General features: G+C 34.8%; 12 protein-coding genes, 1 long non-coding RNA gene and 1 pseudogene across 35 annotated transcripts in view; 6 read left to right on the forward strand and 8 right to left on the reverse strand.

Annotated features, from left to right (window-relative positions):
- LOC106673384 (ubiquitin carboxyl-terminal hydrolase 10) overlaps nt 1-1,780 on the forward strand; it is a 16,015-nt gene extending 14,235 nt beyond the window's left edge. For all 7 annotated transcript variants that reach the window (XM_024229354.1, XM_014405476.2, XM_014405479.2 and 4 more), the window contains 2 exons: nt 1,191-1,250; nt 1,509-1,780. In XM_024229354.1, the coding sequence (XP_024085122.1) occupies nt 1,191-1,250; nt 1,509-1,732 (284 nt within the window). In that variant the 3' untranslated portion in view covers nt 1,733-1,780. The remainder of the gene's footprint in view (nt 1-1,190; nt 1,251-1,508) is intronic.
- A 2,217-nt stretch (nt 1,781-3,997) lies between these two features.
- LOC106673385 (kxDL motif-containing protein CG10681) lies at nt 3,998-17,602 on the reverse strand. 5 transcript variants are annotated; one of them, XR_002910765.1, is made up of 8 exons: nt 17,438-17,602; nt 16,017-16,093; nt 15,812-15,954; nt 15,552-15,751; nt 14,183-14,278; nt 14,004-14,102; nt 4,330-4,541; nt 3,998-4,271 (listed from the first exon to the last, which is right to left on the reverse strand). XR_002910765.1 is itself a non-coding variant. In XM_024229374.1 (6 exons), exons 3-6 carry the CDS (start codon nt 15,952-15,954, stop codon nt 13,999-14,001), a joined length of 543 nt encoding a protein of 180 aa, XP_024085142.1. In that variant the 5' UTR covers nt 16,017-16,093; nt 17,438-17,601. The 5 variants fall into 5 exon arrangements, 4 of the variants coding, with proteins under 4 accessions (XP_024085145.1, XP_024085144.1, XP_024085143.1 ...); XM_024229374.1 differs by lacking the exons at nt 3,998-4,271; nt 4,330-4,541 and having other exon boundaries at nt 13,999-14,102; nt 17,438-17,601; XM_024229377.1 differs by lacking the exons at nt 14,004-14,102; nt 14,183-14,278; nt 15,552-15,751; ... (1 more) ...; nt 16,017-16,093; nt 17,438-17,602 and adding exons at nt 5,591-5,793; nt 5,867-6,030 and having other exon boundaries at nt 4,012-4,271.
- On the forward strand, nt 6,190-12,826 carry LOC106673383. Of its 2 annotated transcripts, none has more exons than XM_014405474.1 (19): nt 6,190-6,298; nt 6,775-6,825; nt 6,895-7,050; nt 7,104-7,299; nt 8,205-8,358; nt 8,726-8,879; nt 8,955-9,103; nt 9,501-9,693; nt 9,761-9,937; nt 10,011-10,190; nt 10,273-10,500; nt 10,560-10,688; nt 10,761-11,003; nt 11,067-11,217; nt 11,513-11,616; nt 11,719-11,886; nt 12,359-12,525; nt 12,600-12,653; nt 12,727-12,826. In XM_014405474.1, exons 1-19 carry the CDS (start codon nt 6,215-6,217, stop codon nt 12,737-12,739), a joined length of 2,751 nt encoding a protein of 916 aa, XP_014260960.1. In that variant the 5' UTR covers nt 6,190-6,214; the 3' UTR covers nt 12,740-12,826. The 2 variants fall into 2 exon arrangements, with proteins under 2 accessions (XP_014260960.1, XP_014260961.1); XM_014405475.1 differs by having other exon boundaries at nt 9,519-9,693.
- A 460-nt stretch (nt 17,603-18,062) lies between the features above and the next one.
- LOC106673389 (probable ATP-dependent RNA helicase DDX5) lies at nt 18,063-27,841 on the forward strand. Of its 3 annotated transcripts, none has more exons than XM_014405489.2 (12): nt 18,063-18,198; nt 18,361-18,454; nt 20,387-20,761; nt 23,420-23,645; nt 23,936-24,190; nt 24,261-24,433; nt 24,497-24,607; nt 24,809-24,870; nt 24,991-25,050; nt 26,751-26,996; nt 27,057-27,206; nt 27,379-27,841. In XM_014405489.2, coding segments are annotated over exons 2-11 (1,638 nt in total). In that variant the 5' UTR covers nt 18,063-18,198; nt 18,361-18,452; the 3' UTR covers nt 27,185-27,206; nt 27,379-27,841. The 3 variants fall into 3 exon arrangements, 2 of the variants coding, with proteins under 2 accessions (XP_014260975.1, XP_014260974.1); XR_002910764.1 differs by lacking the exon at nt 27,379-27,841 and adding an exon at nt 25,732-26,028 and having other exon boundaries at nt 18,163-18,253; nt 27,057-27,162; XM_014405488.2 differs by having other exon boundaries at nt 18,166-18,253.
- Nucleotides 27,842-28,938: 1,097 nt separating this feature from the next.
- LOC106665679 (rRNA 2'-O-methyltransferase fibrillarin) lies at nt 28,939-33,411 on the reverse strand. The gene is made up of 6 exons (XM_014392296.2): nt 33,267-33,411; nt 30,132-30,398; nt 29,935-30,077; nt 29,695-29,865; nt 29,385-29,630; nt 28,939-29,293 (listed from the first exon to the last, which is right to left on the reverse strand). Exons 1-6 carry the CDS (start codon nt 33,277-33,279, stop codon nt 29,126-29,128), a joined length of 1,008 nt encoding a protein of 335 aa, XP_014247782.1. The 5' UTR covers nt 33,280-33,411; the 3' UTR covers nt 28,939-29,125.
- Nucleotides 33,412-36,301: 2,890 nt separating this feature from the next.
- On the reverse strand, nt 36,302-39,733 carry LOC106665677 (endoplasmic reticulum-Golgi intermediate compartment protein 2). 3 transcript variants are annotated; one of them, XM_014392290.2, is made up of 8 exons: nt 39,545-39,711; nt 37,628-37,644; nt 37,489-37,561; nt 37,203-37,419; nt 36,885-37,138; nt 36,704-36,826; nt 36,499-36,636; nt 36,302-36,438 (listed from the first exon to the last, which is right to left on the reverse strand). In XM_014392290.2, exons 1-8 carry the CDS (start codon nt 39,657-39,659, stop codon nt 36,323-36,325), a joined length of 1,053 nt encoding a protein of 350 aa, XP_014247776.1. In that variant the 5' UTR covers nt 39,660-39,711; the 3' UTR covers nt 36,302-36,322. The 3 variants fall into 3 exon arrangements, with proteins under 3 accessions (XP_014247776.1, XP_014247775.1, XP_014247777.1); XM_014392289.2 differs by having other exon boundaries at nt 37,489-37,644; nt 39,545-39,733; XM_014392291.2 differs by lacking the exons at nt 37,489-37,561; nt 37,628-37,644 and having other exon boundaries at nt 39,545-39,683.
- Nucleotides 39,734-39,737: 4 nt separating this feature from the next.
- Nucleotides 39,738-46,936, forward strand: LOC106665678 (porphobilinogen deaminase). 3 transcript variants are annotated; one of them, XM_024229363.1, is made up of 6 exons: nt 39,738-40,144; nt 40,219-40,291; nt 45,612-45,795; nt 45,869-46,133; nt 46,198-46,511; nt 46,572-46,936. In XM_024229363.1, exons 1-6 carry the CDS (start codon nt 40,100-40,102, stop codon nt 46,729-46,731), a joined length of 1,041 nt encoding a protein of 346 aa, XP_024085131.1. In that variant the 5' UTR covers nt 39,738-40,099; the 3' UTR covers nt 46,732-46,936. The 3 variants fall into 3 exon arrangements, with proteins under 3 accessions (XP_024085131.1, XP_014247781.1, XP_014247780.1); XM_014392295.2 differs by lacking the exons at nt 39,738-40,144; nt 40,219-40,291 and adding an exon at nt 40,528-40,742; XM_014392294.2 differs by lacking the exons at nt 39,738-40,144; nt 40,219-40,291 and adding an exon at nt 40,757-42,147.
- A 612-nt stretch (nt 46,937-47,548) lies between these two features.
- LOC106665783 (catalase-like) lies at nt 47,549-51,332 on the reverse strand. 3 transcript variants are annotated; one of them, XM_014392489.2, is made up of 11 exons: nt 51,182-51,332; nt 50,965-51,026; nt 50,697-50,856; nt 50,481-50,622; nt 50,265-50,415; nt 49,847-50,026; nt 48,498-48,689; nt 48,288-48,440; nt 47,993-48,225; nt 47,803-47,935; nt 47,549-47,732 (listed from the first exon to the last, which is right to left on the reverse strand). In XM_014392489.2, exons 1-11 carry the CDS (start codon nt 51,237-51,239, stop codon nt 47,628-47,630), a joined length of 1,569 nt encoding a protein of 522 aa, XP_014247975.1. In that variant the 5' UTR covers nt 51,240-51,332; the 3' UTR covers nt 47,549-47,627. The 3 variants fall into 3 exon arrangements, with proteins under 3 accessions (XP_014247975.1, XP_014247974.1, XP_014247976.1); XM_014392488.2 differs by having other exon boundaries at nt 50,685-50,856; XM_014392490.2 differs by lacking the exon at nt 49,847-50,026 and having other exon boundaries at nt 50,685-50,856.
- A 3,265-nt stretch (nt 51,333-54,597) lies between these two features.
- LOC106665611 (mucin-5AC-like) lies at nt 54,598-86,260 on the reverse strand. Of its 4 annotated transcripts, XM_014392114.2 has the most exons (27): nt 86,053-86,260; nt 85,678-85,851; nt 85,552-85,610; nt 82,981-83,164; nt 78,851-79,023; nt 78,546-78,792; nt 78,215-78,484; nt 71,052-71,222; nt 69,727-69,969; nt 69,234-69,647; nt 67,804-68,035; nt 67,624-67,730; nt 66,685-66,950; nt 66,078-66,605; nt 65,924-66,014; nt 65,720-65,860; nt 65,599-65,650; nt 63,146-63,173; nt 62,555-62,614; nt 62,380-62,486; nt 59,550-59,619; nt 59,394-59,461; nt 58,037-59,014; nt 57,767-57,829; nt 57,556-57,681; nt 57,325-57,491; nt 54,598-54,944 (listed from the first exon to the last, which is right to left on the reverse strand). In XM_014392114.2, exons 2-27 carry the CDS (start codon nt 85,840-85,842, stop codon nt 54,735-54,737), a joined length of 5,220 nt encoding a protein of 1,739 aa, XP_014247600.1. In that variant the 5' UTR covers nt 85,843-85,851; nt 86,053-86,260; the 3' UTR covers nt 54,598-54,734. The 4 variants fall into 4 exon arrangements, with proteins under 4 accessions (XP_014247600.1, XP_024085135.1, XP_014247601.1 ...); XM_024229367.1 differs by lacking the exon at nt 58,037-59,014 and having other exon boundaries at nt 86,053-86,259; XM_014392115.2 differs by lacking the exons at nt 67,624-67,730; nt 67,804-68,035 and having other exon boundaries at nt 86,053-86,259.
- Nucleotides 76,427-77,165, forward strand: LOC106665582 (annotated as a pseudogene).
- Nucleotides 86,261-94,456: 8,196 nt separating the features above from the next.
- LOC112127871 lies at nt 94,457-95,326 on the reverse strand. The gene is made up of 2 exons (XR_002910763.1): nt 94,964-95,326; nt 94,457-94,901 (listed from the first exon to the last, which is right to left on the reverse strand). It is a non-coding gene; the product is annotated as an uncharacterized LOC112127871 (long non-coding RNA).
- Nucleotides 95,327-97,637: 2,311 nt separating this feature from the next.
- On the reverse strand, nt 97,638-102,654 carry LOC112127869. Its single transcript, XM_024229349.1, has 2 exons — nt 101,722-102,654; nt 97,638-99,393 (listed from the first exon to the last, which is right to left on the reverse strand). Exons 1-2 carry the CDS (start codon nt 101,869-101,871, stop codon nt 98,629-98,631), a joined length of 915 nt encoding a protein of 304 aa, XP_024085117.1. The 5' UTR covers nt 101,872-102,654; the 3' UTR covers nt 97,638-98,628.
- Nucleotides 102,655-102,663: 9 nt separating this feature from the next.
- Nucleotides 102,664-108,042, forward strand: LOC106673007 (protein ALP1-like). The gene is made up of 2 exons (XM_014404892.2): nt 102,664-103,351; nt 104,548-108,042. Exons 1-2 carry the CDS (start codon nt 103,032-103,034, stop codon nt 105,446-105,448), a joined length of 1,221 nt encoding a protein of 406 aa, XP_014260378.1. The 5' UTR covers nt 102,664-103,031; the 3' UTR covers nt 105,449-108,042.
- Nucleotides 108,043-115,630: 7,588 nt separating this feature from the next.
- On the reverse strand, nt 115,631-118,650 carry LOC106673013. The gene is made up of 2 exons (XM_014404899.2): nt 116,741-118,650; nt 115,631-115,910 (listed from the first exon to the last, which is right to left on the reverse strand). Exons 1-2 carry the CDS (start codon nt 117,418-117,420, stop codon nt 115,733-115,735), a joined length of 858 nt encoding a protein of 285 aa, XP_014260385.2. The 5' UTR covers nt 117,421-118,650; the 3' UTR covers nt 115,631-115,732.
- Between the last annotated feature and the right edge of the window lie 1,642 nt (nt 118,651-120,292).

The raw sequence follows: 120,292 nt of genomic DNA on the forward strand, positions 1-120,292 counted from the left end.
TATTGAAAATATGAGATAAAAATAGGTAAAATTAAGAAAATTTACCCCGAAATGTCATAAAACATCAATATTGAGTCACTTTTTGTAAATGATGTTTCTACTCACAGATTTACACACATCTTTATTATTTCTGTCGATATTAAGTTTTAAAAATGTCAATATTTGTGTATAAAAAAATATGAAACACATAACAATGTGCTCTTTAATAACAAATATAGGTTTTGGGGATAGGTTTTGTGGATAATGAATTCTGCATATTCTGTGAACACTGCTATATCAATTCAACAAAACTGAAAATTAACTTACTATAATTTATTGGTCATGTTTTGTTGAAACATATGTTTAAAAGCTGGAAGTTATACAGTTCAGCTAATAATCTAAATTGCTGCAGTCACATGGAAAGCAGAAGCGTTTTAATTTAATTACAGCTAAATTCCGATATATCATAACAAAGTGCATGTCTGTTGAAAAAAATCTCATTAAATTATATAAAACCAGTGCATTTCAGTCCCCTTGTAACATATTTTTACCACCTTCAAGGCCTTTATTATTCATGTTTTAGTGTTGAAATCCCAATTAAACATATGAATAGAACTTATTCACATTCTAGCATTGAAATTCTGATTGAATGTAGGATAAGGGTGGTAGGAGTTTCCAGGATTTTGTTTTTTATTTCGAAATGACAATTTCTCAGCTTCCGATAGTTCACAATACTGTGCATTAATTGTGCGTCGATCATGGGGGAAGTCTACATGAAAAGTTGCCTCAATGTTAGCCTCGGTCAAACTCGCCTTTGGGTGGTGATCGTGGCTCTTGTTCTCTACCTTTCATGCATCCCAGAAAAATTTTGCCAAGCAAAGAGTGTGATAAAGGGACCTGGGAGAGTTGCATACAGTTCTCCTCTGGTCTGTAACAACCCAATCTACCTTTATATCAACCCTTTTCTGGTCTACAACCTCTCTGACTTTTTATGAAAATCAGTCCCGATTATATTTAATAGTCCCTCGTATTTTTCATTTTTATCCTCAATATACTTTAATCTCAAAGTATTGAATATATCAATATATTCTTATCCTTTTGAAGATATATCAGGATTTAGCTAGAATTTGATTTTTTAATTAACAATTTTTTTAGTTTATTTTAAAAAATACTGAATTATTGATTATTGTGTTTTTATTTATTTTTTGCAGAACTTCTGTCAAGTAAGAATCAGAGTGCTGTAAAGGCTCGTCAATATAAACTATTTGCAGGTAAGATATTTTTGACAATCTTTTGAACATTTTTCCCTGATTTTCCCAAAATTTAGCCTTCTCGGAATTTGTTAAATTTGATTCCGGGCGTGCCTTTCTGGGATACATTAAATGTTCAGATTTGAGATTACTTTACGTTGAAGACCGTTAACTTGTAAAGCGCTGAAATATCTGACACACCGTTAAAAATCTTTTATATTACTATAAATTTAAGTTAATGGTTTTATTTAATTTATTAATTTATTTTTTCCCCCCCAGTTGTCTATCACGACGGGAAGGAAGCGACGAAGGGACATTATTTAACTGATGTCTTCTATCTTGGTGGTGGCTGCCCTGGTTGGATCCGGTATGACGACGCGTTGGTCACCCAGATTGCCGAAAGCCAAGTCCTCCATCCGAGCCCGCCCCGCGTACCATATCTCCTCTACTACAGACGAGCTGATACGATTGGACCGCAAAGCAATCTAGTCTCAAAGTCTTAAAACAAAAGGGATAAAAAAAGAGAAAAAATGTCTTAAAAGATTAGGTATTTGATGAAGAAAAAATATATATATGAAAAATAATAATCAAAGTGCACTTAGAGAGATAAAAAGAAAAAGAAAAAAAATTTTTTTTTGTACAGTGTACATAGAATCAACTGTGATCCCCATTAGTTTTTTTCTCTTCTAATTTGTTTTTTCTTTTATTATTGCAAAAAATATTCCTTTTTTTTATATATTACCCTTTTTGTTTTTTAAATTTTTTGTTTGTATGTATGTGTGTGTTTGAATTGCATGAAAGAATGGTGCCAAAATAAAATAAAATAATAAAAAAAAGATAAAAATCATAAAAAAATAAAAAATAATAAAAAAAAGATACAAAAAAAAATCAATAAAGTAAAATTTTTAATTAATATACTTAGAATACTGATAATTAAATAATTTTGTGCACATGCTAATTTAGAATGTAATTTATATATAAATAATATATTTAAAAAAATATGTTGCTGTTCTAAGCCTGACGTTTATATTTTATCCATTTAATTTTTATTTTTAGAGAAGAAAAAATAAAACGCCGGCTTTTCTCTGTTAAGATAAAAGACAACACTATTTAATTTTTTTCTTCTTTCAATTCTATTTAGAAAATATGGCGCCTGCTTTTTTTCTTTTTCCCCTTTTACCTGCGGTGAAGATAAGGCTTATTCTTTATTAAAAAAATAAAGATAAATGTATTTAATTGTTAGTATTGAAATTAAATTTTAAAATAACTTGTTTAATCTGTGTTTCATTTTAAAACGGGGGGGGGTTAGAAAACAGGGTTTTCCTGTTCATTAAACGATAATTTAAATTATTAATTAAATTATCTCATTGTGGAAAAAAAAGGGAAAAAATATTTATTTATCGCCTGATCAAATACATTATTGATTTTTCCTTTCTTCACAGCAGGTGAAAGGTAGGTTAAAATTGACAATTTAGAAAAGAAAAGGGTCAATTTAAGAAGAAGAGAAGAAAAAGGTTTACATTTACAGTTTAAGATAATATTAAGTAACATTAGTGCCTTAGGTTTTCCTCTATCCTTTTTTTTTTTTGTTAATTATTTATTTTGTTGAATTTACTTTTTTTATTTCCTTTTTCTTTTTTTTTAATTATTTTTTGGATGATCAAGAATTTCATGATTCTTTGTCTTTTTTCTCCCTTGCCCATTGCAAATAATCTTTATTATTGAATCATTAAAGCTTTATTGAAAGTTGTACATGTTTTCACCCTTGCCTTAACATTTAACAGCGTTTTAAAAAAAAAGCCCAGACTTTTTCTGTGTGTAAATATCGTGTAAATATAGTTGAATTTTTGGTAATAAACAGAAAATTAATTAATTAAATTATATACATATATATAAACATTTAGTTAATTTTAACATTTGCCTCATGGTTGAATAGTCTTCCGCCTTCGTAATGAGGCAAATTCACCTTCTTAAGAATTTATTTGTTTTTAAAAATTTATTTGACCAAAAAAATTAATGTTACTTAAATTTTTTAAATATGTTGACTTTTCATCGTTTTTACTATGAAAAAAAGAAGGTAAAAACTTTTTAAAAAAATTCTAAATTGGTCGTTTTTCCTTTTTCAGAAAGTTATGACTTAAATATTCAACAAATATATTTAAAAAAGCTTAATGAAATACGATCTTAAATGTTTTAATAATTCAAAAAAATTAAAATTTGTTTCTCCTCGTCTTTGTCCCCCATGGTTGATCGTTGTAATGTAGTGATATGAATGCAATTCAAGTTTTTTTTTTCTTTTTCCTTCTTCTATTTGTAAATATTTGTTATATTCAGTATAAGGGACGACCGTGAAAAATCATCGGACGAGGGAAAACAAAGCCGATTTAATTTTTGCCTACTAGAACATGAAAAAATGAATGAAGGGAATGATATTTTATAATAAATAATTAACAATGTTTTCTTTCCTTAAAAAAAATAAGTGTAAAAAAAAAATTGGTTTCTAATTACAAACAGGTTGTATTGAATAGAAACGAACTGAGACTATTGTGTTTATAAAAAACACTTACCATGTTGTTATATGTAGTTGTGTTTTATATAAGGTATAAATAAAAAAATATTTTAAAAGAAAATTGCTATTTTTTATTTTAAATGTACTCTATATTTTTTTCTTTTTTAAAAAAATTACGAAGTACTTTGTTTTAATGTTCTTGTATTAAAAAAAAGGAATGGTTTTGACAAAATGTTTAAAAATATATAAATATGTTAAAGGACCGGTTTATACATTTTGTTCTTCCTGTTTTTATTTTATTTATTTTTTTATTATTTAAATTTTTTATTTATTTCAAGTTAAAAATTTCGGAGTTTTTTATTTAGACAATTCTAAAGCCATTGTGGTCTGCGATGTAGTTGACTTTGACTCTAACTCCCTCGGGACTTATGTATGAATAAGAACCTTTTTTGACGATGACATACTCCCAGCCTTCGTTGGTCGATAAGAGTCGTCCCTGTTCGCTAACCGTCGTCCCGGAATCATCAGAGAATCTTAAAATAACAAATACATTAAATATCAAACATATTTAGATTTGTTGTGAATTTGCACCCATGGGTGTATTGTAGACGTTGGTCTTGGATGCTCAATCTAGAATTAATCGGTATCGACAGTGGATTCTCTTCTCCTTGGGCAATGGTTTCAGTTGATGTTTGGACTGGTGACGTTTCAATGATGGGAAATGCAGCCTGCTCACTGGGTGGTAGCCCATAACGGTTGAGCAGGATATTTTCAGCCGAGCAGACCCCAAATATTAACAAGATCTAAAAAAAGAAAAAGCAATAATGTAATTTGTGAATATCATGATTAAAGCTCAGCTATGCATCAGGGTTCCTGGTCAAACTGTGACAAATGCTATCAGGTGTTATCCTAAGATGTGAGTATATTATACGAGCGACTAAACCTGACATGTCCCTTGGGAAGGGAATATGTTTTGGTGAAGGCAGGGATGACACGAATAGTCCTCCAACTGAGGAACTGGCCAACAATGTTCTGAGTCCTCCTGGCAGGAACAATCTAAGTGTCTACTCTACCATACCTAGCTAATATCTTGGAATATGGACTGAGGTAAGCCAGTTTTCACCTTGTCTTCACAGGTGGGTCTAAACTGGCAAGGGCATACACTGTACCGTTTACATGATGGAATTGCTGAGTCTGTATCACTTAAAACCATCACTCAAACAAATTTGAAACTTAAAAATGGTCCAACTTCGAATACAAAGCAACTGCTTAATGGAGACAACCAAGGATATCAAGAAGACCCGCAAAACAGAATTGCACTACTGACCTATTACTTCTTAAGAGAAGGATAATTGCATTGAACTTAGTAACTACAAGAGTACAGAAAGCTGAGGAACACAAAACCCCTTCTTCTCAGTGTAAATATTCATCATCAGCCTGGTGCCAGGTCAGATCAAAGAGATGACCTTTACCGCCAGAGCAAGCATGTACGTAACAGACCCTCACACAGACCACCAGAAAATGGCCGTACAAACCGGTTATTGCGTATGTGATATTTGGCCACTGACTGGCATTATTATGTAATGAATAAGCATGTATCATAAAACAGAAAACTATTAGCTTGCAGGATGAGATGACCTATGCGTGACATTACATGTCACACGCACTGCTGTTCCAGTACCTCTGTATTATCAGAGTTTAAATGTATATTATGTGTTGTGTGTGAATGTAAATGTAAATTATTAGATTGTCATGTCAAAACTGTGCTACACTGCTAAAGTTCTAACCTTAGTCAACTTATAATGTAAATCCCTAGTAGTGTTAACATAGGGCAAATCAAAGAAATACTCACTGAAAGCATGATTGGAGAAGGTGACAACGAGTAAAGAACCGGTGGAGAACGAGACAACATATGAATAAAAGTTTTACTGCTTTGAGTTTATATAGGTGAAAAACAACCCCCTTAAATTGAAAACTTTCACCCAATTTAACAAGAAGAGCTTATCTCGATCAAACCATGACACCTAGAGACGGATAGCATCTGTTATTTTGAATCTGAATTAAGAAAACGGAAATTTTATTATATTTTTAAATTTTTGAACGGTTCTTAGCAATGTTACAATAATACAATAAGAAATATGACAAGTTTCATCGGGAGAGCCGTTCTTGGAAACCGGTTTCGATCAAATTTGATACAAATTTTCAGATCAAGGTGACGAATGAAAACATTAAGTTATTAATATTATTATTTTAAGTTTTCTTTAGTAAGAAATGTGAAGCATCAAGAACATGAAATAACGTACCGGAAATATTCTTTTAGACAATCAGAGGCGCGACAAACGGCCGCTTTCTTTACTATTACTTTATTTACAAACAGCCCCGGAAGTTATTTGAAAAATAAACAATATATATTTTTATTTCTGCAGAAACTGCAGTGAGAGTATCTGATTTTTTTTAAAAAGAATAAATAAAGGAAATGGACCTGAGCTCATTACCTTGCTCAGTCAACAGCTTGGAACTCAGCTCGCCCATCGTCTCATCTGCAACGGTGAAAAGCCCGGTATTTAATTGAACGTTACGATTTTTTATTTTGAGTTTTTTTTCTTCTTCTTTTTTTGATTTTCGTCCCGGTTGTCAATTTTTTTAAACATCGTGGATCACTGGTTAGAATGAAAATGCCGAAGACTTTCTGATCGCGTTGTCGAAGTTCAACTGAAATCGCCATTTTTGAGTTTTGTAAAAATCGAAAATGAACAGTTTCCAATTGTATTTATTTTTTTATTTTTTAAATTAGTTTATAATTCTGAACGAGTACCCAACACTCCCGTGGGTTTTAAACTAAGTACCGGTATGATAACAGCGATGAGTGCCATTTTATAATTAATATAAAAGTATAATGAAAAACAGACATTTTGAAACCTGAGAACAGGTGGTTTTTTAAAATTATTTTTTTAATAACCTTTAATATGTAATAAAAACTCAATTATTAAAAAGGTAGCATAAATGTTTTTGTTTCTTTAAAATAAAGTTTTTCAGTTAAATCCAGAATTGACAACTGCTCTTAAAAGAAAGAATGTTGACATTAAGGTACTGTCATTTGTACAATGAATGTAACTTAAGTAACAAAATAACTACAGGTTTTTGTTGTTGTTTAAGAGCCTTGCAGACGAGTTTTATGGGCTTTACGATGTTGATCCTCTACTCGTCAAAAGACAACTGGTCACTGCCATAATCCAGTGTTCTGGCATCGAGGGTTACACTTACGGAAAGCATTTCGATGAGGCGAATTTAAAAGATATGCTGTCAAAACAGGTACTTAGTTGACAGTATTTAACTGCTTGTATCATTAAAGGCTTTGTCAACAGGACTTGACATGCAAAAACGCTGCAATACTCGAGAAAAAGTTCAAAAGGCAGTTTTCAACTTTTATCACTGCCCTTTTCCACCTGGACAGCGGTTTTATTTTTCTAAATGATAACTTTTTTGTGATGCTCTTGACCATAATAGAGTTGCTGATGTCCGGGAGGTGGGATTCGCACAGGATCATGGCTTCGCTCATTGGTAAACATTTCTATAATTTAAGTATATTTTATTCTTAGCCTTCTGAACATACCGAAATTGTCTAGTTAAACTGTACATTAGGTTTCAAAAATTCAGACTATAAAGCATTCCCTTCTAGAATGTACAATTGTTTTGTTCTGCATTGGTATTCAAAACATTTCGGTAATACAAACTTTAAAAAAATATTCAAGAAGTCATAATTTTAAAGGAAACATGAAACATTAAGGGACCAAGGATTATTTTTTTCCGCCTAAGGGAACTGCAATGAAATGACACGGCGCTTTTTAATGAAAGGTCTGGGGCGGGATCGGATCTCAAAGACCCTGACATTGGTCGCGACCCCCTTTGAATATGTTTCTTTGATGAAAGAACACTGCACACTGGGGCTCAATTCACACGTGTTGTGAGGTCCCAAAATGGAGCCAGGAAAGAGTACAATAAGCTGTATAAAGCTGTTGTGATCAGGGAGAACTCCTCCAGTTCCTGGTAACCACAAAAAAAAAAAATAAATAAANTATATATATATATTTGGAGCAAAGGAGCAAAGAAAGAGATCACAGTAAGTTACTTACTGTGAATAGGAACTATCTTTTCAAAAAGGATTGAACACTGCACTCACTATTCATCATTTCTATGAGATAAAGAGTTAGTGGGTGAGAGAAAAAGAAAAGAGTGAGGGTGGGTGAATGAATGAGTGAGAGTGAGTGGCCGAGTCATATGAAAGACCAAGTCAGCTTATATTCTACAAATTTCCAAGAAATTCTTTTGTATTATAATATATAAATATATTTATTTTTTAATACCCTCTGTAATCTGATTTTTTCTTTTATCCGATACCCCTTGCATCAATTAGTTCGAATTACTGAGAGAAAACTAGTTTAATTTTTTTTTTAATTTTATTTTAGGTATGAAATTAATGACATCAGTTGTGTACATTCAAGAAAGAATTAAGGATAAAAACTCAGTATACAAGGGGAGCTATGACAACAAGGAAATTGAAGCTAATCTTTATGCAATTTGGTCCAAGCTTTTTACAGAAGTTATCAGGGGAGGATTAAGGTATATTTACTTTTTCCATTAGAATTAAAAGGTCTAGTTTTTATTATTTATTTACACTCTATGCGTTGAGTTGTTACAGTGAATTTATTCGAATTTGAAAGGTTACATTAAGTTGAAATACCAAGGTTCAATTTTGTAAGCTGTAAATATATATATTTACGTTTTAGGATGGTGTTGGGACATGTCCAACTCAGATCCTCTTAAATTGCCTAAAAAATCTTTTTGGGCAGTTCAAAATTTCCTTACCTTTTTCTAAAATTGAATATTTGAAACTCAATCAAACCAGCATAGGCTGAAGCTGTGACCTGGTCAAACATGGCGGTCTCCAAAAGTTCATCACGGTTGATTTTCGATTTTCTTTGCTCAGGGATAGGTCATCGTCAGTGATATACAATATACTGGATGAATTCATTCATTGGTCCGTTCACTACCCTTTTGCATTGCTGTCTGACGATATAAAAAAATATGTTTTAAGGTCAATACTGTTAAAAAATTTGCAGCACAGGCGTATGGTTTATATAGTATGTAATTTAATTTTGACTTTGTACATTTTTTATTTTATACATGCAGTGTTTTGAATAAGTAGGTTTTTTTAGATTTTATTCAACTTGTCAAAGACGTCCCATCTCAAGAAAATGCTAGACAACAAATTAACGGAATTTGTCACAAAAGAACTTGTCGCATCATTGAATGCAAAAGGATATCACGGTGAAATTGCGATGAAGATATTGTTAAATGTGATAGAGTATGTATTCATTTCACAAATAAAACTAATTTATAACTTTTTAAAAAATAATCTTTCTTCTTGAAGTCTGTTTGGTGATGAACCTGTAGTTTGATCTTTTCTAATCATCCGGATTATTCCTGTTCGCGAATATTTTGGTCTGTCATATGCATTTTTCCCATTATGTCATATTTGGTGGTAGGTTTTTAAAATATTTACCAATAAATTGTTCCACTAAGTTTCACTAAACCAAACGCTTGTGATATTTGTAGAGGATCATAACCTCGTATCTATCGTGATATATGGTGTTACCCATGTGACTACAATTACTGAATAATGTGAAAACTGAAATGCACTGGCAGACCAAAACAGAGAGTTTAGGCAGATCTGGATGATTGTTATCCTGCAAAAATTAAAGTTATGTTGAATTTTGTAGTTGGCCTGAATTTGCATTGGACAAAAGAGAGCTCGAATTAGTTTTCATGGCGGTTTATAATCCAAACCAGAGTATCGGCGTACAAGCGGCCAAGTATTTTTTTATGACGCAACTTAAAAATTGTAACAGTTTGCAAATCCTTCAAGACCTAGTAACGTTCACCAGGGAATCTTATGTAATATAAATAAATATATATAATTTTTTTTAAAGCATTTTATTAAATTTTATTTTATTTTACACAGATTAATAACTTGGATATGCTAGTCGATTCTTTTTCTTGGTATTTTTTCCATCACCACAACTGGGAAGAGTGGAACCAATTGATCAAAACGGACAGTTCGACTGTCGTTAGTGTCACTTCTCTTTTGTATGCTGTAGCTAAAAGATTAATTTTAAACGAAGTACCAAAAATTAGAACTGTATGTTTAAAATGGTAGTATTTTATTAAAACATACATCTTAATTATTGTTGGTTTTTTTTATACTATTACAGAACCTGTGCAATAAATTCAAAGAAGAAGATCGGAAAGATATTGCGGCAGTGTTTACGAACTATTTCAAAAAAACTTGGATCACAATTTTATCTTACCATTCGATTCAAATAAATCCACTGGCACTCAGTGATATTATCAAGATTTTGGAATTTTTTGACAAAGAGCACATTTCTTCAGAGGTCATAACCAAAAGACAATTTTGTTATTGTTAGGCCCAGGAGCTTGACTGATTCTCTCTTTTATAATTTGAATTGTTTTTAGATATTGCTTACGATTTGGATGAAGTTGAGCAGAATTTGCCTCGAATGCCCTCACTGCACGGTGATTGATGAGTCTTGCCGGATGATGGTGCATTTGCAAACAAAGTTTAATTGGAGCAGCAAAGAAAAAACTATTGTAGAAAGGCAAATGGAGAAACTGAGAGAAAATATCGTTAACGATTTTATGCAGTGTCTTATGTTTCCTTCTTTACTTTATAAAGATTGCGAAGTAATTAGATTTCAGTCAATGTAAAAGCCAATTAATTTAATTTTTAATTTGTCTTTAAGGTACTTCGTGGTCAATTGTGTTCTTATGCTAAATATTTTTTACTCAAGGATGATCTATATCTTTGGGAAAGAGCTATACATTTTTTAATAAACTCTTCAAGGAATGTATTTAATAATTTTTCAGGCCTAGTTAGTATCTGTTAAATGAAAAAAAAAAAAAATTGTACAAATGTTAAACAAAAATTACCCTATATTTTTCAGACGAAACTCTTAATGGATTTTTTGTTCAATATAGTGTTTCGCAAGCACCAGGAAATTCTTGCATTGCATTCACAAGTTAAAGCCGTCAATGGACAAAAATCCTTGCATAAATCTGATGACATTTTGAAAGAGATAAAAAGTCAAATATATTGTTTAGAAGTTCTTCTTTTACCGAGGGTTTGTGAACTAGAGACCATTTTCACTCCGTTATTACACATTGAACAACAGGATATTAGAATACAAGTAAGGACTTTTGTTGATTTGTACATTAATAAAAAAAGACAGACTATGTTCCCTGATTTTCAGACTTTTCTCAATTTATTAAAACTGTATGAACTGTATGGACCGCACATGGCTGAACATGAAGATTTACACATACTATTTATTAATTTCGACAACGATTTTATTAAACAAATGAAACTATTCATGATAGATATTATGAATTCTGCTTGTGAAGGTATAGTTTTATCAAATGCATTTCACTAATTGCAGGAGTGGGTTAGTTGGTTATCTAAATTTAGGTCGTGAACGACCTCTCTTACTATTAACAAGAGTATATGTGAGTAAGTGAACGAGTGAGTATGTGTATGAATCATCCAAAAAAAGAGGGAAAGAGAGTGTGGGTGAGAGATATACATCTCTCTCACCCACACAAGCATGGCTAGGGATGATAATACCGATTTGTGTTAGTGATAGTTTTTCCATTTAATTTGATTACTTACAAATTAAAAATATAAATTAATAAATTTCAGAAAAGAAAATGTGTTGCTTCCTCCTTCAGAGATTTATGAGGCTTATTGGAGAGGGTGTTTTTTGTATTTCAAACATCGGTGATTTTCTTGTCAACTATGGAAATGTAAGGAATCAAAGTTATATTGAAGTATATATATCCTATACAAAAAGAGTTATGGATAAATTAACATAAATAAACATGAATAAAACTGGTTATTATTTGTAGAATTCAAGCCATGATGAAATTGTAATTAAATCGTTGAAATTCTACACAAAGAAGCACAAGACTCACTTTAAAAAACTGGCTTTCACTGTATTTTATGCCATCACCGTCATATTTGAAATGGACATATCTCAAGGTGTCCTGGTGCAGGATGCTGTTAGCAGAGGGCAGGTAAATTTATGGAATCGCTTTTTTTTTTAATTTAATTTAATTTTTTTTTTTTTAAATTTGGATACCAGGGACTGGAGGAGTTCCCTCCTGAGCACTCCAGCTGAGCTGTACAGCTTATTATACTTTATCCCTAACTCCATATTTTGGGGGAGGGCTTGCAACACAAATGTGAACTTGAGCCCCCGTTGAACCGATGTTCTTCTATCGAAGAAACTCATTTTTGAAGGGGGTTGGGACCAAATTCAGGGTCGTTGAGATCTGATCCCGCCCCTTCCATTGATAAGTGCCGTGTCAATTTCTTTCAATTGCGCCCCTTAGGCGTCAGAAAAAGTCCAGAGGCGATGGTGGGGATCGAACTCATGACCTCGGGATCTACTAGCCGAGAGTCTGATGCCTTAACCACTCGGCTACCGCAGCCTCAATGGAATCGCTTAGATGCCAGTTGAATATTTCTGATCGTCTCTGATTTTAGACTGTTTTGAAGAGAGTTATCGAGAGCAATGTCGCGACAACGGCTGCGATGCTGTTCAGCATCTATGTACACATAATCGACAAAATTGTCGAGAAAAAAGACCCAAATATGCTCCAACTCTTAGAACCGTTCACACATTTGTTATCCAACAAATCACAGGATGACTTGTAAGCTTTGACTGATTATCTGTTTCTCAGCATGTAATCATTGTGTCCATTAATTATTTGCTTCATTGTCCTAGAGTAAAAATCCTTGAAGAAAAAGTACCATGGTTGACTAAAAAGGAATTTAAACTGTAAGTACTCATACAGAAATACTTGTATAATTTGACTTTAAAATATTATTATTATATATTTTTTTAAATAAAGACGGGCGTTCTAAACGTAATTTATCGACATAAGAGAAGAAAATATACTTTCAATTGCAGTAAATTAAAATATACATTTTTCTTGTGTTATAAGCAGTTAATATTGTGTGCGTTAAAAATTATAATTTAATGTTTTTTATTAATATATATTTCTACTTTGTTCTATTGTAATATAGTTTTTTTTACTCAGGAGAGATTTAAATTTTTTTCCTGTAGTGTCCTTCAGTCTGTAAAAGAGTTGGCTACACACCAGATACAGTGTAACTATTAACACTGTGTCTGGTAATCTTCTCATTAAAATTTTCTATAAAGCTGACCCTTTCAACAATGGATGAGCATGCTTTTTAGACTAATTCTGAACCTAAAACTCTCATGAAAATGGTCAGCAGTCTCTAGAAAATGAACTTAAAACCCACTGTTTTCCGTATGTTTTGTTTGCCTTGCAATATTTTTATAATATTCCTAAAATTTGATTATGCCTCTTTGCAAATATGAGTGTATTTGATACTTAGAGAACAAATTAATACCATTAAGGCAGAGGAAAGGGAAAATTAATTCAAGCCTTGTTTGCTAAGTTTTCCATTGGAAAGACCCAGGCAAGTGAAATAGTAAATAATAAAAAGGAACTTTCAGATAAATTTTACGAACTCAGAAATAACCAATTTCACATAATTTTTTCTTAAAATGTCTGATTCATGCAAAGAAACCAGGATGTATATAAATAGTTTTATCGTGCTTGTAAAATACCAGTGCCTGGTCCACTTATCCAACAAAAGGCCTTAGAAGTGGCAAAAAATTGAGGCCAAACAGATTCTGAAAGCATCCAGGTTGGCTTATCAAATTTAGAAAGCGGCATAAGATTTCTGTTAAGAACATTACGACGTTGATCAAACCTGGATGGAAAAACATATATTGCGCCGATTTTGAACCCAAAAACATTTTTTAATTATGATGAGACAGCCTTACTTTTTAACATATGAAGTGCCCTAAATATTGATTTCAATTTGGGGTTTGTGCTAAAACAGACACCAGAAATGTACTGAATTTTTTTAAATTACAAATGAAATGCAATGAAAATCATAATGTTCTAAAATTAATAACATATTCTTCAACTGTGCTATTCAACAATAAGTAGCTGTTAATTGGGTTGTAGATATTTTAAATATATAAATTGAATTTTCTTAACACTCCCTTTTAAATTAAACTTATTTTATTTTAATATATGAATACTTTACATTTAATGATAAAAAATAAATATATAATTAAGTAAATCTTAACCAGTGTCTGATGTGCATGGCGAAGAGTCATTATGGCTTCCGTTGACACTTTCACTCGATGAACTGTTACTCCTTTTTAATCTTTGATTCATTAAAAAATCTATTGTGAAAGAGTTAAGTTAACAATTAATTAATGAATGAGCCTTTTAAATCAAACAAATACAACGATTAGTAATTAACCTTTGACTTTTTCTGCACTTTCTAATATATTCTGATTGATGTTCTGCGGTTGTTCTTTTACATTGGCCTCCTCATCTGCTATGTCCTTAGGTGCAGCTTTAAGAAATGAGTTGAATAAATACAATGCTCCACAAAAAAGTGGTACACTTTGAAATTATGAGATTTTTTTTATGTACACCTATTTTTTATCAATCGGGTATTTATTAAAATATTTGGCATGTATGAAAATTAAAATATCTCGTAAATCAAAAAATTAATATTAAAAAAAAAAGTTACGGGCACCGATGCAAAAAAATCGTTGATAAATTTATTTATCAAAAGTCTTTAATAGGATGTGTTACCTCCTCTTCCTTTTATTGAACACTACTGTTCTCAACATGCTCATAATTAAGCTTTTAACCACATCTTGAGAAATTTCATTCCAAATCTCAATATAACTTTTAGTTCAGCTAAGGTTGTAGGACGGGTATTTCATCCGAGCTCATCCTGAAATTGCTTAATGTGGTTCAAATCAGGGATACAGACAGGCAGTCTTAGTGCTAATATTGACATCTTGAAGGTACTGGTTAGTTAGTTACTGGGACGGTTACATGCAAACAAATTCTACTCCACAACATAACCGAACCAAATCTGAATGACCCTCTTCTGGCAATGTGGCATTGGCTGTAGGGCTTTAATGCTGCCCATTAATTCAAAGACCTATTTACATTTATTAACTGGTGAATGGACATAAAACAGGGGCTCATCTGAAAACATTCCTCTTTTCAGATTCTATTGTCAGTGTTTCCTAGCAAGCTATTAGATGTACTGATAATGGTTTCTAGTATGTGCTGGACCCATTGCTGGCCTTCTGGGATATAGACTAATTTCTGCAAGTCCCCTTCATACTGTTCCAATTTGAAATGGACATCCTGCATCTTAGAGACATTTCAGAAGCAGAGGAAAAGCAATTTCTTGGAGTATGCAATCTGATAAATACATCATTGGCTGGTCCCCTGGTTCTTGGGCATCCTGATCCTGGTCTCAGAGTATACCTTCCAATCATTGTAACAGTACTGCTGAATGCCCAATGAACCGACAGCACAACCAACACAATAGTTAATAAAGGTATTTTTAAGAGATTAAATGCCCTTGTTGTTGAGTTACATTATGGGGATTTTAAATCCAATTAGGAATTAAGCAGTTTTACCTCATAATTAGGCAAAAACAAATGCTTTCTGTCTAATTATAATTATTATATAATTTTTAAAGTAGTAGTAACAAGGCCAAAACAATGTAAAATTAAAAAATAAATCAAAATTCGAAGGGCGCCACTTTTTTAACATGAAGATAAACAAGGATAAAATAATGTATATAATTACAAAAGTACCTGCAAAAGCGTCCGGATAAAGGGAACTTGTTCTCGACTTGATGGTTTGTATCCGGTTGAAAATGTTATCAAGATCCTTCCTCATCTCGATCAAAAGGCTGGTGTGTTTTTTAAATTCGGTCGCAGCGGTTCTGAGCCTAGTAACGCATAGCGTATTGCAGTTCATCAGCATCTCGTTAGTCTTTTCAAACCTTTGAAGCCTGAAGATTGAAAAATGGGATGTGAGGACATGTTATCTGAAAAGAGAAAAAACCACATACATTTGTTTCTGCGCTCGGATCATCGACTCAACGTCCTGCTGATGCACCATTCCAGCAAGTCCTTGGATAAACACTTCAGAAGCGGTATAATTCTGGAAACACTCTATACTGCCAAGATCCGACTCGGGTGTGTGCTCTGTCATCTAAATTGAAAAGAAAAAAAATCTTTATTTTATTTATACAATTTGTGAATTGCTTTTAATACCTTATACAAGTTTGACAATATAATCAGTTTTTCATTTAATTTAAGGTTGTTTTATCCATTTGAAAATAATTTAAAACCTAAAAAAATAAAATTAGAAAAGAACACAACATACAAAACGTTACTTGTGAAGTTGTTCGTAAGTACATAAACACCATAAAGTTTTCTAAAATATAATTTATATGTTTTTCCGTGGCTGAATGTCTTTCAATGCATTTGAAAGTTCAGTTTATGCGAAGGGTATGGATAAAAGAGCCTGTCACATGGTCTTCTGCACCTCAACCTGAGATCTATTGTGCTCCTCTATTTTTATAACTCACTTGCCAGCTTTAGCTGTTAATCAACCTCCATAGCATAACCAACGGCTTACTCAAGTGTAGGGTCTTGCTTGAAAAACATAAAACGGGTTCCGCAATCTCTTCTTCATCCTGGCAATACCTGCACAGTGATTCTTCTGTCTATACTCATCTCGTACGTGTGCCTTCTTAGGCAGCCTTGTCAGGAGTCCAACCAGAATCCTGGTTCTGCTGCAGTTACCCCTCCAGTAATTCTTTTGTAAGTCTGAATCCCTTCATGTGCCTCATGCCTGGAGTATTGTTCCACCAGGTTTTGGATTCAAAGGATCCATTTTTAGATGTGTCCTTTTTAGTGTCAGGATCTTGGCCACAATACGGCTTGGGAGAGAAAATTCATTCATTTTTCTAGTTTGGCTTCCATACATTTCCATGCTCTTTTTGCTTTTTCCTCACATGAAACTAGGGCCTTATGTGCCTCCTAACTGTCAGAGAAAATGGCAGTCTTCCTGGAATGCGTTTCTACCTTTTTTAATTCTCTGGCACGTTGTTCAATTACTGAGATTTTAAACTGTAAAACTGTAAGGAATGTACCTAAGTTTATTTAAAGTCAGTTTGGTCTTCGGATTCATGTTGAGGACACCAGCTCTCATGCCTTCATCAGCTTTTGAGCCGTCCCTATATCTGGTGAAAACTTTTTTCTCACCTTAATTTTTAAGACTTCTGAGTTGATCTCTTCAGGCTTAAAATTGCAACACGCTCAAGTTATGTTTCAAGCTATTCAAGAATTGCCGTTGGCCTGTAAAAGGCCTGAATAGATCAGAAATGGGGGTCCAATACGATCACACTGACTCTATCCATCTGAATAAATGGCCTATCGTTAAGGAAAAGATGATAAAGAATTGCCTCTTTAAATTAGAAGTACAATCCTTATTTATCATCAGTCAAAAAATTAGTCGAAATGCAAACTGACCCATACGATGAAGATAAGATTGAATTGAATACCTGTATCGGACATACCAAAGCTTACAAATTTCCCGTTTAATAATGTAAAAAGCTCAGTCCTTACATAATTTTCAAAAATTCAAAAAACCAAATATATATCTTTCGTTGAAAAGAACACAAACAGACCTTCAAATATGTACAGACCCACAGGACGTCTGAGATCAAACATACTCAAAACTTTGCCATTCGGTCAAAATAAATTTAAGCAGTTCACTTAATTGAAAATTTAATTATTTATCAGAATATTGATAAAATCCGAGTTCAGGACTGGTCATGTTAAGCCTTACTATATCGATCACTTTCGATAAATTTTTCATATACTGCTAGATATAATACTTTACTGCTACTGATAATACTTTATAACTAAAAATCAATTAATAATTTTGTATTTTTTATTTAAAAAATATGAAATCGTTTTGAAATGATTTATAAAATAAAAAAACGTACTATTAGAAAAAGTTTATGTAATATCGATTATGTATAGTAATCTGTAATCTGTTAAAACATCGATTATTTTATTTTTCTTTCAATTATGATTTTGTGATATAATGTATAACTTGATTATAAACAAATAAAACCCTATAATTTTAATAAATAATAATTATGATGGGTAAAAAGTAAATTTTGTTTATATTTCTGTAATGTTTATACAATTCATTGATCAAATTTATTATGAATTCAACTCACTGTTTATTGATTTAAAAAAAATCTTTTGTTTTTTCTTTCGAATGTTATTTGTTGTTAATATTATTAGAGGTAAATATGTTTAAATAAAAAATTACCAAATCATATTGAACGTGATCAAGGAGGCCGTGGAGTGAAATCCCATTTCTTCCCCACTTCATTTGCTCTCTTCGTCTTTCTTTCTATCGTCACCTCTCTTCAGGGTAAGTTCTCTCTTCTATTTCTTCAACGTGTTTGGTCATTTTAGGGAAATGTTAAGTAAGTCTGAAACGGTTTTGGTGTGAATTTGTCAATCTCTCTTTATGGAATTTATTCGAGCTGTATTTGTCTTCCCCGTTTAATCTGTACTGTTGTTATTTTCTCAGATCCGTTTGTGAGGTCAGGACGATTCATCGCCAGCTTGGTAACTAAACCCGTTCGATTTGAAACCGTTAAAACTACTTACACTATTGCAGAAATGTAAGTTTTAAAATATTTTTCTACGCGCTTTTAATCGTTTTTCGACCAATTTCAAGGAATATTCTAAGTAAGCCTTTTTTAGACTTGTGGAAATCTGTTCCGACCGTGGGCGATTGTAGTGCTGCGGGCCAAAATGGCCGTTCACGTTTTCCTGTACTTTCTCTCGGCCTAATTTCTGTTTTCAACATACGTTTTAAAGCCTTTTTTCGTCGTTTTTCTTATTTATTTCACCTTTTTCTAATTAAATCACAAGTTTTTGAGGTCTTTTCATACAATTTTGAATATTTCGAACTGTCCCCGGACACGTGGTCCGTGTATTGGGTTATTTCTAAAACAATAACTGGTGTAATACGGGCAATATGTACGCAAGGTTTTTAAAATTTCATTACTTAACTTGAATTTTAATTGTTACTATATTTATTAGTTTTTAAAACGCTAAATTAATCTTATTGGTAATATTTATTACGAAATAAATAATAACATGGAAAATTTGGAAATGGTTTTTCTTTAATGCCCGTTGATTACTCAGAAGCTTGTTCTTACTACTTTAAAAAAAAAATTGTTTATTAAAGCGCCAGTGGTTCCAAGTGAACCTTCATCCTTAAACCACAGTGGTCTCTGTTCTATGTTCTCGCTACAGCACCTCTTTTCCCGTGCATGATGTACATTATTTAAGGTGAAAGGAACTAATAATGGGAAAAAATGGGTAATGGTTTGTCATCTCAAAAAAGGTGACTCCTCGTAAAAAATGAATTTCTGTCCTGTCTTCCCCTGTTCTTAAAAATCCAACATATATAAACAAAAAACATCTCACAGGCACTTTCAACATGACACATCAATACATACACAAAAAATACAAACTTAGTACAAAAGCTTTGATTAAAGTTAAAATTTCTATCATTGAATAAATTGATTTTCACATCTTTCATGTATTTGTATAAATTAAACAATGTTTATAAATCCCAGTCCCTGTAGTTGATCTCAATAAAGATGGGAACATTGGCACGATTAAGAAAATGAGTTTCTAAACCTATGTCCAACCCAGACCATTTCTCACAGTCTCTAAATAATCATTAATATTCACTAAATACCACACATTAAAATTCAGGTTAATTAATGAGACTTTAAAAGCCTTGCAAGGGTATTGTTCACACTACTTATAGAAGTTACAGCTTTAAAAAGAACCCATACTTTGACCATGTAGCCAGGAACAGTTGGAAATATCCAAAATTTGGAAATACCTCAAAAACTAATCCAAAAAAAGTGAAATGTAAAGGAAAAACAAGAAGAAAAAAAACTTTTAAAATGCAAGTTAGAAAACAGATTAGTCTAAGAGAAAGGACAGGAATACGTGGACGGCCAATTTTTGGCCCATCAATCACCCACAGTTAGGTTATTAAGAATCTAACCCCCATAGGTTCAATGCAATATTTTGGCTAATTAAGAAAATGAGTATTGGATGTTCTAACACACTGAAATAGACATTTTTCATTCTAGTACACATTCATTTTCAAAGGAAATAGAACTGAAAAATTTTAGTCACAAAAATATAATTTTAGAACTGGCACTCTGTTTACGTTAATAAAATAAATAAAGTAAAATAAATAAAATTTCAAATTAGTAATATTCTTCAAATGTGCAGAATAAAATTCGAACAGTTGTACCACAGATATGGGGTTAATATAAAAATAAATATCTGATTATTAAAATCCCTCTGGTTTTCCAAATTTTTTTATTAGAGAGGTTTTTGACTAGGAGTTGGAAAGTGTTGCAACAGAATCTGTGATCAGTCAGTTATGCATGTATTATTAATTTACATTATTTTTCATTATGGTGTTAACTGAATTCAACTCTTAGTTCAACTCATTGTAGTCATACTGTGTGTAAAGTTAGTTATATTTGTTAATTTCATCTAGTTTATTTTTGTTAAAGGAAATTTAACGGTTCGTCATCAGGCGGATTCACATCCAACAACAGCAAATTCCGTCGTCCAGGAGGAAGCGGCGGAAGCTTTCGTGTTAACAACAACGGCGGTGGAATGAGAAGGAGTATCCATATGAAGGCCAATATCAAAAGGGACAACAACAGCTTGGGCAAGACGCTTAAGGCTGTTTCCTGGGATGCCGAGGATCTGTCTGACTTTAGGAAGGACTTCTATTGTCCCCATCCCAACGTCATAAACAGGCCCTATATGGAAGTTGAGAAATACAGAAAGAGCAAGGAGATCACTGTGAGGGGTGACGCTGGCAATCCGATACAGTTTTTTGAGGAAGCCAACTTTCCCAATTATGTAATGGGAACAATCAAGTGAGTTTTGAAAAATAATATTAATTGTTTTATTTGATAATTGTCATTTAAAAAAATCATACAATGCCTTGTAATGGATTATCTGTGATGTCAAATTTGTGTCTAATCCCAGCTCTCTGAAGTAAATGTGGAGGAAAGACAAGCTGATGATACATCCATTGCGTTCTTTAACTTGATTTAAAATATAGATTTACTTATAGTAGCTCCTCATTTAGTGGAACATACCACTTTTTTATTACTGGTATGTCATGTTATTGGAGGTATATCAAAATAGAATTCACTTCGGTGCTAGGTCAATATGGCCTGGTCCTATCCTCTAAATTACTAACAAAATTGGAAATTTAGTAAATATCATCTTAATATCATAGTCCTTTGCAGGAATGTTATTAAATTTGTTTTAAAAAATTGCATAAAATAATTAATATAATAATTAAGTTTATGTAATACAATTTTAGTCCATATATGTTTAGCGGTCATAATTGACCTATTCAATTATTACAATTAATTATACTCCTCATCTAAAGTTTTAGTTGAGATAAGAAGTACAGTTAAGTAATATAATTTTAGTGTCACTTATTTGGAGAAACGATTCCTCATTTCTTGGAGCGTACCACTTTTCATTACTGGTACGGCTAATGCAAATGGAGGTATATAAAAATAGAATTTACTTCGGTGCTAGGTCAGTATGGCCTGGTCCTATCCTCTAGATTACTGACAAAATCTTATAATTAGTAATTCACTACTTTCGTGGTCTGCTTGACCAATTAATACATGACAATTAATTAAGGTTTTTAGTTGAGAGGAAAAAAAAGTTATGGCACGAGAGGGATTCGAACCCACGATATTCGGCTAGATACGCCGCTGCTCTACCACCTGAGCAATTGTGACCTCGATCCACTCGGACACCAACCTCCCATCTCAACTACACCTTTTGAATTTTCCCTCCTTTTTGCCATTTTTCAATTTTTCAAATGTCGTGTAATCAATTTGATTCTCAGCGACAAATGAAATGGCCACGGAGAGCTTTAGTGAAGTACACTTCATTTAACTTATTAAATTCACTAGTTTTCGTGGCCTGCTTGACAAATTAATATCTTTCAATTAATGAAGGTTTTTAGTTGAGATGAAAAACGAATGGCACGAGAGGGATTCGAACCCACGACCTTCGGCTAGATACGCGGCTGCTTTACCACCTGATATATCGTGACCTCGATCCACTCGGACATCAAAAATGAATGACATGAAAAATGGCAAAAGGAGGGAAAACTCATAAGGTGGTGGGGTTGAGATGGGGAGTTGATGTCCGAGTGGATCAAGGTCACGATAGCTCAGGTGGTAGAGCAGCGGCGTATCTAGCCGAAGGTTGTGGGTTCAAATCCCTCTCGTGCCATTAACATTTATTCATCTCAACTAAAAACCTTAATTAATTGTCACGTATTAATTGGTCAAGCGGACCATGAAAGTAGTGAATTAATGATTTAAAAATGAAGTACACTTCACTAAAGCTCTCTGTCGCCATTTCAATTGTCGTCAAGAATCCAAACCGATTACACGACATTTGAAAAATGGCAAAAGGAGGGAAAACTCATAAGGTGGGGTTGAGATGGGGAGTTGATGTCCGAGTGGATCGAGGTCACGATAGCTCAGGTGGTAGAGCAGCAGCGTATCTAGCTGAAGGTCGTGGGTTCTCAAATCCCTCTCGTGCCATTAACTTTTTTTCATCTCAACTAAAAACCTTAATTAATTGTCATTATAATTAGTGTGTGGTGTTTAGTGACTGTTAGTTTTAATGATAATTTGGAGATCTATGACTGCAAAAAAAAACCAAACAAAATCCTACAGCACTGGCTACCCACAATTTCGACAATCCCAAAAATATTACACAAAGAACAAAACAAAGATAAACATCACTTGTTAGAAATGGTTTACATCAACAGAGATATGCACAGCATCAATTACAGACTGTACACATGTAAACTCAGTAGCAGCTACACTATCATTAATCATATTCAGTATTAATAACATACATATATCATCATCACATCACACAAAACAAATATAATCATTACATTCCTCACATCAAAATTTTTACACAGTCTAATTCTTCAACAGTTTAGCTTTCCTTTCCCTAATTATCATCCACGTCTTTATAATCCTGAAAGGATAATCAGACTCAGACCAAACCATTACCCATTCTTTCCCATTGTCGGCTCTTTTTACCTCAAATAAGCTGTCTCATATAAAAATGTTTTCAGTCCCAACTTCCTTCCTCACCACTTCAAAATCCAATGTATATAAACATAAAACATCAATATCTCACTGGCACTCTCACCACGACACCCAATAATGACACATTTACACAGAAAATAAACACTTTGACTCTAAAATTTTTAGCATGGTATAAATTCATTTTTTTCAAATCCTACATGTATTTGTATAATTTAAACAATGTTTATAAATCCCAGGCCCTGAATATGATCTCAACAAAGATAGAAACGTTGGTGTGATAAGAAAATATTTTTCTAAAATCTATGTCACACCAGACCGCATCTCACGATCTCCAAATAATCATTATAATTAGTTTTGTATACACTTGTCCTTTAAATTTGAGTGCGCTTGAAAAATATGAAATATTAACATGTAACTTGTTACTGGTAGACATCAAGGTTTTGACTTCCCGACCGCCATTCAAGCCCAAGGATGGCCAATTGCACTCAGCGGGAAGAACATGGTCGGCATTGCCCAAACCGGTTCTGGCAAGACACTTGCATACATGCTGCCAGCAGTAGTACACATCAAGCACCAACCAAAAATTAAAAGAGGAGATGGACCTATAGCCCTCGTTCTTGCGCCTACTAGAGAATTGGCTCAACAGATTCAACAGGTACATGTTAAAAATGTCTTGCAAGTTTTAAAACTTACTTTATGCAGACCACCTGGAGTCAACTGTTTCACTGACATTGTGAAAACGGTGTTAACCTGTGGGAAAGTAAATTAAAGATCAAAAGCCTTGTCACATATTGTTTTAATATGAAAGACATTTCTTTTGATTTTGCCTTTTCAGTAAGATACATAGTATTGTATAGTTGTCATATTATGAAAAGGACAAAAACCACCTATATTAGTATAGATGTTATTGTTGAAAAAATGTATTCATTAGATTTATGTTTCAAGGTTGCAAGTGAGTTTGGCATACCGTGCGGACAGAGGTCAACTTGTATATTTGGAGGTGCTCCAAAGGGACCACAGGCGAGGGATCTCGAGAGGGGTGTTGAAATTGTTATTGCAACGCCTGGCCGACTTATAGATTTTCTTGAGAGGGGCACAACAAATTTACGGAGGTGCACATACCTCGTATTAGATGAGGCAGACCGCATGTTAGATATGGGGTTCGAGCCTCAAATAAGAAAGATAATCGAACAAATCAGGGTAAAAATTATAATTAAATACAATACTTTTTAATTTTAATGATTGTTTATACAAATTGCGTATTTTAAAGCCCGACAGACAAGTTCTTATGTGGTCTGCCACTTGGCCAAAGGAGGTGAAATCTCTCGCAGAGGACTTTCTCCAAGACTACATACAAGTCAACATTGGATCTCTCGAGCTGTCCGCTAATCATAACATCCAGCAGATTGTCGAGGTCTGCGAAGAGAATGAAAAACAGACCAAGTGAGTCTAATAAAGTAAAAACAAAATAATTAAAACAATAATTATTGTATTTATTTATTTTAGACTTCAGACCCTTCTTGAAGAAATCAATAATTCCAAGTTAGAAAGGACTATTATTTTTGTGGAGACAAAAAAGAAAGTTGAGGCCATCGCAAACGCCCTGAAAAGACTAGGGTAAGTAACACTTGCTACTGATTTTATTTTTTCCCTGATAAATGCATAAAATTTTTGTGATGAAAATACTTCAAAATGAAATCAGTTATGATTTGTAATATTACCCTTAAGAAGACCTGACTCAAAACACCATTAAACGATACTATTTAAGGACAATATTTTTTAGGTATTTGTTTATTTTCTTTGTGTTTAAAATTTTAGGTGGCCAGCTGTTTGCATTCATGGTGATAAATCACAAAATGAAAGAGATTATGTCCTAAGAGGTAAAAGTTACTAATTGTTCCTTTCAGTTCACTCAAAATAATTCCATGTATCACACAAATTAGAATCATGGCTTAATAGACAACATGTGGTATATAGACGCATTTATTTTTATTTTTTAGATTTTCGAAGAGGCAAGTCACTCATCTTAGTCGCCACTGATGTCGCTGCTCGTGGACTTGGTAAGTTCTTTTTGTTTTTACCGACGGATGCAATGAAAGTTTGGTTGCCAGCGCACAAAGTTTAAACAGACATGATTACAAAGTAAAATCAAATAAAAGGGCGGGTGCTGGTTCAAAATTCAAAGAAAAAAATTAACACGTTTCTCTTACTCCCATGTTAAGGGCATGTCTCCCTTTAGAGAATAATTTGGGTAAGATATTAATTTTGACGCCTTGGTAATTTTTTCTCCAACTTTTTTTCCCCCATTAAGTAAATTAATATACTTTTGATGATTCATGATGTAGATACAATTTATCATCTTGGGCGTTTTGTTCTCTCTCTATTTAAAAAAAAGTATATAGATGTATATTTGTAAACAATGTGTTGTATACTTGTGTTATATTGATTTTATTGTTGCCAGATCCCAAAAATTGACAGATAAGAGAGTGGAACCAACTCAAAATGTTAAAAAGTATTCTTATTGCTATGAGTCTGTTTCTTCTAACGAGCCTAAATTTAATTTTATATAATTGTAATGCAGTTTTTATTTAAAAGAAAAATTTGCCACTTGAATATTGGAATTCTGTATAGTTTGTGTGCAAAGATATATCTTCTTTTTTTTATATAATTTAATTTTTAAATGTTATTTGAATCTCGCATGGGAAATTTTTGAACGTGTTCTTTGTTGTGTTGTGTTCCAGAGGCACCTTATTGGATATAAGAAATATCCAGGATTTATAAAAAAAATATATAAATCAAATAGAAACAAGCGTTTTTATGAAAATCAGCTTTTCATAGAACACTTTTGGGGTGCCTCTGCAAGTTTCACCTCCAGCCATATCTGAAAGGTTGCAATTTTTTTACGAAAAAAAACCAAATTTGTTTTTCTTCAAAAAATAAATTTAAAAGAACCAAGTTGGAGGGAAACAACAGAAAAACAGCACTGCGCCCGGTCTGCTCAAAAAATGATTGTGAAGGGGACATTCTCAAGCATCCAGGTTTGTTCGTTTTTTTTCATCACAATTTTGTAATTATAATATATTTTATTTTAGTGTTTGTAAACCACAGATCACTTAATACAAGTACTTAAATTATATGATAATTTAATTAAACTAATTTCAATTAAATGAAATTAGTTTTTTTATTGTGGCCAATGATTATAGATAATAAGTTAATTATTTGTAACTATTAATTCATACAACTGCATGTTAATATGTATTGTTATTTTAAATGATAAAACTTTTTTGTGAACCTTCTGAATACACGATACAAGTAGAGTTTAAACACTTGATTAATAACGCTAATTTATTTCTACAAGGTATAAATTCTCTCCTGTATTTAGTGTGTAGAGATTAGTGACCGTTAATCGATAGTAATTCAGATATCGTGAGATGCGGTCGGGTGTGATGTAGGTTTCAGAAAAACATTTTCTTTATCGTGCCAACGTTTCGATCTTTTATTGAGATCATCTTCAGGGCTCAAAGTGTTTGTCTTCTGTGTGCCATACTTGCGTGTCGTGTTGAGAGTGCTACTGGCACGATAAAGAAAATGTTTTTCTGAAACCTACATCACACCTGACCGCATCTCACGATACCTGTATTTAGTAGTGGGTGACATCAAAAAGTTTCTTCGGGCTTAACGGTTGACAAAATGATATATTTTACAATAAACTTTGTATGAATCTCATACTGAACACTTTTCCCCCACTGTTGAATACTAGATGTTGAAGACGTGATGTATGTCATAAATTACGATTTCCCCAATTCCTCTGAGGACTACATACATAGAATTGGAAGGACAGGGCGGTCATCAGCCACAGGGACCGCTTATACTTTTTTTACATCCGCAAATCAACGCCAGGCTAGAGACCTGGTGGCCGTTTTAAATGAGGCCAATCAAGACGTATCGCCAGAGCTCTCAGCGATGATCCACTCGGGTTATGGCAACGGCTACAGCAGAGGAAGAAGTGAGTCTGCCACCATTTAAACAGTTTTTTACACAAACTTGAATTATATTTTTCTTCCAGGTTTTAGATACGGGACATTCAAGCGTGACAGATACAGCAATGGTGGTGGGAGCCGGTTCGGGGGCGGCGGAAATGGAGGTCCCAGGAGAAACGGAAACGGTTCTAATAATGGTCATAAACGTTTTTAATTGAAACAAAGGATTGAGCATGGTAATTATTATTTGTATTATTTTATTTATATTTGTGTTCAAGTGATGATACAACCTAGCTCACTCAGATTTTCACTGTTGAACTTTTTTAAAAACTGATTTCTTGCATTTTAATTAATTTTAATATTTTGATTATGTTATGCATTAATTATATGTTAAATGTTTCGTTTCAGGATGGCCGATACCTGGATTTTCAGTGCGTCCCAAATGACAAGCTTTTATTAAAATTCCATTCTTTGTGTATCTGTGATCCTAATTGCAAAAGAAAATATTTTAAAAAACCGCTTAAATTTTGAGATAGTCAAAATTTGAGAATTAGATCATCAAATATGTGATTTACTTTTAAATTGTGTATTTTGCAAATTTAGTTATACAAGTTGGATTAGCCACATCACTTCTTGTGTAATATTTGTAGGTTTTGGTTTTCATTTATATTTTCTATTTATTTTTTGTTTTTCATATTGATTTTATATATTCAGTATTATACAAATATAAAGTGAAACAGACCAAGTACACTTTTTAGTTAACACTTAACTAATGAAAACTAGAGCTGGATAAACAATTTGGAATTTTAAAAGTGTAATTTGTAAAAGAAAATGTGTATCATAATAAAATAGCATTCTTGTCATAAAACAATTTCTTCAATTGCAACACTACTGCTAGTAATTATGCCAACTCTTTACATGTCAACATGATAGAACATGTGAGGAAAAAACCAGGGTATGATTGTCGAGTGAATACCCCACCTTATGCAAAAACATGCAACAGAATCTTATATAATTTATTTTGTTAAATTTAGTGATGTAAATTTTTTGTTAGCATAAGTGGGCTATGTGTTGACTAGTTTTTTTTTATATTGTAATTTTCCCTTTTTATAAATAAAAATTCTGTTAAATTGTATAATTAATTGTGTGATGCTGTTCAAATCATTAGTAGTGTTAATACAATCCTTAGATTGTTACTTTTTCCTTTTGCTGTACTTTACCATATCCATAATTATTGAAAACCTCAAAAAAAGAATACGGCTGCATCATTTCTTTTTGACGAGTTTTTTTAGACTTTTGATATCTCCTTAGTTTCATATAATGTTTGCGGATATATTGACCAAATTTCATGAAGATTGATACAGGGAATCAATTTGAAGTATCAAGAGGCCAATGTCGATAACTCGGAACCGAGGCTTCAATTTGTATAAATCGAAAAAAAAGTTATTTTTGACGAGTTTTTTTAGACTTTTGATATTTGATACTGAAAAATTTGTTCCATTCTTACTGGTTTTTCGATTTTCCCCTACCGGTTGAGAGACGAGTTGCAAGTTGGGCAAGTCTCACCCGAATACATTTTCTGTCAGACAACTACTGGCAGAAGTTTTGAATGCAGAATTTTTTTTAAGCATGTAAGTAATTATTTAATTTGCACTGTATATATTTCAAAAATAGGAAAAAAAAGTAAAGTAATTCCTGTTTTACAGGAGAGCTTAACGTCAACTACCTGTTGTGTGTTGCGGACGAGGGATCAAAACCACTTTACAATACATTTTTCCTACTATTTTCAATTTATAAGCCATGGGATATGCTGGGATTCGAACCCAGGACTGAATGGCAACGAGTCAAACACCCTAACCACTCGGCCACCACAGTCCCCTTTTTTTCTAAAGTAGTGTCATAATGATTGAAGGATTGATGAAATGGTTAATTCCATGTTGTGCCAGTTTAAAATTAAAAGTTCAGTTATTATTTTTAAGTTTTATTAAAAGTTATTTTTAACCAACATATTACTTTGTGAACATTTCAAATTATACAGTGTTTGATTTCAATATCCATTGTGCAATGTTTTATATATATATATTTGCAAGAAATTTGTAAAAATTAAGCTATTAAATCGTTCTTTAATATAATCTAAAAAAATTACAAAATAGTCTTAAGCTTTCTTAGCAGGTGGCCTGTAAACACCGACGACTACAGCATGATCCCTCTCATATGGTTCAAGAGTGAGTTGTTCTTGGGGTTTTAATTTTTCTGATTGTAATTTCTTAACTTCCCCAGCAAACACAGCTTCAGGTTGAGCTGTCGAGTCTATACAGTTTGCCTAAAATATATATATATATATTGTTATTTTATGCCAATAATAATAATAAGCTCTAGTAATTATAAAAGATAAATGATCAAATTAGCCATACCTTAATTGAAATAACAAAATGGCCTCCATTTTTCAGAAAGTTGTGGGCATTTAATGCGACTATCCTAGCCTGATCGGGTTGAGCGACATCAGCAAATATACAGTCGACCATACTGACCAACATTCGATACTTTTGTGGATGCCTGGCATCTTCAATGATTGGAATAATGTTGGTCCTTTTTTTAGCAACGTTTAACAGATCTCTTCCGGATCTGTGTGAAAACTCGACGGCATATACAAGACCTTCCTGTAATAAATAAAATAAATATTTGTGGGGGAATGGTAGCTTTTTTGGAGCATATAATACATACAGGCCCAACAATGTCTGATACGTGGGAAACTGTTGTACCAGAAGCCGCCCCAAGGTAAAGCACTTTACAACCAGGACCCATATGAATTTGATCAATTCCGCCAAGAATTGCAGCTGCTAATTTTGATCTAAATGGATTCCAAACTCTATATTCAATTTTTTCTCCATCAGTCTACACAGAAACAAATCATGATGTAATTGAACTTTGATTTAGTTCTATCAAAATTGATAATAAATCAACCTCAACAGATATCCTCTTTTCACCATAAACGGCATCTCCAGGAGCCATATTTTTAGTCACTAGAGCATCTTCTTTTCCTCTTGCAATGAAAACACCATCATGCCTGTGAGGTTCAATGATTACATTTGAACCACCCTTCATACCTGAAAAAATGCATGGGTTTATTTTCTTTAAAGGAAATTATTAATAATAATTACCTCCTCGTCCACCTCCGCGGCCTCCACGCCCGCCACGTCCACCATTGGGTCTACCTCCTTTAAAGCCACCTCCTCGACCTCCGCTGCCACCTCCACTAAAACGGCCTCGACCTCCTTCTCCACCGCCACTAAAGCGTCCTCCACCGCCTCTGCCGCCACCACCACCACTAAAGCGGCCACCACCGCCTCTGGCGCCCCCTCCTCTACCGCCACCACCTCCTCGTCCACCAAAACTGCTTCTACCACCACCTCTTTCTCCTCCAAAACCTGCAAAATATTATTAAAAGTAATGTTATAAAGCAACACCACACTGATGACATCATCTGAAACTAAAATACATAGACCAGAAAGGCATGCATAGAGACCAAAACAGCAAATTTTGGAGCAAAATAGCTCATCAGACTATGCATGTAATCTGCGGTTTGAAATTCAAATCACTGCAAAAAAAGTTTGTGAGAAGAACAGCTATTTTCAACTATTGAACCATTGCAGATGAGAAGCTGAAACACACGTGAAGACCAAAATGATCAGTAATGACCAAACTAAAGGTTCATCCTTCCACCTTTCCTACCTCACCTCACCATATACCAACAACAATTGTTTGTTCTCTTTTACCAAAATATGATTGGACAGGCCGATATTACTTAAAATGTATAAAATTTTATTGGCAAGGTCTGTAGTGTTTTTTGATAATTCAATTTTATCTTTTTTGTGTTTTGAAGCAATGTTTATTTAATCATTATTTTATTTTTTATTATTATTAGAAGAAATTAACAAGTTTGACCAATTACATAGGTCCTTCAAGTTACATATAACATAATAAATAAATAAGGGAAAAGTTCCAAATTTATAAATCAACTTCACGATTTTAACTTTTTGACTGGACTGAATTCCCTACACTCATAACTCGAGAATATCTTGAAGCAAATGGGATTTGAGCCTTGCCATCTTTTGTCCCAAATTGAAGTGACTGGTGCCATTTACACAACCCAGGTTAACATGGAACTTTTTGAATTTGGTCGTAATAAATTCTTTGATGGTAGGAGTGTTGAATTATCAATGAAATTTAATTTTTTTACAATAATCTACAAGTGCTGAAATTTTCACTTAATTTACCATCAAAAAAACGCTGGTTATTTTATAGCTGGGTTTCCATTGTGCGAAAATCATTCATGCAACTGTTTCATAAAACTTGTCTCGCTTTGTGGATAAATTTTGGCGTGAGGATATGTCAGGGTGAGCCAACCGGCTGTTGGTTTTTTGGTGCGCATCAAGTGTTTCCCATTGTTATTTTCTGTGTAATGCACATGTCTCGAGTAAGCGAAGAAACCAGGAGAACTGCATTCGACTTATCCAAATGTATCACAGCTACCAATTTTTGTGGGATGCTAAAGATAAAACTCATCATAACAAGAACAAGAGATGCGTGGAAGTAAATGAGCATCAAAATGGGAGTAAGACAAAGGTATCACCATGATAAACTCTGTTGCAGCGTTGGTGTAGTTATTGGGCTGGTGCAAAAATAATGCAGGTTTTGAAAAGGCAGGCAAAACTATTTTTAATTTTTATAAAATAAAGAAAATTTATTTGAAATACTTTCCATCACAATCTATACATCTTTGCCAACTGTAATGAGTGCTTTTATTCCGCTAATATAAAAATCTTTATTTTGACCCACAAAAAGTTTTGGAAGGTGTTTTCGGCTTCACCACGTTTTCTAAAAAGTTTATTCCTTTTTAGAAAATACCTCTAAAAATGGAAGTCTGTAGGTGAGAGGTTGGGTAAGTATGGAGGGTGTGGAAAGATTTCATATCCTAAGTCCTTAATTTCCTGCAGGTTTGGCACTGAAACATGTGGCCTGTGTTATTGTGAAGAAGAATCAGCTCTTACAGTTTACCAATGCTGGACAAAGACACTACAGTTTCCCATGTATTTTGTCAATTTCTTGGCAATATTTCTCTACTGAGAGTTTCACAGTAATTCAAAAAATTATAGTGAACAACCCCAGCGGTACACCACCAAGCCTTTTTTTTTTTTTTTCGGAGATTTGGTTTCGGGATATGTTAAAGTGCATCATACTCGCCTAACCACGACCTATACGCCACCTCCAGTTATCGTACAGAATACATTATTTGGAGATGCGGACTGGTGTGACGTAAGAAAAACATTTTCTTTATCGTGCCAACGTTTCGATCTTTATTGAGATCATCTTCAGGGCCTGGGATTTATATTGTTAAATTTTACTAATACATGTAGGATTTGGGAAAAAAGAATTTATATACAATTCCACATCTCTAGCATTGTATAAATTCTTTTTTTTTCCACATCCTACATGTAATTGTAAAATTCTATATTCTATTCTAATCTTCTATTTTCATAAAAATAACGGAGAAAATTTTACAGATATATTAGACATGATTGTGGAATTAATACAATGATACATCCCAATCAACATGCATATTTACCAGCAAAATAAGTGGAAACTGTTTTGCATTCGCTGTTAGGCAGGATTGAGAAATCATTATTTAATAATGAATATACACTAGGTGCAAAAGTGATTTTTTCATACAATGGAAACCCAGCTTATGATGTATTACTTCTGAGAGCTTTGATTTCTTTATTATCGCCTCTGGTTCAAGAAAAAACGATAAAAATGACTAATTTCTTTATTTACAACTGGAAGCTACAAGCTACACAATTTTTGTGAAACATCAAACGAAATATGTCTAGTTGATGTAAACCACATGAAGAAAACTCTCAAAATATTTTTTATTTGTTTCATATGTCTGTTTAAATTGCACATACACTGTGTAGCATGCACACAATTTTCCTGTGGTAAATAGATAAAATAAAAACATACATTAAAATCGAAATAGAACCTCATGAAAATAAATTTTAAAAAAATAGTGTAAATATAAACAATAAATTAATTTTATCCATTAATATAGTATGAAAGACAGAATCGACATATTTAGGGACAGCGTGTTTAATTAATAATAATTGAAATATTTAAAATATGACAGTGAACTTAGGCCTGAGACAACACGTGTTCACATACAAACAAACACAAATTATAAGTCAAAATTTTCATAATGCTAATTAAATTAATCAATTGCTGTATTATTCTTAACTAACCTGGTTTACCCATGATCACAGAAACTATGTATATTAATATAGAACAGGTAAATTACTAAAAACCCTCCGATTATGAAACGCCACGTGCTCCGAGAGGTGGAAGGATCCGGCAATGTAAAAACAAACCTCAACGACGAAGCGTTGGGGATGAAAGGTAAACTCTAGCGGAAAGCAGGGAGAAACGCTAAGCAACGCCGCGCCGTTGCTTGCCGTCAATTGGCTCACCCACAAACGTACTTCCGTCTTCCCCGCTTTTTTTAAAAATTGTCAAACTTACAAAAACTATATTACTGAACATGTTTTGTTTGTATTACACTTTATCCACATCCTACATGTATTTGTTAAATGTAAACAATGTTTGTAAATCCCAGGCCCTAAAGATGATCTCAATAAAGATCGAAACGTTGGCACGATAAAGAAAATGTTTTTCTTACCTACATCACACAGACCGCATCTCACGATTTCTGAATAATTACACTTTATTTTTGTAATCCAGCTTATTAAATAAACATTTTTTTTTTTCATTCATCCCTTCGAATATAAAATTTCAAAAACATACAATAGTGAAATGTATTGTTCAACATTTCATTTATATTGCTCTCTCTCTCTAAAAACTGTATTAGTTATAAACACAACTTACAATTTCCTGTTCATGGATATGATTAATTTGAATCTGTCTTCACAAGTGTAATTGGAATAGTGAACAGGGAAGGGCCTTTTTTTTGCTTATAACACATTCCCCGAATCTGTACAAGGGCAACATCCTCTATCACTGAATTAACGGTTTTGTGCAGGTGTAACTTTATTTCATATTTTATTTACTTTATTCATATAATATTCATATACATCAAAAACAAACTAACAGATAGGGCGAACGAAGCCCTAAGGAACATGCAATTTGCAAACTGAAGCAGTTTTTAATCAAAGAGTTTGGTGATAGGAAAGGACTGGCCAGCATTATCCTAGAGATAATGCAGATCGAAATTTAAAAAAAAAAAAACCTTTCAGATCATTAAATCTAATAAAAGAAAAGTTTAACTTGTTTAGAGCAAAAATATTTATGGAAAAGGGATCAGATAAACAGAAAGCATACCTAATAGAACTTCAAGAAAAAATTATAGCTACAAATTTCATCTGCTCATTAAAAGACCTCTTGCATAATAATCTAGCAACCAGAAACCCACAGACAATAACGGACATAGAAAAACTATTATTAAACGACTTTCAGAACTTGCGCAAAAGCAACAAAGACACATCGCAAAAATTTTGACCACCACAAAGAGATGCTTCATAACTTTCCAAAAAATTTCAAACCTAACTTCCCCCAAAACAATTTTTTTAAACCACCAAATCAATACATAAAAAATCAAAATTTTTCTATACAGAACACTTATACACCAACACCAATGAGTATTTCTACTAGAAATAGTAATCAATTAAACAAACTAAATTGTAATATCTATGCTCGTAAGAACAAATCTGCCATAAGGACAACCTGTGCAACAAGGCCATACTTCTTTCTGGGGATCCAATGAACTATACATACACAGAACTCATCGTAACCGCCAATCACTGACTTGGATACCTGAGCTCAACCAGTATTTGGCTGTATTTCCTAATGAAGAACTTATTAGTATAAGCCACCAGGATGGGACTACAGTAAAACAACTAAAAGGAGTATTTTTACTGAACATCAACGGCAGTAAAGTGGTCTACAGGAACAGAGAATCCAAAACTTCTGGGCATCCGAAAATTCTTAGTAACGTTGTCGTATTAAGCAAGAATCAACAGCCAAAATTCTCAATTAACATTAAAAAATTGGGATTAGAGGAGCTGAAACTCAACCATGTTTCACCAATCATCAAGACTTCCTACATTTCAACGTCTACGAGCATATGTACCATGCCAGTCTACTGTTTATTGGTCATCGCCTCAGCTTATGGAGCCTTCACATGGTATCGCCAGCGGAGACAATCCTTGGCCATTGCAACCCCTATTAATTAGCCACCCCCGGGAGCTTTATTTGGGCATGATATATATATATATATATATGGATTTTTATTGTATGTTTTATTATTATTTTGCTATGTTTATAAAACTAAATTTTTTTAAAGATAGCTTTAAGCCCTAACTAGCTTTTACCCACAATTTTGTCCATGCAGGATATTTTAATGTACCTTTCTAATGCGATGCAGGGTGCTGGCTTTCTAATTGTCTCGTTTCACAAATTCATCTTTCTTCAGTTCACTATGGTTTATAAATGGTAAAAATTTGTCCATATGATCCCCTTAGGGATGGAATTTCAAAAAATCCTTTTTTACCGGCATCCATGTCATTATAGGAATGTACTGTCGAAATTTCAGCCCTTTAAATCCAGCAGTTTGGTCTGAGCATTGTCTGTCAATGTCATGGAACTGTTTATATATATATATTTATATGTAACACTAAAACTAACTCATTTCTGAGGTCATTTCCAAATCCATTAATGTTCTATCGGCAGGAATACCTCCATTTTTAGTAGCAGTAAATATTATGCTAGAGAAAGTAAAATATTTTCTTTTTTTAAACAAAAATAAATAATAATGATTAAAATTTAATTGAAATGGTTTTCAGTAAGCGATTCTACTTATCTCTCTCCCAAATATAATTATACGATTTATTATATATATCATAACTATATTTCCAATAATATTGGATTCTTTTGATGTAAAAAAAATGCTCAAAAATATAATGGTTAATTGCACAAACACACTTCTGACGAGTTAGATTTTAATTTTACATTATAAATAAATTTACACAGTGCATTATTTTAAATAGTATTGTGTTTAATCAATGATCCTTTTAATCTATGATTTTGTGTTATATTAAAAATAATTAAATATTTCTAGTATGAAGAGGAAATAATGATGCTTGTCCATAAATTGTACATCATTGAGAATTTAAGATCAAACTACAAAATTCTGTAAGAAAAATAACACTTTATTTGTTATATGCTACATATGAGGAATTATTAGAAAAGTTAAATAAAATTCAAATGTGTTTAAAAAAAAGATTTATTAAATAACAATCTTGTCATATTCCAGTGATTGACTAAGCAATTTTATTGATTCCTCTTCAGTTTGAGTCATCCCAAACTTCGCCAATAGCAAATGCACTAAATTGCAAAGGAAACCTGAAAATTGAAAAAATGTCATAACAAAAAATAGTCTAGTGCGTATTTGTGAATATGTACCAGCAGTGATGAAAACTCCAGCAATTGTAGAGAAAAGTCTTATTAAAAATTGCAATAGAGGTTCTCGTGATTGTGTCACAGTGACTTTTAAAGCACTAAAATCGTATTTAAAATATATACCTGGAATTCCATGAGATCCTAAAATACAAAGGAATTAAAGTGCAGCTGCAAAAAAAGTTAAGTGTAAAGAAAAATCAAGTTTTACCACTATCATGATTGATTAGTCTTTTGTTTTCTTTGACAGAATACTGATATGTTTTCGCCTTCGATAAAAACGTTTCTACATCTGTTGGAACTATTTCAATGAAATATTGATAAAGTGTCATATCTACAACAAAAATCTTATTACAGCTAGAACACAATTTATCATTATTTCTTGATTTTACAGTCTTGTGTTATTTTTTCATCGCCGTCCAGAGGATTAATAATTCCAACAATTGAATTTCCAAATGAAAAATGGTGAATTCGGTGGGAACAGTTGAATGAGCTTTTATCGATAAACAGTGGTACATGAATATGCCCTCCATCTGGAAGAGGGAATGATTTTCCCGCAGTAATATGAAGATTCCCAGCAACTTTGTTTAGCTCCAACGAACCAAATAGGCGACATGCATCAGGATTATAATTTGGTGTTTCTTTTCTAACACGAGATTCGAATTTATAACAACTCAAAACTGATTTTGTTAAAAAAATTAATCCTTTACCTTTTTGGAAGACCGGTGGGCATGAAAGAGTGTCCAGATTTCCAAAGTAATTCGTGTATCTCGTGAAATTCATTTTGGAGATAGTTGTTAAAATATCTAATGTCTTGAAAATGAGATTTCTGCTCCTCACTCATATCAAACCATGTGTCTTCTTCTTGCAATGTCCCAAACAGCATTACATTTTGATTTGTACTGTCAAGAATATCTGCTCCCACACCTTAAAAGAGAAACACACAGATTTAATACTAAATATGATTTGATAATTTATATGGACAAAAGGACTCACTATGACAAGGTGTAGCGACAGTTATATCCAAATTGACATTCAGCTTTGCATCAAATTCAGTATCAGGTGCAAACTTAAAGTTAACATTGCTCATAAAGTAAGATTCAAGCTCGTATATAATTAAGAGTAATATAATTACATAAACTAACACAGTGACTGAAATATAACAAAACCATATTGTAACACAACTGTTAAAATTAACTTTAAGAATAATTTGTTAGATTTAGTATTCGTTATTAAGACAGGGAATTTATTCAATAGTATACTTCAACTTTTTTTTTTTTTTAAAGGTTTGCAATAGCAGAAGTCATATCAACCCTCGGTGTTTAAAAAACAAATACATTTATAAGTATTTTCAAGTTATTACTGTATTTAAGTTATTATTAATGCATCACCGATTGGCTAACAAATCACAACTTGATTATAGCATAGAAAATATCACTTACACTGGACAATTTAAATTTAAATTTTCACAAATTGTATACTAGTTGAGTATCATAATCGGGCAGGACTGATCTTACAGTCTTACAGAAATCCTTTATCCACGAGTTTAGTGAATTATACCATTTATTGCCTGCAGGTTTTGGTTGAATTTTTTGAATTTAGTCTTGATAGTGGTGGGGAATTAAAGCTATCAGTGGAGTTATGAATCACAGTGCTTCAACAGCCATTTTTAGGGCTCTGTTTTGAAGTCCTGTATTTTGATGATAGTGGAAGGGGCTGCAGCTCTCTATATTTTGAGAATTTTGAACTACTTTATTTATTTATTATTTGTTGGATTTGTGAGGAGTGGTCAATAATGAGGAAATTTAGATACCTTGTTCATTTTTTGCCAAAAATGTGTATGGTAAAAAAATTAAAAAAGTGTTTTTCTAAACTATCTGATTCTTGACCGCTCCTCACGAATCCAACAAATTATTAAACAGATCCATCATTTTATCTAGCTTTTAGACAACCGGGGCAGCCTTTTTTCGATAAACTTTATAAGGCAATAATTTTTCTGTACCATGTCCCTTTATCAAACCCAACCAAGCAATCTTTTCAAAAATATGTTCAGTGTTTCGTGATTTTCTTCTATGTAAAGCACTTCATTTAGGACTTGCAAAATAATCATTGCAAGTAATAGAATTATTGGATGAATTACAATGCACTGTAAGTTGCCTTTCTTGTTCAGAAATGCATAATAGAATTTCATAAAATTTTATTATTCACTTATCATAGTTTATACATAAAATGTGATAATAATTTTACTCTAAGACTACGAGAGAAACTTCTGTGGTACATGAAAACTTTTGTGAGGTATACAGCATGTAAAATTAGCTTTTTAAGTCCTTGATAAAAATGCCAACAGGACAGGCAATTTTTCTGTGTAGGATTATTTTTTTTCTTAATTAATTCTAAAATGATTGCATCATTTTCAGGCTTTCAGACAGATAGCCTTATTCAATAATCCTTATAAGGCAATAATTTTTCAGATACAATCACTGTTTCATCTCCCTTTACCAAAGCCAACGAGCAATCTTATTAAAAATATGTTGTTAGTGTTTGGCAATTTTCTTCTATGTAAGGCACTTCATTTAGGACTTGCAAAACAACCATTGCTAGTAATAAAATCCCTGGGTGAATTACAAAACACTAATGCACTATAAGTTGCCTTTCTAGTTCAGAAGTGCACAATAACATTTTTATAAATTTTCATTTATTTATCATAGTTTATTTATAAAATATGTTAATAATTTTATTCTAAGGCTATGATAGAAATTTCCTATGGTATATTAAAATTGTGTGAGGTATACTGCAAAAAATTAGCTTTAAAGTTCTTGATAAAAAATAAATAAATAAAAATGCCAAAAGGGCAGGCCATTTATCGCTAAATTTCTGTGTGGTTTTTGAATTTAAAACGGATCCATCATTTTATCTGGCTTTCAGACAACCGGGGCAACCTTTTTTCGACAATCCTTATAAGGCAAAAATTTATCTGACACATTCTTGTTGTGTAGAGACTTCAATCAAAGCGAACTTTTATTTTATAGGTGATTTTGTCAAAGTGACTTACCTACTCCTCCTACCTTCGACCTCTTCACATAATCATCTTTGTTCACTTTTGGAAAATAATCTAGCTTTTTTATTATCTCAACAGCCGGCAGTTTCTTCCTGTTCCTGAGTATCATTTTTAAATTTTCAATTACCGACTACGACGACATTAAAACCTTCCGCCCATCATGAAACCTTTTATCGTCGAGGGGCAAGACTGATAAGGAACTATACACTTTTATATTTACAACTTTTATATTTAAAAGTTGCATTATAATAAAAGTTATTTTACTTTTTTTTCATCTGTGCGAAAACATCATTAACTAACCGCCTTTCACTCCCCTGGCCTATTATTAGAGGCAACTTTCAATTTTTGAGTTTTGGTGGGGTTTCCGTTATTAAATTGACGACGATATACGTGTAATGAGGACGAGGTCGCTGTCAGAGGATCTACCAATAGACTTTGTTGACATTGACGCGGCTCCGTGTGAACTGTAAACGCAGAACAACATCGGCACGTGGATCCGTCAAGTCATGCTTATTTCCAACTTCGCCCTGTCGACGAATTAAACGTGCCATGGAGGGAAAAGAGGAGTTGAAAGTCGGCTCGAGGAAAAGCGAGGTATTCCGGCTTTACAGACAATATTATTGGATATATTTTCACCGGATTATTGTTTTTTTTTTTTTTTTTTTCACCTCGCCCTCATTCAAACCGGTCTAGTGATAGACGAACTCAAGGAGCTTTACCCTCATAAGAAATTCGATGTTGGTAATTACATTGTATTATATTTACATCAAGTAAATAACACAAATATAGTTAGTAAAAAATCGCGTATCAAGAGCATTATCGATAGTTGGCCCTTGAAGGACCTAACACAGAATTTTTATTTTATGTTATTTATTTACAGTCCAAACAGGTCAGGACCCAAGCATAGGCCATCAAGCAACACAACAAAACAATCATTATAATATAAACAACTGAAAAAGGATATAAAAATAAAAACAGTTATCGTTCAGAGTCCAACGAGAGCAGACGCGTAAATCCTTTCTCCGTCTAATCTGATGATCGCCTTGGTCTATATTACATTTTGTCTCATATTCGAAGATAAATCAATTTACAAATACATTTAACCGACCCAGACGGTTTCTATAACAAAAATGAACGGCACTAGTGATGGAACATCAGATATTTCGCTAGAAGCTACGGATATACAATATTGGTACAAAACTCTCAAACGTAACCGACAACAGCAAGAATCGTAAATTAGACGATAATAATACCTCACAACAAACATCAAAAATTAAAATCAACGACAATTTTAACCCCACACACTCTTATTTGTCAGCCCTTGTAGAAAAAAAAAGTCTAACACTCAATCGTTTTAAATCCACTGATTCTGGACCATTCTACATTTTTGTTGAAAGTAGCAAAGATAATCTCAGCAATCTTCACCCTATGACGATTGGAAAATATATTTACAAATCTGCAAATACAAATAAACAATTACTAACAAATATAAAAGGTGCAAATAGAATCAAAATAGATATTGATAATTCCTTGGCATTCAATAATCTTCTTGAGCAAAAAATACTTTCAGAACATTTCCTTGTATATATATCCCTTCATTTCTTATCCATAAAACAGGAGTTATAAGGAATGTTGATCCAGATCTTACTGACGAAGAAATTTTGAAAGTAATTCAATCCCCCATAAAAATTAAAAGCCTTCGCTGCATCACACGTAAAGAACCTGGACAAAATAATCAAGAAAAACAACTAAATTAAAAGTATGCTTTATCGAATTCAATTCCCAAGTTCTTCCTGAACACTAAATATTTATGGAATGAGTTGTCCAGTAGATCCCTACGTTCCTCCAATCATACAATGCACAAATTGTCTTCGATATGGTCATAGATCGGATCACTGTCGAAGTAAATTCGATGCATATTCTGCAGAGAAAATCATGACCCAAATATATGCATAAAACAAAACTGTCCCAAATGTGTTCACTGTTCTGGAAGTCACACTGCTACAAATCGTTCATGTCCAGTATATTTGTAACAATCAAAAAATAAAAAAAGCGTTCTTAGCAATTCATTGTACGCTTTGGTCATAACTAACAAGTTCAATCTGCTTGAGGCGGAATCAAAATTTCCCCCTTTACCAGAAACCTCATACAATGAAAACACAAAAATAGCCAGCAAAGTGCACAGACCATGGCCAAATCATTTTGACCCATTAAATCTAGATATCAATCAAATGAACAAGAAAAGCATGACACGGCCCAACTTACATCTCCTGTACTTACCGCAACAGAACTGCGTAAACACAAGGGGCTAAATAGAAATCGTCTATCACATAGAAATGGATATAACACGTCTCCTGAAAATGAACAATCAAATGATAACTTAATTATAAAAATTAAAAATATCTTCAGTTCCCTAGAAAAAGAAATTGTTAATTCACCATTCTCCCTACAGACACTAGAATCAAAAATAATGGAAACGCTGATTGCCAAATCATCGATTCCAGTTATAGATTCGAATGATATTCAATAATTTGTTTAAAATAATGAGAACTATTTTTGTAAATAGTGTATGTAATTTGGAGCGTACCATTTTGTAGGTAATTATTTAATTATAAATTATTTATTTATTTATATGTTAGATAACAATATGAACTTGAAAATTCTTCAATGGAATTTAGATCCATAAAAAGATTTATTTCAAATGGCATGGATGTAGTCCCGAAAATCACAATTCTTATTAAAAATAACCCCGAGATCCGAGATAGTATCTACCTCGTCAATATGATCACCTTCGATACTATAAACGAATTGGTCGTAATCATGAATTATTTTTTTCTTGCTGAACTTCAAAATCTTACATTTATTTTTGTTTAATTTCAAATTATTACGCGTACACCAGCCCCTGAGTGAATGGTATGTAATAGGAAATAATGTATTTAAGAGTGAGTGAAAGTGTGAATGCGTTGGGAGCTGAAATGATAGCTTCTGGAGCCAAACTGGATGGCTGGATGGATTAGACTGAGATAAAACCTAAGACTGCCAATACCTGGAGTAGGTGCTTCTCTAGGTCTGCCAGCAATTTACTGTAAATTACCAAAGCTAGAATTACCGGTGGACTATGAGAAGTGATAGGCTCAACTGTGTTCATATGTAGATGCATTTACACCTATCTGCAGATTTGGATTATATAAATACAATATATTACACACTATAGAACAATAGAAACTACCTACAACACAATAGAAAAATGTTTACAAGAGAGGTAGGCTTAAAAAGCTAATCTTGGGTCTGATGTTCCCAATATGCAAATATAAAATCACTAATCCAATTTTGTATTTTGACTAATGATTTTGGATTAAATTCACCCTTTTGGAAATCAATTTTACTCATTTGTAAATCATTTTCACCCTTTTGTAAATTAAAGCCTTTTTGCAAATTAAATTTACTGTTATGAAAATCAGTCTCACCCTTTTGCAAATTAAATTCACCCTTACGAAAATCAGTTTTGCCCTTTTGCAAATTAAATTCACTCTTTTGCAACTTAAATTCACTCTTGCAAATTAAATTCACCCTTATGAAAATCAATCCCACCCTTTTGCAAATTTAATTCACCCTTTTTCAAATTAAATTCACTCTTTTGCAAATTAAATTCACTCTTTTGCAAATTAAATTCACTCTTATGAAAATCAATTTCACCCTTTCGCAAATTAAATTCGCCCTTATGAAAATCAATCCCACTCTTTTTCAAATTAAATTCACCCTTATGAAAATCAATTTCACCCTTTCACAAATTAAATTTGCCCTTTTCAAATTAAATTCTCTCTTTTGCAAATCAATTTCACTCCTTTGAAAATTAAATTCATCCTTTTGCAAATCATTCTCACCATTTTGCTAATTAAATTCGCCCTTTTGCCAATTAAATTTACCCTTTTGGAAGTCAATTTCATCTTTTTGCAAATTAAACTCACCCTTTATGAAAGCATTTGCAAAGCTAATAATTCTACATAAGTATTTACATTTATTTTTAAAAAAATCAAATAATGTTAATTCATTAGTAAGAATTCTATTACAAATGATAGGCTGGAAGTTATAAAAAAGTAATTGAAAATCTTAATTGTTAAACGGTTAAAAGCAGTATTTAGTGTTATATCCACACAAACTTGGTTTAAAAATAAGCAGTTGTTGCTGCCCATAACGTATACTTGGATTAGTTTTGCCTATACACATCAGCTGTTCTACAAGTTACTCATCAGGGCTTTTAGGAGTTAGAAACATACTCATAATTGTTATAAGTACAGTTTGATCTAAATCATAAAAGCCTTGATGAATTTCTTGTGGAACAAGTCAAAATCTATAGGCAAAAATAAATTTTAATTGCAGGATGATTTTCGGTGAGTATGTTTTTTAAATGTTCAAAATTTCAACAACAACCCTGGTTTAATTGTATCATACACACCAAACATACTTGGATATAGCTTCCCAGTCTTCTTATTATAGGTTCTGGGCTTATATTGGTCTTGCAGACTCTGGCTAGTTTAGAAATTATAAATGATGGGGTGAGTGTGGAGTTCAATCCTTTTTAAAAAAGATTCTGGCTAGTTTGGTTGCTTGTTTATTACCCAGACCTCCTTTGAGTCCTGGTACACAAGCTAGTGTCCTGTTGTATTTTTTGTATTGTTTTGGTGAATTTTGATGCATTCACTGACAATGACAATTTTAGATATGACCTTTGTAAGTGCTATTGCTTTCAGGGCTGTTTGGTTGTTTGTTGACATGCACATATGACACAAGCATTAATAGTATCTATTTAAGACCAAGGTGTGTGCTTCCCTAATTATTTTGATTGCACGTTTTTAGCTTGCACAGAATATACCTCAGCTGGTTACTTAATTTGTTTTAGAACAATTTGTGAACCATATAATTGTATTTAATTTTCTTCTGATTTTTTCTTCTTTATGGCCTGTTAAACCATATAGGATGTTTCAAAGGATTTACCTACAAATAAGCTGTCCCTTTAGCTCATTTAGTAATGCTTGTGCAAACCACAAAATTAACAAAGATAGTTATGTATATATAGAAAATATGCTAAAGTGGAACTGTATAAAACAATAGAGAAAAACACAATCTCACACTGAACTAAAATGATAGAAAAAGTTTCAAACTGAAGAAAAAACCTCTTGCTCAGCTTACAGGAATTGGGGAAAAATTAATTTTCAAATTACATTCTTGCAAAATAGATAAACAAAACAGAGGCCAATCCTATCTCATGTAATTCCTGACAAAATGAATGTACAAAAACAAACCACCGTTAGGGAGTAATAACACGTAAAGACAGTAGCAACATGAACAAAATAGGGAAGAGGTTTATAAAACACTGAGGACCCCATAAATAAAAATAAATAAATAGGAGGTTAATTGGGTCTAGTGATTCATTGATGGACCCCTTTTCATTTATTCATTTGATGAAAAGTCTTGCTCCTCCTTGTAACTTTGAACTTGTCATTTGAATTGTACCTTGTTTTTTTCCATTCTGTTACTATAAAGAAAATTATTAAAAATTATGTGAGTCATGACCCTTAAACAATGGTTGTACTGTAATAAATGAAGTTTCACAATTTGAATTATTAAAGTACTTATAGCTGCAGTGAAAAAAAATGCGTGAAAGACCAGAATAAGAAATAAAAAGATGTGGAGGGCAGCAATGATCTCAGCTTTTTGTTGGTCCATAAGACACCACCCTCACATTATTAACTTGAACTTTGCCATATTGAAAATGATTTTTTAACAGCGAAGAATTCCTGCAAAATATGCTTGCCAATAATTTCAAATAAAGTAAAGTGACATACAGGAGGGCTTAATATCCAATTACTCGTTGAATGCCACAGATAAGGGTTCAGAACCACTTTACTATACTTTTTCCAATTAATCTCATGCTAAACGGTTATACTGCAGTTTAAAACCAGAACTGCTAGTGCGACAAATATGAGTCAGATGCTCTAACCACTCCCTTAAATTGTAATATTACTGTTTATTAACTAATAATACTTTTTAATTTCTTTAGTTACAATGTCTACTATTGGGGATCAAATATTGGATAGACCATTGCCTAAAATAGGTGAAAAAAGTTTGTTTACAAAAGAGCTAGAAACTGCTTTATTGGAAAATAAAGTTGATTTTCTGGTCCATTCACTAAAAGATATGCCTACATCTTTACCCGATGGTCTAGCGATTGGTGCAATACTCAGGTAAAATTTGTCAGTAGTGATAATTAATCAAAATAATCATTTTAACATTTGATGTTATATTTAAACATTCTAGGCGAGAAGATCCGAGAGATGCTGTGATTCTTCATAAAAAACATCGAGGTCAAACATTAGAGACACTACCTCCTAAAAGTATTATAGGGACCAGTTCGTTAAGAAGGACTGCACAGTTAAAGCGAAAGTTTCCTCACCTCATTATAAAAGATATTAGAGGTAATTTACAAACAAGGAGGGAAAAATTGAGGAAAGGTGATTACGATGGTATAATATTAGCTTTTTCTGGTATGATGAGGATGGGCTGGGAAGATGCCATTTCTCAGGCATGTAGTTTTAAATTTATAAATTCTTCAATGACGTACAATCTCTTAAATATTTTCTCTATAGGTGTTGGATGAGAATGTTATGTTGTACGCTGTCGGTCAGGGTGCATTGGCTGTTGAATGTAGGATCAATGACTGTGCATTTTTTGCCCCTTTAAATCACAAACAGTCTGTATTCCCAACAATTGCAGAAAGGAGCCTTCTCAATACGCTTGGTGGAGGTTGCTCGGCACCTGTAGCAGTCTCTTCAAAGTTTTCAGAAGGAACTTTATTACTGATCGCTGCTGTCTGGAGCCTGGATGGCTCAGTCACTTTACAGGAGACTCTTTCTCAAAAAATTACCAACGAAGAATTAAAAGATGAACCAGATGAAAAAAGGTTTGTTAAAACATTATTTTGTCAAACGATTTGATCTAAAAGTTTTGTTTTGTGTTTTAGAAAAGAAAATGATTTGTATTGTGGTATGACAGTTCATGGGCTAGAACCTTTACAAGTTCGATTATCGCACAAACTCGGCGTCACTTTAGCTCAGAAACTTATAAGTGAAGGAGCTTTAAAAATAATTGAAGATGCTAAAACAGCATGTATGAAAAGTTAATTGTTTTGTTGATTTATTTGTTTATTAAAAACTTTTATTATTTTATTTAGTTGGACAAAATTATAGTTTTGTTTGAAATATTTTATTGAAGTGTGGTAAAGTTGTTACTTTCAAAATATAAATTGATTTATTCTGTAATTTATTTCATGCTAATGATTTACAGCATTGTTAATTTTTAAATAAATGGTTTTGGTATTGTGCTATTCATAGTAGGTTGCTATTTTCGTTTTGTAGTAATCTAGTGTTAATATTTCTATTAGTAACTAATTAATTGTCACTATCATTACTTCAGACTATCAAAGAAATCTGTCCTTTCATTTTATTTCTTTTTTACAGTCGAGTACTGCTAGTCTGAACTGAAATAGATTAAGCTTTGTTTGGATTACCTGAATAACTTCGATAGTGCAGAAGCAAGAAAAAAAAATGGTCTGTAGACACACATGTGTAGATAGATAAACAATAGATGATAGAATAGTTTCAGATCATTTGGTTCTACCTACCCTCACAGTTTTGGCCTGTTGGATGAGTTTTGGCTTCTTGAACTTCAGTTTCAAACATTAATTTTATTTAAAACCCACTAATGAAGATGGCAATAAGCAGAAATGCATCTGACAGACCAAAATGCTCAGAAAGGATCAAACTACAGGTCCATCACCAAGCAAACCTCACAATTTTCTGATGAAAATGCAGCTAAAAAAGACACAATAACTGACCATTAATAACATTTAAATTTAACTGGAGAATAGAAACAAAAAACTTTCAAACTAAAAAAAAAAAAAATCTTTCCCACCAATTGAACAGTATTTATTTATTTATAGATCCGTTAATAATAAATTATTTAAGGAAAAGCTGAGCTATGCATTTTTTAAAAATAATGTAAGTTTTATTGAGACAATCTATGCCAAAAGATATTTTAGTGGAAGACCAGCCTTAACTAAAGCAGTTGCCAACATTTCACCAAGTCTAGGGTAGGTACTGTTATAGAGCTGTACTGCCTTCATCTAAATTAATACAAAATAATTGTTATATAAGCTTAGCAAAACTTTATTCAATGCAATTATTAATTCCTACCTGAAGACTTGGATCAACTTGGTTCAAATTTGCTGCTAAATTCCCTACAATTCGAATATACTCTTCTGATGTGATATTGTAATCGTTGAACAATGCCGATAGGAAGGTTTGCCGCTGGTCACTGTTTTTGAACCTATAATTAAACAATTATGAGTAAAATTGAAATTAATGTGGCATTCAAGATAATTACTTGGCAATTACTCCTTGGGCAGAATAAGGAAGGATTGATATATGAGGGGAAGGAACAGGACCATTGAAGCTGTTTATAAAATAATTGACAGCGCCTCCTTGGTTACCCTTGTATCTATTCATACCATCTCTTTCATAATTGTGGACATCTAGTACAGGAGCATTTGCCATCAACAAATTACTATTGACACCAAGTCGGTACATTTGAGCATCGTTATAAGCAAATAATCTGCTCTAATTGGATAAATAAAATTTCAATTTTCTTTTAATTTGAATTTTTATCAATTAATCATTACTTGTAATATTCTGTCAACAGTTGGTTGAATACCAGGCACCATATTTGCAGGGTTGAAGGCGATATTTTCAACATCGACAAAGTAATTTGATGGGTTTTTGTTAAGTACAATTTTGCCGACGTTAAAAACTGAAAACATCCTCCGTGGCCATAGCTTAAAAGAACGGTTAAATTAGTATATAGATGAATAGTGATTGATAAAATAATTTACATTTGTTGGATCAAATATGTTGAAAGATGCTGAATGTGCATCTCTTTGTGTTGCTATGTGCACTTGTAATTCCCAAGAAGGAAAATTTCCCGCAAAGATATTGTTGTACAAATCAGATATGTAATAGTCGGGATTAGTGCCAGCTAAAGTCTGTGCTTCTTCATTGGTTATTGTTTCCAAACCTTGATTTGACTGAAACACAAATTTTGTGCATTATAAAGAGAGAGAGAAAAAATATCTCACAGGGATGATTTTTGTGAGAAAATTTCAATTTTTGGCTCTCCCTTCTATTCTCTATCCATTCTTCTAATACTTATTTTGCTCTTCCACACTCCTGGTAAAACAAATAAGCAATAAGTACACTTATGATACATTGTGTTGAGGTATTCGAAGGAACCTGTAGCCAGTTTGCCTATTCCCACTGGTTTAGTGTATCAGATACATTTTGGCATTTCACCATCTTTAATTGGATTAGTTCTGCAGATGACAAGTGCTGAATTCAGTGAGAATAAGCAGACCAGGATAATCAAAGAACAATTAAGCATACTGTAAAATGTTTGAAAGCCTATAGTTTGGTAATTTCTGATAGTTTGGTCTCCTATCCACACTGTTGAACTGACAGATGTGGATTTCACTTCTCACCTAGTAGGTTTGTGAACAGATCAAAACAGAGGATAGGCAGACCAAGATGATCAACCTGCTTCGCCACCCTACAGCCTACAAGAAGAAAGGTCACAATTTTTTATTACAGTTAGTCAAGGTAAAGTGGCTGCAGGTATTATTGCTCTAATTTCTGTTTATAGTAATGTTCAAAAAAAAGTAAACTGCATTTTTAGCATAGATATGTTTTGGGCTGGGTAAATAATTTTTTAGGTGTGGCCATTTTTGCTTCATCGATTTTGTGTTACCACGGAGTTTGCATGGGTTGGGTTAGATTAGGGTAGGTGAGGTTTAAGTTAAACTTAGGGTTAGGTAGGGTTATGGATAGATATGAATTAGGGTTGGGAATAGGCTAGTGTAGTTTAGGTAGAGTTAGGGTTGTGATTAGAATGGGCTCGGGATAGCGTTAGGTAGAGTTAGTTTAGATTTAGGGTTAGATGTAAGGTTATGATTAGGTATGACATATGGTTAGGGTAGGATGGGTTTTGGTATGGGTTATGGCTAGAGATGGGTTAGAGGTAAGGTTAGGGTTGGCTTAAGTTATTTTATTTGGTGCTGTTTCACCTCAACTAACTCTATAATAGATAATTGTCAATTCCAAAGGTTTTGTAACTCAACAATATAAATGGAAAACACTTATGTGATACAAAACATTATTAATAAAATGATTAAAGACCTGATTATCTTACAATTAAATAAAATCTTGCATAGAAAGTGTTGTTTTTGGAATTTATCAAAGAGTACGTGTTTGATGAGTAACCATTCATGTTTCTAAAACTGCGAGGAATCCCATAATCACTGTACAAGAACAAAGACAGTGGTATCGTTTCAGGGTTTTGAGTAAAGAAATTCCACTGAGCATTTAAATCCTACAAATAACTGTAAATTATCATTTGTATAATCAATAGTATTGTTAAATTTGATAAATTAAAAAAATGGCATTAATTATAATTTTATAGCATGACCATTTCTTTCTAGTCTATTAATTTAATAAATGTTTGAAATAAAAACAGAGAAGTAAATTTTTTAAGTAAAAGGTTCTTAAAATAGACACAATTTAACTTTAAAGTGATCAAGATTTTAAAAAATATATGTTCTATCTTGTACTGGCAAATTGGTTGCTGGGTTGGGCCTCAAAGCATGCACTAAATCATAGAATTTATAAGGGTCTCTGATGTAGAAAACTGGAAAGTTAATTGCCACTAAATCCCAGTTGCCTTCTTCAGTATAAAATTTAAACGCAAGACTGCCCAAATCCCTGGAAACAGAAATGTTAAAAACAATCTTTTTTTTTAAATTTTATAATTGAATAAACAGATTCACCTTAATGTATCAGGCCTCCCTGGGTCAGCATTCATTCTGGAAAACCTCGCTCTTACACCATACTTAATTTTGCTTCTGCTGAAGATTTTTGCGATTGAAAATCTTGAGAGATTTTGTGTAATTTCAATATAGCCGCTTGCTCCTTGAATGATTTCAATCCATTAATTCTATCAATTTTTTCAAATTAGTCCATCCCAAAAATACCTCCTCCTTTACCAAATATAATCCTTGAAGAAATCCTTTCTCTATTGAAAGCTTGCATTTGGTTGAAGAAATTTGAATCCTCAATCAAAAGAGGTCCTCGTGGACCTGCACTCAGAGAGTTGATTATATCGTCGATCAATATTCCTGAACTTGAAACTGCTTGTTGCGGTATCTTGAAAAAACAGCATAGTCAAAAAACAATTAATTGGTCAAGCGGACCACGAAAGTAGTGAATTAATAGTCAAAAAAGTTCAGTAGATTTATTGGTTTCAAAACTTACTCTTTGGTTTTTGGCATAATCAAGCAATTGCTCTGATGCTCCATCCATTGTAGAATTCCAGCCTATAAAACATTTGCAATAAGAATTATTTGAAGGATCAATTGTGCAATTAACAAAGATTTTGTATAAGTTAAATTGAAATTAAGTTTTAAAAAAAGTTCATTCTTATTATTGTAGGACAGATAATAAAATGATAATTTAGTGTTTTTATATTCACCTAACGTAAAAGATCCAAAAGGTAAAACAATTAAAATGTAATGCACTAGATTTCTCATGTTTCTTGGCTGAACAATACTTGTGTTCTGTTAGAAGTTAAACTTTTTTTACTTGTTCAGTTGCACAGGTGAAAAAATATATCAGCAAAACTCATAAACTAAAAAGAACTACTTTGACCTAGTTCAAATGACATCTATATATGTTTTTAAACATGTGTATATAAATTAAATAATAAACATTTAATTATTTATTTTCATTTGATAGCATTGTTGCACATAAAGAATTATTTATTAAATAGGCTGGATTTTTAATATTTGAGCAGTTATGAAAAAAGTTGTTATTGTTGCATAATGTTTTTGTTGATTATGTCATGATAATGTTAAAGATAAAATATGAAATTTAAGTTTTATGTAAAAAACAGTTTAGTTTTACAGAAAAAACTTAAAACTACATTAAAATTTATTTCAGATCATTAATTTTAAATTAGCCGAAACTGCTGGTATCCATTCATTAGATATCTTCTTGGGTGTCTGTTATTTAGTTTCTGATCATTTTTGTTTGTAAATTCTCATCATTTTGGTCATGATGCATTCCAGTTTCTTGCCATATTCAAGCTCGAAGCCGTCATAAAACGCTTCAACAGAAATTGGAATTTTTATTATTTTAAAATTGGCATCGACCCTAAACCACAACTGTGTCTCTATTGTACCCAACACCAGAAGAGGCAGCAGCTTCTCCCCTCACCCTGAAACACCCACCCCTACAATGCACTAATCCCATCCCTTATTTTATATGTACACAAAATCTTGAAATCTTCAATGGAGTTCAGCAATTTCTTGAACACAAATGACACCATCATAGACTTCCAGAGACCGCCACACCACAGTTGCAGCCAGTCTCCTCAAGATATTTTAGTCAATACTTAATTATTTTAGATCTCATACCCTACCTTCCTTAGGAATACCGCCAACACTTGCTACTTCTAGATTTGTTGCTGCAAGAAACCCCTGATAATTTTTTTTTAACAATATTTCTTTCTACAGAAAATTTTGGACGTCTAATACATAAATGTATTACCTTCAAAAGATCCTTTGTGATCTGAGCGCCTAAATTATGGTACTCCCTCCCCCTTTCATCATGCTGCCTCCTTTTCCTCCTTTATATCCCACCTGTACAATCACCTCCTCTCCCTCCAATCTGAAACCTTACGTTAATGTTTGGTATTTTTGTTTAATATTCTTGTTATTTTTTCTTATGGCTTACCTTACCTGTATACATTGTGCCAAAATTTTATTTCATTTTATTCTTAATTTCGTAGAAGGAACTTCCTTTATTTAGTTCATGTATGTTATTCTTAGGGGACTCCAGTCTCAGAATAAAGTTATTTTTCTTCTTTCTTCTTCTTAAATGCTTCATAGAGCATAACTTTGAACAATATGAGCAAATCTTGAAATTAACCTGATTTATTTTGGGTAAATATTGGTTGCAGAGAGCGTGGTTTGATCGTAGCCTTTAAATTGTTTTGTAGAACCAATAGTAAATTATTCCATTTTTAGATTTTTATCATCAGGGAGATAGATCCTGGTAATCATGTCTGTTGGTTGGGCTTGGCATGTCCTGGCCTTAGCTGCCTCATGAGCCTTTTCATTTCGAGATGAAGACAACCCCACTGTTTTGTCAAGACAGATAGCACTAATTGCACTAAGGGAGTCTCCATCGTCTCAAAAACACCCAAAGCATCTGACAAATTGTATTCAATTTTGCATTCATACACAACAGTGTGGCAGGAGCTTCCACAGACCCATTTTCATTATACATGGCGATGGCACTTGCCCCCTGACCAGTCTTAAGCTGGGTTTCTGTTGTGTGAAAAAATCACTCGTACAACTAGAGATGAGAACTACTTGAAAAATGCCATCTTGGGTTAACCATTTCTATGAGATGAAACATTTCACAACATAGAGGCGAAACAAGATGAGCCATCAGTTGTACTTTCTCTCTTGTTCTTGTTATGACGAGTTTTACCTTTCATCCCACAAAAATTGGTAGTTGTGATACATTCGTATAAGTCAAATGCAATCCTCCTGGTTCCACTCTCGTACTTGAGACAAGTGGGTTTATATGGAGAGAAACAACGTGATACACTTTGGTGCACTCTAAAACTCCAATACCAGTTGGCTCACCCTGAAACATCCTCCCACAAAGTTCTGCAGTTCTAGCTAGGTACCCACAATGTGAGACAAGTTTCGCAAAAGTGATTTTCACGCATTGGAAATCCAGCTAAGACCTACCAGAGAGACGAGGTAAGGTATGTAGATGTCTTGGCTAACATGGCAATATCATCCTGGAAGAGCATGGCCAGAAGAACCCAGGGTATGTCGGCCAGTTGCCCAGCTTAATATGTTTATCCTGATTCTCCCTTTGCCAAAGGGTATTCCCAGGAATTGCATCTAAGGATCAGATCTGTAAATGTGGCCCAGTTTGGCAAGGAAACTCGCTGGATAGTCAAGGGTAAGCTGCTGTCTATGAAGTTCAAGCGGCAGCACTCTTGTATATTAGTTTTACTTTTGAGTAGTACCGATTTTCGTTTGTATAACCTTATGCCATAAAATTAATCAAAGGACAGGACAAATAAAATTACAGTTGCATAAAATTTTATTTACGGGCAAATATCTTTCAAATGTATTTTCCAGACAACTTTAACTGAATTTTATAGGTAAAATCTTTTTAATTAATACTATCCGTTCTTAATAAACATCTACTCATACAAAAGTACATTTTTCATCCAAAGCATGATTACATTCACATAATACAATTACATAGATTTTTATGTAGGTAACAACTGTTATATTTATGTAATATAAGTTTAAATAATTTTCAAAGAATTGGGCTGATAAGTAGGCAACAATCACACTGCAAAATTGGTTTAATATCCTCATGAAAGAGTATGTCAAAAGAAACATGTTTTTGTTTATTATCATAGGAATAATGTCAAATTAAAAAAATTGAAAATAACAAAACTAGAGAATTTTTACATTATTCTACATTAAAATATGTTTACAAGAATTAAATTATCAAACAAATTTACAAATTTTTTTTAATGAAAAAAAATACAAAACTAATACTCAACAGCCAGATGAATAATATAAACTTTTACCCATAATAACATGCATTATTAATCCTTTTAAAATAAAATTACTACTTTTTTCTTTTAAAAAAGGACTTGTAAGCAAGCACTTTTCTTTCAATGAATTCAGTTTTTAACCCCATGATAGCCAACTGTGTGATACATTATCAAAAATAAAATTTTATTTTATAAATCTATATAAAACATANTCTCTCTCTCTCTCTCTCTCTCTCTCTCTCTCTCTTTATCTATATCTATCTGTCCATTCTCTCTGCCTGACTGTATATATATATACTACTGTACAAATGTATATTAAAAATAAATAAGAAATAACACCATCCTATTTATATCAAATACATACATTTGTCTATCAGTTATTAACAGAAAATAAAACCAAGTGAATTAATTCATTTGTTGAAGGAGGCGTTCATCTTAAAATTCTAAGTTTACCAGCGTTCGTTGCATATACAAATCCTTCGCCTGCAGTGGGTGCCCAACGAATACAATTCAAATTAAAATAATCCGTTATCTCTCTTGAAATTTCTAAATCTTTGACTAATGTGAGTATCCCTTTTGTACGGCCTGAAGGCTCTTCTTTTGAAGAAGAATCACTTTCTATTTTTTCCAATTTGTATATCTGAAATAGACAGAAAAAAGTGAGTTTTATCATGAAAACACCATACAAAAATAAATGGAAACGTTGTTTTTTTCCCACACACTTTAATTAGAAATAAACAAAGGATAGAATTCTTCTAATAAAAATAATAAACACCACAGGTGTATCTGTGAGTCAAATACAGGATATTTCAAGCACAATACTGGTTTCGCGTTAAACAGATGACTACATAAATCTCGGGCAGTATGTCAAGGAAGTATTAATCCATCAGATGCTCTTGTAATTCTGTCCTCCCAGAACTTCTCAGGTTTTTGAGCAATTAACTCTGCTGTTTTCTGCAAACTTCAAGTAAAGTCCTCCCAATAAATTAAGTTTCTCAGAGTCCAGAATAAGGGAAAATCTGAGGGTGTCAAGCAAATATGGTAATAGGTGAAGTAGCACATCCAAGCCAAACTCCAGTAATTTCTGGCGCATCTCTAGACATGTGGGGTATTAGCCAATTCTAGCTGTCAAGGTGATTTTAATCACTTCAAATGCAAGCAGGCTTGGTTGGACGAAAGAAGTTCATAATAAAGCACTCCCTTCCAATCCCAGCATTGAGTATTTGAGGAACCTGCAGCTGATTTGGTTAATAGAATTTTTGCATTTTACCATTTTCCAAAGTCTGTTTTGAAGCTACAAGTGCCGAATAAGCAGACCAGGACGACCAAAGCACAAATAAGTTTACTGTTATCACATTTGAAAACCCATAGTTTGGTCATTTCTGATCATTTTAGCGTGCTTATCCACACTGTTGGTCTGTCAAATGTGGTTTTGGCTTCTCACCTCGTAGTGGGTTTGTGGACAAACCAGAACCCAGAGGATAAGCAGACCAAGATGATCAACCTGTTTCACCTATTAGAAAAAAGTAAACTGCCTTTTTAGCAAGATATGTTTTAGGGCTGGGAATTGCGTCATCGATTTTGAGTAACCATGGAGTTTGCATAGGTTGGGTTAGGAATGGGTAGGTTAGGTTTAAGTTAGACTTAGGGTTAGGTAGGGTTACGGATAGAATCAATTAGGTTAGGGCTAGGAATAGGCTAGTTTAGCTTAGGCAGAGTTAGTGTTGTGATTAGGATGGGCTTAGGGTAGGGTTAGGTACAGTTAGTTTAGATTTAGGGTTAGGTAGGGTTATGGATAGATATTAATTAGGGTTAAGGTTGGGAATAGGCTAGTTTAGTTTAGGTAGAGTTAGAGTTGTGATTAGTATGGGCTCGGGATAGGGTTAGGTACAGTTAGTCCGACGATCCGGTCACGGTCCACAAACCTAACTGGCACTCATCTGCAAAGCCCCCATTTTTCAAATATACAACTGAGATGCTGATTTGCGATGTTGCCTTTCTACTCGACGCCTTACCAGAAGTAGAGAACCTGATGTGAGACATCTAGACTCAGCTATTCTCATGAGAGGGAGAGATGGTGAGAGGGGGAGAGAGAGAAAGAGAAAGAGAAAGAGAGAGAGAGAGAGAGAGAGAGAAAGAGAGAGAAAGAGAGAGAGAGAGAAAGAGAGAGGGGGGAGAGGGAGAGAGAGAGAGAGGGAGGGAGAGNGAGAGAGAGAGAGAGAGAGAGAGAGAGAGAGAGAGAGAGAGAGAGAGAGAGAGAGAGAGAGAGAGTAAAAATATTTTAGTTTTTCGACTATGTACTCGTGTGTATGTACATATGTGTGTAGAGTTAAACAAATTAGTAAACAGTATTTTTTGGAATTATATTTAAAATACACAATGACAACTTTTTGGGCCAAATAAATTTTCAATTTTTTTTCTCCCACCTTACATTTACTTAGTTTTGTTGTAATGTGAAATGTCTGAGGAATGTATTATCAAATTTTGAACGAAATTGGTGCAGCATAAAAATACGTAAGAGTGATTCAAAATGAACACTTTGAAATACAATGGATAAAGTGAGCAACACACCCGACACCACACAACATGATGAAGTGACCCAATGTCTTGTTTCGTTTTGGTTGGGTGTGCACATCTGTTCGATGTCAAACGCACACCATAGTCATACAGTGTGTATCACAAATCAGTTCAGCAATACTGTTTTGCTCTTAATGCATTATTATGAACAAATTTCGGCCAAACCTTCACAGTTTGGACAGTAGGGAAATTAGTTGCATCGCGTAGTGTAGAGTAGGTAGTGTTGCATCAGGCAGATGTGCACAGGGGTAATACAATCTTATGGAAAATTGGACATCAGATTGGCATCAGGTGTGTTCCCCGCTTAATACAAAATGCATCAGGCTGGGGGCATGGAAATGCGTTTTACCAACCAAAAATCAGTCCCAAAAAGGTTAAGAATAAATAATGAAGTATAATCACAAGACATTAATGAACAAAGATAAGTATTTCTCAATCTTTACCTGAGCAATTGTCTGTTTTTCACAGTGGAGAAAATTAATCCTCCTTGATGCAAGACCAACAATTAAGTGTTTAGTCGTCGGTGACAAACTGACAGATACTGCACTTTGATCAAAACTAGTTTTATACAGACACTGACCAAGGGTATTCCAATTCAAACTATAGATACCTGCAAAATTTCATATGATCTGTTGAATAACTTCAAAGATCTCTAGTCTAAAATATCAACTTACCTAGCATTGTAGAAACGTTAAACCTTTGCGCTGATAACAGAGTGACCAGAATTTTACCATCGTTGGAAATGTCTACACTTGCATCATTGTGAATTTTACATTCGCCGACCACCAAATTCTTGTCAGCTATAACATTTAAACATCATTTTTGAAATCTATCCACTACTCAAAGATGATTGAAGACATGTAATTTCAAGATAAAACAACTTACAATTATGGATTTCAGGTAGTGCAAAATTTGTAAAATCCCATGCTTGTATGCGATGGAGGGGAGCTGAAACACCATAAAACATAATATAAACACACTTCTTGATATAAAAATTAACTAAGTTATTTATCTCAATTGAATGAATTTTAATAAATTGAATCAATGTACAAAGGCTAGCATTTGCCTGGTGTAAACCTCTTTGCATTACAAATAAAAATTTAAAGTTTTAAAGAAAATTTTCAACAAAATCAACAAAAAAAAATTTCAACTGACCACTTAAGCTGATCATGATTTCGTTATCGACTATTTCGACAACATTATAATGCCTTGGGTGATTGTATCGAGGACGAAGGTGATGCGCAGACGGTGACACACTGTAAGTCCTATCACCATCTCTAATGAAAAAAGGACTGTTTCTTGAAGATACTATCAGAGGTCTTACTGCCCGAGGAGCAAAGAGTGAGTTTGTTGCAGGTAAATTAGAATCTGAAGAATCATCAAGTACTACTGGTTGATCATTTACTCTTAATACAGGCGGTGGCGCGATTCTCAAAAGATTGTCCCTTTCATTAGATGAGAGATTGCTGTGTCTTCTGTCAAATCCTGTCGTACGGAAAATGAAAGGATTACTCCTTGAAAGAGGATAAGGCGGAATCTCGGAAATATTGGTTCCTTGTGTGCGTATCTGGCTCAGCCTAACAGATTCATTGTTCCTGTCATTTATATTAATATCCTCTGCATTAACTCTATTTAGTGGATTCCTTGGATGGGAATTCACAGAAGGGATATCGGTGATTGAAAAACCATTAACTGTTATAAATGGGGGAGCTGTTCTTCTGCCAGTGTCATTTTCCCTTTCGTTTGATGGGAGATTGCTTTGTCTTCTGTCAAATCCTGTCATGCGGGAAAGAAAAGGATTACTCCTTGAAAGAGGATCAGACAGAATCTCATAATTATTGTTTCCTCTTGTGCAAGTTTGGCTCATTCTAACAGATTCATTGTTCCTGTCATTTAGATTAATATCTTCTGCATTAACTCTATTTGGTGGATTCCTTGGAGGGGAATTCACAGAAGGAATATCAGTGATTGGAAGACCATTTAATGTTATAAGCGGTGGAGCTGTTCTGCCGGTGTCATTTACATTAGATCCACAATTCCCTCTGATGGATATAATATTTTCACCATTTCCACTATTGCCTCCATTGCTTTCTGCACCCTCTTGATTATCACTGCCACCTTGCACAGCACCACCTGCACCAACCAACATCACTCAATGTCACACTACTCATCAAAATAGTGTACACATTGACCCTAGAGTAGAGTAAAGTGAAGTGGTCATACCGTCAAAGAATTGTTCTTTTTTTCTTTAATTAACAAACCTCCTAGGTCTCTGTATACACTATTCAATAATACCATGAAAAAATCTTATAATCTAATAGTAGCATGATAAACTTTTCTTACTTAAGAAAATATCATGCACGTCATTAAAAATTAATTAATTTAAAAAAAAAAGAGATATGCACCATAAACAATAGTCTCAAAGCCTTTGTAAATAATAAAACCTTGACATTTTAATTTATTACTACAAAAGCTAGTCAATTTTAGTCAAGCAATAAAATGAATTAATTACCTGATGGAGATCCACCTCGAAGCAAACCTTGGAAGTCTTGTATCTCAGCCAGTCTTAGATGTTGTCTTCTGAAATATGCAAACTTCTTTTGTACACTGTTCAACATTAATAAGTCCATTTTTCTATTCAATATTAATAAATATTTCTATACCATACCTTGCTCTGTCTAAGTGTGCAAGAAGAACTCTACAAAGATTTATTGCTATACCAAGTAATTCTATCAGGCCTGCAAAATAAAAAAGTGTAATTAGTTTTGTTCTCAGCAGACTTAACAATGCTGTAATTAAATAAAACTATTAAAAACATATTAACCTTCAACACACATGTGTGTCAATAGAAATTATGAATGATGGAGTGGGTGTGGAGTTTAATCCTTTTTAAAAAGATGGTTCCTACTCACAGTAAGTTGTTTCGCAACAATCCGGATTGCGAGCCCTTTAGCTCATCATCAGGTTGAAGAGTTTCTACAAACATGTCTTTTGCCATGAATTGCAAATGTGAACCCGCTGATACCCCCGCCAACGCGACTTCCAATGAGGAGCTGATTTTTTTAATGGCGCTCAATTTGAACGTGCGAAAAACGGGAATTATAACACAAATAATTATTGTAATAGTAAATACTGTAAGAAATTAATTATAAATTATTGATTAAAGATAAAAGATTTAAAAAAATTAGAATAATACCTTATAAAAATAATAATTTTAATTATTTGGATGTTTAATATTATTTATGTACATATTTAAAATGGGAGGTAGATCAAAATCTGTTATATTATTAATGCATTTATCCCCATTATGCATTTTTTGATTTCAAATTTCAAAATGTAAAATTGAACATGGTGATAAATACAAGTTATCGGATATTATCAGATTGCAATGCTAAGATGCAGGTGGCATTCTCAGAATTGCAATCAGCACTCTCTCCCACCAGGGAAACGTAATTGTTTATAATTTAAAATGTAAGAACATTCCTTGCCTAGAAACCAGTGGTCACATCATTGTAATTGGTAAACTTAATTATTCTTTGTCAACTGTATTTCGCAAATAAAGTTTTTAAAAAGGAATCAACCAGCGAAGTTGACTTAATTTACATTAATAACTAAAATAAATTAAACTAATAATTAATAACATTAACAACTGCAAAATAACAGATTTTGATCTACCTCCCATTTTAAATATGTACATAAATAATATTAAACGTCCAAATAATTAAAGTTATTATTTTAATTGTTATTATTTTTATAACAATTTAATAATATTAAGGTACAATTCTAATTTTTTAATCTTTTATCTTTAATCACTAATTTATAATTAATTTCTTACAGTTTTACTATAATAATTGTTATTTGTGTGTGTGTGTGTGTGTGTGTGTGTGTGTGTGTGTGTGTGTTGAGAGTGCCCTGTAGCAGGCACTCTCGACATGACACGCAAGAAGGGCACAATTACAGAGAAGACAAACACTTTGAGCCCTGAAGATGATCTCAATAAAGATCAAAACGTTGGCATGATAAAGAAAATGTTTTTCTGAAACCTACATCACACCAGACCGCATCTCACGATTTCTAAATAAATATTGTTATTTGTGTTATAATTCTCGTTTTTCGCGTTCAAATTGAGCACCATTAAAAAACCAGCTCCTCATTGGAACGTCGCGTTGGCGGGGGTATCAGCAGGTTCACTTTGGCAATTCATGTCAAGAGATGTGTTTGTCAACCTGATGATGAGCTAAAGGGCTCGAAATGCGGATTGTTGCGAAACAACTTACTGTGAGAAAGAACCATCTTTTTAAAAAGGATTTCACAGGTATGTCTGTGAGTCACATACAGGATATTTTATAACTAGTTTTGGCACAACTATTAATTTCAATATTTTGATAGTTCTGAGTGACAGAAGCACCCATTTTTGAAATTTGTCTTTACATATTTTTGGATTAGGAAGTTTTCATTCACTATCTTTCCAACTTGGGAAATAGCTAATTATTTCATTTGCTTTCATTGATTAACATAACATTAAGCGGACACCCTTGCAAAGAAAGGCGCTGCCACACCGCTGATAGGACTCGAACCCTTCTGTGGCATAGGAATCCACACTATTAACAAATATCTCAGACAGAAGGACAAAAAGAAAATGAAGGAACAATGGAATTCACTCATTGGACATAGACAATCCAAGAATCTTCTAACTAATTTTGGTAAGAAAAAAAGCACAGAATGTGTCAAAGAAAGCAGGAACAGACTGCGAATCCTAACAAGATTCCTAACAGGACACTGTAGATTAAATGGACACTTAAAGAAAATTGGAACAATCCAAGATGGCACATGCAGATTCTGCAAGGAGGCAGAAGAGACACAAACACATTTACTAACAAACTGCGGAGCTACATTAGCCTGCAGGAGGATATGTTTTGGGATGTATAATGTGACCATAGAAGAGCTTCAACCACTGAAACCAGGCCTATTAATCAAATTTCTTGATGAAATAGGACTCACCGATGTGCTTTAGGCAGAGTACGGGGGATACAATAGCCCTTAAAGGGCGCAGCATACTATACCCTGAAAATTACATCTATCTATCTAACATAACATTAACATTTACACTTTTTTTTTTTTTTTATTGGCCTTATGATCTTGCATATTAGCCATGGTACGAATTCTTTGTGTGTTCAAATTGGGGGTTATCGGGGAAAAAAGGGCCAGAGGAATCGAATCGAACCCACGACCGCGGCGTGAGAGTCTCTCATGCTAACCACTCGGCTACCGCGGTCCCCATTTACACTTTTAAAAGTTGAAAAATTAGTAAATACTGAATAACAAATTGTTAGGTAAACTGTGTTTAACAAATGCTTAAATGTTTCAGAGACACACATGTGGACTGTACAAATAAATAACAATCTCTGGCATTAAGGGTTGGTTACTTATGTTTAGTCTAATTGCATTTTTAAAAAATTGAATTTTAATCAACTAATATGACTATTGCAACAAATTACTTGAAATTCTTTGGTTGAGCGTTTCCATACGATCGTCTGAACTTGATGGGCCTTGATCATTTTCAAAAAACTGCGTCAAGCCCCCCACCATAAGAGGTATCACATGTCTGGAAAAGGGAGTCATGACAAATTCTTCGCATGTAATTATAAACATTTTTTGGTTTTTAATACGCACCTGACCTTTTTGCTGATCGCATCGAGATACCACGAGGAGAGATTTTGTCTTGGTGACTCCCTAAAACATAAATCTGAATATAATAAATGAACGGAACAGAAAGCATAGAACATTTTATTTATGATTTTTCCTTCTCGAAGGTAATAGGTCATCTCAAAAAAACAACAACCAGTTTTTTTTTCAATCCACAACGTTTCGGATTTATTTTAATCCTTCCTCAGGCGAGTTAACACAGTGGTTAAAACTGTGGTCGTCAGTCATTAACATTTTGTAACAGTTTATTTTAAAAAGAGCCAGTGTGGTACATATTTAAGTCTTTCAGACTCCAAACAAACATTTTTTCGGAGTCTGCAAACTTAAATACGTACCACACTGGCTCTTTTTAAAATAAACTGTTACAAAATGTTAATGACTGACGACCACTGTTTTAACCACTGTGTTAACTCGCCTGAGGAAGGATTAAAATAAATCCGAAACGTTGTGGACTGAAAGAAAAACTGGTTGTTTTTTTGAGTGACCTATTATCCCACCTTCGAGAAGGAAAAATCGTAAGTTAAACAGTTGAGGTCGAAATATGAGAGAACATTTTACCTAAGAGCATTCATGAGGTGGCGCGCACCTGAAATAAAAATGAATGTAACATTAAATTTTTATACTTAATAATAAAGCTAGAATAATATTGAGATAAGGGGTAATTAATCTATGTTTCATATCTATTTATTTTTATTAGTTTTACTTTTATGTATTAATTAATATTTTATTGTTGATTAATGAGTTCTTGCCAACCATGTAATTTGTGGTAATATAGAACCAAATTTTGTACACACTACACAAAATTTCAAGAAAATCATGTCTTAATTGCAGTCACACTTCCCCAAATGTCTTCCTCATGACTGGAAAATTTTATTTTACACGTCATTATTCCATTTATTTTACTAAGAAAAGTACCTCTACTAACCGGACATTCTAAAAAATGGACGTGGACACTACATTTATAGAATTTTCAATTAAAGTCTCTCTACAGGCAGTAGAAAGAAAAACTAATCCCGCATGTCTGGAGCCACTTTCTCAGGATTTCCCAAATAACACAAGTCTATGTAACTTGGACACATGTTTCCTTTATATCACAACCCTCTCAAACACCTTTGACATTTCCCTCTCCTGGTCAGTTCTCAGTTTGTGATTGTGACAAACCAATTTGGTGATGAAGGATGTAATCACTGTCCATGCATGGATATCCATGTACATTTATATTCCCTAACCATGACATTAATCGAGGACTTATTGTACGAAATTGCCAAAATTATAGACCATTTGACAATGGATTAAGAATAAGTCTGTTCAATGGGATTGTATTGCAGGGCAGGGTCATGCAAAAAGTCCATTAAAAGACCGTTGCAGAAACTAAGGGCAGAACTACTAAACCAAGGATGATAGTAAGTACTAAAATGATAGTAGTATTAATGAATACTATAGGGCATATTTACAGACTCAGGAACAAGACAGAGCAGATATTGCCAAAAAGGAAAAGAAAAGAAAATAAAGAAAGGGGGAGAAAGCATTTGTCCTCTTTTGGTACGAAGGCTTAATCAGGTTGAGATTCCTACTTCTGAAAGAGGAAAAGCCAAGGCCTAAAGGACACACAGAGGAGCAATTTACAAAGCTACGTGTAACTACAAAAGGGCTTTACACTAATCGGCGCACTCAATATCTTACGTTTCTTTGCACTATGGTCTTTGAGGTTTAGATGCACTGGATTGCCAGTTTTTTAATTCTATTTTTTATTGAACACAAAAAAAGGTAAATCTAAGCACATATATAGATATACATATTTTTTTAATTTGTAATCTTTCAACAATCTTGAATTCTTGTAAAAATTGTATTGTTGTTTCTTTATTTATGTTTTTGTAATACTTCTTTGTAACTGCATTATTGCTTTTTTAAACTGTACATTGAAAACAAGGCAGAACCACCAGGTCCTGGTAGTGACAATTCAACAAAATGAACAGCAGATAGAATAAAATATATTTTTATCATTTTTGAAGCTTGACTGAATCCTAGGGTAATAATTTTTGTTTGTGTTTTTTTGAAGAATCTTTGCTGGATACAAAAAATCAAAACACGCTCAATCAAATCAACCTAATTAGTTGCTTTCGGGAACATCACAAATATAACTAGACATGTTTCCAAAAGGAATTCAATATTGTTATGATTCCAATTAATTATTCTTTTTATCTAAGATTTTAGTTGAGATAAAAAATTAGTTTCTTGAGTGAGATTCGAAAGAATCATTGGCTAATACGCCGCTGCTCTAACCACTTGAGCTATCGGGACTACGATCCCCTTGGACACAACTCCCATCTCAACCTACGAACTTTCGAATTTTCCCTCTTTTTTCCGTATTTTCAAATTTTGTGTAATCAGGAATCAATTCTCAGCAACTTATGAAGCTTCCTTACAATAATAAATAATAAATAATACCTCATCATTTCAAGAAAAGTTACAAAAATGTGATTTTAAAAAAATCTAATTATTTTTATTTATTATTTTTATTTTTACAAGGGTTTGCAACAGCAGAGGTCAAATGAACCCTCGGATATCGGTGTTTTTGTTGAAGGAAAAAAAGAAAAAAATTATAAATATATACGAATGCAGGGCAGCTGGATTTGAACGCTGGACCTTTATCTTACAGTGATGAGCACCGAGTCAATGCCTAAGCTGTTGTGACCACCCACGCACCCCCCTCTGCAAATATCTATGTCAAATAAAGAAGGTAGAGACAGGTCAAAAGAGGGAATAAGAAAGATCCGGTACAAGTCAAAAATGGCTGTCGCCTCCATGTTGAGTGTTAATGTACCTAATCATTTCTCTATATGTGGACTCTTCTAGTTAGTGGACAAAATCCCACTCCTGAGTGGTGCTTGTGGGAAGTTTGACAAGTAAGTACTAAAGATCGATATTACAAATAATGTGTGATATTTTATCTAATGATCTCCAAATAATTACAAATAATAAAAAATTTGCTACTAGTTATTCAAACATACTATCTATTCGTATTAGAGATGACCTTAACGCATTTGCAGCACTCCTTGGGCACTGTAAATGAAATTATATAATTAAATCATTTAAGTGCTGATGTATTTCAACAATAATAATAATAATTACTGTATGTTCTGACTGAAATAATGTAAATGTAGATTGACTATGAGTTCCAGTACTTTCTAGAGATGAAGATGTAGGTGATTGTGATGATGATGGCTGGTCTGTAGTGTCTCCATTTTCATCAGGAGCAGACGAATTCTGATGCTGACAATTTCAAGCATTTATTTCAGTAACATTTTAAATCATTTTGTTTTATTTCTATGGTACCTGGTCATTGTTTATATCTTCACTATTGTTATCATCAGTTTCCATTGGTACATTCCTACTGCTCCCCCCACGCAAACTGGATCTTAATGTCCTTTATATAAAATAAAAAATGTAAATGTTAAAAATTTTTGGTTAACATCATGACATCGAATACCTTTGTGATTCTTCTGATGCGGGCCTTTTTGAAAAGGACCTACTAGATGATCTAGTGAAAGGATAAGGTCTCTTTCTAGGGATTCCATTTCTTCCTGACATAGACGAGCTGCTGTTTTTATTCGTAGTAGTCGTCGAAGTTCTAGCTTCACTACTTGTACGAGGAGGGGTTACGGGAGAGATTCGAATGCGTATTATTCTAGAAGAAGAGTTGGATGACTCGCTTTGAGAAGGATCACTGACTAAACTCCTTGGTACTTGGTTGTTTTCGACAGTTGTACTTTTGCTTCTTTGACTATCAGTTGAAGTGCTAGTATTGAGGGCGCTGGTGTCTGAACTGCTTGAAGTGTTTGTTGTAGAAGCAGAATTGTTGGTCATTGGTCTACCTCCCCTCATTTCGGCGTTATTATTTATACCAACAGATTCATTACGCATTTCCCTCACTTCTCTTAGTAAATTTCTTATGTTCCCATCTAAATTAGCCCAAAGAGCTCTAAGCCTTACAATTTGATATCCTTCTATGTAGAAACTGTAAAAAATATAAAAAATGAATAATTGATTTTAAAAAATAATCATATAAAATATTTAAAAATTAATTTACTTATTACCTACTAGCTATGTTTTCAATATGCTGATTAACTAACTGAATCCCATTGTATACACCTGACAAGTTGAAGGGAAGTTGGGTTGAAGAGGAACGTGTAACTGGTGTGAATGATGACGTCCTATTCTCATCCACTAAAAAAGACTCTCGAGTTCGATTTAGATTTGGAGAAGTGGATGAATTTGAGGCATTGCCGGATGATGAAGGCCCACTATTGGAATCCCTGTTTGACGGTGTATCAGAATCCACTAAAGATTGGCTCATATGTGCCTATGCATGCAATAATAAATAAATGCCATTAGTACACACTTATATTATTACAATATAATTTTTTTATAATAAAATTAATGTTTGAATACTTTCAGAACAAAACATGCAATTGCAGTCAGGAACACATCTTAATACTCTTGACAAGTAAATATACACACTGGGGTGAAGGTTAATGTTTGAAATTGTGTACATATAAAAGTAAAAAACATGAAAGTTAAGAGTTAAAACTACGAAACTATGTTAATCAATTTTTGTTTAAACTAATGCCTTCATTGAATGCTTTCCATCAAATGTAAATTCATCCATATAAAGTTGCAAATTAGTTAACATTTTCAGCATTTTAACTACGCCATTTTAAATTTAATATATTATGTTTAACCCAAACATTCAGGAAAATATTTCAAATCAAAATTTCTAATGATAATACCAACATCTAACAAAAACTGTACATTGATAATAATTTTTAGCAATATATTTAACATTAATATAACTATTGATGAAATTATATTTAACTTATAATCTCTTATAATTAATTAACTAATATGGTAACATAACTTTCAATTTTTCATAATTGTTATAACTACAAACATTTAAACAATTTAGAATTGTACAAAACTGTTTCATTTTAACAGAAACACAATACAGACAATGATAATGTTGAATTTTCTCATACCAGAGGCATCATAAGCCTATTGAAATCCCTTCTAAGTATTCGGTTCTGATACCATACCCAAGCCAGAGCTGAGACTCTACCCTGCCTTGATCTCTCTATAACCATTACTTTATCCTTCTTTCATTAGGCATTGTATGTCATGAAATATGTGTGTTGAATTAAATAAGGCCTGGCCATTACCTTTATTTAAATGGGTCAAATATCTATCGACACGATTCAAATCTTCCCAAAAATCACGATCGAATCGATTAGTACGAGCGTCAGTCCGACTCAAAGGATTTACGGTTTCTTGATTTGTAGAATGCAGAGTTTGTTCTTGATTCAGTGAAGTTACAGCAGAATCTGAAGCAGCTATAGAGCTGGTACTCACAACAATCGAAAAAGTTCTGCCTTCATCAGCTATAAGCCTTCTCTGTTAAAAATCATGTGATGTTTTATTTTATAGAATCAAATAATAAAATCAATAGGATACCGATTAACTTTTCTATAATGAAAATTTGTCTTTACACCTCCCAATATTTCTAAAGGCATAGTAATAAATAAATAAATAACACAAGCAAACAATTTTATAAGTGTCATAAATTTAATTCTTGGATTAAAAAATAACAAAAGTTTACTATTATAATCAATTAAAAAAAAAAAAATTGGGCTTTATCTTCCAAAAATTAAACATTCTACTAAACCATTCACTAATTGCTTATTGCACAATAACATGGGAAGTAAAACTAATCAAAAAAGACTGACACACGGGGGATGCCGGTGTTTTGAAAAAAGCCTATTTGTAAGTATGTCGTGTTCGAATGCAGGGCCACTGGATTTGAACCCTGGACCTGTACCTGATGTGTTATGAGCGCTGTGCCTAAACTGTTGCAGCCACCGATGTCCCGACTGACAAATTATTTAATATTACTTGTAAAGAATACAAGAGCATTACTGACTGCTTTTATATACAGGGTGTTGTTTTCTGACGCAGCATTGGGGGGGGATGTGTTAAAAAATGCAACTATTTATAACTACACATTTTTCAAAACACATGAGAACAATTGCTTGTTGGGCTTTATTAAAACTTAACATTAAGGAATAAGAATATTTATGTACAGTTGACAAAGATGTGATGCATCACCACTGGTCCTTCTTGGTCTGCGATATTGAGTCATTTTTATTGTGAAAAGTGTCTCATCAGAGTGAAAATACGCAAATCAAGATGATCTGGAGTGATCAAGGTACACATTTATCATACCAGATCAGTATATATTCTCTTATTCCTTAATTATTATTGATAGTGATGAATAAATATCTTTTTTCTCAATAAATCGTGTCTAAAAATGAAACACCCTGTATTATATTTTTTGCCAACATGGTAAAATAGAGTTTAAACTATTTATAAGAACAAATTTATTTATTACTTTATTGTTGTGATAGGCAAAAAGTATTGCCTGCTCTATAGAGTTTCTGATTGTAATCTGTTTTAGCATATAAGGCGATAACCCTGGGACATTAGATGGTCTCAATTCAATCGAAGGTATTCTATAAGGCGAGTTAAGGGATTGAGATGATGAATTCGAGGCACTTATTTCATTAGTTCCAGCAAAGGTTCTTCTGACATCTACCTTCCTAGTGGCCAGAGATGTAGGCGTTTCTGACAAAGAGGCCGAATTCGAAGTCGAAGCTGAGGTAGGGGAACTTCCAGTTGTGGACAAGTGGGTTGAAGGGGTTGAGGAAGTGACAGAATTTGAATTGGTAGGAATTGTAAAATTAGAACAGGAGGGAAAAGAATTGATGAGTGTTGAATCTGATGACCTAGTAGAAACGGAGGTGAAAATTTTGCTGCATGATGGGGCGGGGGTAGAACATGAGATGGGATCGGAACTTGAACTGGATGTTAACTTAGACGAACTAGAAGATACAGATGAATGAATAGATGTAGTTTCTGCTGTACTAAAATTTGAGGCAACTGGGGTTTTCTGGCAAAAAGGACACGACCTACGACCACTAGTGACCACTGGATCAGTTCCTCTATCCATCTAAAACAAAATATAAATTTTTAATTTTAAAAAAATTCACAGCATGAATAATATAGCAAATAAAGAGGAAATAACTCACAGATTCCCTAGTTTCACTACTTCCTCCATGTGTACTTGATGGTCTTCGTATATTTAAAAACCGCACGTTTCTTTGTACAAGATTAGAAGAAGAATTGGATAACCTCGAACATGAAGGTAGTGAAGATAAATGAGAAGTTTCTGTAATATTGCTGGAGGCCATGACATTGGTTTCCTGGCAAAGGGGACACCAGCCTCGACTCCTACTATTACTAGTTACCATCGGGTCTGTTCCTCTGTCCATCTAAAACAAAAATAAAAAGGATTTTACTCAAAAATTAAAATATAATCTTAAAATGTAAAAAAAATTACTATATTGCATAACACAACACAATTTGACCAGTGTTAGGGTAACAACAGCTACTGTCACATTGGCTTTTGACCAAAGTGTTATCGAGAGACAAACCAAATTGACGAGTCATCTATAGTTGTAGCGTTATGCTCTCACGTGGTACTGCCTGTCGGTTTTGAAACTGATCAGGCAGTGGTCGAGACAACCCTAGAGTAGTTGTGAAAATACCTAGTATTCAGTCAGCCCCGGCACATTTGGCATTTCTTTGGACAGTTCATACCACCACTTATTGGCTTTTTAATATATTTTTTTTTTTTTTATTGAATCCAAAATGCAACAAATAGTTGTGGAAAGGTTGAAGTATCAGAGTAGTATCAGTAAAAGAAATAAAAAATATCAGAGAGGTTGAAAAACCTATTGCTTTGTGGGACATGAGAACTCCCAAATACAATGATTGAATGAAAATAACAATATGTGTATTTATATGCCTAATAATGACACATTTTGAGAAATGCCAGAGTAGAGAACTTAACACATTCGTTACAGCACTAATTTACATAGACTCTCCCAAGATAGGGCAAAAATTCTGATCAGAATTTTTTTTTCAAAAAATCGTTTAAAAAAGTCCAAAAGGTCAAATCAAAAACTGGTCATCAAGTAATGTTGCCACAGCAATACTATAGGTTTGTGACACCGATTTGATTCCAAAAATACCTTAACACCCCACAACTAGCTTCAAAACGGAGGTTTTCAAGAACCATGTCTGTATATGGGGAAGCATTTAGTGCATCATTTCAGAACGACAATCATAACGAATGTATTGTTAGAAAAAGTTGGGAAGGACAAGTTTAAAAATATGTTAGATTTATTTCTTGCAGATTGTTCTCTCATAATTTCTCTCTGGGAACTCTTCACAGAAATTTCTTGCATTACTGGTTATGCTACAATACGATAAACACTGCGGTCAAAAACTCCAAACCACTGCATGTGCATTGGCGTTACAAGCTAAACATAAATTAAGTGAAATTAATTACCATTTGCCTGGTTGTTGTACTGATAGATCTACTGAATGAAGGTACTGGTGGTGTGTTGGTAGATGTAGTTGCTGTTGTAGTCCTTGTTGAGTCCAGGGAAGCAGGGGTTTTCTGGCAAAGAGGACACCATCTAGTGCCACTATTGACTATTGGATCAGTTCCTCTGTCTACCTAAAACAATTTTTAAACTTTAACATGTAATAATAAAAATCCAACAAGATAATAGATTCATTGCTTTAGCTTAAAATACAAATATTTGAACATAAAGAATGTGATATGGCAATATTATCGAAGAAGAAAATTTAGTCGCAAAAACTACCCATTTGGCCTACAAATTTAAAGATACTCGCCATAATAACACAACATGAATAAATTTCACAAATAGAGAACTACATTTCACGATAGTTTTGCACCATCTGCATTTATACTTATATCAATTATTTTAGTTTTTACATAGTAAAGTAATGGAAAGTTCTTTTCATGGCAAGGAGCAGAAAAATCCACTCATCTGAGCTTCAATGACCATGAGAAGCCAAGATCCTTCTAATAAATGCGTTAAAATTTATTTATTTATTTATTCACGTTTCCCAATCACAAATGTATACAATAAAAGGTCATAGGGGTACAAATGGGTACTAGGCGTCTCTAATAGCTTCTAATACCCAACTCCGACTTTCCACCTTCACGAAGCTTACGCGGGTGAACCCTGTTAATTTAACAAACGGAAAGAGGGGTATGGAGGGACAGGAGCTGGACCTGATATCTCCTAATCCCAAATCCGATACCTTACTCCTCTTCCCACCCTACACTACACCCTATCCTAGCCCCACACTCCAGCCCAAATCTAAGGTGTTATGTGATCCGTGCCGATGGATGAATGGTACAGGGGTAACTGTGCCAATAACGGAGCCACAAGGGCACAAGGTGACACCCTTGAGTAAATAACCTTACACCGGAGAGTGCGGACCTTTAGATCCCTCCCACTCGTGGGAACCTGCAAAGGAAGACCCCAAAAACCAAATTGAGGAGGGCTCTGAACCCTCTCCAATTATAACCCAAGAACTGGAAGGCAATCTTCTTGCATCACCTTCTGCAGATGTGGGAGGGGGTCTTCAGGAAAAAACCAAACCAGAAGATGAAACCACTCCAATGGAGGTGACGGAGAAGATTGAGGAATTACATCTAAAACCCCAAAAATATCTGGGACACAAAGGCATAAAATGGCTATTCAAAAAGCCAAACAACAGGGGGAACCTATCCTGAAAAGAGCCAGAAAAGGGAAACAAAACCCCAATGTACACTTCCGGACTCCGGCACCAGGGCCAACCACTGGAAGTGTTGACCCCAAAAAAACCAACGAAAAGTGGCAAAAGGGTCAGGTCACTGGGTAGCACCACATCATCAAGTGGAAGTGCTCCTAGGACATGCCCCAAAAAAAGAAAAATTGAGGGAGGCGGTGTGAAGCGGAGGGCACTGGCACATACCAGCAAGCCCTCAAAGCACTAAAAATGGCTGTGGTGTTGGAGGAATACCCGGAAAAAGAATTAACAACTGATCAGGGCAGAGCCGTTCAGCGGGCCATCCTGACTGAGGTCTGGAAGTGCAAAAACTCCCAAGGACCTCAGTTCAGGAATTGAGAGGAGCTGTCCTGAAAACCTGCGAAAATCAGAGTGCCAAGGAATGGCTCATGGCAACGATGCCTACCATCTACCGCAAACCTTAGGGTAGGCCCCTACAGAGAAATTATAAAAACCACTATGGTGGCTATGTGTGTGCCGGATGCTGACCTTCCGGGCCCTACAGATACTACCACCATTCTGGGGCTGATGGTATCCCAAAACCCAGGTATCAATCCGGGAAATGGAGAGTCATCAGCCAGAGGACAGAAGATTAAGGTAGAAGTCTAATCCTGGTGTGCTGGTGGTTGACATAGATGATTTATCCTTTGGGGTTAACCTAAAACTCTACCTTTTGGCTTTGCAATGATAACCCTAAGGGTCATCAAGAAAGCAATAAAGAATGATGCTGAGTGTGCTTCAAGCAAACCTCCAGCACAGTAAGGCTGCAACGCTTATGCTTTGTTGTGTGGTCAAGGAGAAAAACATCGATATAGCCTTTATCCAAGAACCCTGGCTAATAAAAGAAAGAGTAGCTGGGCTGGGAGATAAGGGAAGAAAAATCATCCATGACCACATGCACAAAACGTAAGAACATGCATTTTAATTAAAAATGAACTACAATGTCTAGTCACTTACGAGCTCTGTTCCAGGGACCAAACAGTAATTAGGCTAAACTATAGGAAGAAAGGAGTCAAGATGGAAATATTGATGGCCTCAACCTATATGCCTTATGACTCACCGGAGAGTCCTCTCAACACGACACGCAAGGATGGCACAATTACACAGAAGACAAACACTTTGAGCCCTGAAGATGATCTCAATAAAAGATCGAAACGGCACGATAAAGAAAATGTTTTTCTGAAACCTACATCACACCCGACCACATCTCATGATATCTGAATAATTATTAACAAAGGATCTGAACCGACTTTTTAACTAGCAGACGACAAGAAGTTATTGATATTACTCTTGCTACCCGCTGTATTTCAAACCGGATAGTGAATTGGGCGGTCTCTGAGGAGATATCTAACTCAGACCACTGACACATATACATGGAAATCACACAAGTTGATAAGACATGTAATGTGAGTTGGAACCCCCGAAACACAAACTGGGAGAAATACAGCGAGTTGCTGGAGAGAAATACACTAACTACAATATCACTAATATCAAAAGCACCCACGATATTGAGCTAACTTCTACACAAATAAACTCATATCATGAAGCATGCCCACAAACCACCTACAACAACAAGAAGAAAATTTGCTGGTAGAATGACAACCTGGTGCCACTAAGAAAGAAAACTCGCAAACTCTGGAATAAAGTGAAAAAACGGAGAATACTGAAAAACCCTAACAGAATACAATAGGGAAATTAAAAAGATGAAACAGGAATCGTGGAGGAAATATTGCAAAGAAATTGAAAACATCATTGAGGCAAGTAGACTCCACAAAATCCTCGCCAAAGACCCTATAAACCCCATCGGAACACTAAAAAAACTAGATGGAAAACACACAAACTGGAAAGGAAACATTGGAAATCCTAATAAGCACACACTTTCCGGAATCAAAAACTGTTGCCAACCTGGAGATAAAGGTGCTGAACCCGCCAAAGGCCATAAAGCCAGCAGGGAAGATTGGCAAATAGCCAAAACAGTAATCACCTATGGTAAGATTGAATAAGCTATCGATAACTTTAGCCCATTCAAATCTCCAGGAACAGATGGGATTACCCAGTACTACTACAAAAGAGAAAAATAACACTAATCCCTCTACTTGTAAAAATATACAGAAGCTGCCTGGCAATGGGATACATCCCAAGCATATGGAGAACTGTAAAAGTAGTTTTCATTCCTAAAGTTGCTCGGAATAACTACACAGATGCAAAATCATATAGACCGATTAGTCCTTTCTACTCAAAACACTTGAAAGGCTAGTTGAAAAACATAAAAGGGGCAGTTCTTTAAAAGAAAAACCCCTTCAGAAATATCAACATGCCTATCAGAAAGGAAAATCATGTGAGTCAGTACTACATCAATTGACGATACAAATAGAGGATTCACTGAACAACCAAGAACTAGTATTGGGAACTTTGTTGGACATTGAAGGAGTATTTGACAACACTCCTTTCGAAGCAATGGTTACATCACTCAAACAGCAAGGAACAGACAAAACCTGCTGTAGATGGATAGAATCAATGCTAAAAAGCAGTAAAGTGCAGGCCTCAATGTTCAACGAAAAAGTAGAAGCAGTGGTGGCGAGAGGGTGTCTGCAAGGAGGAATACTCTCGCCTCTGCTGTGGAATATGATAGTGGATGACCTCATATGCAAACTAAATGAAAGTGGAATTTACACCCAAGGCTATGTAGATGACATGCCATACTAGTCAGGGGGATATTCGATTCAACATTAAAAGAGCTCACCCAAAGAGCACTAAACCTGGTGGAACAATGGTGTTTAAAACGGGGACTTAAAGTAAACCCCTCAAAAACCACCTTAATTGCTTTCACCAAGAAAAGAAATATAGAAAAACAAGGATTATGTTTCTATAACGAAATGCTGCAACTAAAAAATGAGATCAAATACCTAGGAATAATCTTTGATAAGAAATTAACCTGGAATCCTCACCTGCAACATACTGTGGCAAAAAATAAAATATCACTAATGACCACAAGAAGGACCTAAGGCAAATCTTGGGGATTAAAACCGAAAATGGCCTATTGGCTATACATGGCAGTAATAAGACCCAGAATAACCTATGGATCACTAACCTGGTGGAACAAAGCTCAATAAAAAGTAGCTACCCAAACATTAGGCAGCATAAAAAGACTAGCAAACCTATGTATCAAAGAGGCTATGAGAACAACCCCTATTAACAATAGTAACTTTGTGTGGTGATTAGTGACCGTTAATCGATATTTATTTAGAAATCGTGAGATTACATACAGAACAAAACAAATATAAATGTAATTTCTTAGAAATGGTTTATATCAACCGAGATAAACACAGCATCAATTACAGAACAGATACATGTAAACTCAGTCGCAGCTACGCCAATATCATTAATCAAATTCAATACAGATAACATACCTATATCATCACATTACATTCCACACATCAAATATTTTTCACATAGTCTAATTTTCCAACAATTTAGCTTTCCTTTTCCTATTTATCCCTTTCTATATAATCCTGAAAGGATAATCTGGCCGAACCATTACCAACACATTTTTTCCCTTCGTCGGCTCTTTTCACCTCAAAGAAGCCGACGCCTTATACAAAAATGTCTTTTCTATACCGACTTCCTTCCCCACCCCTTCAAAATCCAACGTATATAAACATAAAACAGCAAAATCTCACTGGCACTCTCAACACGACACGCAAGAATGGCACAATTACACAGAAGACAAACACTTTGAGTGAGTAGAAATACTTTGATTGAATATAAAAAATATATTTTGCATTGTATAAATTCACTTTTCCACATCCTAAATGTATTTGTTAAATGTAAACAATGTTTGTAAATCCCAGGCCCTGAAGATGATCTCAATAAAGATCGAAACGTTGGCACGATAAAGAAAATGTTTTTCTGAAACCTACATCACACCAGACCGCATCTCACGATTTCTAAATAAATTAGTAACTTTGCTAAACCTACCTCCACTGGAAATATTCATACAAGGAGAGGCTAGGAAAAGCTCACTTAGGCTCTAGAAACAATTAAATTGGAAAGGAACTAAACAATTTGGGCGTACAACCATAATTAAACGAGGGCACGCTCATGCCATTCCAGAAAAACTTATGTGTCCCGCCGCCGTCTCAGTATTTCGAAGAGGGCAACTTTCCAGATTACCTCATGGCTTGTGAGATTCTGCGACAGGGTTTTGCCAAGCTGACTGTTCGCTCCAGGCTCAAGGCTGGCCAATCACTTTGTCAGGAAGAGATTTTGTAGGAATCGCCCAGACCGCCTCAGGAAAAACACTCGCTTATATTCTACCAGCAGCAGTCCATATTAATCACAGCTGAGGTTGTCAAGAGGCGAAGGGCCGATCACTCTCATATTTGCCTTCACACGCGAACTCACTCAACAGATCCAGACAGTGGCCCAGGACTTTGGCTCACCCTCGATGATCAGAAACACCTGCACTTTTGGTGGAGCACCCAAGGGGCTGCAGGCTAGGGACCTTGAAAGGGGAGTTGAAATCATGATAGCGACACCAGGCCGTCTGATCGATTTTCTCTAGAAAGGGACGACGAATTTGAGACGGTGCACGTATCTACTCCTAGCGAAGTGCATGCTCGACATGGGCTTCGAGCCACAGATCCAAAAGATAATAGAGCAGATCAGGCCTAACAGGCTGGTGCTGATGTGATCTGCAACATGGCTGAAAGAAGTGCAGGCCCTAGTCAAGGATTTCCTCTCAGACAACATTCAAGTCAACATCAGCTCGCTCGAGCTCGCCGCTAACCACAACGTATGTTAGATCGTTGAAATCATAGACGACTGCAAAAAGGAATCCAAGCTGTCATTGCTACTCAGAGAGTTGGGGTCAGAACAGGGATTCAAAGCAATCATATTCATTGAGATGAAGAAAAAAGTGGACGATATCACAAAACAGATAAAAAACAAGGGATGGCAAGTCCCAACAAGAAAGAGACTACGTTTTGACTGAAAGCCACTCATATTATCTTCGAATACGAAGCAACAGCTCAATGGAGATTTAACCTAACATAGGAAAAAAACTTAGGAACAAGGAAGGTACAAGCAAGCCAGAAGGCTGCAGTGCCTGGGGTGTGCAGCAAGTCCCGCTTCCTAGTATACTTTTTCACCATACCATACCATACCTTTAAAGTCATAACTATAGATAAATTTAGAAATATTTATAGTAATAAGATAAAACAACAGTTTAGAATGAATAGAAACAATATGAAAATGTATTAACACTATATAAATATATATCAATTATTAATTATAATCAAATTAATTATATTAATGTTACAATATTTAATTTTTTAATTTGCTTAAACTGCATTAAATATTTATAATTAAATTATAAATAATAATAATAATTAAACATTAAATATTTTCTAATAAGTTTAACAAATTTGTTGTTCTTGGTATAAAACTGAATTTGGCGCATAATTAGTTGGCATTTTGACCGGAGAATGTAATTTGACTTCTGGAATGATAAGATGGAACATGAAAATTAATTCAGTTAAGCAGTAATGGGCAATCAGTTAAGGAATGTAATTATTTAAACAATAATACACAATCAAAGAAATTCCTTCTGTACAGAACAGTCGTCTATTTCAGATCTGTCATTAACAGTAATATCTCTGTATTCTCCAATTGCTCTATAATGTATCAGGCACAAAAATCTTTTTTGAACCGCTTCTAATATGGGTGGATTGAAAGGGAGCCCAAAGAGGTGAACAGTAATCTAATGTCTTACTGTGGATATGTATAAAATTTTAAGTGTGTAATTTTTAAAATAACATATATTACTTTTTAAAAATAGTTTATCAATTAAGTCAAAATACTTACTGTTTGCTTTCTTGTTAGGCTGCTATCTCTGTCACTTCTTTCAATATTACTATGTGAAGTTCCTCCTGAATCTGAGCACTGAACATTTGGTTCTACCATATTAAAATTAGAACTTGAGGCTGTAGTGGAACAGGAAGGTCCAGGTAAATTTGCAGATGTTGATTCTGTTGCAGTAGTTGGGCTTGGGTTAACAGTTTTTTGGCACAGAGGACACCAGTTCCTGGAGGGAATGAATCTTGTAACTATCATTGGATCAGTGCCTCTGTCCACCTAAAAAATTATATGTTCATTTTATTATGTTAAATGTTTAATTTCATTGAAAATTCCTTACTGTTTGTCTTGTCACGTTGTTAAATCTGATTCTTCTTGGTACTCCTGCATTCATCAGCCTTACATATCTTTCTTCCAGCTGTTCATACTCTTCCATATACCGGCAGTATACTGCCACCATCCCTTCATGGTCAGAATGAGAGCATTGATTAGTCAACGTCCCTATCTTATCCCATTGGCTCGTAAGTTCAGGAGCATTTGCAATACCGGTAATGAGTTTATGTCCATATCGATCAAATGAGACATACCTGAAGAGGACAAAAAATTATAAAGTAGGCTCACAAACTTATAAAAATACTTCTATACCTGACTTTTTCTCTTTCATTAGATGTACTGCACTTTGCAAATGGCGCCTTTCTACTCCAATCCCAGAAATGAACTTCGTTATAAGAAGCAATTACTAAAACATGATCAGTTGGGTGGAAAGTAAGGGAAGCGATTACTGTTTGACTTTCAGCTGTCCAAATTTCACTTTCTCCCTATTTGAAAAACGTAATGCATAAAAAATTTTGGCAAAGAACTTTTTTTTACAACGGTATTTTAACTACGAAGTTATATGAACCCTCAGGGTGTTGGTGGTTTTGTAAACAAAAACTTATTTGTTCCATCTTTTTCAAATGCAGGGGTGGTGGATTCAGACCCAAAACCTTTACCTTGCAGTGATGAGGGCCATGTCAATGCCTAAACCGTTGTGGCCACTGACGCCTCCCCCTCCCCAAAGTTCATAAACAATTTAGCACAATTTAAATAGGTTTTGTTTTCGTTGGATGTTGGAGTCCATTTTTGTTACTTTTTCATTGAGGAGTTGGCACAGGAAGAAAGAAGACAGTATATACATACTTTTTAAAACAATAAATTTTCCAAAGAAGCATTTCAGGAAGGGTGGCTCTGGATGAATGCCCAACCTTACCCTAAAGAGTTCTGGTGATAAAAGATTGTCACCAATCTTTATTTTGGTAAAACATGGCATTATAATAACTTACAATTTTTCAAGGGACCACTCAGGAGCTGCAACCACCATGAGAAATATAGCACAAAGCTAAAAACTACGACATAATACTAATTAATAGCTGTTAATGTTATATACATACAAGTTATAAATTTTACTCAAAGACACTCGTATTAAAAAAAAGATTTATTTATTATATATTATTAAAGTTTACAATTAACTTTACATAAAAGTGAATAACTTTTAAAATAAAAATTAGGACAAGGTCGTGATTAAGATGCGGTTCAACTCCAAATCTGGGTCTGAGTCTGTGTATGAGTCTCTTGAAAATGGTGGGAGAGGGTCTAATATCTCTGTAGAGTTGCTGAGTCTGCAGGATCTATTATGTTGACAGAAGCAGCCGTTGTGGATGTCACTTACATATTCACAGTGATTCAACTGTCTTGATAATACAAACTCTTCATCAGCAGGTCTGGTCTGTTTGATAAATAATTTTTTTTTGTGTTTTTTTTTATATACTCTGTAATAGGAAACATTTTTTCTAACAGGAGGAGAGAGAGGATTGATTTTGTAAATTACATCAGACTTATTTGTTACTGGTGTGGTCTTTAATTTTGGAAAAAGTGTGTGAATTGTTTTATAGTTTTTAAAGGCTATTTTAAAGTTATCAGAAGAGAGAAATGTGTTTAATTTATGTGATAGGCCGTGAATGAATGGCATGGAAATATATGTTGGTTTCTCTGTATTTGATGTGGTATTATTAGTAATAGCAGATGGTGTTAGTGTTGAATTATAGTTGTTGATTATTCTATTGATTATGTATTTAGGGTAGTGATTGTTATGTAGGATATATTTGTATATCTTTGTTCTTGTGTTGAAAAGATTCATGGCTTAGGGTAATAATTCTGTGAAGTAACCCTTTGGCCGTGTTTATTATTATATGAAGAGGATGGTGTGATGTAAAGTTGAGGTAGCAATCTGTTTCTTGGTTTTCAATATCAATCTGTGATTAATGTGCCATTTGGTTGTTTTATTACGTGTGTGTCTAAAAATGATATTGTTTTGTTGTTTTCAATTTCATGTGTAAATTGTAGGTGTGGGTGAAAGCTGTGACATGTATCTAATGTAGTTTGAATTTGATCTGTGGGAACTGCTGTTAATATATCATCCACGTATTTAGTGAGGAAGGGTAATATGAAAGAAAGTTGTGGTATAACTGTGTTTAATAGATGTGTCATAATTATATCTGCAAGTATCGGGCCTAGGTTGTTACCAATGGCTATGCCAAATAGTCGTTTGTAAAATTGATTGTTATACGTAAAATATCCATTAATACAGCAGTGTCGAACCATTGTTATTAACGTGTTTTTTGATAGACTTGTGTGTGGTGTTATGTTGGGCCATTTATCTTTAATAATGTTCAGTGTTGTGTCTACTGGAATGTTGGTGAACAATGATGAAACATCTAGGGATATGAGAGAGTAGTGAGAGGGGATGTGAATATTATTAATTTTGTTAATGAAATGAAATGAATCTTTTACGTTATACGTGTTATCTGTGATGTTGAGTATATTAGTTAGGTATTTTGTCATGTTGTATGTAGGGGAATTTTCAAATGAAATTATTGGTCTTAGAGGATGTTCAGGTTTATGTTTTTATAGATCCGTATAGTTTCGGGGGTATTGGAGAATTGTTTTGAAGTGATTGTGAGTGTAGATGTATGTGTCAATTTCTTTTTGTTTAAGTGTTTCTTGAAGGATTTTGTTTCTCTGTTTGATGAGAGAAGGGGTAGGGTATGATTTAATTGTGCTGTATGTGTTTCTGTCATTGATAATTTTATTAATTTTTTCCTTGTAATCTTTTTTGCTAATTGCTACTGTTTGTTTTGTTTTATCAGCAGAAAGAATGAGTATGTCTGGATTATTTTTGAGAAATGTTTTTGTTTTGGTGTATGTTTGTTGAGCTATGTTGTGTTGATTTGTAGTGAGGTGTTGTAAGTGATTTGTTACTGTTAATGCATTTTGATCTTTTTCTTCTTCGGTTTTTGTTGACTTTTGGATTGCACAGTCTACATCAGTAATTAATTTAGCTGTTGGGAAATCTGTTTTGTTGTAAAGAATGGAATGTTTGGGACCAAGTGATAGGAAGTTTTGGATTTCTGGAGGTAGTTTTTGTTAGGTTTAGAAACCAATTGTGTTATCAGGTGTTTGTCAATTAAGTTGTTAAGTTTTATGGTGGATTTGTTTTTAATTTGATCGAAGTGGAAATTGTATGCCTCTGTTTGATATTTGTAGAAATTTTTTAAAAACATCTGTAGGTATTATTTTGGTGGTACAAAGTTTTAATTGGTGTGAGTTTTGTGTTAGTGTCTTAATGTTTTTAATGCTGGTAGTGATTTCTATGATTAAAATGTTTCTTTTGAAATGTATTGTGGCCTCATGTATGTCATTAATTTTGGTGTTTGGTCGTGTTAATGAGGCAATTGTGAAGTTTAAGTTGTTTTTTATGTGAGTAGGAAATACCTTGTATTGTCTGCATTTCAACAAAAAAGTTCTCTGATGGCTGATGCAAATTTCTTTTCATGGTTGGCGATGTCCTTCAGAGTACTCTTTGCTTAATGTCCATATGTAGGTGAAATCTATTCATAGAATTCCATGTTCTTCGTTCTTCTCGTGTAGAAATGTGTGGTGTTTAGTGACCATTAGTTAATGATTATTTGGAGATCGTGAGATGCAGTCTGATGTGGCGTAGGTTTTAGAAAAATATTTTCTTTATCATGCCAATGTTTCGAACTTTATTGAGATCATCTTCAGGGCCTGGGATTTATGTTATTATTATTTTTTTTTTTTTTTTGTAATATTCTCTAAATTTCCTCATACTGTTTACTTCCTTATATCCTAAGGTTTTTGAATTTTGTTACGTCGGCAGTCAGAATTTGTCAATGTTTACTCAGCACTGGTCACTTTGAAAAATCATTTAGACAAAAAAAAGTGCACTCTAATAAGTTTATAACATTAATTTTTAAAAGCGAAATATAAAATAACAAAAGTCACTGTCACGGATCAGATTTGAACCCAATCTTCAGAAAGGTCTGAAGACCATGGGTCAAATCCCATCTAATACATTTACTTTTTATCTCAAATTTCGTCTCTAAAAATAAATATGAATGAAACTGAGCCCAATAAAAAATAACAATTAAGTTTACAATGATAAGTGTAACATATAAGAGAGAACCCATTAAATTTATCAACCATTTGTCCTAGGCCTGCCAACATTAATATTTAACCACACATCTGCTTAACACATTCACAGCTGGATGTGTTTCCTTTGAATTTTTTATCAGGTAAATTTTATTTTTTGAAGCTTAATCTGCTGTGAAAGTGTTAAGAAGTTTTTAAAGTATTCTACTTCCAAAGCAGACTGTTTTTTTACAAAGTAATATCACGCTGATTTTTGTTGTTTAATACAATTTTTCAATAAAACTTACTTGCAGATCCCATACTCTAACTTGTCCGCCTAAACATCCAGATGCAAGAATCTGATTGGAATTAGGATGAAATGCTATACACCATGGAGTTCTTGGGTGGCCGGTTAACGTTTTTATGTGTTTACCAGTTGTAAGATCACTTATATATACATTGCGATTTCCATGTGTTGAAGCTATGAGTTTCCTGGAAAAAAATTAGGGTGTATTTTAAATATTACATATTTGGTATAATGTAGCGTATTTAACAATTATATAAAAAATTAGGCTAAAATGATCTATCTGTGCTAACGGTTGTCTTATGATTTAAGTTCTGGTGACATATGAAATAATCCCCACCACCCCTATGCTATTTTAGACTAATTAATTTGTAGTGAGGGTTTAACTTTAGCCATTGTTAAATATAATAAAAATTATTTTTTCTTTTTATTTCACCCTTGATACCATGTTTCGTCAATTTTCATCTTTTATTTATTTTATTATTTGTTTTGTGTACAAATAACTCTCACTGTCTTTAAGAACACTGAATTTCCTTTCTGAAAATTATAATAAAAGTTTGTTTTTTTTAATTGGAGACAATATATTTTAAAGTCCTAATGTAGCAAAGAATAACTGAATGAAGAAGACTGGAAAAAAATCAACCAACAACCTTGCTGTTTATGTTTGGCACAGTGAATGTATGAGGAGTTCAAGACACTCAGACCGAATTTGTAGAAGGGGTCAATCAAGATTAAAAATATAAATTGTTTGTAGATTTCTTCTGTTTTTTTCCTTCTCAGTAAACATTTTTGTTCTATCTTCCTCCCAAGCTGATGGTTTTGCAAGAAATCCTAAGTTGGAATTGTAAAGAACTAAAAAAGCTCTCACTCTTCATCTGATATCATAATTCAAATCATCCCTTCAATTAATTTGGTTTGTTTAATTGTCATGTAAGCCACTATCGCATTTCATTGTACATAAAGTAAAATAATTACAGGAAGTTTTGCATCCAACTGATTCAAGGGGAATGTACAGTAGTTCAGACTATCCTAAAACTTGCTCAAGTTCAATTATCAAAGAAAATTCCTTAGGCTGTGCTGGTAGTCAAACCCCTAATAAATATGAGACATTTGATTTATTGTAGAAACGATCTCCTTTTTCAATATCAATAAAAGTAAGTAAAATGAGATAAATACTGTTTTAATTTTAACTAGTGATCAAGGATTACAAGAACTTTAAAAACTTGAACATTACAGAGTATAAAAGGGCTGAATCAAAGCGAACTTCTCCTTGTGAAGGTCCGTTTGGTTTTAAAACTTACTAACACTCCTGTTGTGACTTATTTTTTTGTTCGAAATTCCTTTTTTCCTCACAATTCTCCAACACAAAATGATTTTTACCAGTCTAGGCTTACTGTTTCTATCTGCCATTAGCATCTTAGCTTCTAGCCATCTTCAATGGTGGTTTTTAATGGACGTAAAGTTTGATTAACTATACCCACAATTGTGGATGCCTAACAGACAAAAACAGCAAAGATGGGCAAGCGATTATTAGAACAACCAAACTATAGGTTTCAGACAGTGCAAATGCCAAGAGGAAATCTCACAACTTTTTTTTCTCAATTTTTCTCATTTTTATGTATTTATTAAGACATTATTTATGAATAAATTAGTTTAATGTTCAAACTATTTTGTTAAATAATCTTTTTATGTAAGGCCTTGTTGAAATGAAAAAGTTAGTGTCACGAGCAGAATTCGAACCCACGACCTTCGGCTTTTTCATTTCAACCAATACCTTACACATAAAAAGATTAATTAATTGAAATAAGTTATATGGTCAATCAGACCACGAAATATAATGGATATTTTGTTAAAGTTATAAAAATGGTGATGGTGGCCACAACTGTTTGGAGTGGACTCAGAGCTCATTACTGAAGGTAAGGTCCCGGTTCCAGTGGCCATGCATTCGATCCCAACATACTTACAAATGGGGTTTTTTCAATGAACATTTTTATTTATAAGTCACCTACATACTAAATTAATGAACATTTACAAAACATTATTTTAGTTTTTCCGTTAAAAAAATATTGGATTTAAAAAGACCTACCTAGATGTTATTTTTGTACCAACGGTGTGAGTGCCCAATTACTTTTGGAAATGTTGCTAAAAGTTTATTTTAGATAAGAAACAAACCAAAATAGCGTATTTTTCTAAGATTACCAGTTTTCTTTAAAAACTTTTTTTTAGAACCTAAATTTTACTAGTGCTGAAAAACAAATCAGATATCAACTATTTTAAAGAAATATTGTAAAGTTTAGAATCTAAATGGTGGAATATTTTTATTGTTGAATTGTATGCTATCAAGTTGCTTATGTATATTTTGAAATTTGTTTATCAAAACTTTGATTTATTACCAAAGGAGTGTGTAGATTTGAGTACAATTTCAATATTTTGTCAACATTATCACTTTTCCTTGGTGCTTATCTCCAATTAATTTAAACAAAGTGCACGACCCCAAATATTAATCTTTAAAATAAAAGCTTTTTCTTTATAAGCTGTTGCACAATGAAGATAAAAAGAAATTTAATTTAATTACCTATCAGCGCTGAACACCATAAGAAACGTTGATCTAGCCACCTCCGGAAACTTGCATTCCTGAAATTAAAAAAATAGTTGCAGTCAATACAAGCAAATTTAGTCTATTTAGTCAGATTGGACGTACAAATTCCTCATATTCCCTGTTGATCAGGTTTTCCTCCGCTTTAAGCTCCAGGCATTTTGATGGTCCGGTGGCTTTTCGGACACCTCCGATTTCCCTTTCGACAAAACAAGTCGGTATATGTTTCCTCTTGGGCCTGGCATCCGAGGGTTTCTTGACTGAGTCCATTTCATATTTCTACAATTTGTGCAGGGTATGAAATATAATTAGGAAAACAAAGAATCCAGGTTATGCCTGGATTTCCTTTTCTATTTTTGACTTTACTACAATTAGAAAAACCATATTGCTTTGTTAAAAAAATAAGGAAATGTTCTTTACATCCCAGTTTTTTTCTGTATTAGTTTATTACTTGTATATGTTAAAGGAAATATTGATTACCTAATAATTAAGTTGACCAATTTAAAATTTCGTCACATTTATTCCTATTTCAAATTATACACGTGGCGGAATTGTTCGCTTGGGATTATTTCGAGAAGAGCAACTTCTGGGAGGATGGCTCAGGAAGAACGTGACGAACGCCCAACCTCGCCCAGAGGAGTTCCAACTTCGAGTTATGGCGACAAAAGAACGTCCGTATCTTTGTTTTGGTCAAAACTAAGCTTCTAATAACTTACACCTTGTATGAGGAGCCACATGGCGGCAAACCGCCAATATATAAAAACAATATACAAAAATAAAAAATATTTTTATGTATATGCATAATGTATATTGTGTACCAGACATGTACATTATATAATTATAAAAGGCTGTTGGAAAACAAGTAAATCACATAATTTCATTATTCAACACCAGGACATGCGAAACAACTACCAAATTCGCCTGTAATTGCAAAATTAATAAACCCATAAATATTATATGCATATTATATATGTATTTATACATAAATTATGTGGCACAATCTAGAAAGGATTCCATTATATAAATTTCAACCATAAATCCTTTTAACAAGGCTTGTTATGAAAACAATATTTATATAAATTTCATATTTCCAGCATCTGGAAATTCGCAGAAGTCATTATGATATAAAATAAAACTGGAAAACCGGCGAACGAGGTCAAATCATATAGACTAATATCACTACTACCAACAGTGTCAAAACTCTTCGAAAAGTTATTATTAAAACGAATAAAACACATCATAGAAAAAAAGAAAATCATTCCTGACGACCAATTTGGATTCCGAACCAGACATTCAACAATAGACCAAATTCACTGAGTATCGGATGTAATAGAAAAATCTCTTGAAGAAAAACAAATTTGTTCTATCTTCCCTGATGTCTCACAAGCTTTTGACAAGGTGTGGCACGAAGGACTCATCAATAAACTAAAATGGTATGCTACCAAAGCAGTATGTCGATATTATCAGTTCCTACCTAACTGACAGACTGTTTAGAGTCAAACAAGAAGATCAATATTCAAAATTAAAAACAATAAATGCAGGAGTGCCACAAGGTAGCATATTAGGTCCACTGCTTTACTTGTTATACACCAGTGATTTTCCGAAAATAGATGGAGTAAAAATTGCAACTTTTGCAGACGACACAGCGGTGATATCAATAGGACCGACTATAACCCACTCAACCGAAATCCTCCAAAATGCATGTAATAAGATAAACGAATGGACAAAAAAATGGAAAATCAAGCTAAATCAACATAAATCAGTTCATATAATCTTTACAAACAAAAAGGTGGACCATGTTCCGTCGCTCATAATCGATGGAACTACTATACCATACAGCAATACAGCTAAATATCTGGGAATGACCTTAGATGCCAAGCTGAGATGGAAAGAACACGTGAAGAAAAAAAGGACAGAAATAGGTTTAAGGTATAGACAACTATACTGGTTGATAGGACGTGGCTCCAATCTTACTATACAAAATAAAATATTATTACATAAACAAGTCATAAAGCCTATGTGGATATATGGTATTCAACTATGGGGTTGTACCAAACACAGCAATATCAAAATCTTACAAACACTTCAAAATAAAATCTTACGTAATATGGTCAATGCACCTTGGTACATAAGGGATAAGGACTTACACAGGGATCTTAAGATCCCTGAAGTCACGCGGAAATACAAAGATTTGCCGCCAAACACCAGGCTTGCCTCAGCCAGCACAAGAATGTGGAAGCGACCAAACTCTTACATAATCGAAACATGGTCAGAAGATTGAAAAGAACAAAGCCATATGAACTTGTGTAGTTAAAAATGAATAGTGAATAGTGAAATGTAAATTTTATTGTAACAATGGGTTTATAAGAATGTAAACATTTATTTATTCTATAATGGTTGGTCTAATAAGACCAGTTTTAATAAATAAATTTATTTAAAAAAATATATATATATAAATTTCATATATACAAAAGTGCATATATTTTTATAAATTATATTTTAAATAAGAAAGTGCCAAATTTTGGACTTAAAAAAAGACTATAAAAACCGATTTTATTTTGCAGGTATGTATACGTAAACAATTATAAATGTAAAATATTAATACACGTTGTTTTATTGAACTCAGTCAGTTTAAATTAAGTGGTTAGGGTCAATTATGACGGTTAAATGTGTATGGATTAATATAAATTAAGACTTAATTGTTATGAAAATAATATTTATATAACTTTCATATATAAAAAAAACTATGTATTTTTTATTATTTTTTTTCTTTTTAATAAGAAAGTGCCAAATTTTGGACTAAAAAAAGTTTATAAAAACCGACCCCACATTTGACACCCACCCCATTCTATGGGCGGCGACTCCACGTGGTTCTGTAAGCCAATAGGGAAAAAAGATCTACTCAAGATCGATTTTCAGAGTCTGCCTCGATTCGATTTCCTCTGATCAAATCTGATATCCTGTATGTGGTGATTAGTGACCGTTTGTCGATGATTATTCAGAAATCGTGAGATGCGGTCTGGTGAGGTTTCAGAAAAACATTTTCTTTATCGTGCCAACGTTTCGATCTTCATTGAGATCATCTTCAGGGCCTGGGATTTACAAACATTATTTAAATTTAACAAATACATGTAGGATGTGGGAAAAAAATGAATTTATACAATGCAAAAAAAATTATATTCAATCAATGTATTTCTACTCACTCAAAGTGTTTGTTTTCTACGTAAGTGTGCCATTCTTGCGTGTCGTGTTGTGAGTGCCTGTGAGATATTGCTGTTTTATGTTTGTATACGTTGGATTTTGAAGGGGTGGGGAAGGAAGTCGATATAGAAAGACATTTTTGTATAAGGAGTCGGCGTCTTTGAGGTGAAAAGAGCCGACGAAGGGAAAAAAACGTTGGTAATGGTTCGGCAAGATTATCCTTTCAGGATTATGTAGACGGGGATAAATAGGAAAAGGAAAGCTAAATTGTTGAAAAATTAGACTATGTAAAAATATTTGATGTGTGGAATATGATGAAAGTTTTATATGTTATTTTATACATTTTGTGTGATGTGTTGATATATGTATGTTATCGAAGTTATGTAATCCGTTATAATAAAAGTAAAAAAAAAAAACTTTATTTATAATAACGAATACAATTTTATACAACAAGTATACCGGCCAACAACTAGCATAACACTGCGTCTAGCATAAGACTAAGAGTAAGACTTAATAGAAGACTAACGGAAGACTGTCGGCCCTAGCGCCTGAGCCCTATTTATATGGAAGTGAAGTTTGCTGACTCAGATGCTGTGGATTCTGGAAGACGGTACNATTTATCTACAACAAGCGTCTTAGTGATTTTAAAAGATGTTATGCCAGGTCCTTGGGTCATGTCATTAATTTGAATAGGGCTGACTGGACTCGCCAGTGTAAAAATTACTATGCTGACTAGGCTCACCACCAGGGTCAGGAGGGAAGTTTTTTGTGATGCCTCTCTCATCTGAAACAGGCAGAGTATTAGTTGTATTTTTCCTGGGCCTTTTTATCAAACTAGGGTGTATTTTAAAAGATTTTTTATTAACTGTAGCTAGTTTTGTTAATTTTGAGTAATTTCCTCTTTTATATTTGGGTTTGGCTTTCCCGAATTGTTTATCGCGTATATATATTTCGCCTTCTGGGATATCAACAGTTTCTCTATTTCTATTTAATTTATTTGTTCGATCTTCTTTTTCTTTTTCAATAATTCTTTTGATGGCCCGAGACAGTAGTTCCTTATCATCATGATATTCTTTTACCCGTTGTTCTAGAATCAAATCGTCTGAAGGGCTATTATTCGACTGAACCCCAAAAGTTATTTCGTTAGGTGTCATTTGTAAATTTGACATTAATGAATTGTTAAAAGCTATTAAGGAAAGTCGGAGGATTTTAGGTGTTGGATAATTTTTGTCTAGTTTTATGACGTTCATTATCTCAGTGAGCGTAGAATGTGCCCTGTTGATAAGTCCGTTGGAGTCAGAATGGTTCGGGGTGGTGAAATGGGTGTTTATATTATTGTATTTCAAAAAGTTTTCGACTAGCCTGTTTTTAAATTCCGTACCGTTGTCGAACTGTATTATTTTAGGGCAAGGGAATAGGCTGAGATAATCTTCAAGGGATCCTATTATTTCGTTTGCTGTCGATACTTTAATTATATTGGCATAAAGTTTTTTCGAAAAACAGTCTATAAGGGTAAAAATTAGTTTCCCATCAAAATGAAATATGTCTCCTTGAAGTTTTTCGAAGGGTTTAGATGGAGTTGGAGTGATTTCTTAGACCTGCCGTATTGGTCTACGATCGTACTTAACTTCTTGACAGAGAGAACAATTATTAATAATTCCAGTTATACTCTCTAGCATTTTTGGCCAATAGTAGCGCTTAGACAGGCTTCTATACGTTTCATGAATGCCTCGGTGAGCGGTTTTGCCTATGTGCCAGTTAAGTGTAATTTCTTCTTGCTCCGAAGGGTCGATTACATCAAGTTTTTTTGTAAAATATCGTTTTATTTTAACAGAAGGAAATGTTTCTCTTATAATGTTGGACAAGTGGTTGAATATTTGATCATAAATTTGTATGTCAATAGAATTATCTATCTGAGGTGAGCAGAGGATTCCGTATGTTCGATTAGGTTGTAGATATTCAAGGCAGTTTTCTTCTAAGTCTTTCGAATATGGGTATCTAGTGTACCAGTTGTACCTAGTCTTGTTGAAAGGTCTTTCAATGGGAACTTTAGAATCAGGATTTCCACGAGTTATTGTAATTTGGTATTTCTCTACATTGACACCTTTACTCTTATCCTCAATGATTATAATTTGACTATTTGAGGATTCTTGTGAATGTTGTGTCGCTAGATTTGCATTGTCATCTTCTTCGGGGATATGAAATTCTCTGGCTAAATCTTCTATCATATCACTATTATTTTCTGGTGAGGGTCTGGATAAGAATTCGTCAATTATTTCATCGTTTTCGCTGATAGCATAGCAGTCTAGGTGATTTGGTGGGTTACGGGATAAGGCATCCGCTACGTAATTAGTTTTGCCTTGGACAAACTTTATTTCATATTCAAAGTCAGATAGTAGATACTTCCAGCGAATAAATTTTGCGTTCGGCTCTTTCATATTGTGAAGCCATTGTAGGGGCTTGTGGTCGGTTTGTATTGTAAATTTCCGTCCGTACAGATACGGTCTAAAGTGTTTACATGCCCAGACGATTGCTAACAATTCTTTTTCTATTGTAGAATAGTTTTCTTCCTGTTTGTTTAGAGTCCTGGATGCAAAGGAGATAGGTAAGTCTTTACCGTCAAAGTTTTGAGAGAGCACAGCTCCTAGGGCATAATTAGAAGCATCAGTCGTTAAAGTAAAAGATTTATTGAAATCGGGTAATTGTAATATAGGATTATTTTGCAAAAGTGTTTTTAAGGTTTCGAAGGCTTCTCTGTATTCATCGTTTATAATTATGTCTTTGTCTTTACGTAGAGCTTGAGTTAGAGGGCGTGCAATTTTTGCATAATTTTTTATCATTTTACGATAATAACCAGAGAGACCCAAGAATTGTTTTATTTGTTTATGAGTCTTTGGTATAGGAAAAGCTTTAATGGCTTCTAGTTTTGTAGGGTTAGGTTGTATGCCTTTGTCAGAGATTATGTGACCGAGGAAAAGAAGTTCTCTTTTGAAAAATTCGGTCTTATCGAGTTGAAGTTTCAGATTGTGCTGTTTTAATTTTTCGAAGGTTGCTTTAAGGTGCTTAATATGTTCGTCTAAATTATCGGAAAATATAATGATGTGATTGCTAAGATTGGAGGGTAAGCATTTATAAACGTGATAAATTATTTCTTTATCTACGCGTGTTATTATCTGTTTTAAAGTTTCAGCTTCTAGTCTAATATAAACTAAATTCCTCAACTCTTGCACTCTGTTTACAAAATCTATTGGTGACTCTCTAGGGTTTAACTTTGTTTGTAAAACTTCATCTTTTAATATTTCATATGATCTTGAATCAGCGAAACTCTCTTTTAAGTGTGTTAGTAATCCTAATAAATGTTCTATATTATTTGCAAGAAGTATATTTCTAGCTGGTCCTACTAGTCTACTCTTCACTTTAATAAGTAAAATGTTATGATTGTAATCCCTTTCAACTACATTCTCCGCACATAGTATGGCAAACGCGTTCTCTACTATGTCACAGAAAAAGGATAATTCAGACGGGTTACCGTCGAAGAACGGGATATGATCATAATCTTCTTTAGAAATTTTGTAATTTATTTTGGCCATTTTAGGAGTGTTGTTTGGAGGGATTATGAATTTAGGAGGTTTGAGTATTGATGAGTTACTTACGCTAGCTGGTAGTTTATTCTGGCCTTCCAGGTTGATTTCTTGCAGGTGATGCAGTAGATGCTGTAGTTCGATCCGGGGTGTTGTAACCGCGAGTAAAGCACTGAATGCAAGCTAAATTCACTTTAAAGAAAACGGGACAAATGGTCACGATTTATGAATTTTAGCCCTTCGCGGTCCCTGTTCGGGCGCCAGTTATGTAATCCGTTATAATAAAAGTCCAAAAAAAAACTTTATTTATAATAACGAATACAATTTTATACAACAAGTATACCGGCCAACAACTAGCATAACACTGCGTCTAGCATAAGACTAAGAGTAAGACTTAATAGAAGACTAACGGAAGACTGTCGGCCCTAGCGCCTGAGCCCTATTTATATGGAAGTGAAGTTTGCTGACTCAGATGCTGTGGATTCTGGAAGACGGTACCATAACTTTGATGACGGAAAACTGCAAATAACCGAACTTGTAGACACCATCATCATCATGTTAACAAACCACAAATGTTAAGATGTACACAGATGACCTCAAAACTCAAGAAGATACTGGATCTGGCGTTTTTTGTACAAGCACAAAACATGAGCAATCAAACTCATTAGCGATTTACAGAAAGAAAACACGGACGTTTATCTATCTTGAATGTTTTAATTAAAGAAGTAAAATTATTTTTTAGCTTCAATGTGTACAAATACTGAATTCGGTCAATTGACAGTTGAACACTATTACATATTATTCCATATAAATTTAGCGGTGATAATTGACCTATTTAATTATTTCAATTAATTATACTTTTCATCTAGTCCTGGTTGAGATGAAAAAGTATCACGAGCGGAATTCGAGCTCACCACCTTCCCTTCAATGCGCCGTTGCTCTAATCACTTAGTTATCGTGACAAACAAGACTTTTTTTTCATCTCAACCAAGACTAGTTAAAAAGTATAAATAATTGAATTATTATATATTATTCATTACACCTTCTCAACGGAAAATTAATGTAAAAAATAACTAAGCCAAACGTATTTTTACCTAAGGGCATGAAATTATTCTATGCCAAATGAGTAACGTCATAAAATATAATTACCACAAAAAAATTGCATTAAGTTGAACTGTAACTGCGTCTTGTGCAGAGAGGTTACCGAAATGTATGATTAACTTAATTATTAAATTGACAAATTAACATAATTATCTTAATGATTCTGCATGAACATGTGCCATTAGTATTTACTCGTAATATTGCTGCACTTACACTTCGTTTTCAACGAAGTAAAAAAAACAAGTCTTGAATGTACTGAAATGGTAGAGCAGCGGCGTATTTAGCCGGTCGTGGGTGCGAATCCCGCTCGTGACACCGACTTTTTTTATCTCAACCAATACCTTTCCTAAAGATTAGTTATAGTTTAAATTAACATGTTTTAGTTGGTCCTATTAACCGGAGTAATGACTTTAATTGAATATTTTATTGAAAGCGTGGTTGAATTGAAAAATTAGTGTCTCGGGTGGGATTCGTTATGTTTATAACTATTTTACCTCTTTAAAAAATGTATGGGGGACCGCGGTAGCCGAGTGGTTAGCATGAGAGACTCTCACGCCGCGGTCGTGGGTTCGATTCCCACCGTCGCCTCTGGCCCTTTTTTCCCGATAACCCCCAATTTGAACACAAGAATTCGTACTATGGCTAATATGCAAGATAATAAGGCCAATAATAAAAAAAAAAATGTATGGATTACTAACCAACTCGGATTCTCTCGCCTCGGCCTTCAGTGTGGAACGTGCTTGTCCTAGCTCTATTTTATTTCCATCATTTAATAGGATTTTTGTATATTATTAGTATTTTTAATAACCAAAATCGAAAAACAAGTTTTTTCTCGTAAATAAAATATCTGCTATGACAAACAAACAATTTCATACGGCATATGGGGGAAAATTAATGGGTAAATGATAACGAGAAAAACTAAAACGTTTAAATGATTATTTAATTTTACACTTTTTTGTTTAAAATGAGATTTAGATTGTCTAGCAAAGGTAATTTTTTTACTCGGTAGTTATTAATGTACGAATTGATTTGTTTCCAGGATGTTCCTGCCAGAACACCTGTTTCCTTTTTATTTTTTTTATTTTGTAGTCACCAGGGTCCGTTTATGAAAAATTCGGCAAACTCTGTAAAAAGCTCCTTCTTTTCCTGTACACTCCATCTGCTTCTGACGATTTTTGTACGTTGTTTCTTACGTGGGCTTTCAAAACTGTCTTCTGAAAATTTCGATTCTGACAGCATCTCTTTAGAAGAAACAACTATATCTGTAAGAACTGGCCGTTATACATTTCTATTTGTTTTCCTTTTGTTGGGCAAATTAATTGATTTTTCTATACTGTCCAGTTCAGTTTTTTTTTTTTTTACAGTTTATCTCACCATCTGCAAGTTTTAAAAGATTCAGGCCAACTATACCTTTCTCCAGAGCCAATTGAGGGAGCATATAGTTTCCTGTAGGATAACAGAAATTATACATGTGATATTAAAAACATATAAGATCATAGCTGCATTACCTTTATGAGTGCCTGGAGTATGCCCCATAAATTGTGACAGCGCGTTGACATAAGCATTATCTTTCCCTGCGATTTGATTCATTTTAGCAACATGATGTCGAAGCCCTGTTGATGTCATGTGGTTGCCATTTTAAAAAATGTAACTGAAGACTACCACCTAAGTCCCGAAGCACTCCTAAGTCCCGAAGCACTTTACAACCACAATGATATGGTTTTTCTCCTAATTTAGGGAATAAATATTTATTATTGTTTGATATCCCTACGAATTTTCTATAGGCAAAAATTGTGTCTATATTTTTTTTCATTTGATCTCTCAGAAGGACCGGGATGGTTCTTCCACGCTTTCCTGGAATATGAAAGCAATGCAATTATTTAATTGCTTGTTTTTCGTCTTCCATCATAATTTCAATTATTTCGTCTGGAATTGCTTGGCCCTCTCCGCTGGCAGCGTAGTTTCTCAAGGGTATTCTGGCAACTTCTCCCGCTCTTCTCCTATTAAAAACTATAATATGAGCAATTGTGATTTTGCAGAGTTCTTCGTAAGCGTAATATGTTTTTTCCTTTTCAAAACGTTCGGCTAAATATAATTCCATTTCCATAATTTTTTTGCATAAAAGCTTTATATCAGTGGTTTCATTTTTCTCGATTTCTCTGCATTAGTGGATATTTCAAATTTCCATGAGTGGGTGAATATCTCTTTAAAATCATGCAATTTATTTTTAACAGTTTCTCTAGCTGCGCCTGTTAGCGAAGGATTTTGAATTGTTCTCCTTAGTAATATATCAATACAATCCTTAACTGCTGAGCCAATTCGACTTAGCATGCTGGCAATTTGGAAATCACCAGTTCTTTCATTGTACCCACTAATTTCTTTAATGCATCCTATAAATATATTAAAATAAATGGGATCAAACGCCATTTCGAAGCTATCAATGGCTGATAGTTGATTTTTTATTGCCAAATATAATTTCGCTAGATCCCTCATTTTTGATGTGATATGCGTCTTCAAATGGTGCTCTTTGTGGTTACTTAACAGTAAGCCACCATAAGCACATATTAACGGTTCTCTCATAGCTACTCTTGCTATTTCATCATTATTAAACGTCGGAAAAATTTGATCTTTTAAACATTCTGATATTTCATTGTTATCATATGTTAACATGATTGATGAAAACTTGAACACCCTAGACCGGGCTCCATTGTTATGTTTCATTTTGTGCACATTTTTTTAAATGTCTATATAATAACTTTCTTTTGAAAGTACCAGTGCATACTGTATAGTATTGAACATCGCAGAAATTCAGTGTAGGACCTCTGTTTGTGATCATTAATCCATTATGATTTTCTAAAACTTGTTGCTTGTGTAAGTAATTCCCTCTATTTCGTATTTGTTGTGCCAATTTTTCACGTTTTTTCTTCCTTACTTTCAAATCGCTATCAAGAATTTTTAAATATTCGATCACTTCAGATTCTAACCTATGGATATTTACAATGTGTCTAGTAAAATTTCTAACGACTTTCAAACAATAAGGACAACAATTTTTTCTTATCGTAGATTCTTTATCCTTTAGGGGAAAAGGAAGTATTCAATTTTATCGGCGTTTTCTACAAAGAAAAAACGAAGTTATTAGTTCGGTAAGAGTAGTAAATAAACAATTATATAACTTAAACCAAAATACTTAAATAATTCATGAAATTATTCGCAAAACCCAATTAAAATGGAACAATTAGGGCATTTGATTATTAGTTACATTCATATAAAAACACTGAAAAGATTTTGTGAAGTATTTCAAAAACAAAGGAAAACAGAGATTAATTACTTTTTTACGAGGATTCACAACGTAGATCATATCAACCCTCGGGGTGTCGGTGTTTTTGAAAAAAAATTGTAATCATGTTGGGTTCGAATGCAGGGCCGCTGGATTCGGCACCGTTGCTTTTACTTTACTGTAATAAGAGCCACGTCATCACCTAAACTATTGCATTTGTTTACTATTAAACAAGATTTTCGAAAATGGTACAAACATCCTGTTTCAAATTTTTCCTACGAAAGTTTAAATACCTACAACCTATGTTAATATATAATTTCTGAATTGTGTATATTATATGGTAATTTTGTTATAATTAATGAATTCCTACATCCGTAACCTCCCTTTGTGGATTATCATTAATGGCCTTAACAGCTTAGTTGATATAGAAAGAATTGTTTAATGTGTTGAATCTAAGCCAACAAAAATTCCGGTCCAGTATTAAAACCTTTATAAAAGTTTGGCCTTGAATTTGAAAGCTCGCTACACCCTGGGTAAGTTACAAATTACAAAAACCTTCTAATAATATTCATTTTATTATATAAAGATTGGTGTTGAGTGAGATTTTGTCAATTTTCGAGAAACATGGGTGCGCCATTTCTCTCCTTTACCTGCTGATCAATAATGAAAGAAAAATAAATACATTTAAATCAAAAATCAAACCTTTTAATATATTACAATTAATTAACGTTTTTAGTTGATATAAAAAAAGTCAATGGCACGAGCGGATTCGAACCCATGATCTTCGGCTAGATACGCTGCTGCTCTACCTCCCAGCTCAAGTGGTCCGAATCCCGCTCGTGCCATTGACTTTTATATCTCAACTAAAAACCTTAATGAATTGTAAAATATTAATTGGTCAAGCGGACCACGAAACTAGTGAATTTAATCCTTTTGATATACGTTTTTCATTAGATTTATCTATATAAATTAATGCGCAAAAAATTACTATCTCAACCGCTTAAAACATTAAGCAATTAAATGACACGAAATGCAATTGTGTTATAATAGCATTCTGTAAAAGTTAATACCTTATGATCGTTACTGTCCGTGTCTGACTCCGAAAAATCTGGTAGAGCTTCACAGGATTTTGGATACTCCTCATTGCTTGCACTAGCTTCAAGTTTTTTTATATGGTCCACTTTGTTGACACTATCAACTTCAGTTTTAGGTGTAACTTCATCCTGCGGCGATGTAAAACTAAACGATGCATATTAAATGAAAACTAGTACACAAATACTTTTATCTGTGGTTAGAAATTTTGACTCCAGTACAGTTAATTTTGAATTTAAGCTATAAATATTTGAAAATAGTTAAGTATGTAAATGTTTATTTATTTTAAACATAACTAGATTACAATAATTAATAGAATAATGAAAATCTACTAACCTGTTTTTATTAATATTTGTTGTTTTCTTCTTTGTGGCGATGGATTTTAAACTATTTAAAAACTCCATTCTACAACGGTAAGCCATGTTGACGAAGTATAACCAACGAAACACTAAACAACAATGATTTATGCCGACGGATGGTATTTCATTACATTCAAAGAAAAAAGGAAAGGGCTGGTGGTGGGAATAAGTTACCCACCGCTTTTCCTCTTACATCTGGTGGACGGCTCGGTTGATTTTTTTACTTCTAACGTTTTTACGTCCTTTTTGAACCGAATTAGATGGAAAATTAATAAAAAAAATTCGCCTCTTATGAAAATCGACCGAGCCGTCGACGAGATATAAGAGGAAAAGCGATGGGTAACTCAGGGCAACGTCGCAAAAAGGATCAACTAAGTCGTTGGTGTATATCTCCGATTGCGTTCCAGTTTCTTGGCAGCGGCATATGGCATTATTCTTATTTGGATCAGGTGTGTTCCAGGATATGCCTCCGATCGAGAACAACATCCTCTCCCGTCCTTCCAGCGTTGAATAATGTTGGATATTTTGGATATAGCGGGCTGTGTGAGAGGTATGTCCTCGTTGGACGATTCGTCTGATATATTTCCGTGGTTTTTTCGTCTTTTGCCGAAAAGTCTGCTGATGTCTGATATAACTGGACATCGGCACGATGAGTTGCTGTAGGCGCAGTCGTGGATGCAGTGAATATGCGGTGTTCTGAAGTTGTGTTTAAAGACGTAGAGGAATCCGTCTGATCTGTTGAGTTTAGACAATCGTTGATACACGTACGTACACATGTCTCTATAATTTCGATATCCTCGAGGGTACCACACGTCGTGTAAAAATCTTTGTCTAATATAGAGTTCATCGTAGAATCTATCGTATCCTCTGTCAAGTTTGTTGTTGTCGATAATAGTGGTGATACAATTGGCAAACAGTTCTCCCATATCTGGGGATAAGGCTTTTTCATGCAATATACTTTCATCGAAATTTTTCTCATTAATTGCGGTAATTCGCATTTCCGTATTATTTGAGTTTGAATTAGTGTAATTATACATTCGATGATTGGTAAGCAACTGACTGTCTTCTTTTTCATCGGTTTCTTCTTCGGAACTGTTGAAGGTATAGGTTTTGAAAGCATCCGTTTTTGTGAATGGATGAATTCTTCTTCCATGTTCATTGCTCCTTCTTCCTCGTGATTCGACGTCTGACATTGCTCTGATGAACCTTCCTGAAATGAGGAGGAGTGTATTACTTTATATATATATTTAATACGAGAGAAGCGCTGTAGCTTATTTTGCTCCATAAACCGATTGTGATGCAGTTTCAATGACATTTTTCATCAGTGGTTTATATCCTAATCTTTCAAGTAAAGCATCCATCTCCTTTCGTTGTTCCATACTATTTATTCACATAAGGATAAGAGTGAGTAGAGATATATACCTTCGTAGAATCAGTTCCCTTTATAGCGCGAATAAGCATAATCTATTAGCTAAGGCATAAACTATAATTTGCATTCAATCATGCCTGCTGAACGCCTAGCTGTAACTTTACGGTTAGTATGAAACTTTATTACTTAAAGTATGACTGTTCTGGCTTGATGGACTGTACTCGATCCACAATCCTTTCAACGATCAAAGGATCAATTATGAAAGATATCTTCGAATCAAACCGAGAAGAAAAGGCTAATTTAGTTTTTCCCAACACAGAATTGGACGCTCCTCCGATCCGACAACTAGAGAATCCACCTTTTCTAAGGGTAAATTCAAACGGCGACATACGTTCAAGGTCAAAAAATTCGACTGACTCCCAGAATCAAGCATGAAACGAAGTTGATGAATCTTTACCTGGAAATTAAAAACGTGAACCATTGCCGTCGCCAAAAGCACGGTCGAAGTTTCGGGACTCCGAGACCTCGTTTGTCGCAACGAACATAAACTGACCGGCCCTCCCGCTTTCTGCGAATGTTCATTAGCCTGTTTATCGTTTGCTGAGAATGTAAAATGGAGTAAGGGATGGTGGGGCGAATCACGTTGATCATATCTACTGGGATTCGTACATGAAGACGAGTGGTGATTCGACGAAAAACATCTCATAAACAAACATTTCTTTTTTATAATTCGAAAGCGGTCCCATGGTGACAACCTTTTAAATTGATAACAATTATTTAAGGGATGATCCCTCATTTTTACAAAAATCACAAAATTTGGCTGTCTTGTGGTCGACTGGCTTCGTGAAGAAGGCGTGGGTTGGACGAGCACTACGTTTGAAAGAAGAGGGTCGAGCTGAAAATGTTGAAACTGTGTCTCCTTTCACAAGCAAAGTTTTGATTTGGTGTTGAAGAAAATGGACTAAGTCCTGAAAAGTTGGAACCGTTTGCCCCGATGAGCCTCCTCAAAGGACCGTCTAGAAATCGGGTCTAAAATGGCAAGCCCTCGATTAAGAAAAACATACTCCGCAATATCTCCAATGTTCAATTGTTTTATAGCAACAAAACTGATCCAAAACAGATTCCAAACCCTGATGCGATTCCAACTTCAATGCACGGAATCCAAAAATTGCTCCAAATAATTATCTGCCAAACATCTATCGTCACTATAACGATCACACGCCTTCCAAATCAAGGCAAAATTGGCTCCAGTGGGTTTCAACCCTTTACACACATTGAATGCAATTTCAACACGAGATGCTGGACCTTTTCCAAATCTGTCAGCGAATTGTTATCTACAATAAGAGTTTAAAAAAATTCGTAGAAAACCGGCCAATCGTCTGGTTTCCCACCAAATTTTGGCAACTCAATTTTGGGAAGGCGAACTCCTTTGTTCTCAGTAGTCGGGGATGTCGGTTTCGCGATTTCCCGGCCAAAAGATACTTTAACTGCCTTACAATATTTAGCAGCAACCACTTCGATGTATTCAACCATCTCTTTTATGGTTTCATTAAATTTGGGTACATACTCTGGATTGAGTTCCAATTCTAATTCATTTATTCTGAGATCATAGTCTTCGAATTGATCCACCGTTTTATCCACTGATCGGTAACAAATTTTAAACCTTTCTAAAGATTTTGGGTCTTTAATTAACAATAAGTTCAACAGACACACTTCTTTTCGCAGCATCGCAAAGTTGTGAAGTAGGCTTGAGTTTAATGCCTAGTTTTTCGCAAGTAATACAGGTGTCGATTTGTGGCCTACCAAATCTAAGATTGAAATTTTCGTTGAAATATCTTAAATAGAACTCATATTTTACAGGTGTATTTGGAAATTTTTCTTTAAAATAGCAAAACAAGTTTTTTTACGTCCAGGCGAGCGTCTAGATACGCCATAAATTTCCCCGAGTAGTGCGAATGTTTCACTGTGAATCGATATGGGCATGAATATTCTCACAAACAGATGATGGCATTGTGTTTGTTTATATCGTTGACCGCGAGAATCTTTTGGTACTTTGACTTCTACCAAGAGCAAACACAATCGACGAACACGTTTTTCAGAAATTCCGTACAAGCTCGTAAAAGCTTTTTGCAAACATTTATTGTTTTTCCCATAACCAGAACAAAATACCTGAAATTGCAGCTTCTTGCCTTCGGAACTTCCTTTCTTGGGCGTGATGATTTTTGTCCGCTTTCTCGATCTGCTGCTGGAAAAAAAGTAAATTTTAACTTCACTGATCACTTTTAATCGTTTTGCATATAGATAGATAGATATTAGCATAACTTCACAATATTACAAAAATAATAATTAAATGACCTTTACATACCTGCAGTTTGGTCCTGTTTCACGTCTTGCTACTTGTTTCCCAGACCAGTTGATATACTCCACTCCATGGACTTTTGAATTACGAATTTTGTTTCGTTGGTAATTTCCTTCACGCCGTATTCTTCTCGTACCGCGTGTGACTAAATCACTGTTACTTGCATCCATGTTTTAGGACCGATCACAATGAATAAAGGAACATTGAGGAACTAACTCACTGGACAAGATATCACAGAATACTGAAGCAAAAACTAGAGTGAGGAGAATGAGAAGTGTTATTTTTGTTCTTTGAACGCAAAATATAGGTAGGTAAACAAACCGAAAGCGCGGCAAACCAGCACATGACGGAGAGAAGCAGACAGTAGTTGAGTGCAGAAAGGTCACGAGTCGTCTGACTAAAGCCGTTTCTACACTCAACGCGATCATCCCTAGTCTTGGAACTGCACAACAACAGCTCCACTTGCTCTCGATCTCTCCAAAGGTCTCGCTTTCCGTAGCTTTAAATCTTCCGAAACGACTAAAGTTAAAATAAATAATTTTAGTGGTGACTCTTTAAATTTTCCAGATAGCAACCCCCTTAGAAATTTTGTTGTGCAGAATTCCTGTCTCGACTTGAAATCTGCAAGCAAGAATTTTCGAGCTGAATTCAAGCTATTCAAACTGAGGAAACTAAAATTAATTTTGTTTTTGAACAACGAAATGAAATAAACGTGCTTCTGAAATAAAGTAAAATAAAATAAATAGTTCTTACTCCAAATAATAAAAGGCAAAAAATCGGCCCAAATCCGGCCCGGCTTCTGTGGCCCAAACGTTCTGGCTTGAGTGGACGGTATTTTTCGATGTTCTCGGGGGCGATTTCAATAATAATTATCAAATATATATAAATTAAATTGGCAACAAGCGTTTCCCACTCATCTCAGGTTGAAGCTTCCATCGGCGAAGGAGGTAAGTGGGGAAACAGGAGGGTAAAGGATGATTCACGCTATACCGTGTCGGGGCCGAGCCCGGGTCTCAACCGAGCCATAGCGTCCGAGTGGAGTCCGAGCCTTTATGCATGCTGTTCCGTAGTAGTTCCGTGCGAACCGTGGCTGAGTGTTGGTGAGTGGGTAACAAGCAAAATGCAATTTTCAGAACTTGAACTAGCAGCAATTGCCGTTGCACTTGATGAAGAAGAAAGGGAAAACCATGTTGATCGACTTCACACAGCAAAGAGGAGATGGGGCGTGCATCCTACTTGGCGAAAGCGAAAGTTGGAAGGAGAATTTGCCACACTATACAAAGAGTTGTTAGATGACGAAAGTAAATTCTTTGGCTATTTTCGAATGTCCTGGGAGTGTTTCAACGTTTTACTTCTAAAAGTGAAAAGTGGCCTCACGAAACAGAAGACATTCTTTCAGGAGCCCATTTCGCCATCTGAGCGACTAGCAGTGTGTCTCAGGTAAGTCAATAATAATATAGACAACCGGATCAGAATAGATAAGAATAAATAATAATTACCGACTTAAAATATGTATTTAAAACAAAAGTAACATACTTACAAATTTCACATGTATTTGAAACGTGTACAAATATTCTATAGTCTTAATAATGCTTTAATAGTCATGTTCATTGAACTGAGAAAAAAAAGTGCTCATCTCATTTTTTGCTGGTTGTTGTGGTAGAGCAGGCGAGTGATTTGGATGTGCGTCGGGTGTTGTAGTCCAGTTTGGATTCGGGTGGATTGGTGGAGCAGTTGATGTGGAACTGGTGGATGATTCATCTGCTGGGGATGTCTGCATTTGTGCGTACTCTAGATCCTGCACTATTGAAAAAATTCTTCCTTTTGCTAAATGCTGGTAGTATGGAGAAAACGTTTTTATTGTCGGTATTAAACCTTGGAAAAATGCGTCAATAGGGTGAGCGTCAGTTTGAGACTTTTCTTTTTTTTCAATAATATATCTCATTAAGGTATTCGATGCACTTTCCGTTGGATATTGCAGTGGTGCTTGTGACATTCTGCGAGTGTAGCGGACTTGATGATGTTTTCGAGTAGGTCTTGAAGTTGATACTGGTCGTGATAGAGATGATGGGCAACCATCAAGTGGTTGTGACAACGGAAGAGGTGTGGAAGGTTGTGGTTCCAATGGTACGTCGTTTGGCTGCACATTTTGTGAAGAACTGCCTGGAAGTTCCATACTGTCATTGGCATCATTTTCTTCATTTATCTCCGCTTGGTTGTTTGTATTTCCCGATTCGTTGTCATCTTCAATATTGGAAATTGTGTTACGCTCCTTAATGTGCGGCAGCAAAAATTCCAGAACATCTTCATATTTATATTTTTTGATGAGGTTAGGGCTTTGACCACTTTTGGTGTTGCGCTTTTTCAAATTTCTTTTGAATTGATCCCTTATATTTGCCCACCGTTTTTTGCAATTTTGATCTGTAAAAAAATAGAAAAATTATCTAAACAGAATTATACGTAAATAAGTAACAACACAAATTATACACAATGAATGTTACTATAGAAGTAATAAATGTTTAAAGTTGTTAAATCTACTGTAGTTTTGTAAAGTAACAATATATAAACTAATTTAATTACCAAGTTCAAATTCATTATAATGTTACTAGTGGTACATGTTTTTTGTTGTGTTCCAGATTTTTGGCGACTGGAGATTCTTTCAAAAGTATTTCATACAGTTACCGGTTGGGTCATTCAACGGTATGCCAAATCGTAAACAGTACGTGTCGAACTATAGTCACCGAACTTATGAATGAAGTAATGCCACAACCAACAGAAGAATCATGGAAAGCCGTTGCAAGAGATTTCGAAGCATTATGGAATTTCCCCAACTGTATCGGCGCGTTAGATGGCAAACATTTTACTATTGAGGCTCCCGCAAATAGCGAGTCACTTTATTTCAACTACAAACATACTCATTCCATTGTCTTATTAGCGTTAGTGGATGCGCGATATAAATTCATTACAGTCGACGTTGGTTCTTACGGAAGAAACAGTGATGGTGGTATTTTTGCTCGCTCTTCTCTTGGAAAACGCTTAGAAAATGGTACACTAAACATACCCAGCGGGAAGTATTTACCTAACACAACGACCGTTGCACCGTACGTAATTGTTGCTGATGAAGCATTCCCCTTAAAAACTTACTTACTACGGCCGTACCCAGGGCGTCAATCAGCTGAAGATACAGGAAAAACAAGTTTCAACAATAAATTGTCATTAGCTCGGCGATTGGTGGAAAATGCGTTTGGCATTTTAACACAACGATTTAGAATTTATTGCAGAAGAATAAAAATGGCACCAGAGAATGTGGATTACGTTATTTTAGCCACTTGCGTGCTACACAATTTTTTACGTGAACGTAGTGACAGTGTACATTTACCACACAGTTATAATGACGGGACACAAAACTCACAACCACAACCATGTTTTGAGCCATTGCGCAGTCAACCAGGGAGACCAGCCGAAGATGCTTTTGCAGTGAGAGAGCTCTTTAAAAATTATTTGGCGACTACAGCTGCTCATGGAGTTGAACCTTAAATAGTCTATGATTACTAGGTATGAATCTAATTTCTTCGTGTCAATAAGCTATTATACTGCACCGGTTGAAAATTTTTGTAAATGTTATGAATAGTGCATCATCCGTAAGAGACGAAAATGTAAATAAATATAAATAATAAATAAATAACAGTTTTGTCGCAGTGAATGTTTTGTCTATTGTTCGTGAAATAAAAATTATCTTTACTTACCATTCTGTTGCAAATCTTCTGATATTTTCTTCCATATGGTGGCTTTGTGGTTGGCATCCAAATACTTTGGATGCGACATATCGTAAATGCAACTGTACTTCCGCACACTTTCAATAAGAATTTCGTCATCCATTTTTAACGTTTCACTGAGGAAGACGCAATAAAACTGGGGTAGACAACCGTCCCGGGCACGGGGAGAAATGTTCAGCCCCTTTTCTCACCGAGGCACGTTCCAAGCACGTGCCTGGCTCGGGCGCTGCTCGGTACAACGTGAATGGGTGCATATAAAATAATGTCAATATTCTTTGACCGTGTACTCTCCGTGCCTCGGCTCGGCCCCGACACGGTATAGCGTGAATCATCCTTAAGACGATCGGGTTGAGAAAGGACCATGGACAACCCTTACCTGGGCTTCTAGGTGTTACCTCAACCTTTTTGCCATTCTTCGCCTGAACGCGGGATTTTGAAAATCCAAAATGTAACAGGCTATGGGCTTGATGACACTTCACATATGAACTCTCCTCTTCACACCCAGCCAAAATATGTTGAGTAGAAAAACACCTTAAGCAATTGGCTTTTTGTTTGACGAAACGATACCGATTCCAGGGGGAAAGCTTGAGGAAAAATTTACAATTGATCAATTTATGGGAACCTTTTTTACAAAATAAACAATCCTCTTTCTGACTCGCCTGAACGAGAAACGCGTGGGGTTTATGAGCCAATCGAACCTGATTTTCTCTGGGCGGTCGGGCGACTAAGGCTAGGGCCACACTGGCGGGATTTCACGCTGCGTTTCAGCGCTCGAAGGGTGGGGTTGGGGCGCGTCTTCAAGGTCAGCCGCCGAAAGATAGGACTGGTTCCATATTTTCACGCAGTCTCGGGTGGCCACACGTGCGTGAAAAGAAGCGGCGGCGTTCGTGAACATTTCCCACTGTTCATTACACCTCGTCACTATTTTGTCATGGAGCTGGACAGTGAAGTGATATTAATGGAGGTCCAAAAATTTCCTTGTCTTTATGACATTAGGTTACGAGACTATAAAAATCGGGAGTTGAAGCGGGATTGCTGGATAGCTGTTTCCAAAGCAGTAGTGAGTGAAGAAAAGTGGGAAGAACTGGATGAAAGCAGCAAAACAAATATTGGTAAGTACTGTTTATAAACTATTTATTTGAATAATTTGAAATAAGTATAACCGTTAAGTAACCAATCGAAAGTTATGTTACAACGCGCCCTTATTCTGGGATGTTGACGTAATTATTTTGCCAGGGTAGTGACCCTTCAGCAGAACAAAAGTAATTCATAAAACTATCTCGTACGGTTTTACCATTATTACTTCCTCTTGTACCAAGTGAGGGGATGCTTTCCAAGGAGCATGACAATGTGTCGTCAAAATTATACCCGTCATGCCGTCTTACAAAATTATGGAGTAAGCAACATGCTTGAATAATTGTGTCAGCGCTGCACAAAGTGCGACAATGGCATTTTTATTTAACGTAATTTCATTCATTTTAAGAAGCGCTCACCTCAAAGGTACACGATGGACTGAAAACCAGCGTGTGTGGCCAGGTTCAAGCTGGATTTCACGCGCGTGAAAATTTGCTGGTGTGGCCCACTCTGCGGGAGCTCACGCTAGCGTGAAAAAAAGCTGCGTGAAATCCCGCCAGTGTAGCCCTAGCCTAAAGAGACTGTTTTGACTTTTTTTTCAATAAAATCCACGAAATCCTCATAAGTAGGCACAGCTCATTCGCGGACTGCCACCTCAAACGAAAGACGGGACATAGGGTCTAATAATTTCAAACCCCAATTGTAAGAAAATTGCGCCGCTCAGGTCTGGACAATCCAGTCTTTTGACCGCTGCGATTGGGGCACAGAATTGGTCCAGGATTGTAACCAATCCTTTCCAAATAGGAATCTGTTAACGCCCGAGGATCGTTGTAACGTTTGACCAGTAAGTCCCACATAATCTGGTAATTGGACGCGACCGGTGCTAAATGTTTACAGGTATTTAAGGCAGAGTGTGTCAATTTAGAGACCAAGTATTGAACCAGGTTACTATTATCGTGCACGAGAGATTTAAAAAGTTAGTAAAAAAACTGGCCAATCTCCGAAATTTCCTCCGAAATGAGGAAGATTGATCTTCTGAAGCCTAATAGAACTTCTCGGTATGGTGGGAACTTCATAAGAAAGTTATGCCGATGGTTTCATGGCAGTCTCAAGTTTAGTGGCGACTGTCTCAATGTTTGCGACCAGTTCGTGCAGGGTCTCGTTAAATTTCGGCATGTACGAGGGGTCTTTTTCCAATTCCAATTCGTTAATCTGGAAATCTAACTCATCAAATTCGGCTTTCCTTTTGTTCAAATTAACAACGAATTTTATTAAAATAATACTGAGAAACTAACTTAAAATGAAAAATGAAATTAATTGAACTCAATCGGAGTTTCAATAAAATTTGCCGATTATTGATCCGGCCCGGTAAGGGCTAATGTTAACGAGAGAGAAAGAGAGAGAGAGAGAGAGAGAGAGAGAGAGAGAGAGAGAGAGAGAGAGACAGACAGACAGAGAGAGAGAGACAGAGACTAATCCCTTATAAGAGTGCGATATGTAGAGAGCCCGTACGAACCTGTTCGAAGTGTTAATTATTTGTTAATATTTTATTTGAGGTTTTATTTTTGTTATTTTAATTTTTTTGTTTTGCTCTGCTACCATGTGTGACGATCCTTTTATTCGCTGTACAAAATACTATTAAAAAAACAAGAAATAAACATAAAAGAAATTTCTTAAATAAAATAATAATCCCGAAATACCAAAATCCTCCACCAGCATGCACTCGAAAGGCAATTATACAATAAAAAATTAATACAACCTTTATTCAACCAAAATAAAATCAAGATTTGTGGGACAACCCGGAAAGGTTTTTCGAGTATCAGTATATACCAGAATGAGACCGACAGCATTTGAATATATACTGAAGGGGATAGAAGAAAGAATCACAAAATACTCCAATTTTCGTGAATGTATCGGCAAAACAAAGACTGGGTGTAAATTTACGGTAAGAAAAAGTTTAATAAAGTAATCAGTACCTTTTCAATATAAATACAAAATTTTTGAAAATGAAAATAAAAAAAGGGAAAATACATACAATACGCAGCAAAAACCAACAAATGGCAATTGCATTTTTAATTTATATTCTGAGGCGAAAAAACGATGCAAGGTCTTCATGTAGAGGAGTACTCAGTGGAGTTGCCAGTTGTGAACCACTTTCCCAACTTTCATTGTCAGTAGATGAACCACATGCGGTACCTCTGTAATTACTTGTTGGTAACGGATGTTGACTTCTGTACCCCCCCCCAAAAAAAAATCCTCTTCGCAAAACACTTGTTGGTGTTTAGTCCTCACAAACATTTTCCTTTGTTCTGGTACTTCCTCAAATATGGCACCAAACTCATCAGAAAATGATAGTCCAGCTCTTCGTTTAGAGAAGTTGAATTTCTTTCCTTGAACATTTTTTTTTTTTTTTTCAGGAACAGCGAAGTTTCGTGCTAGCGTAGTTTCATCCGTTGTGTTCTGAAGTGATTTGAGAGTTGGTGTTTGTGATTCTGGTTCGCTTTCAGGGGGATTAGGGGAAAAAGTACCAGTTGAATTCCGGGTACCTTCATCAAGTGTTTTCTCGCTTGTCTCGCTAGGAACATTACCCTGTAATTTACTGTTTTGAAATTGTTCCTTTAAAAACTCCATGCTTTTAAAATAGGTCCACCCAGACTCTGTTATAATTCCTCCTTCATCTCCACTTAGTTTTTTTTAGAATAATTGCTCAATTCCTTGCGAAACTTGTCCCTCGGCTGTATAGACGGATAACACATTCGCATGAAACGCCCCAAACAAGCAGGGTCGATGTATTTCAATTATAAGGGCTATTTTTCTATTGTATTGCAAGGGATAGTTGATGCAAATTACAAGTTCATTGCTGTTGAAGTCGGAGCTTACGGTAAGCAAAACGACGGGGGAACCTTTTCAACATAACAACCAACACAATATTCCGTCAACCAACATTTCAGCACCCTTTGTTTTGTTGGGTGATGATGCCTATCCTCTGAAATCGTATTTTATTGAAGCCATATTCAAGACCAAGACTTACTCCCGAAGAAAGAAATTTTAATTATAGATTATCAAGAGTAGATGTTGCGTGGAATGTGCCTTTGGTATTCTGGTAGCCAAGTGGAGGTGTTTAAAAACTTAACTACAAATGGATCCAGATAAATTAGACATCGTAGTTAAATGCGTTTGTCTTTTGCATAACTTAATCATCGATGAGGAAGGTCTTACTTCCCTTGAAATTCCTAAGTTGGAATTTGAACCCCTACACAATGGGCCATTTTGCATATAGTTTTTCATTGTCCACTTTGGGAAAGAAAAAGGAGTCAGCTAATACAGAGGGAGAGGCTGGCCGGTTCCTCCATCTGAATTACTTCTGAGCGAGAATATGAACGTGTTTGTTGGTTTTGTGGATAAACTGGACTTGGATTTGAATTAATAAACACAGGTTTCAATGAGAAAAAAATGTAATGCTATCATTTCAAATTTCACGCAAGCAAAGCACGACAACCAGCTATAATTTGGAGTGCGTCCGTTGATACTGTCCTATATGCTTGGGTTACAGCTAAAAGAGCGCTGCGCTGTGCCCTTTCCAGTACCCTCCAGTCGACAGCTCCCAAGCTGTGAGTCCATGCTGGAGCAGCATACAGCATTACCGATTCAGAAAGGGCTTTGTAATATATTCTCCTGGTTCGGTACGATGTTCCCCACGTAGGTCCGCTAACCGCACGTATCGACGCGATAGTTGCCGGAATCTTTACGCAGATGTAGTGTGCATTTGCTCTAAAACGTAGCTGTGCCGTCATCTTGACACCCAGGTAGGTGAGAGTAGGGGGTGCTTTAATTGTAAAGCCGTCAATCCTTATTACAGGGGGCGATCGCATGTTCAGTGATCCTTTCAGTAGCATCAAGTGTGTTTTATCTGGGGCCAGTTTTAGCTTGACTCGCTTAGACCATTCGCTCAGGACGGCTACTGTGCTAGCGCCTTTCCTTTCCAGTTCCGCCTTTGTGTTTGCTTGAATGATAACCGCCTTGTCATCAACATAGACGAGCCGCCGCATGGTGGCAACATACGCCTATGCTGCTTAGAATGGTGAGGGCCTCGTCAAATAAGACCGCCCAGAGGTAGGGGCCGACCCCTGGGGGATTCCCATTTCAACGGTTCTGCTGCAAGCATCTCCGTATTCCGCGAGGGTCACGCTGCGGTCTCTTAGATAACTGGCAATGAGCTCTAATAGGTCTTTTTTCATTAGGCTGTCCAGTGACGCCGGCCACCACATGCGGTCGAAAGCCTTATGAATATCAAAGAAAATCCCCGCTACATATTTACTCGTAGAATCCCTTGTGCACTGGATCATCCGACGGATGACATGGGTCGTGCTCTTTCCCGGTATCCCGCCATACCGACCTATGCTGAGACTACTGTCAATTGCACTCCGCAGTCTCGCTAGTATCAGTAATTCCATTATATTTCCCATTACTGGTAACAATGAGATCAGGCGGTAGGAGCCAAGTAGTTCAGGTAGTCTCCCGGTTTTTAAGAAAGCGCATACTCGCGCCCTTTTCCTTGCCACTGGGAAGTACCTCGCATTTAGGTAGTCGGTGGCGAGTTGATGTGCATACGGCAGTATTACATCAACACAACTCTTGACGATTATCGCCTCGACGCGATCCTCGCCCGGTGCACTGATTGTTCTAAGCTTCCCAATGGCATTCCTGACCTCCTCCTCAGACCAGTGGGGTGCATTTCCGTCTCTATCGATGGCCATCACTCTATTCCTGGTGTTGGCATGGAAATTATCACCTTTCTTTGGGTCGTCTGCAGGGAAAGCGTCCCGTAGGAGGGCTTGGCCCGCATTGGCCATTCCATGGTGTGCTTCGTTGAAGGATTCGGATGCTAGTCGGCTAGATATTATGCCTCTTGCCGCTTCAAACGGCAATCTCCAGATGTTTACTTCATCCTGTCTTTCAACATACTGTTTCCAAGCTTTCCGTTTCGCCTTACGTAGTTCTCTACGGAAAGTAGCCTTGGCTTTTCGGTGCCCGTCTAACAGTTCTTCTCTGGTTTCAGGTATTCGACATCTTTGGTAACGGCGTCTAGCAAGCTGAGCTGCCGTTTTCAAAACTGTGTCCACCAGGGAAGGTTGGTGTATGCTTTTGAGTTTCGGAATATCCTGCCAGGGCCGGAGACCAGGGCGCTAGTAATCGTCGCTACCTTATTATCTACGTCCTCAATGGAGACGTCCGGCCACATAAGCGATTGGGCTTCCTGAGCTAGGTCGCCTCGCATCAAGCTATTTAGATCTTGAAGCCTGCTTGGGTCCAGGCGGATCCGTTTCCTCGCGTTCCTTTTGACAGAGGCTTGGACTGGTGTTACATTCAACGTTATCCAGGCATGATCACTCGTTGTGCCATCAATATCTATTTTAAGGTTTGTCACTCGTCGATACAAAGGCCCATTGCTTTGCTAATCCCCTTCTTCCATGGTTGCTGGGCCAGAATAATGTCTATTTTCTGGGCTTTTGCTAAGACTCGCGCTTCCGCGCAAACGGTCTGTGAGCCATGGTAGTTGAGTTGTGCTATCCGCAGTGGGGCTGGCTGTTTAATTCTTCGTGGGCGGGTCATGAAGAGTGATTCTATTTGTACTCTCCGATGGGCCAGCTCTGGTATCCTCACACATATCCAGGCTGCATGCTTCCTCATCGTGTTGCGGTGATTGCTCTTTAGGGCTCGGCGAATCTCCAAAGTCAGTTGAGCTCTTTGCTTTAATAGTTGCTCTAATGTGTGCTTCGCGTGCCCGCTATGTGATTATGCGGCTTTCCAAGGCGTTCGCAATTTGTATACTCTCTCGTATCGTGTGCTTGAGCGCAGCAACCGCATGTGGGTTCTTTCCACGGGCACGCTGGTGTAATGTGACCGTACCCTTGGCATTTGTAGCATCTCATGATGTCTACAAATGGGCGAACTGCGCAGGACTGGTAATCTAAATATATTTTATTACTAAGCTTGTTATTTAGTAAAATTTTACACACTTGGGGGAGGAAGCTCCACGACCCACGACACGAAAGGGCTTGACTTACGAGGTCCACTGCCGTATCGTACCGTGTATAGTGGTTGTTATGCCCCCCTTACCAGTTAGAATATTAGGAAATAATTCAAAAATTCCATAACGTACGCTTAAGCTTTAATATTAAAGTTCTACGCTAATTTCCGTTACAGCTAAACAGTTACTATACGGAACATTCCCAAATTCCTTACGCTAGATTTAGGGGAACCGTCGAGCCAGATTACTTCAAGATTGAATAAAATGAGCTCCTACCTAGGGCCAGCACAGAGAGCAGGGTCATCCACATTCTTCAATCGGTTTCACCTTTTCCACTGGTCTTGCTTCGCACTCGGTCAGTTGTCCACTGAACTCTCTCTCTATCCTGGCCCCGAGCAGGCCAGACGCACAGTCATCACTTCCATTGTTTCCCCGGCTCGACGTTTCCCTTTTAATTATTCAACTAACTATTAACTACATATTTCACTGCATTACAGTGGTCTTATTGCTTCAGCAAGCGTATCAAAAGCATTGTTGGCTACCATTTCATCTTTTAAATCACTGGCGCTTGTATCTTTGGGGACGCGCAGGATTAGCATGCGTGGGTTCCTTTCTTCCAGGCTTCGCGGGTTTAGCTCTGCCTTTTGAAGGTCGTTCAACGCCTTATCAGTAGCTGTTTCTACTTTTATTGCAACACCACCTCTGGCCGTGGTCCTTATCCCACCTATCCTTATTTTTGCCACCCTTAGGTTGAGGTGCTCTTTGATTTTCTTCAGCAGGTCTGGCGGTTCTACGCCACTAACCGGGCCCACTATTATGAGCTTATGTTGTGCCTCTTTTGCCATTTTAATTTCCTCCTCAGTATTGCCTCTCCCAGAGCGCGGGGCATTTTTTATTTTTGGTTGCAATTAGGGCTGCTTTACCGAGGTCTCGTCGACTGGTAGTTTCCTTCGGTGTTTAGCAGGGCGGTGGCTTCTTGATTTGGCAGTTACCCAAGGGTTCTGGTTGTCTTGATGTAGTAGCGTTTCGCTAGATGGGTGGGTTCGTGCACTCTCACTCATCGGAGTTTCTAAATTTTTCATTTTTCCTACGCAGGACGTTAGTTCGCTAACGATTGTCTTTACTGGAGAGAAAGACGTGGAGGTTTTAGCTGTTTGTAGCTCGAGAGCTATTCTATCGAATGCCGGCGTCAAGGCTTCAACAATTGCATCTATTTGATTGTCTGAACGAGAATTACATCAATTAGCCGAGGCAGTAAGATGGGCGTTTTCAAGGGCTAGCTTCTGCAGCAGGCCAATGATACGGTCCTCTCACAGACATACATTGCCGCCGATTTGGGGCACTTGTTATTCGGGTCTATAGGTATTGAGATATTTCACCCCTTAAGACATGCGACTGAGCGCAGGCTTCTTTATGTATATTTTCTAAGGGAGGGGGTACTTCACCGATGATAGCCTCATAGGAGCAACTAGCAATGGCCGCGTATAAGCGAGATTGGTTGACTGCATCACCTGAGGTCGATGTTGTATCGCTCTCAGGATCCGATACATACACACTCGAGTAAGACTCGAGGCTTGCCTGGCTAGCCGCCCTAGACTCTAGGGCCTAGAGGGTTCAATGACGCGAGTTCTAGAAGTTTTTGGATTGGTTACGCGGGCCTTTTTAACTGAGCTATTGCGGCTTAGTTTGCTTACATTGCTTCTGCAAGTAGATGTGCTCTTAGTTGAGGTGGGGCTGGTGGTTGTGCCTCTCACAGATCCTCGTGTTCCACAAACCTTACCTTTCTTATCGTATTCCTTTTTCATGCCTTTGTTGTTATCCTTTTTGAGACAGTCCTGTTTTTGCTTTATTCTTTTTATATCCATATGGTTCCCACGATTCGAGGGTTTCCTAAAAGTCACCAACAGGCTCACCCACAACCCGCTGGAAGGCGACTTATATACTCAGGGGTGGCGCCAGGTGCCCCTGAGGCTCCGTTCAAGACTTGACTACCCTCGAGCCACGCATCCATCAGCCCGGTTCGCATAACACTTTAAATTGGGGTTTTCTATCGGGGTTGTCTCCCTTAGTCTGATGTCTCGGTTTATGCGCCGAGAGTGCAATTCGCCCTACACCGTTAGCCGCCACCACCGAGGTATGTGGCGTTGCCCGGGGACCACGGCACGGACGTGGTGTTAGGACTTGGGGTTTCATCAGAAAATTCCACGTATACATGATTACACGTCTCCATCATTCCACACTCACAGTTAGGTGATTGCTTTAAACAAAATTGATGTGCCTAGCTTTGTGACCACCCCTGACGCAGGGATGAAGGCTACACTAGGGATTCTTAGAAATACCGATTTAGGAATGCCGATATTTTAGAAATTGAATTAAGTAAAATATAAATTTTATTGGTTTTCCAAATGAATCCACAAAAATTAAAATTTTCCTTTTAGCTTCGAGACAAAATTATAAATTTAAATTCCCAACACCAAATTAATACATAATAGCAAATGAAATGAAGTACTGATACAAAATAAAATAAAGTTCTTAAACTAAAATTACACAATTGAAAAAAGAGTATGCCTATATTTTATAATAGAAATGATAAAGGAAATGAAAAATATTTTTATAAAGAAAAATTGTCGTGGTACCAGGACAGTTGTTTCAGGTCAAATAAAATTTACTACAGCAATAGTAAATACAATAAACACCTTTTTTAAATATTTTTTTGTTGAAAAAATAAGAATGAACAAAATATAAATATTCCTTTTTTTAAAATTTAAATTAAATAAAACAAATAGGTATGGAACCTTTCTATAATAAAAAATAAACAATGCTGAATAAGCACTTTTGTAAAAATTAAGAAAACAAACAAATAAACGTTATGCGGGCAATAACTGAGAAATCAATTAACAAACGGACAAAAAAAAATGAAAATGTTCTGCGGACACGAGGTTACCCAGGCAAATAAATAATCGTCGAACTCCTGTCCACTCCGACGTGTAGAAAGATCTCCCTCCGTGAAAATAGGCCGCCGAGTTCAGATGATGTCCAATTGTGGTCCCCGGGGAAAAAAAGCAAGAGCGCAGACAACAAAAAAAGCCACCTTTTCTGCTCGCCACGCGTTGCTCGTCTGTTGGAAGGAAATTGTGGCATTACGAGAGTCTAAAAGAATCCCTGAATTTTTGCAAAAGTTGAAACCCAACAACACGGGTATTGGCATGTTCTTAATGATACTGAATTTAGTTGTCCAAGATAAAGAAAAATAAATCCATTAGAGTTCGTATGTCGCCGAGAATCGAATCCTGATTACACGACATTTGAAAAAACGAGTATCTACACTGCATGCAGATACATCTGACATGGATATGTCTTATGATGGCTATTTAAACACACTCGCAAATTATCAGGGAACGCTTATTTATTAATTTGAGGATCGTTTTTATTTGGAAGCTCATTACAACTCACAAGGGGAGAGTTTTGTCAACAGCGATGGAGAGGCACGTACTTGTTCAAACCGTACACACTGACACAAGCAACATTGAAACTTGTTTTTATTTCGATTATACTTACAGCATTGGAATCAGTACGGCTAGTTACCGATAACAAAGGACGGTGGGTACTGAAATACGAAATATATTCGCGCGTTTTAAAATGCTCGATGTGACGAGGAGAAAAGACGGCATCGATGCAAGTCGAATTGCGAGAGGTAGAAATTGCGACATCGTTGGTTAATTGTAATCCCAGTTCGGTACGCATAAATTCGATGAATTGAGGTCCGTGTGGTCCTCGTAAATCCAAATTAAAGTCTCCGCCAACGAGCATAGGTATATCGTGATTATTATATTTTTCGAGTATCTTGAACAATCCTTTTAATTTAGGACTGTACGCCATTAGATTTAAGATGAAGAATTCTTGAATTTTTTCAAACGATGTATTCGGAGATATATAGTATATACTGACACATTTTTCGTGATCGGCAGTAGCACCATCGTACGTTCCATCGGCCAGAACGGGGCTCCAAAACGACAACGTTTGTTCTGTTCATCTTTGGCCCGTTTGTAACACGTAAACGTGTGTTTGTGTGTCTGCAGTTTCTCTTGCTCGATATGATCGCGATCGACACTGATCAGCGAGTCAATCAGTCGTCCAGTCGCCGGCATCTTTTCGTCGACCGGTTCTTTAGGGTCGGCGGCAAGCCAAAGTAACATGTGCGCGTGCGGACTACCACGCTGTTGGAACTCAATCCGCTTAAAATAGTCGATGAAGCGGTAGCGACCGAACGGAGAGTATGATTTCGACTTCAGCAGAAACATTATCGTATCAATAAGCTTGTTGAAGTACAAGCAGCACGTTACGGGGTCCTCGTTGACGAGCGTCGTCCGCAAATCGCTGCTCATCGAAGTGGCCGGATCGCCTTCACCTGCCCATTCCTTTCCCATCTCCAATCGATATAGCAGGCGCAACAGATCGGACCAACTGTATTCGTTCGCGCTTAAAGTGAGGAAAATCGTCGGCTTTCCTAACTGGCGAATCATTACAAACACGTCTTTTTTTCGCGACATCCAATATTGTACGCTATTGGGAATCGATTTCAGGAACGATAGATTACGCTCGATCATGTTGTCTCGATATGACGTCATATGACTTTGTTTTGATTTTGATGATCTGTTATTGTAATGATTTTTTTGCTTAGAGTGTTTGCAAAGTCAAGCGAAAGTGCGTTTAATGTGCTGCCACTGTCTATCAGCGCTGGTACTGCCTTAGTTCCAATATGAATTTTAATGAAAGGAAGGTGTTCACAGCATCGAAGGTTAAATTTTTGGTGGTTAGACGAGGATTGGATATTATTTAGTTTTTGTGGTTAGTTTTGTTAGGTGTTTGTTGTAAATTTTGACCGGCCAATAATTTTTGTAGTCTTATAATTTGTTGTATGTTGTCTTCAATAGAGGCAAAGTTAGGCTTATTGCTTTCTCCATTGTGGCTCCTGAATTGTTTATTTTTGGTATTCTGGTAAGTGAGGTTCTTTCCTGTCTGATTATTTCTATTTGGATTCCCGAACGAGTTATTGCTATAATAGTTATATTTGTTTATGTTGCCATTATTATTTCTACGTTGATCAAATTTAAAATTCCGCGCTCTGTTTTTTGGGAAGAAATATCCGGCTTGTCTATAAAAGGGATTGCTTTGTGTATTCCTATAAAAATTATTGTGGCGACTATGATGTGGTGTTCGGTTCGCGATATGATAATTGTATGTGTCCCTGTAAGGTCTGTGAAAATCAGGAGGTTTAATTAGTGGATATGTAAAATTACTGGGGTGTAAGAATAGTGATTATAATGCATGTTTACCGGTGAATCCTTGAAATTGGGTGAGTGATTTCGTACAACTTGCGCATATGTCGGTCTGTTATGTGTAGATAAATTTTCATTTAATCTAATCTCCACTTCCTTTACCTTATTGTACAGTTGAATGTAAGTTTGTACTCCTTCTAAGTATCCTAATAAGAGTAAGTAGTTGGGGTGGATACTAGATTTTAAATGTTGAATATTTGAGGACTCATTGTTTTCTCCGAATAGTCTAAGTAAAATGATCTGGTTGTCAAGATACTCACTTAGATTTTCGTGTGATTGTTGGGGAGCAAAGAGATAGTTCATTTTTGCAATGATGAACTGTTTGGGAGATAATCCATTATGTAACAGGGATTGTGCAAATGTGTCAAAGTTGGTACGTGGATATGTTAATGCATTGTAGAGAAAATTTGCTGACGTGGTATTAGTTTCTCTTTCCGCTAATATTAGTAATATTTTCTTAAATTTGTTTTTATTGCAGAAATTGATTTGGGCCAATTGTATGAGAAAATTAATAATGGATTTGGGTTAAACAATTGAAAATGAGGTAGTTGATTTATTTTTCTTTCCAGCGTTCTCGAAAATTTCAAATACTTATACTTGTGACATGTTATATTGGACGACGAGGTGGAGTTATCGGAATCAAAGGAATTAGATTGTAGTTGTGTCTGTTGTTTTGCTCCCAGCAAAATACTGAAATCAGGATTGTCATTGTTTGTATATAGCGATGTACTAGGCTGATTATTGTTTGCATGAGTAATTTTTGTTACACTTTTTAAATTTGGAGAAACTATTGTTGAATGAAATGGAGTGGTTTTGTTTAAATCTGTAAATTTATTTACAATGGAGTTTACTTGTTCTGGAGGAATTTTTAATTTTATATTAGGCGCTATTTTTAAATTAGTTATATTTATATCTTGAATTATTTGTTCCTCCTTTGCAGGACTTTGTGGGAAGAAATGTGTATGATTATTGGTTTCAGAAGTAATTTCTTTAATAGATGCAGTTTTTTCTTGTTCCAAAATGTCTTTAAGTAAGTCTCCGCTTTCTTCCCCCAATATATATATGCCCGAGCTTTTGTTGCAAGTTATTGAGCATGGTGTTAATGGTTTGTGAAGCTTTATTGGCATAATATTCTTGAAGACTATTTTTAATTGCTGTGTCCAAATTTTTTTTTTTTTTTTTTTTTTTTTTTTTTTTTTTTTTTTTTTTTTTGGGCATATATGCTTGGTCTTATTTTTTTAACCCATTATAATGTGTTTGTAAAAAATTAAGAGATAACCTTTTCTTTGTGTTAAATCAGAAAAAATGAATAAAATAAAATTATCTGTTTATATTTTTTAATTTTGTTGTGGAATGCGTTTGTGCCTGTTAGTGCGAGTCTGGTGCGTGATCCAGCTCGCTGATTTGACTCAGTCGCAATTTAATTTATCGCACAAAATTTTATGTCTGAAACAATGTCCTGCCGCCGCTCTGCTACCACTTATAATAGAAATGATAAAGGAAATGAAAAATATTTTTATAAAGAAAAATTGTCGAGGTACGAGGACAGTTGTTTCAGGTCAAATAAAATTTACTACAGCAATAGTAAATACAATAAACACCTTTTTTTATATTTTTTTGTTGAAAAAATAAGAATGAACAAAATATAAATATTCCTTTTTTAAAATTTAAATTAAATAAAACAAATAGGTATGGAACCTTTCTATAATAAAAAATAAACAATGCTGAATAAGCCCTTTTGTAAAAATTAAGAAAACAAAAAAATAAACGTTATGCGGGCAATAACTGAGAAATCAATTAACAAACGGACAAAAAAAAATGAAATATCCTGAGAAATACTGGGATATGAAATGATCTATTTCTATATATTCCTTTTTAAGCGGTCTATTATGATCGGAAATATATAATATGTATGTCGTCCTTTTTCGGGTAAGTTCTACCTATCTTACCACTGTTGTACACCCCATTCATAGAATTCTTTTCCATTGCTTAGGCCTGGGAGGGTTGTTCTGCCATTTTTGATTTCCCATATTGCTGTAATCATCTTAGCTTTAATTTCGATCGGAAATTGTCTTGCAGGGCTTCTGTATAAATTGTTCTATACGTTTTTGTCATCATCCGCAAGGTACTTCTTTGGGTCTGCTGTAAGAGTTTCCATTCT

This window comes from Cimex lectularius, unplaced genomic scaffold, assembly GCF_000648675.2.
Source record: "Cimex lectularius strain Harlan isolate CLEC.00 unplaced genomic scaffold, Clec_2.1 scaffold355, whole genome shotgun sequence".
NCBI classification, from domain to species: domain Eukaryota; kingdom Metazoa; phylum Arthropoda; class Insecta; order Hemiptera; family Cimicidae; genus Cimex; species Cimex lectularius.

Bases quoted from the DNA above. Each gene is read 5' to 3' on its own strand.
- LOC106673013 (XM_014404899.2), bottom strand. From the start codon at position 117,420: ATGACGTCATATCGAGACAACATGATCGAGCGTAATCTATCGTTCCTG. The intron at 115,911-116,740 runs GTCAGTATATAC...TCCTTCCAACAG, and splicing joins CTGCCGATCACGAAAAATGT to ACGAGCAACGCGTGGCGAGC.
- LOC106665783 (XM_014392488.2), bottom strand. From the start codon at position 51,239: ATGAGAAATCTAGTGCATTACATTTTAATTGTTTTACCTTTTGGATCT. The intron at 50,416-50,480 runs GTGAATCTGTTT...TTCTGTTTCCAG, and splicing joins GGGAGGCCTGATACATTAAG to GGATTTGGGCAGTCTTGCGT. The intron at 47,936-47,992 runs GTAATTATCTTG...GTTTAATTATAG, and splicing joins GCCCAAGGAGTAATTGCCAA to GTTCAAAAACAGTGACCAGC.
- LOC106665677 (XM_014392289.2), bottom strand. From the start codon at position 39,659: ATGATACTCAGGAACAGGAAGAAACTGCCGGCTGTTGAGATAATAAAA. The intron at 37,420-37,488 runs GTGAGTCCTTTT...TTCTCTTTTAAG, and splicing joins TGTCGCTACACCTTGTCATA to GTGTGGGAGCAGATATTCTT. The intron at 37,139-37,202 runs GTAAAGGATTAA...ATCTCGTGTTAG, and splicing joins CCCACCGGTCTTCCAAAAAG to AAAAGAAACACCAAATTATA.
- LOC106665678 (XM_024229363.1), top strand. From the start codon at position 40,100: ATGGAGGGAAAAGAGGAGTTGAAAGTCGGCTCGAGGAAAAGCGAG. The intron at 46,134-46,197 runs GCATGTAGTTTT...TTTTCTCTATAG, and splicing joins GGGAAGATGCCATTTCTCAG to GTGTTGGATGAGAATGTTAT. The intron at 46,512-46,571 runs GTTTGTTAAAAC...TTTGTGTTTTAG, and splicing joins GATGAACCAGATGAAAAAAG to AAAAGAAAATGATTTGTATT.
- LOC106673389 (XM_014405488.2), top strand. The intron at 24,871-24,990 runs GTAAAAGTTACT...TTTATTTTTTAG, and splicing joins AAGAGATTATGTCCTAAGAG to ATTTTCGAAGAGGCAAGTCA. The intron at 26,997-27,056 runs GTGAGTCTGCCA...TTTTTCTTCCAG, and splicing joins CGGCTACAGCAGAGGAAGAA to GTTTTAGATACGGGACATTC.
- LOC106665611 (XM_014392114.2), bottom strand. From the start codon at position 85,842: ATGGACTCAGTCAAGAAACCCTCGGATGCCAGGCCCAAGAGGAAACAT. The intron at 67,731-67,803 runs GTAATGGCCAGG...AGAAGGATAAAG, and splicing joins TTTGACCCATTTAAATAAAG to TAATGGTTATAGAGAGATCA. The intron at 66,606-66,684 runs GTAATAAGTAAA...TATTTTTTACAG, and splicing joins ATTGAAAACATAGCTAGTAG to TTTCTACATAGAAGGATATC.
- LOC112127869 (XM_024229349.1), bottom strand. From the start codon at position 101,871: ATGCTAATATCTATCTATCTATATGCAAAACGATTAAAAGTGATCAGT. The intron at 99,394-101,721 runs GTATTTTGTTCT...TCCTCATTTCAG, and splicing joins GCAAGAAGCTGCAATTTCAG to GAAGGTTCATCAGAGCAATG.
- LOC106665679 (XM_014392296.2), bottom strand. The intron at 29,631-29,694 runs GTATGTATTATA...TATTTATTACAG, and splicing joins TATCAGACATTGTTGGGCCT to GAAGGTCTTGTATATGCCGT. The intron at 29,294-29,384 runs GTATGGCTAATT...TATATATTTTAG, and splicing joins ATTTTGTTATTTCAATTAAG to GCAAACTGTATAGACTCGAC.
- LOC106673007 (XM_014404892.2), top strand. From the start codon at position 103,032: ATGCAATTTTCAGAACTTGAACTAGCAGCAATTGCCGTTGCACTTGAT. The intron at 103,352-104,547 runs GTAAGTCAATAA...GTTGTGTTCCAG, and splicing joins CGACTAGCAGTGTGTCTCAG to ATTTTTGGCGACTGGAGATT.
- LOC106673383 (XM_014405474.1), top strand. From the start codon at position 6,215: ATGGACCTGAGCTCATTACCTTGCTCAGTCAACAGCTTGGAACTCAGC. The intron at 6,299-6,774 runs GTATTTAATTGA...AAAGTTTTTCAG, and splicing joins CTGCAACGGTGAAAAGCCCG to TTAAATCCAGAATTGACAAC. The intron at 8,880-8,954 runs GTATGTAATTTA...AGGTTTTTTTAG, and splicing joins ACAGGCGTATGGTTTATATA to ATTTTATTCAACTTGTCAAA.
- LOC106673385 (XM_024229374.1), bottom strand. From the start codon at position 15,954: ATGACAGAGCACACACCCGAGTCGGATCTTGGCAGTATAGAGTGTTTC. The intron at 15,752-15,811 runs GTATGTGGTTTT...TTCAATCTTCAG, and splicing joins ATCCGAGCGCAGAAACAAAT to GCTTCAAAGGTTTGAAAAGA. The intron at 14,103-14,182 runs GTTAATTACTAA...CTTTCACAATAG, and splicing joins AAGTGCAGAAAAAGTCAAAG to ATTTTTTAATGAATCAAAGA.